Raw genomic sequence first — 121,896 nt, forward strand, 5'->3', positions numbered from 1 at the left:
TGTTCTCCGAATCTCAGTCCACATCATTACATGTAACCAAACAAAACCTGCATTAATATTGACTTTATTATATATTCTATAGCAATACTTTGACTTATTCCAAGGGATTGGAAATTATCTAGAGCTTTCTCAAAGACCTCTTAATGCGTAAATTTTAAAAATAAAAATAAAAAAGATGTTCCAAGTTAGCAGACATTTCAATGTGACACATCAGCTTTGGTGCTATACGCTAGTGGCTGAAACGTGCTCTTAAATACAGTAACTCAGCATGATGACTCAGTAAAACGGACAGCAGTTAGCCAATCCTGTTGCAGGACAAATGTCAACCAATCCTGTTACAGCCCCCCCCCCAATATCTCATAATAAGGAAGGAGATAACAAGATTAGTTGACATTGGTACTGCAAAAGGACTGGCAATCTGCTGTCATTATGTTAACCGCCCAGAGTCAAAAGTTTGGGCAGTATATAAATTTGATAAATAAATACATAAATTTTGCTGAGTCATGATGCTGAGTTGTTATATTTAAGAGCACATTTCAGCCACTAGTGTATAGCACCGAAGCTCAAATGTCACATCAAAATGTCTGCTAACTTTGAACATCTGGTTTTTTGTTTTTAAATTTATACATTAAAGAGAAAATGTGCATCTCATCTTCGTTTTAATTATCTAGAGCACTAACTGATTATGATTATCCTGAACACTAATTGTGGCTAAGTGCCTTATACTTCCGAAAAGGAAAGCAAAGGAAACTCCTGAGATAGAACAAGTGGATGTCTGATTTACTACTTTTGGGTGCTTATGAAAAAATTGCTTATTTAAAAAAGAGAGGCTCCTGACAAATTCCAGGAAATTTAGAATCTATTCTTGGAACTGTATGCATTGTGAAAGATAGTTTTGTTGAAATTAGTGCTCAGGGTGATTCTGTTATTAGAGTCTTTGCTTTGCTTTTGGTTCTTTTTGTTTGTGTTTTATTTTCTTTGTTTACCTAAAAGGGGGGAGGGTTTTGAGAAATGGGATGGGTTATTTATATATTACATTGTTGAAAGAGAGAAATACTGTACAATGCTGAAAGATGTAATTTTTAATCAGTTGTGTTTCTATATCTTAATTTTAAAATTGTCCATCCTGTCTGAAAAATTATTAATGAAAATATAATGTATACATTCACACTGGATGGATTCAGATAACATGGAACTGCTGGTTCCTGGTTCCAGTGTGGTATAGTGGTTAGAGTGCTGGACTTGGACCAGGGAGACCCGAGTTCAAATCCCCATTCAGCCATGACACTAGCTGGGTGACTCTGGGCCAGTCACTTCTCTCTCAGCCTAGCCTACTTCATAGGGTTGTTGTGAAAGATAAACTTAAGTATGTAGTACACCGCTCTGGGCTCCTTGGAGGAAGAGTGGGATATAAATGTAATTATAAAATAATAATAATAATAATAATAATATGCCCTACTTGTGGTTCTGAACCCAACATCTGTAACCAAGATTTGAAGCTGGTTATAAATGGGTTTGGAACTGCAAACAGGATGGAATATGCTAAACTGGTGGGTTCAGATGATACTCCCAGTGTTGGCATAGCCATTCCAGCACTGTAAGTCAAGCTCTTGCACATGCTCTGGGAACCAGCGGTTTGCCATTTTCCATATTGCCTGAACTTATCCATTGAAACAGCACTAGCTACTTTCCAATTGGCAATTAACAGATAAAGAGCTGAATCAGCAAAGATTTAACTCTAAAGAACTCCAAAGCTTATCTCTAAAGAACTTCTGGGGTGGGGGGAGAGACTTTCCTCACATTTTAAAAGATTGCTACATAGAAATAAATGAGATGCTGTTGGCCTTTCTTCTTCTTCTTCTGTGACAACTGCTGTGATGAATACATATTTTCCCCAAAGCAGGCCATCCATCACACCGTGCAGAAAAGACTTCCAAACCATTTAGGGATTTGTGGAACTAGCATTTTAAAAAAATAAAATAAAATAAAATGCTGAAACTTTAAATATACAGTTGGAGCTAAAAACTGAAATCCTGCCCACAATAATGCAGACATAAGGTACTTCTAAAATAATGAGATGTAGATGTACATGGTTATAGCCTGAAGTGTTGCTCAGTGGCCATAATTCTTAGGGGAAAGAAAACTCTCATGAACAATCCAACTGAAATGAACGGGATTCATTTTTCACATTTGCTTGTCTGTCTGTATACCTGCTGCTCCTCTTCCTCAGTTGCTTAACTGTTTGGGGCTGGAGATGTCAAGGGGAAGGGAAGGCAATTGGCTATATGAAAATCCTGAATATGCCCAGTCCCCCCAAGTACTGTGGTTCTGAAAAGCACATAAGGTTGCTTATGAAGGGGTTAGTGCCAGTGGGCCACCCCCTTCCTTCAAGGTCTCCCCCTAGGCATTTGAGGACTCCCCCCTCATTCTACTGAACTCCTCCTGCCAAACTGAATAACCCATATCTCCCCCCGCAAAGGTGTCCTTCCTCTCTCCATGAAAAAATTAAGTTGAGGAATTACTCATCAAACTTTCCTCTGTCTGCACCTCTGCTTCCTTCTATTCACATCCTTTTGCATGATTAGAAGCCTCAAGTCATTCACTCAGTCAAAAACTGTGTTCCACCCAGGTTTGGGAGCTGGGTATTCTCCCTATTTTCAGTTGTGTGGAAGCAAGGTTGGAGGTTAGAGGAAAACCTGGGTAGAAGTGATTGTGTCAAAAAGCTACTCAGGTTTTCCTCCTACCTTGCTTCCACACAATCACTTCTACCCAGGTTTTCTTCTTACTTTGATTCCACACAACCGAAAATTGAGAGCACACACAGTTCCCAAACCCAGGTAGAACATGGTTTTTGAATGTGTGAATGACAAATCAAATCAATCTTTATTATGGTCATACACCAGCATAAAGTATAAGGGGTAATTACATATTACATATTAAGATTAAAAGTAGATATTAAAAGCCTAGGGGTAAGTAACACCAAAGAAGCATATGATAAAAGACTATAAAAATCAGAAATAGAAGAAAATGTAAAATAAAACTATGGCTGTCTAAGGCAAAAGCAAGACCACAAACTAAATGACCCTTAATGTCCGAGATCTGAAGATTGCAGTTAACAGTAGTTAATAATGATTTTAAAAATGGGTGCAAGTATTTATAAAAGGTTTATAAAAAGCATCATTAAAAAAAACATAACGGCATACAAGCAAAAATGTATTAAAAAGTTATATGAAAAGCGTGGAGGAATAAAAAGACATAAAATCATTCAAGGGCAACTATAGGCATAGTAAGAGTTTTATCAATTTAAGGCAAGGTTGGGCAGCAGTGATATAGGAAGATGCTGAAAGGCATCATCTCATACTGCACGGGAGGAGGCAATGGTAAACCCCTCCTGTATTCTACCAAAAGACAAGCACAGGACTCTGTGGTCGCCGGGAGTCGACACTGACTTGGCAGCATACTTTACCTTTCAAAAGCCAAGAAGCTGTGGGACTGTAAAACTGGAGGAGTGCAGGGCTGCCATGAAGCACTCTGAGGCAGCAGGCAAAGGGTGTGCTGCAGTTAGTCCATAAAGTTGGGCTGGGCATGAGCAAGAGGTCATCATCCGCCGGATTTTAATTGCTGCAGCACAGAACCTGGCAACACCGTGGATGGTGGGGTTGTTATCAGAAAGCAGTAAAGAGGTGTAAAATTGGTCCGTATGATCGGGATACTTTCTTTATTTTATTGTTACTTGATTTGTTGTTAAATGTATATACCGCCTTTCATTAAAAACAATCCCAAGGTTATTACACTTATGTAATAACAGTAGAATGAAGGTGGAGCAAAAGTCCCTGTAATCCAAACATTGAAGGAGGACACGCCCTGTTGTTTCTACTTGCAAGGGCATTGAGGTTCCGAGAGTGGGGTTTTCCTATATCGTCCCTCAAGCACAACTCTTTACTCAGAACATGGAAGAACATGGCAACGTGCCAGCGTGAAGGCCCTCCTGTACTTTGGAACTTCCCGTTGTGTTAGGTATGCCACAGGTGAGGCAGAATACTTGAGTCCTTCACTGATTAGGAAGTTCGGGGCCCTGCCTATATCAGATTGTTGCTCTATGTCTGTAATGTGCTGTTTGATGAGAGCCTTGGCCAGATCGTTCTTAACTAGGAAGGGTGGGGATAGGCCCAGGGACAATATTTTAGTCATAACTGACTGTTTCCAGCTGGATTAGAAGTCATCGTTCAGGGTTAAGGGGGCAAGACCTAAGCGACAGAAAGATAGTCTAAGCCAGGGATTCTCAACGTTGGGTCCCCAGATGTAGTGGTGTGCATGTTAGAAGCCTCCGAACCGGTTCGGAACCTGGCCGGTCCGGCACTGGGGGGGGTCTAGCTTTAAGGGCGGGGGGTAGTACTTACCCTTCCCGCCGCTCTTCCCCCTCCACCGCTGCAGTTAAAGGTGTAGTTTTGGGGGCGGCAGCATTCCTCCCTGCCACCCCTGCCCCCATCGTTGCCTGGAAGTTCTGAAAAATACCAGCACACATGTGCCTGTCGCGGCGCGTGCGCCCATCACTGCCATGCACACAAATGCCGCACACGTCACACGCAGCATGTGACATGTGCGGCGCGCGCGCATGGCAGCGATGGGCGCGCGCGCCCCGGAACGGGCACATTTGTGCTGGCATTTTTCAGAACTTCCAGGCAATGACGGGGGCAGGGGCGGCAGGGAGGAATGCTGCCGCCCCCCAAACTACACCTTTAACTGCAGCGCCGGAGGGGGAAGAGCGGCAGGAGGGATAAGTACTACCCCCCGCCCTTAAAGCTAGACCCCCCCCCCAGTGCCGGACCGCGCCTACGTGGTTCCGTGCACATCACTACCCAGATGTTATTGGGCTTCAACTCCCATAATCCCCAATCAAAGGTCACTGGGGCTAGGGATTATGGGAGCTGAAGTCCAATAACATATGTGGACCCAACGTTGAGAATCCCTGGTCTGAGCCAATAGTTAAGTATGGTAATCCAGACCCTTGCCATGTGTGATTGACTTCTCTAGAAGAATCTGACAAGCGAGTACTGTGCATTCCATCCTGCTAATGCAGAAGTTGCTAGCAGCTCACTGTCTCATGTCTTCTCTCATCTGCTGGGGTCTTTGTTTCATTCTGTTGAGGGCTTGCTTGCTCTGAAAGAGTCTCAGTGAGGAGGAAATCCACCTAGGAAGTGTCCAGCCTTAGCAATCACATGTCAAGCGCAAGGGTGACACCCCAGGAGAGCAGGAAGCAGAAAAACAATAGGCTTGTTGTGGATGCTGCAAGACATGCTAAAAAGTAACAAATCAAAGTGAGCTGAGAGATTGTGGGAAATGCTGAGAGATGATGGGGTGGCCCAGGGCCTGAGGTGAGGTGCCAAATGCTGCCTGGCCCCCACAAGCTTGGTGGGGGCCAGCCCCCCTTTCAAAACTGATCCTTGCAAGCTTTGAAAGTGGTGTGGGAGTGGGGAGGTGGCCAGCAGCCTCCTCTTCTCTCCTCATGTTTCTTACAAGCTTTGCAAGGAATGTGGGAAGAGGTGCTCCTTGCAAAATTTGTAAGAGTCAGGTCATTCCTGAAGAGGTGCTGTGATGGCAGTGATGGAGGGCATCTCGCTGTCCTGTTGACATTCTGACAATCTGCTGCCTGAGGCCTCGCCCCATGAAAGGACTGCTCCAGCAGATGAGATCCATGCACCATTTCCATGCATACCTACCATGCCTTTGCCAGTTAGTAAGTACTGTCAGAATTCCTGTCATAAATTGCAGTGCTATGATGTGCGAAATCCATTCAAAGCACAGTAGGACTCTTCCCATAGAAATGGTGTTAGGATAAGCCATTATCCAAGGCAGGATGCTGCTGAGTACCAGTTGCAAGAGAGTAACAGCAGAAGAGAGGGCACGCCCTCAACTCCTGTCTGTGGCTTCCAGCGGCATCTGGTGGGCCACTGTGCGAAACAGGATGCTGGACTAGATGGTCCTTGGGCCTGATCCAGCAGGGCTGTTCTTATGTTTCTTATGATTGCTGCCAACATCAGTATAAAGGCCTCTGAATGATACAGACTACCAAAAGGTCAGTGGACATTTTGCCTGAGTAAAGAGCACGAGAGCAGGCATTCTTAACTCTGATTGATTTTATTCTGAGCAACCAACTGAGTGATTTATGTGTTGGCAATTACCAGGTTCTGTTAATACAGCAGAAGGATGTTAAATGAATAGGAGCAAAGAAAACTTTCATGATTCCTTGCTGGAAATGGAAAGTGCTGATTTCAAAGGGATGCGTGCTTGCTTTTATGCAGCTGATGGTGTAGTGGATTTTGCTTAGAAGAATCTTGGCCAGCCATTATCCAATTACAGTGATGGATCGCCCATTAAGGCAAGCCTTCTTTAGGGAATGGTGGGAGGGAGGAGCAATTGCTTACTCAAAAAGCAAATGGATTGAAAATTTAGATTCAAACACAAAAAAAGCCTAAAGCAACAGCAGGGTAACATGCGAATTATGTTGGGCAACAGCTATAACACATTGGGAAGAAAACAGATGGAGAAGAATGGTAATTAAGAACATTGTACACAACTGTCTGAACACAAAGGAAGCAAGATCATTACATGCAAGCAGTTCCCTTCAAGGGGAGGACTCATAGCTCAATTGTAGCTTCTCTCCTGGGACATATAACAGCTGCAAGGAGAGAGAAATCTGTATTGGGATCATCATATTTGGGTGTGTGGTTATGATCCTTATGCGCACATAGACCAAAGAAGAACTCACCACAATATAGTAACCTGAGTAGTGATGATTTAAAAGTATTCACGAGTCTTAAAAGGCTTCTAGGTAGTAGGAGTGTAAAACACCAGGTGTCTCTGAACACCAGAAAGCAAAGAATCAATATAAAGAAAGTATTTAATATATAGGATATTAAAACATTAATTAATAAATTCTATAAAAAGTAATGAATATCCATATCAAAAACATAGGTTCAGAAGAAAGACTGTTTGAGTGAACATTCAAAATAAACCTCACTACTAAAGTCTCCAAAGTGAGTACACGAAGAATTCTATGACTTTCAGTTCAGTCCTCCATAGGATGTCCTCCTAAGTTTCTGAATATCCAATATGGATGGGTGAAAAGTCCAATCAACTCTGAGTGATGTAAAAGTACAAATGTAAAATCCTGTGGGAAGTTGGAGTCAACTGTAGGCCACACAAGAGAAGTATCCTTCTGTGTACTATATAGCCATATGTGTTTTGGCCTCCACGGGGACTTCTTCAGTGGCCTATCTAACTTTTGATGTCTTACCCACCTGGCTGTTATCCACATGGCTCATGTTATCTATTCTCAGTGGAATAATACCACCTTGGAACAAAGAGGTTTGGATCCTTATGCATCATAGCTGCAAGCCAGATTTCGTCCCATTGTAGTAGGTATTTAAAGAAGACGCATGGAAGCCCTATTTAGACATTACGATGTATGTGTGTACAGACGGTGGATTTTTCTAATTGAAAATTTAGAAATGTCTATATATCAGCATGTATAAGCTAATGAAAACTGTATGCACACTCCTTGAAAAGCTGTCAGAGCTGTCTTATACTATTATAAGTCTGTCTAGGTCAGCAGAGGTCAGCATAGTCTGGCAGTAGCTCTCCAGGGGTTTCAGGTTGCGGGGTGGGGAGCGGTGGTGGTGGGGAGACTCCTACCTGGAGTTGCCAGGAATTGGACCAGAGACACTCTTCATTCAAGGCAGGTGCTCTGCCACTGACCTATGGCCCCTTCCCTAGCAACACTAAGCTCGTGACTCAGTTGATTCCACTGGGATCAATTAGCTAGAAGCTGGTCTTTGTTTGCAAAAGGCAGCTTCTGCTAGTGAAATGTTTTATTAAAGGTGCTGCTGAAATTCTCCTCAGAATTTATCCTCAGCTTTTGGAGTTCTGGAATACCAGGTCTTCATTCCCAGGCTTTTTAATTGCTTATTTCCAAATTGGTAACTCTCTTTATTTCCAAATGTTGTACAGAGCGCTGTGCACAAGTCAGTGGCTTCAGCTTGCTGGGTATCTCCTTCTCTACACATTAACAATGAATATGCGGACTGCAACGGTTCCATCCCACTTGCATTCTTTTTTAGCCTACTTTCCAGTAGGCTTATGAGATCACATGGCATGCTGTGTGTGTGTCCATGTGTGTGTTCGTCTGTATGTGTGTCCCCGCCATCAACTTCGCAATGCCTTGACCAATATGAACCAAATTGGGTACAGTTGTAGGGACACATAGGGACACTTCAACAGCACAGCTTGTGATGATGTCATCTACCCCAATCCAAGATGGCAGGTGTGTGAACATCTGAGGCACAAACGAGCTAATTGGTGAACTGTCTAAACAATTTAAACCAAATTAGGATCAGTTGCAGTGAGTGACACACAGGGACACCTCAGTGGCATAGTTTGTGATGATGTCATCCACACCAATTCAAGAAGGTGGACACAAACATTTGAGGTGCACATGCACTAACCTGTGGACAGTCTAACCAATTTGAACCAAATTTGCTATAGCTGAGCTATATAGACACATAGGGTTGTCCCAATGGTGTAGTTTGTGATTATGTCACCCACTCCAATCCATGATGGTGGATGTGTGAACTTTTAAGGCACAGGTTCACTAACTTGCGGACTGTCTAACCAATTTGAACCAAATTTGGTACAGTTGTAGTGACACACATGGACATGACAATGGTGTAGTTTGTAATGATGTCATCCACCCTGATCCAAAATGACAGATGCATGAACATTTGAGGTGCAACAGATCTAACTTGTGGACCTTGATTTGAACCAAATTTAGTCCAGTTGTAGAGAAAGTGAAAGTAAAGTGGGCTGATTACTAGAGCAACTTTTATCATTTTGAAATTCTCCATAACACTTTCCACTAGGCTTGGGCCTGAAACGTTTCAGAGGCCATTGTAGAGACCTCCGAAACATTTTGGCAGCTGAGGCTGTTTTGGCGTGTCGGGCGGTGGGGGGGGGTATTCCCTTAAAGGCAGCGGAGGGTGCACTCACCCCTCCTGCCACATCCCTCCCCCATTGGCACTCAATTGTTTTAAAGCCCCTTGGGGCGGCAGCGTTCCTCCCTGCTGCCCCGTTCCCTCATTGGCCGGAAGAGGCCAGAAGTACTGGGTGCGCATGCGCCGTGTCGCATGCATGCGCAGCAGATGGGCACGCACCTGCCCACGATGGGCACATGTGCGCCTGGTACTTCCAGCTGAGGGCAACGGGGCAGCAGGGAGGAATGCTGCCGTCCCGAGGGGCTTTAAAACAACAGAGCACTGGTGGGGGAAATGTGGCAGGAAGGGTGAGTGCATCCTCACCCGCCCTTAAGGGAATACCCCTGCCGCAGCCAAAAAGTGGTAGAGCCGTTTCGGGCCCAAGCCTACTTTGCACCCTTCTTTCTCTGTCAGGACCAGCCCAGGGGTTTTTGGACTCTGACACTGTCCCCACCAGTGTTCCCTCTAACAGGGATTCCCAGATATTATTTACTACAACTCCTAGCCTCCCCAGTTGCAACAGCCTTTGGCTGGGGATTATGGGAGTTGTAGTCAACAACATCTGGAAATCCTTATTAGAGAGAACACTGGTCCACACACCCCCAGGTGAGAAGTACAGACCCCTGGCTTTAACTTGAGCTGCACAGGTTGCTCAAGTAAAGCAAGGCAAGTAGGGCTCTGCCTGCTTGCTCTTTCTCCCCTACACCCCCTCACTCCCCCTCCAGGGAGGAGATCGAATGGGCACTCCCAGCCAGTCAGCCATGTCAGTGGTTGCTTGGAGAGGGAAAGGGAGGCATGTCTTGCCCTCAAGAATTGGTGCTCTAGGGAACCACCTAGGTCTGCCTGGTGGATGGGCTGACCCTATTTTCTGTTGCTGCTACCATTTTCTTAAAATTCCATTCTACTTAGTAGCAATGGTATTATGCATTGGGTGGGAGAGAGACACACCAGAGATCCAGGTCTGAACAGAAGTATCATTTGTGATTTCTGTAGGCTCAAATGAATATGTAACTATGTACAAGTTCATTTCCAGGACTCCAGATATTAATTAGGGATGTGCATGGAACTGGCTAGCCTGGTTCAGTTCAAGTCTGGACCGGACCCAAACCAGACTGGGCCAGTTTGGTCCGACACCCCCTTGAAGCTCCCCGGTCCAGTCTGGTGGGGTTCGTGGACTTTCCCCCCCCCTCAGAAATTTTTTTAAGGCACTTACCGCCTCTGGGGGAATTGTTGGAGGTGGCGGGGCAGTCCGCGGAGGTTCCCCCTCCCCCTCCAGCCTCAATGCAGCCCAAACCGGCCCATTCAGCCGGCTCTTTGGCCCATTTGGGCCTTCCCCCTCAGTGCAGAGGCCATTTTAGAGGCTGCCGCGCCTGCACAATTGTCCTCTGAGAGGCCTGGGTCATGCCTGTGGGTCATGTGAGGCTGTTCTCAAAAGCAGGCAAGCTCAGGCTTAAGCAGCCAAGCCCATGAGAGCCACTGGGAACCACGCAGATCCTAGCAGTGCTGTGGCACTAAACTGCCGGCAGCTTGGTAAAGGAGGAGTGCACTTGGGGCCGCGGCAGGAAGGTGAGCAGCAGCAACTGGCAATGCTGGCAGCCGTGCCAGCAAGGTAAGGAGCTTATTACCTCTCTCACCGCCTCCACCCGGCTGCTCCTTACATTTGAAAGAGCCCCCCACCCCTGTACTTGTAAAGGGGAATCCTCAAAGGATTCCCCTTTACAAGTATATTGGCCGCCTGACCTGTTCGGTCAAACAAACTGGAGCAGCTGGTTGGTTCGACCAAACCTGTTCAGATCAATGTGGTTTGGTTCAAATTTATTCAGATTCAATACCAAACCACATTTTTTGGTTCCGTGCACACCTCCAATGGAGGCCTAGAGCTCCCACCCGCCTAGGGAATCCCCTAGTCTCCCAGGTGCAATATTCTATGACAAACCCTAATGTTCTGAAGCTGGTTCGAGTGAGCTGTTGGATTTAACATCACTTCCTCCCACGCTGAGGCTTTGAGGGGAGAGGAGGGGGTAGGTGATATGATGGCTTTCCTTCCCCTTGGTGAATTTACACAAGGGCACCAGGTTCTTGGTGGGCGGGGGAGGAAGGTGATCCCTCCCCCCAAGTATTGTTGGTACTGTTGTGCAAGAAAATGAAAGGGTGCACCAAAACCAAACACACACACAAACTGTCTCACTTCACAAAGAAGCAGATGGGTCATTTCAATTACTCACAACAATAATAATAAAACACACCGATATACACACACTTCCAAAAGGTACAGAGGGAGAAATGCAGCTGCAACCCAATGCACTCTTACTTGGGAGGAAGTCCATTGAACTAAATCATTTACTTCTAAGTAAACCCTGTAAGCCTGCAAACTGTTCTCAAAACTAAAACAGCTACCATTTTATCACGCACATACAACATTTTAAACCTGAAACGTCAATGTAAGATCCAAATACAGGCTGTGGCTGTGTGAATGGCACCTTGCTATTCTTGACCTGTATGCAAGACGGTGTCAAAACCCAGATCTTATGAACCCACACCAAGCCTATACATAGCGAAGCACTTTTAAGTTCCCATCTGGAAAGCACTCAGGAGTCATCCCATGAAAATGATTGCCAGGAAATTTAGGACTGACAAAAGGAAGTACTTTTTCACTCAGCACATCCCATGGAATTCTCTGCCATGGGATGTGGTGATGGACACGAGCTTGGATGGCTTTAAAAAGGGGCCTAGACAAATTCATTGAGACAAGTCCATCAATGGCTGCTAATCTTGATGGCTATAGGCTACCTCCATGTTCAGAGGCAGCATGCCCCTGAACACCAGTTGCAGGGGGCATGCCTTCATCTCCTGCTTGTGAGCTTCCCAGAGGCCTCTGGTGGGCCACTGTGGGAAACAAGATGCTGGACTAGATAGGCCTTGGGCCTGATCCAGCAAGGCTCTTCTCCTGCTCTCAACTATTAACCCTTTGTATCTTTGACTCTTCACATGCCCAGTGATTAAACATCCCCCCCCCCCAAAAAAAAGCAGTGTTGACAAGATTGGATAATTGTATCAAGTTTTGTGGTGTTTTAGGGACACATAGGATTGCTGATATGTGCATCACTGAAACACTACATAAAAGGAACCTTGGTGTGCTTTTATTTGCTACATAAAAGCGCATACAGATCCACATCAAAACTACTTTTTTGTACAGTATTTTACCAATTTGAACTTATGCCTGAGTAATGAAGATGGGAGAAAAGATGCAAATGAAGTGAAAGGTCTGAAAGCAGTAGCAAAGTATACATATGCTACTTCTGGAATTAATGTTAGAAATTCTAGTTAAACTGGAGTTCAGGAGGTATGTGACTCAAGGCAGCGCAAATCTACTGAACAATAAAGGAACAGACCAAGGAATATATAAATATATATTAATCACTATATTTTATTAAGCAAAGGCTGAAGTTTTTATAAAATAGCATATACCATATTTTTATTCTTATTGCTTCTACATTGAAATAATATCCTTTCCCCATACAGAAACTTATCAGTGTGCTGTGATGGAAAGATACAGAAACTGATGAAAAAGGTTTTGCAAAAGCTTTGGGCAAGAAAAAGAAAATTGTATAGAATGATTCACAGCTTTCAAATGCTGCAGTATTCTGTTAAGGTTCTCATGCTGGGAAATAGATCTGTAATCTTGCAGCATATGACATGAGTCATATCCATAATATAAGAAAATAAAGCTCTGTTCCCATGAAACATTTGAATGGAGGCAAAGTGTAAGAGATTAATTAGCTTTGCAGATTAATTTTGCTACACTTTGAGCTCAATAACACAGAAATCTGAAGTGTTACACCACCATATGTAGCAATGCCATCTTTAATGTGTTGTGGTAGGGAATCTAGCTGTCCAGTACTTAACACTGATATTTATCTATTATTTACTCATTTTTGCATTGATATACCACCCTCCTGTCTTGGAATCCAGGGTGTACACAATCCAAAAGACATCCATTATCAAGTTAAAAATGCAAACTAAAAACAAGGAGCAGCATCCAATCGAAGTTCTGCTCTCTGTAGGACGACTATTATGATTATTTAAAATATTTACACCCCACATCTCTAGTACACTACTGCTCGGAGAGGCTCATAACAATAAAATAGATACAATGTAAAATAAAACTAATCAAATTAAGTAAACAAGTTAAAAGTCCAGGCTAAAACCACAATGAGAATTAAGTTTCAAATTAAAAATAATTTAAAAAGCTAAAAATTGTGAATGATAAAAACTAAGCGGAAGGCTTAATGGGGAGCAATAGAGCTTTTGCTGCCTCATGGTCAAAGCTAGCCTGAAGAATCCTCTCAGAGAAGGAAATCTTCAGATCCTTGAGAGACAGGATTGCAGGAAGCTTGAATCCTCTGCCATGGGTTTGGTGAGTTCAGGAGGGAAGCCAGGGCTTTGGCTTCAGGGAAAAGTTTAGCCAGGGAACTGTGTGTTAGGCAGCCTGTGAGATTATTTTGGATTTTGTGCATTGCAAGTCCTTACAACTAGTTTATTGTGTTTTTCTGTAATGTAACAAGCTAAGAGCAATGCTAGCCTGAGCCCTTTCTTTCTAACAAGGGGGCTTTTGTATTTTCTTGCATTTATGTTCTATTCAGCTGAGTAACCATGATCTTTAAAGTGTGCCACTCCAAACAAACCAGCCGGAGTGCTTTTTGGAAGTATTCTTGAAAGTACGGAGTGTCTCTGTTGCCTGTAACTGAAGCTGCTAGAGCCTCAGACTGGAGCAGTCTGTAGTCTTTTGAATAAAGTTTTCTCTTTTTATTCTTTGTCATTTCACCTGCCTCTGAGTGGATATTTAACTCAGGAAAAAGGGATGTTACTCTGGTGCAGACACACCTCAAGGTTAATTGTTCAGCAACCTACCAGGTTTGCTCTTCATGTGTAGAATGCATATGGAAGGTTTTTGTATTTTACCATTGGTAAATGAGAGGAGAGAGTTCCCTGGACATTCACCCAAATCCAGGGAAGAGTTAAACTCTGTAATTAGGGTGTGGTGGCAGCATATTTTCTACCAATTTAAGTTTGAAAGGAACGGCCTTTGTTGAGCAAACATGGAGGGAATGAATCAGCATTTTTCATTCCCCCATGTGGACTTGCTCTGAGACAAAGGCTGGGCGTAAATCCGCCATTCGCTAGTCTCTATTCACTACAGCCCCACTGAATTTACTCAGTGGGGGTTTACTACTAAGTGAGGATCAAAGTAGATATTACTTTAAGGATGTGATCAGGGCTAGTGTGCTTGTTGTTTATTTAGTATATAAAAGAGTGATTGGGTCCCCTGAGATCAAGATGGTGAGCAGGATTTAACCCTTTGCCAGCCACTGATGAATACCCTGGGGGGAAGTTCCCATGGGTCAATTGTAGCATTTCTGCTCCAGAGCAAATAGCATTAGGGATGTGCACTGAACCGGTTTGGAGGCCCTTTATGCTTAATGGGGATGCACAGCCCCATTTGGGAGCGAAATAATGCCCCCTGTGTCTAACATCAGATGCAGGGGGGTGTCTGGGGCTGCAAGGCATGGCAGCCCAGGTTCTTTGAACCCGCTCACCCAACGGTGGCTCCACCCCTGCATGAGGGAGAGCAGTCCAGATTGAGACTATTGCAGGGTCAAAGGACTGAAACCCTCCTCCCACACCATGGTCTGGATCCAGATCACCCCTATGCCCTGCAGCTCCTATTGAGTGTGGTGAGCCTAAACAAATCAGAGGCACACATGTTACTAATATAACACTGAATTCCCTCCTTGGGGAGATTTAATGTTCTTATGGCTTGTAAAAACTTGGTTATTCTGGCAAGCCTTTTCACATATCTTATGACTCTCTGGTGTGGTTTTACTCTGTCTCTGAGATCTTTTGCTCTTTGGTCTTATCACACTTTTAAAAACATCCTTTTGAACAAGAGTGCAAATTCTCCTCCTTCCCTGCCCTGCCCCACCCCCATCAGCCCAAGCACTGGTGAGTTGTCCCCTCATTTTACAGAACTCCCTCCCCGCCAAATCTAATAACCCATATCTCACCAAAAAGTGTCTTTGCTTTCCCCTTCCACAAATTTTATGTGAGGAGTTGGTCTTCAAGCTTTCCCTCAGTCTGCACCCTTTAAAAAATGTATTATTAATAATACATATTATTATTATTTTGTGAACACATTTTTATTGTTTTCAACGTTGCTGTAACCTGCCTTGAACCTGTAATGAGAATGGCGGGGTATAAAGGTTTAGTAAATAAACAAACAGTAGTCTGACCCTCAATAACCACCAGTACAACAGCTCTGTAGGATTTTAAAAAGGGGCACGGACCACGTGTACAATGTTACTACTTTTCCTACTCACGAATCAGCAAGAGCAATAGACTGCAGCCTGAAACTGTGCACATTTCCGGGGTAAACTGAGTCCCGCACAGCCGAATGGTTTACTCTCCAGTGAGTGTGCATCCGACCGCAGCCTTAAATCGGCAAGAGAGCTATAATGCAACTATATTAAAAATCGAGAAATGAAGGGTTTTTCTGAGCAAGATCATAAATTCAGAACAGGAACATGATTGACTGGAGGAAGACCTGGAGGAGGAGAGGAGGAGGACAGCTTCTTTTCCAAATCATAAAAACCAACTCAGCACAAACCTGATAAACAGCTTTGGGTTGCATTGTATTTATCAAAGTTCAATAACCATAGTGTCTTAGATGCTCGGGGTGGCGGGGGGGGGAGAAAGAAAGAAATCTAACTTGCTCTCGCAAACAGATTTCACTCCCCCTCCCGCCCCGCGCGCAATAGTGAGTGAGTGTGCGTGCGCGCGCCCCTTTTCATGGATTTACACACACACACCCCTTCAGCAAAGCATATGTAGAACTTCTTTCCGAGCATAACGTTACATCCTTCTTTCTCACATCAGGAGCCTCCAAGAACTACATTCCCCAGAAGACCAACTAGCGTCCCTCCCTCCCCTTTGCCTGAGAGACTACGTTACCCAGAAAGCCCAGCGAAGGAGAACGGAGAACTACGTTACCCGAAAGGCTTTGCGAGGACTAAACGCTGTCGTGGCGTTCGTGGGGTGATCTGTAGTCAGAGTTCGGAAAGGTCGCGCCCCCCCACTTTTCCCTGCCTCGTTTCCTTGCCGGGGTGGAGGGTCTGAAAGCCGACCCCAAGTATCGTCCTCGGGTGCTGGGAACAAGGCTTCACCTCACCCGCTGCGGCGGGGTGGGAGTTCACGGAGAGCAAGGATGAGGCGGGCCGGGCTAAGTAAGTGGGGTGAGCTGGGATGGGAGAAAGAGGGCCAGCAGGGGCAGCTTGGGATGGGGAGCCGGGTCTGGCCTAGCCTCCCTCCGGGGAAAAGGCCTGTCGTCAAGGCCGCAGTTGGTTGCTAGGGACTGGACCCCTGCCCCCTTTCCCCTCCCTGCCCATTTTATGCTCTCCCAAACCAAGTCACGGTGTATAAACAAAAACTGGCCGGGATGACTTAAGCCTCCTCCAGTCCAGATGTTTTCCTCCCAATGTAGGCACCTTGTTATCCAGTCAAGACAAAGGATTGGGAAGCAGAGAGGCCCGATTCGTCTCTCCCTCCTGTGGCTATTGAACTAAGACATCCCCCCCGCCCCAAATCTTGTGCATGTTTCACTGCGTTAGTGGGTTTGTTTGTTTTACTCCCATGTAAATGTGCTCAGAATTGCGGCATTCATTACAGAAGTATGGTGGTAATTGGCTCCACCAGTGGTCGCCACCGTCTGTCAAGAGAGTGACCATATGGTCGATCAGCTCTGCAGATCTTGGCAGTACCTGAGTTGTCCCATATCCTTGCTCAGGTGCCCGAAGTCTGATAAACTTTACTCGGAGAGTTTTATGATGCCACCTGTTCCTTAGGCTTCATGGTATGCTCACTGTTGGGCAGTTTCAGTAAATGGCTTGACTACCAAGCTAGAGGTTGCCAGTTCATATCCCCGCTGGTATGTTTCCCAGACTATGGGAAACACCTATATTGGGCAGCAGCGATATAGAAAGATGCTGAAAGGCATCATCTCATACTGCATGGGAGGAAGCAATGGTAAACCCCTCCTGTATTCTACCAAAGACAACCACGGGGTTCTGTGGACACCAGGATTCGACACCAACTCGATGACACACTTTACTACTGGAACACATCACTATGGTGGTAGAACTTGTTTTCTGTATTGAATGTGACTCGGTTCCACCAGAAGTGATAAGTATTTTGTGAAATGGGAGAAATTGCCCCTAGTAATTACCTGAATCCAAGACTAGGATTTTTGTAAGTTCTTTGGTGTTAGAAATCAGGGGTTCATCTCAGAGTCCCTTTCAAGTAAATATAGTATCATCTGGTTTTAACCTGGCTTTATAACCTGGTATTTTTTTTAAGGGGATTGTCTTAAATTCAGAGTTGGTTTCTCTTAAAGTAAATATGGTAAACAGAAGGATTGATCATCCTCTTTAAATAGTGCATCCTTCATATTCCATTTTTATTTAATGGAGTGCTGCAGATGTGTTTACTCTGGTTGCTTTCCTGAACTAAATTCTGTCAGGTGTTCCACTTCTGCTGCACAATGCACACACACACATTTTATTGGGCTTTTAACACTCCTGTTTTCCACCAGTTTGTCCCCAGTGTGTAGCTCATGCAGATAAAAGAGTTGTGCCTCTTCTGTTTCCTCTTGCAACAAGTAAGGGAATATGGAGGATGCTAGATGTGAACAGTGTTCTCGCCAACTAATTTTTTTGTTTGGTAGGATGTACAGAAGATTGATAGATAAACTTTATTGCAGTCTTTGACCAGTACAGGGGGAAAAAGAGGGGGGTGAAAGCACAGTATCATACACGTACAATATAACAGCACATCTTTACGAATATACAGTGGCATGATAAACTATTCCACTACAATGGTCATTAGTTGTTGTCATATATTCATTGCTATTAAACAAAATTTAGCCACGTTATGGGTAACGTGGGCTTAATGATCTGATAAAAGAAATTAAATGTATGCTTCATCTCCTCTGCCTGGTAGATCCTTAATCAAGGGTAAAAATGATTTGCGTGAATCCTTGTAAAAGTCACAATTTAATAAAGCATGACCCACATCCTCTATGGCCTGTGTACTACAGGGGCAGTAATGTTCAGAGTAGGGAGTCCCACCATATCTGCCATATTGCAGTGCTGAGGGCAACACATCAAAGTGGGCCAATGCAAATGCTCTGTGATATTTGGAAACTATTAAGGCCTGACAGTAATCAGCTGGCTTGGTGCTAAAGGCATGTCTCCATAATTTAAATCATTTTGGGGCCTTGCTTAACTCCTGTTGGATGTACAGAAGTAATTATTTGGTATTGTGGGACTATTTGTGCTGCCTTTGTCATACTGGTTCTCCAGGAATGCTTGTTGTTCTTGCTGAAACATGTTTCTTTCTTTCTGAAAAACAACTATTGGCAGGTGCAAACCTTTTGATCATGGGAGGCATGTGACGTAGTACTTCTAGTAACAACACAGTGTTAACATTAAAAATTGGGTGTGGTTCACCCTTAAAAGATATGGGAGATCGATGCAGAGGTGATGTAGCTTGCGCTGAAGTTACCACACATATAAAATTAATAACAACACATATAAAATTAATAACAATATTTGTATAATGCTTTTTGAGTGTTCCAAGTGCTTCACATTAGTTATCTTGTTCCTTACAACAACCATGAAAGGGAAGTGTTATCCTCGTTTTGCAGTTGAGGCTGAGAGGACATAGCTTGCCTATGGTTACCTAGTGAGCTCACTAGGAACATGGGAAGCAGCCTTATACTTAGTCAGACCCTTGGACCATCTAGCTCAGTATTGTCTACTCCAGGGGTCAGCAACCTTTTTGTAGTGGCATACCAACTCCTTGGGCCACAACCCCTCATGCCAATGCCATGGGTGGGATCAGTCTGCCTTCTGCGCGCTTCCTCCGCTTCTCCTGGCTGGCTTGCAACCAGTTCACTAGCTGGGAGGCTTGCTTTCTAGAGCAAGCCTGTCAGCTAGAGAACTGACCACAAGCCAGCTGGGAGAGGCTGAGGAAGCGTGTTGGAAGGAGGCATACTGGCTCCACCTCTGAGGTGGGTTGTTCTACCTCCTTCTGTGCACTTCCTCCTCAGCCTTGCTCTGCAGCAGCCAGTTGGCATGTGAGACAATTCCCCATGGGACTTCCAAGATTGGCATTCCAGGGCACTGTTCCCTCTAAGAGGTCTTCCCAGATGTTGTTGACTACAACTCCCAGAATCCCCAGCTGCAGTGGCTATTGTTTGGGGATTATGGGAGTTGCAGTAAACAACATCTGGGAATCCATGTTAGAGGAAACACTGTCTCCCACTAGTGTCCCCTCTAACAGAAAATCTCAGATGTTGTTGACTACAACTCCCAGCATCCTCCGCCAAAGCCCACTGCAGCTAGGGATTCTGGGAGCTGTAGTAAACAACATCTGGGAATTCCCTCTTACAGGGAACACTGTTTCCCACTGAGGTACAGCCCCATTCCCAAGCAGGGAAAGTTTTATTCTAGCTCAGTCTTGGCCACTATTCTACCCTAGGTCTGAAGATGCACCATACAAATTGCCACCTTTGCACAATGCAGGAGATCTGTAGTGATAAGTGTGTGTGGTATATGTGTATCACCAACAGCCCAGTCCTAATTTGGTTTATGCCTCATTGAGTTCAGTGGAGCTTCCTCCCAAGTAACTGTATATTGGTTTGCAGCCTTAAACTTCCATTACCTGACCAGTGAGTGGTCTCTAGGGATAAATATCCTTGATCGGCAATTCCTTTGCAGAGTTCTAATTATTGTGGTCAAAGCAGATGCGATCACTTAAGCAAGGCCTACTATTAATGGAAATATTATGTAGTGTGTAGAGAGCCAGCCTAATTTGGAGAGCAAATGAGTAGAAAGCTTAGTTATCCTGCTAGCTCTTTTTCCCTGTGGAATAATTAGGGTCTTGCATAGAGATGGTCATCTGCAGAGTAATTTGGATGGTGTTCTGTTGTGGCGCATTCTGTATAATAAGTTGGTTTTTCTTCTCTCTTACTCACTTTGCCTTCCTCTTACATAACACTTTTATTAGCCATAGCCCATGACAGAATCTTCCTCTTCACATTTCTCTGCCATACTTTGCTTTGCACTGCTTGCCAAAAATGCTTTTTCTTTACTGCAGGCCTCACTAAGTTAATCAGCTGTGTAGGACTCTGTACATTTTGGCTTAGCTGATCAGCCTGCCATTATTTGTAGTTGCCACATCCTCTCCTTTTCACTCCCAGTCTTGTAATGCAGGCGTTCCCTATTTTGGGTGCCCAGTTGTTGTTGGACTCTGGCCTTTGGTTATTGTGACTGCGAGTGATAGGAGTTCTAGTCTAGCAACATCTAGGGATTCAAGGTTGGGAACAGTGTTCCCTCTAACGGGGATTCCCTGATGTTGTTGACTACAACTCCCATAATCCTCAAGCAAAGGCTATTGCATCTGAGGATGCTGGGAGTTGTAGTCAACAACAACTGGGAATCCTTGTTAGAGGCAACACTGGTTGGGAACCCCTCGGTTGTGTGTGCAGAGCACTCTAGGGAAGGGACTAGGAAGAAGTTTTCTCTTGGCCCTTGTGTGGCATTCTTGTAGAAGATGCAAGCAGTGCCTCATGGCAGTAGCCTTCTGCAAAAGCCCAGCTGTAAGGGAGAGGCACCAGCCCCTCCTTTCATCATCTTTCCTGAGAGAAATAGTATTTCTTTTATCCATCCATGAGGCATGCCAGCAGTATCTTACTGCTGTTGCCTCTTACAGAAGCCCAGTGGGAAGGGGAGAGATCACGCAGTGAGGCGATTCTCACGATCGGCAAAAAGCGGGCTAAGGGAGCCTAGCCCACTTTTTGCTGATCATCTGCTGCTACGGGAGCCACATGCTACTGGCAGCAAACCTCCCAAAGTACCCCTCCCCTTAGCGAGGTTGACAGAGCAAGCGCTCTACTAACCTTGTCTTTTGGATCGTGTATTGTTGCGGTGTGGCTCTGCGCTGCAGCAACACACGAGGAGCCTCCTGGGCTCGGGGCTCTCTCCAGCATGCCCTGCACACTTGTGTGGGGCATCCTGGAACTTCTGGAGGCCACGCGGCCCCCAGTCCCCGCAGACCCCACCGGCTCCGTGACGGAGCCAGCAGTCGTCCCAGGGCTGCAATTGTGATCGTCTGCGGGGAGCGCGGGCTAAGCCTGCTCTCCCCACAAACCCTCTTAAGGCGGGTCTAACTGATCGTGAAACTCGCCTCCTCCACTCTCTGCAGAGAACTTGGCAAGAAGGGCATCTTTTCTCCTATCGTGTTGCTCTCCCTGCTTATGCATTTGTGGCTCACTGAGACCTGAGGGAACAGACCTGTGCTACTTGGGACTAACCTAATGCCACCTAATGGTGCAGCGGGGAAATGACTTGACTAGCAAGCCAGGGGTTGCCGTTTCGAATCCCCACTGGTATGTTTCCCAGACTATGGGAAACACCTATATCGGGCAGCAGCGATATAGGAAGATGCTGAAAGGCATCATCTCATACTGAGGAGGCAATGGTAAACCCCTCCTGTATTCTACCAAAGACAACCACGGGGCTCTGTGGTCACCAGGAGTTGACACCGACTCTACAGTACACTTTACCTTACTTTTAATTGGGGCTACTCATCACTGGCAAACAGGTAAATAGACTCATAGTCCCTGCAATAGTGAAATGATTAATCTTGCACATTATAGTAGAAACAACCCTGAGACTTTAACTATGACTCAGAGATGGCAGTTTTGTATCCGTGAAGCTGTCTGTAGTCCAAGGGTTGTCCTGCTTAGTTCACATTCACTATCATGAAAGTTGAGAAACTCTTTACAGCTGACAGCTGAGATTCTGGAAAGAATCTGGCTGTGGTTTGTTACGTAAATGATGAAACCGACAACATCTGGCAGTATGCTAGACATCTCTCGTCTGTGAGACAGCTACTTGAACTTTGACCATGTAAAATAATATGCTGCTTCCTATGAACATCAGTTACTTGAGGTACAAGTTGTATAATGAATATATTTGGCATTTATTTTATTTTAATCACTTGAATGTGAAATTTTCTACCTAAACATTGTGCCTCATCTTACATAAAAAATTGATTATTTACTGCTTCAGTCAGTTAGTAAGTAAGTAAGTATATTAATATGAGAGTACCCAGCATCCAGAAATTCATGCTTGGATCACCAGCCAGCCACTATTTGTGGTCACCACCAACCCCCTTTCCCACATCCTTTTCTGGCACACAGGCAGAGAAGGCTTAGGAGAGAAGTGGGTCTTCTGTCATTGGCACTAGGATATGGAGATGGTGAGAAACAGTGGGAGCTGCCAAAAATGGCAGTGGGAGTGAGACTTCTGGTGTGGAGATCTGTGTGGTGGTACTGGCTACCCTGCTCCTCAGGGGGCCTGGGGGCAAGTGCCACAGGTGAGCTGGCAAGTGGATTTGTAGATGTCTGGTGCACAGAAGATGGTTTGAGGACACAGGATGAAACACCTTGTTGAAGCTAAAGAGGTTCACATCTATTCTTTGTTTGGATGGGAGACAAATTGGAAACCCTATGAATGCTGCCTTGAATTCCGCCATGGGGCCTAAATGTAGATATCCATCCTATTTACCTATCTGGAAGGCAAAACCTGGATTCTCCCACTTCTGTTATCAAGAAAGTCAAAGTGTTTTCTGGGTTATTAGTTGTCAGTGAAATAACCTGCCTTTCCTTTACTCCCCTCCAGAGCCAGCCAAGTGTAAAGCAAATTAATTTGGCACTCGCACTTCATAATTTTATAGGTTTTGTAAACTTTAAATGTATAAACCTTTGAGCCTTATACTGCTGCTTCCTTTATATTGATTTATTGCTAGAGCAAAACTGTATTTGGGGGTGCTAACTGGCCATCAGGAATATTACCTTTGCAAAATGAGTATTGTTTGTTTTTTAATTGGAAAGGACAATATAGAGCATTGTGAGGAAACTTTGGAGACTGGTGTGTGCTTGGCATGCAACCGAAGCAGTGCAGTCTTCTGATAGTTCTGCTATGTTTGAACTCTTATAAGGTTACATTTCTGCACATTCCTTTAAAAAAAGAAGCCATTATCTTCATAGGACCTTAAAGATTACTAAACCTGGACCTTGCAAAGTGAACCCAACACACTTTCTACAGATAATAGATAACACTTCCTCACGTGTGACCCATGCCTAAGCAGCAATTTGCTCAGAAGTAAGCCATGCCACCCTTTCCAGATTTACTTAGGATTCCAGTGTCAGTGGAATGATGAGTTCCATTTTTTTAGCAAGTAATGTAGTGATAATAACGTTGACTTATCCCCTGAAAGCAAATCTGTCTCATTCCCTAAGAAATAAGCTGTTTGTGATGTTTTGTTGTCTGATCCAAGACTTGGAATACAGTCCACTGCAAGTTAGTCATTAGGAATTCCCATTGAAAGCCTGCCATTTTTTTGCAGCAGTTTCATGCTATTGCTTGCAATGGGACTCAGTTGTGACTAACATCTGCTAGGTTGTGCCTTCCATCTTTTCCCCATCCTCTTCTGTTTGTACTATAATGACTATCAGGTTTGCTTGCATTGCAGTGTCTGTGGAAAGGTGGGAGAATCTATGTTGTTATTCAGTATAGTTCTCCTGCGCTCTCCTTGTTAGTTTCCAACAATGTCCTTAGAATGGTGGATTAAAATTTAAGACTGGACTAAAACTGAAATTTAGAATCGAGGCAGTTAAGCTTGCCAGTAAGTCTTCCAAACTGCACACATTGTCCCTTTAAATTTTTGCTTATTCATTTGGCTTCATGGTGAGTCTCTTTTCGGATGAGCATATGCAACTTGTGTATTGGTAGTGTTGCCTTGTTACTGTGACTGTGTGGAGACCTGGTTATTCTGTGTGTACTTTTGGGACTTGCATGCACCCCCTAGAGCTTCTAAACTTTGTTTTTAGGCACGTAGTTCTGCCACACCATATCAGAACTACTTTGTAAAATGGAAAAGAAAATGGAAAACAGTAATACTTTAAATAAGGTTTAAAGGTAGGACACATGGAGTGTTCCCTCTATTTTTTTTCCATCTATGTGCAGAATGAGTTTTGTTCTGGGCGGCAGTATCAAGACAGTGTGTGCACGTCCACTCAGAGTGGGGCATTCCTGATTCAACCTCAGCGGGATCTAAAATTAACTGAGCGGACATCAAAAAACTTGTGAATGCAGGCACATGCACACTCCTTAGAGGGAACATTGGACACATGCCATTTGAAAAGGAGCTATACACAGCCTTGATTTTTGCTTGCGCTGATGGGTGTACAAAACTTCTTTGTGGTGGGGTTTTTTGTTCGTTTTTAAAGAAAAAGCATAGCTTTTTAAGAGCTATGCTGTGAGTATCTCTTGGTGGCGCAAAAACTATTGTAGAATTTTTGTTTTTCAAACCATATGGCAGTGTTTGAATATACATTGGAATACTTGCAATATTAATCTCTGCCAGTTGTAGTCCTACAGCCAGTGCAAGGATAAACAAGATGGCTCTCCAGTGTAATAGACGAGAATCTGCTGAACATGCAACACTGTTCAGAAGGTTAAGGAAGCACTGGCTTTGAAAACAGTGATTATGCCCCCCTACACACACACACACACACACACACACACACACACACACACACACACCAACCACCTTAAGTGGTGCAGCAGGGAAATGCTTGACTAACAAGCAGAGGGTTGCCAGTTCGAATTCCCACTGGTACTATATCAAGCAGCAGCGATATAGGAAGAGGCTGAAAGGCATCATCTCATACTGCACAGGAGGAGGCAATGGTAAACCCCTCCTGTATTCTACCAAAGAAAACCACAGGGCTCTGTGTCAATTTCTGCCAGGAATCGAAATCAACTTGACAGCACACTTTAAACCCCACCCCCCCCCACACACACAATTGTTAGTGCAGTGAAAGGGCGATTCCTTCATGCGCATACAGCAGTTCTTGTACTTTATTTGGGATTCTGGAGTAAAAAGTCTTGAGAGCAGGCATTTGGCAGATTCAGTATATTTAAGTGGCTTCCCTTCATCTTTCTTCATTTTCTTTGTATCTATATTAACTAAGATTGCTGGGGTTGAGGGGATGTTTGGTTCTTCATATTGTATGATATCATTACCTGCCCTAATCTCTTTAAGATGAGTGGTAGTATACTCAAAATAAAGAAAAGTAAATTCCCCTAGAATTCTTGTTTTCTGACTGTTTCTTTTGCCCACACTGATTGTCTTTTCAGGTGAAGGAGCTGCTGGCAGCAATTATGGCTATACCAATAGTGGGTATAGTGTATATGAGGAAGAAAATGAAAGGCTAACTGAAAGTTTACGTTCAAAAGTCACTGCCATAAAATCAGTAAGTATATTTATTATAGCAGCAGCATTTAAAATTGATTTGAGTGCATAATGCTTGCGCAATCAGTGCAACAGCAATATAGTAAAAATTGAGATGACTTAATTGAGTTCAGGCAAAATATTGCCCATCCGAAGGCAGAGTGCACTCATTTGTGGAACAAATTCCTCCTCTAATTGGATTTGTGCTCCAGCTGCCCTTTTTGGCTAATCAAGATATTAGTTACATGTTGGGACAGCAGAAGCTCTACATATTTGGCACACTGTGACTAAGAGTTGTGTCCCCAGGGAGTTACAAGTCAAGGTCAGTTTACAGACCTGCCAATGAAGCATGAGGCTAAACTCTTTCTCTGCCAATGAAATAATCATAGCTAAAGTTTAATCAAATTCTAAGGTGGGCTTTGTCAAAACCTTCTTTGCCATCTTTGCCATAACGAGCCCCTGGTGGCACAGTGGTAAAACTGCCGCCCTGTAACCAGAAGGTTACAAGTTCAATCCTGACCAGGGGCTCAAGGTTGACTCAGCCTTCCATCCTTCCGAGGTCGGTAAAATGAGTACCCAGAATGTTGGGGGGCAATATGCTAAATCATTGTAAACCGCTTAGAGAGCTTCCAGCTATAGAGCGGTATATAAATGTAAGTGCTATTGCTATTGCTATTGCTATTGCTATCTCATTCAGCCCTCAGCAGCAAAGCAGGACAATTCCTTTTTCCTCCTGCCTCCATCAGCCTATGTGATTTGAGGGCAGTTGTGCTGCAGAAAATACTTTGTAGAACCACACTTGAACAAGTGACTTGTCATATGATGTAGGGAAGGTAAATAAAGGCACCAGCTAGTTTGGCTTTCTGTTAAATGCTTTCAACAAGAATATGATTGCCCTCTTCAGACATTATACAAAAAGATGCTGTACATGAGTAAAAATGTCCCAAGGCACTTTAGAAGTCCTGCTCCAGAGGAGTGTTGCTCACCACCTTCTTCCCCGCAGCACTCACTGTTATGGCGGTGTTCATCTGAAGAGGCAAACGCCATAACTCTGATGGCAGGTGTTTTCACTCCAGGCTACCAATTGTGGAAGTGCCTGCCATCATGCTTACAGCGTTTGCCCCTTTAAATAAATGCTGCCATAACCATGAGCAGTTTTGGGTGGGTGGGGGGGGGAACTACGTGATGCTCTGGGGTGGGAGCTCCAGAGCACTTTAGGATGCTTGTACTCATCTTTTTGTCCAAAGAAGGTTCTTGAATCAGAAGAGAGACACAAGCTAGTTTGACCTTCTGTTCAATATCTTCAGTAGGAAGACCCTGAGTGAAAATAAAACCAACCTCCCAAATTATCTCCTGATATCTTTCACCAGACACAGTTCTATGGCAGCCTATAGCTCTAGTTATGGTAGGCACTGGTGCATCACAGGAGAGGGAATATTTCTTCTGAAGCAAGCAGATCAAGGGAAACATCAGGGGTAGGGGTGTGCACAAACCAATTCGATGGCGAACTGGTCCGCTGCAGACCGGGCCAGTTTGATCATGAACTGGTTTGAGCCAGTTCGGTGACCTGGCCCATCCAGCTGATGGTTCAACCCAACTGGTTCAGGGACCCATAGTTCAGTCCAAATTTGGACCGAACCGCACCACTCGGTCTGTGCACACTCCTAGTCAGGGGGATGTGGATGTAATACAGGGTCACAATAGGTCCTGTATAATAAAGCAATAGGTCCTGTATAATAAAGCTGTTTGATTGGATGACGGTACTGCTAGTCAGCAGCAATTGCAGTGTACACAATGCTGATTCAGAGTGACTGGAAGAGCACACTGCCTTTGGGCCTGTAGATGCACAAATGGAAGCATTTGAGAATGTGCTGGTGTCTTCTACAGCAAGACCCCTTCACATTTAGAGAACTAAGGCCACCTCTACCTTAGTAACTGACAGCTGCAACACTTCAGCCCTCCTGCAGATGTTGGACTATAACTCCCATCATCCCTGACTATTGACCACTGTGACTGGGGATGATGGGAATTGTGGTCCAAAACCAGCTGGAGGGCTGAATGGTGCAGCCCTGCTGTACACGTTTATGATGCTGCTGAATTCTTACAATGCTCTGAGGGTAACCCTTTAATTTTAATTTTTATAAGGAAGTATGGAGCATGCCACTTAAATTTTCGATAGATATGGGGTGCTGAAACTGGGAGATATTAAAGAGCAACAGTCAGGATGATGAACAGCAATTGCTGCTCTAACAAAAAGGGTACAGCTTTCTTTTGTGCATCTCCTTGAACAGTAGTCCTTGCCACATCTAATACAACTAGTCTAAGTTTTTGGTTTTTTAAAAATCTGACCACAGTAGATTGTGGTATTGGAGTTGTGATGGAAATCCATGACAAATGGGGATAATGAGTAGGGGAATGTGGCTTCTCATTCCTTGTCCATTAATCACAGAGCACTGTGTCACTAGGCTGCTTCTCAGTTGTGTAATTTTTCACCCAGTATGCACCCCACCATTTTTTTTGCAGATCTAGCCAAGCGGAATGCACTACTGCTTAGTCCTTAATAAATATATATGGCTAAGGCTTAAAATGTACAAGCAAAACATAAAGTTAAGAGGAAATATTTGAATTAGGGATGTGCATGAATTGTTTTGGGCAGCTGCAGTAAAGTTACTGCAAAGAGCAGTAACTTTAAGAATAAGGCATGCAGGTCCTTACCTGCTCCTCCACCGCCCTGCCACTGTTCCGGTCATAGAGCTGTCCTTCCCCAAAGGCCGCATGTGGCTGCATCGGGACCGGAACAGCAGTGGGGTGGCAAAGGAGCAGGTAAGGACCTGTGTGTTTCATTCGTAAAGCTACCACTCACACATCCTTAATTTGAATGAAGAGAGAATTGCAAAATGACATTACAACATTCCTATACTTGGCTCTACTTATATCTTTATTAATTTTGTTACATTTGTATACTGCCTAGTCAATCATCTCTATATAGCAATATCTCTCTCAATAGAATAGACTAGGTTTGACTGTCATCTTACAGAATACTTCCACTGATTTTTTTCTTTGACTTGGATCTTTAAGAAGGAAGATGCTTTTTGGAAGTTTATTAGCTGTGCTTGATACTTCCCAAACAAATGTCTCATTTGTGTGATGGAATCTCTTTAGTAGTATAGGTCATGATATACCAGTCTCCTGTTTTCTCTCTCTCGTAGCTTTCTATTGAAATTGGAACTGAAGTTAAGCAGCAAAATAAAATATTAGGTGAAATGGTATGTATGAGATTAAAAGTTTTAGTTGCTTTATATTAACTTGAAATTTGTTCAATTGATGGATTTTATTTTATTGAAATCTGTCATTACTTATGCAATGTTGAATTCTAATGGAGGATGCACAGTTGTTTCTATCAAATGTAGTACAGATAATTTACAAGTATTAGATTAATAAGGCATCTTCACCTTGCGTAACTTAAACTTGTTTTGGAATTTTCTATATAGAAGACGCCTCAGTTCCAAGATTTGCATATACATGATCTTTTATGCCATGCCCAGCAATGGGTTCTTTTTCTTTATTTTGGTTTTTTTTTTAAGCCAGTGACAAGTGCTCCTTGTGGGATGACAGTGCTATGTGTGCAGAAGTAGGCTACTGTGTTTGTGTCCTCAGTTGGCTGGGAAACCACGTGAGCAACCAGGTGCTCCATTCCTCCTCTCCAATCCAACAAATAGGACTGTGCGTGTAGACCTGTGGATCAGATGTTCCAGTAAACTTGTAGCAACCTGCCTCCCCCCAAGTGCTGCAGGGCAGCGAGTGCTTCCCTGTGCAGTACTTTCTGTTTCCAGTACTGAAGGGTGGGGCTTTCTCACTGGAATTGAAGCTGCCAAATGCTGGCCAGGATAGAATGCGGGAATGCCAGAAGGATGCACAAGAGCATCTGGGACGTCTTGTTACCCCATGAGGAAAACAGTGGGAGGGATGACAGGTCTCAGGTGCCCTTGCACATCCTTCTGACTTTCCCTTTGCTTTCTCCTAGCTAGCTTTTGGCATCTCTGGTTCTAGTGAAAAGCCCCACGCTGCCCCCAGTACCAGAAAGAGGACATTAAACACACAGCACTAGGGGGTTGCTACAAATTCATCAGATGCACAGGCCTATGTGCATGCATGTTACAAAGCAGGAATTGTACTCCTCAGGTGTCTGGGAGAGGCAACTTGGATTCAGTTGTCTCCCTCACCCACCACACACTTGCCCTTCACCCCCCAAACAGCTGATGGGAGGATTTTAACGTGTGTGTGTGTGTGAGAGAGACCTAGCTGCTGTTTGTGTTGAGAATCAAAAGATTTGGAAGCACAAATACAATTGCTGCTTGGAATAATTCAGTATGTGATTTGTTTTTTTACTACAGGATAATGATTTTGATTCAACGGGTGGATTTCTCGGCGCTACAATGGGCAGACTGAAAACCCTCTCCAGAGGCAGCCAAACAAAAATCTTATGCTACATGATGCTCTTTTCACTGTTTGTCTTCTTTGTAATTTACTGGATTATTAAACTGAGGTGATATAAATTCTCTATCATAAACTTTATAGTTAGTGCCACTTGAGACCTATGAAAAGATATCTGTGAAAATGGTAAAACTATTTTTTGTAAATTGCATCAGTGCATCTGGTTCTGTTTTGTGCATTGCTCAGTGTTTATTGGATCAGAAACACTTTCACTTAAACCCCCCCTTTTTGTAGGGTTCTTACACTGAAATCTGCTCAGGTCTGAGCACCTTACAGGAAAAGTGTTTGTTAACTTTAGGTGTGGTTACATTGATAACTGCAGAAAATGAAGCTTTTTTCATGTCCCAAAGCGGTATTTGTACTTTTTACCTAATAATGCTTTTCTATCAAAGTTGTAACTACAATAAAAAGCAATGTCATTTGATCATGTTATGTATATATTATACGGAGGTTTTTAAAAAATGATGCGATCCAACCAAAGTTAAGTACTAAGCTTGTGCTTTGCTTTCCCACTGAAATCCCTGAGGTTTAACAGTATTTAATTTTGGTTGGATTGTGCCTATAGAAGTCTGTTCATTCTTGCAGCAGGAATGTTGAGAGTGGTAGAATTGCCAACTTTCTGAATTCCTTAAGTTGTCTTGTGATCATTGGAGGGAGTGCGGGGGCAAGGTGGAATAGGCAGAATAGGCAGTCAGCCCAGTTTCACGAGGGTGGTTATGAAAGTTGGCTTCTGTCTGCAGATCCACTCCTGGATCAGCTTGTGCCTGAGTCCATGCCTTTGGTTCTGTTTGCTTGATGGAGATGGTTGCCTAGTGCCAATAGTTTTAACAGCACTATCTACTAGCCTGGTGATTCTGTGCATGTGAATTAGTGAAAACGTTGGTAGTCCAAAAATACTGCTGACGACTTATGTTTTTAGTTGGATCATTGTTTTGTTGGTCATTCGTATCCCTTGATGTCACACTAGATTGAAAATTATGGCATAAAGAGTGTGATTGTTTTGTTCTTGCAGTATAAAACCATCTTCTAGAGTACTGAGTTTTTATCAAAAGTCATTCGTAACCAAGCTGTTAGTATTGTAAAGAGCACATTCCAATCAAAGCAATAGTTACAAGCTTAAGATTATTTGAAGATTCTCAGATGGTTGTGTAGATCCTCCCGCCCCCACCCACCCCCCAAAAAACCCAGCTGTGGAGTGCCAACAATTCAGTAAGAAATATTTCATTCATGTAGATTTTCTGCTACATGAGCTGCCTGTAGACTTGTGTGCTGCAGCAACAAATAGCAAACATATGACCAGTGAGTGTGCTGTTTTATAAATACCAACATTTCTTCCCCTTTTGAACAGCTTTGATGCTCCCTTTGAAGCCTGCAACAGCCCCACATTATGTCTCTGTAACATTGTGCAATATGTCAGCCCATGTTTTCAACATGGCCCCTATGCGCCTTAGAGTTGGAGTGCAATTTGCTAAGGTGGAAAAACCTACCCTCTGCTTTGACAGGCTCCTCCAAAACTGGCTGACCTGGAGACCATCCACTGTCAAAATTTGTGCTCACATGTCCCACAACTAGCAGTTGTGAATACTGGTAACTAGAATTGTTTGGAAACTAAGTATGAATTTAGGATCTTGGCAGCACAAAGGATGACAACCAGGTTGCATTTTCCAAGTCTACATCAGAAGCACTGGGACTTGTGCTGAGGGGATCAACCAAATCACAGCCAATTTGATATGTACTGTATCTTGGATGTGATGACTCTCAGGATCCCATTCACAGATGTTGAGTAGAGATCAGGTTATCAAATCCAGCTATTCCTAGGGTTCTTATGTTACTAGTTTGCCAAATTTTGATGTAGTTGTAATAAACTCCCTCTATACATATGTGAAAGAATATGCTGAAACGTACTGGTGTGAGCAAGAATGTCTCCATGAGTTCATACATATTTACAGCAAAGCATTTTAGAACAACCTTCCATAGAGAAAACTTGATGTTAATTTTTTTTTAAGTTCAGTGGAACATTTCTTGATTTGTAGTTTTAATCTGTTATAAAACAAAAATAAAGCATGTTTGAAAGCTTTTAGCCATTTATTTGCTGAAAATGCACTTTCATTGACATGAATGTATTTAAAATGAATATATATGTTGTCCCTTAGCAAGTGTACTAGTCTGGTGGCCAATATTAATGGTCAGGCCTGGTGCAGACATAATGTAAACATTGCCCCACTAAAGATTCTGCAGTGATTGTGCAATGCAGAATTAGTTCTGTACCATAAGTGGTGGTGGTGGGAGGTTTCAGAAGACTTCTTCCAGTCATGATGTGAACCCTTCTAATTGTAAATCTTATTTGTGCTGCTGGTTGCAAAGTTCAAACAGTGGGAAAGGATGGGGGAAACTCTTTTAAAATGATTTTTACAGTTGGCATGTAATGTTTTGGCTTATGTGCATTCTTATAAAGCAAGTTAGGAACTGTGATGGGTAGGCAGCAACAGGTTGCCTAAGCTCTGGTTCATCAGGAGTCCTCTAACATCCTTAACCCAGATTGGCTGCGGGATCATGGAGTTGGCACCAGCAGTTCTAGTGACAAACTTGCCTCCCAGACAGAGATTGGTTATCTGTTCCAACATAATGCATCCTCGCGTTCTCATTTCCCATGGGGAAGTGGAGCTTAATACGTGTAAAAGACAGCATGGGTTCCTCTGAATAGTGAAACTGAGTGGAGAGAGGGAAGACTTGGATTGGGAAACTCCCCCCTCCTGTACAATGATGGGACAAAATGCAGCTAGCAGGAAAGAAGGAAAACTTCTCATGAAACCAAGTAAGGGATTAGAGTAATCAAATTCCAGTCATGTACCATGAGAGGCTATTACCCTTGCTGGTTTAGTCTAATGCAGAGCTTCCCAACGGGGTACTCGAAGCTCTCCTGATTTCCCATGTTACAGCTCTATTTGTTCTCCATCTGAGGATCCCTGGCTTAAAGCTGTCACATCCTCAGGAATGTGTCCACTGAAGAAGGGGAGGGAGGCTGAAGACCTCTAGTGCTGATTGGCTGACTACATGCTGATGCTCAGCAAAGCCCTCCACTGAGGCTTCAGAAAACTTGGGATGGAGCATGGAACTGGTTGGTTCAGTTCAAGACTGGACTCAAACCGACCGGGCCGGTTCGGTCGGGGGGAGAGGGTTTGCAGACCTTTTTTTAGTTAAATTGTTTTTTTAACCTTTACTCCCCTCTGGGGAGTTCCTGGAGGTGGTGGTGGGGGTCCGCGGAGGTTCCCCCTCCCCCTGCCGACTCCCTATATAGCCTCCTTTTTGGCCATCACCCGGCGGCCCGGACCATGCAGAGGCACAGTGCGCAGGTGTTCAGCCTCCAAAATGGCTGCTGGGAGGCCAAAAACCAGCCGAAGAACTTCCGAACAGGCAAAGAGCCGGCCCGAGGGGGCATATTGAAGGCTGGTGGGGGGAGGGGGAACCTCCACAGGACCCCCCCCCCCACGCCTCCAGCAACTCCCCAGAGGGGAATAAGGGTTAAAAAAACCAAAAACTAAAAAAGGTCTGCAAACCCAGTTTGACTTTGGCTGTTGAACCGAACCGGCTGGACATCGAACTGGTTTGCACACCCCTACAGAAAACTAGTACTGCAAACTGAAGCTAACAGGACAATTAAACTTGTCTCATTAATTTCAACAACACTACTTATGAGTAGCATATGAGTAACAATCTGTATGTAAGCCAGTGACTGGAGTAGCCTGTCTCATAACTGTGTACACACACACACACACACACACACGTGGGTACTCTCTCAGTCTGAGATATCTGAGCTGAAGGTTTGCAACACAAGGGATATACTTGTTTTAAAACATTGGGAACCCCTGGTCTGATGAATGGCAGTTATCTATTTGCAAAAGCTGGATGTCAAAATAAAGATGAATTGAGTGGGTATTTGAGGACAGAGGTGCTCTACTTGGAAGAAAAGTATTAAATAGGGTACATATGAACCTGTTTGGAAAGTGTTTTCTGTCTTCCACTAATCTATAATTCTACATCTTCCTGTTTTGTGTAGACAAGGGCTGTATTTTTGCTCTATATGGAATAAGGAGTACAAGTCAGTTCTGAAATTACAAATAGCTTTATTCAGCCTAGTACAAAGCTAATATTTATGACTTACTGCAAGTAAATTCCTACATCTTGATTGTCAGGTATGGTGGCTTAATTTAGCAAACCATCTGTAAAAGGAAATTTTTAGGGGAATTCGTTTTGCAATGTATATTTTGTGAATTATCCATCTTAATTACTTTCATGCTGAAAACTCTTGCCCCAATAATAAACCTAAGCAATTATTCCATCAGTCTAGATATGTGCTGTGCACACCACACCAAGGTGCACACCACACCAATCAATACTTTGCTATTCCAAATTAGGAGTCTGAAGCCTCACTGGAGTAGAGTGTGATAAGATTCCTGCAGGCATTTTAAAAGACAAGACTGATGCTTCAAGTTCTCCTTGGCTAAGGAGAACATGCTTTCAATTTGGTAACATGCGTAATTTGAAAACTAAGCAAATCACTTTATTTCACATTTAAAAGCCAAGAAAAATCATGTTTGAAATCTACCCATCAGTGGTTTATATAAGTACTCTTCCATTCAAACTTATGTACTGTTGCTCAAATTCTAGTTTTCTTGTTAGGGTTTCTTAGCTTTCTAAGAATTCACTAGTCACTCGGAGAAGGTGGTTCTGGCTCAGCAGTAGAGCACCTGCTTTGCAAGGAGAACTGGCACCTTCAGGGAAGACTCCTGCTTAAAATCTTGGAGACCCCTGTCAGTTAGTGTAGACAATAATGAGCTCGATGGGCCAATGGTCTGACTCAAAATAAGGGAGGTTTGTGCATTCAAGCAGGCCATATGCTTGCTAGTGAGAGGGTTGTTCACAGAACCTTTAGCAAAATAAGGCAACATTTCCGCCCCTAGCAGTGGTTGTATGGTATAGCCTATTGTCTACACAAGACAAAGTCCTAGCAACATGAATTTTATTATTATTATTTTACATTTTATATCCTCTTCCTCCAAGGAGCCCAGAGCGGTGCACTACATACTTAAGTCTCTCCTCACAACAACCCTGTGAAGTAGGTTCGGCTGAGAGAGAAGTGACTGGCCCAGAGTCACCCAGCAAGTATGAACTAAGTAGTTGGCTTAGTTCATTAGTTGATTTTGAATAGCTTTCTTCCATAATCTTTTCCCAAGCAGAAGATCTCCCTGATGCAAATCATCAAGATATAAACAAATATAAGATTTATGGATGCTACTTCTTCGGTAAGGTGCCCATGTACTTGCAGATAATGGAAAGCATGACTTCATCAGCACCACCTCCAATGGACAGCAATCTTGAGTCTCTGCCAAGACAAGAGGATAGGGCAAAAACAATATAAGCAAAGTGAAATGGTTGTGTGTCCTATCACTGTCTGCTCCCTCTGCCACCTACTAAACCAAAACACAATTATAATGGAACGTCTTGCTTTTCTAATGCTGTACATTGGAACATTTGTTGTCATTAGCTGACATCCAGACTAACAAAGCACTGGTGCTACAGGAGAAACACTGGTGTAGCACTAGTGTTTTTGAAGAGTTCCAGACTAATGCTGCACCTGTCTTTGTGCCAGGGAGAGAATTTGGATGACCTCCCCTTCTCCTGGAAGCACTCTGTGCTACCTGAAAGTGTTGCTGAGGGCTGCACAACCCCCGGGGACATATTTTGAGTGGCACAAGTTGCTGCCAGGGGAAGGGGAGGTTGTAAAAGATTCCTTCTCTTCCTCCACTGCACAAGTGGTGGAGCTGTGTTAGCTTTAACTCTTCAGAATCACCAGTGCTGCATTTGTCTGGATGGCAGCCATTGTCCACAACCATTTTAGACCAAGCTCTATTAGTTTAGAATCTATACTGCAAGTAAAGATAAGCTAAGTAAGGTCTGGCTAACACAACTGCCTTATTACCAGCAGTTATATACCCAGAATAATAACCCAATGAGGCTAATAATAAAAATCACAATTAAAAACTAGAACAGATTAAGAGTTTAACACAACAACATTGAAACCAAGTTCATCCATCTGCTTAAAACAACACTTTAAAAAAATCATGTGGAATAAAAATGTCTCCAATGCCCTCTGTGTGCATCAACTGTTGCAGCAGTGCCTCTTTGCTGGGTGCATTGCCATAGGCTGGAATCAATGAGCTTCTATATATGCAGTGGGTTACATACATAAGATGAGAACCATCTTGAGTATTCCTGGTGCTGTTAATCATGGATGAAATTCCCACTTGCAATGTGCAACTCTTGCACTACTAGGAGAATTTTCTGTGACAGTTCCCCAATAAATCCGTCATTCAGACACAGCCTTGCTGTTGCATCCTTTTCTACCGAGTGACTGAAGTCTCAATAACAGAATGACAATGTGTGTTACGTAGTTTTGCTGTGACTGAAATAGCAACTGGGGGCTTGAAAGTTATTTTCTGGCTAGTCTTGCCTTCCACTTGGAAGACTGAGTTCTCGGAAAGCTGGCTACAAAACATAGCACGGAACACTGTTACCAGCTATGCTTATTCTGCCTGGCTCCCAGGAGCCTCCCTGTTTGCAGTTGCATCTCCAGGCTTGGAGACTGCACTTTGGATATGCTCAGGAGCTTCACAGCTCTCAGTTTATAGTAGACATGGGAAACAGGTCACTTAGTTGGCAATGGGCTAGTCGCCCCTATATTTGGTGGCAAACAAAGCAAATTGGAATGGGGATCCAGATACATGCCCCCCCTCCCTATACAGGAGCCCCAGCTAAGCAGACTCCAGAAGTTAACTTTAGAGAGTTAGCAGGCATCCAAGGCCACTCTAAACTCAGCGTGAACTGCCTTAACTCCCCTCATCCTCTTGCAAGAGATACAATAACTCGTTAATGAGCTGATTATGCCAAGCAGGAAGAAAAGTAGATAAGGTAGTGGAGTAATGGTCTCCCCATCACAAAGAGATGAGTCAGTGACATAGATTAAGAAGTGTATCTTTTGAAATTATTATTATTATTATTATTATTATTATTATTATTATTATTATTATTATTATTTTATTATATTTCTATACCGCCCTTCCAAAAATGGCTCAGGGCGGTTTACACAGAGTAATAACAAACAAATAAGATGGATCCCTGTCCCCAAAGGGCTCACAATCTAAAAAGAAACGTAAGATAGACACCAGCAACAGTCACTGGAAGTACTGTGCTGGGGGTGCTGGGGGTGGATAGGGCCAGTTACTCTCCCCCTGCTAAATAAAGATAATCACCACGGTAAAAGGTGCCTCTTTGCCCAGTTAGCAGGGGTGATTATTGATAGTATTACTATTGATAGTAATTCACTATTGATAGTAATTACTATCACTATTGATAGTAATTACTATTGATAGTAATTGATAGAAATTATTGATAGTATTACTGGAGAGCCCGACTTAGCACAGATACTCTTTCACACATCTACATACTCTGATTTTCATCACAAACAGCCTTACTTGCAAAAGGCAAGTGCCCCCTCCCCCATTTTGTTACACCAGGAAAGAACGATCAGACACAATGCATTCCATGCAGTTCCAGCCTGGCACTTCTAATCAGAGAGAAGGGGCAAGAGGCATTTGTCCCAAGGCATGTTTTGGGATATAAGTATCCCCACTTCCATGACCCAGTGTGCTCCCTTGTGCTTTACACTTGGGACTCCATCATGTGCTCCTCTGGTCTTGCCACCTGGGACTCCAACCAGCGATCTTCGTGTCCCCTCATATCCTATACTTGGGACTCCATTGAGCACTCCTTTTGCTCTCTTGCATCCTGAAAAGAGCTTGAAATCACTACCAGCCTGGGTGATCTGCTATCCACCCGCCATTGCTACTGGGGGTGCTCAGTTTTTCATGCCATCAACCAAATTGGTCCTATCAATCCCTCCAGCTTGCCTCGCATCCATAGGAAGCTGGACCCACAGAGAAACCCTTCTCATGGGCACCTCTCCCTCTACTAATCTCAGCAACTCTCCTGTTTCCCCACCATGCTGAGGAGCGAGATTCTGCAGCCCAGAAGTCCCATCGTTCAGATCAGGTGAATGCTTTTCCCGCTCATGCCCCTCCATCTATCTCTTCCTTAAATCTAAGCTGCCCCCATCTCTCTCTCTCAAGCCTCCTTCTCTAGCCTGCCTGGGATATCACAAAATTAGACTTTAAGTTAAAATGCCTCATTGCAATTGATTCTTTTAGAAACATATTGTTATTTGCTTTAATCACACAATTCTCTTTTCTGTATCCGCCCCCCCCCCACCATCTGCTTTTTATTTTGAAACTATAACCTTGTCTCAATCCAGTCATTTCTTGAGTCCAAACGTTTGCACAAATTAAAACTGGTGGAACCGACCCCCTTAAGAGCTAATTCCCGCACAAAGCCTGAATATTGGGGTGCTGACCAAACACCCCAGCGCAGTTCCATTAACAACACTTTAGGGAGGCCATTGTATATTGGGCTTTTGTTTAAAAAGAGCTGGTTTCCATCAACATGGAAATTAACTTAGGTCAAATTAATGCTTTTGAGATAGGCAGGCAAGCTGAGCTAGAACCCAGAATAAAAATATAGTCTTGCAGCCAGAAACCGTTGGAAAGCTATATTTTGGATCTGATGTAGGGCCCTGCCTACATCAGAAGCACTAATCTGAGCTAGCCTAATTACAAGGGGATACTTATGCTGCCTCATTCAATCCTGTGTTAATTTTTAAGGCTAAATAGGGGTGGGTTTAAAAAACAACAACTACACACTACCCTGTTTTCCCGAAAGTAAGACCTCGCAGTAATTTCTGATGTACCGCTAATTGCCCTAGTGCATTTTGGGGGCTAAAATTAATATAAGACACTGTCTTATTTTCGGGGAAACACGGTACTAGTTTCCAAATTAAGTTGCTTACACCCAAGGCATGTAAAAGACAGAGGGTTGAATCCAAAGAACTATAAGTGGAATCTGTAAATGCTTGTGTAAGATCTTGCATAAGGGTTCATGCAGCATTCTAATAGGTTCTAGAGGCATTTTGACTATTCTGCTTATGCAAAGGGCTGCATAACTTCATGTGTAAGCAGAAGTTTGTTTGTGAGACAGTGTTGTGGTAAGAAATGGACAGTGGCAGCTCAGAGGGGTGTCTGTGAGAGAGATTTTCTTGGTGGTTGCTGTGAGATGAGCTCCATGTTTGGCCTTGAGATTAACTTGTGCTTTACCCACTGCTCTGCAGTCTGCATTACAAGGTGTACTCAGTCAAAATGTGGCTGAAGATGTTGCTCTAGTTGAGCTTATGGCCATGCATGCTGCTAAGGGTGCTGCTGTGGCAGCTGTTGCAATGCTAGGAACATAAGGGGTCATAATTGTGTGGGAGAGAGCAACTTGTGCCAGTGATGTTAGTATATGGCAGCTTCCTATGTTCCTATGTTACTGCAGTGCAGGCACTGTGGCTGGCAGTGGATTCTGAGTCAGTGATTCTTTTTTTGGCCATTTTTGGTCTGTGTTTGAAAAAAATGTGTGTTCTGTGTTGGGAAGGACAGATTCCCTTTACTGTGTGCTTCTAATCTGCAGTGTTTTTCAAGGCAGGATCACAAAATGCATTGGAAATTGCAATGCAAAACGTGTCATGTGCGTGCTGTAAGGGAAGCTTGTTTCGGCCATAGAGAACAATGGGGAATTCGAAACACCCCATTGTTAGCTCCTAGGGACACCAGTGGGTTGTGTGGGAGGGCACAATGGGTGCTACCTACCAACCAACCCACAAAAGAAATGGGCAAGCGGGCAATTTTTAACCAATTTTTTGCCTCCCCCCTCCCCCGAAAGGATCCTACCTGTACATTAAAGGATAAATTTGTTAAAAATTGCTTGTTTGCCAATTTCTTTAATGGTTTGGGTGGTAGGTAGCACCCATCATGCCCTACTACACAACTTACTGTTGTCTTCCTAACAGTTACCTATGGGGAACAATAGAGTAATTTGAGTTCCCCATTGTTCCTTATGGCTGAAACACTTGACACATTGAGTTTGTGTTGTCGAAACAGCTAGCCTGGCTGCTGTTTCGATTAAACACATTTTGTTTCAAGCTAGAAACAAAATTCAAAATCCATTTCATGCACAGCCCTATTTCAGTAAGTGGAAGGGACACTTTAGCATTCAACTTGGAGTTCACACATCTTAAAAAACATCTTAAAATGCACCTTTTAAAGGAGACTTTTTAATGCTCCATTATTATTTTTTTGTTATTTCTGACAGGTTCTTTAGCTTCTTATAATTTTTAGTCTTAATTTGAACCTAATTGTGGTTTTTAATCTGACAACTTTTTTCTTCTTTTTTCTTTCCTTGTTTAGTTTAGTTAATTTTATTACTTTTATTGTATCTTGTGTCTATCTTGTTGTGAGCCGCCCTGAGCAGTAGTGCATTGGAGAGGTGGGGTATAAATATTTCAAATAATAATAAAAAAATAATTAACACCCGCTATTGCAACTTGTCTGCTCTTGGGAATTCCAGAGGTAATGTAATGTTTTGTTTTCCAGGAACCAGAGACTACAACTCCCAGCATCCCCAACTGCAATGGCCTTTGGCTGGGTATTCTGGGAGTTGTAGCCAACCACGTCTGGGAATCCCTGTTACAGGGAACACTGCAATTAGGAGTGGGTGATTTTTATTTCCAGTTGTAGCTCCTTCTGAATCTTCAGGTGCGATTTCAGGGGGCTTCCTAACCTTCTAGAGGGACTTTCGAGAGGTTAGCTCCAGAAGGAGAAAATTGCAAGGAACCCGCGGCTGCATGAACACTGTGTGCAGGTTTTGGAACCTGGCCAGTATATTAAACTGTTTTCCTGTGACTCATGCAAAGGGGAAATTCTGTTTAAAGGAAACCAAAGGCACAAGTAGCAAGTATTCATTAATTAAATGAGTTCCTGTTTTTGATATGATTGCTAAAAGATTCCATCCACCTAATACTGTGAACCAGAATATAAAGGCCATGATTGCTCCATGAAGAACACAGACAAGGATTTCTTGAGATCTGAATAAAGCGAAGTTTATTCAAAGATCTCGTTAGGTGGTGACCAGTTTGTTGCACCCCAAGTTTTGGCATTTGAAAGAGGAACCAAAAAGGATGAAGTAGCTGATGCTGTTTTTCAAAGCATTTTCAATATTTGGAAAGAAGCCAGGGGGGAAATTAAGAAAATGGAAACAAGGCATATCTATTGAAAATTCACTTTTGTTCAGGAGGCAGAAGTTGTTTTTGGAAATGGGGAAACCCTGATGTGTGTCCAAATTTGCAAAGAATTACTAGATTGAAGTAGGAATTGCTGAATTTATAACTACCTCATATGAATATAGGAAGCTGCCATATACAGTCAGACCATAGGTCCATCTAGCTCAGTATTGTTTACACAAACTGGCAACAGCTTCTCCAAAGTTGCAGGCAGGAATCTCTCTCAGCCCTCCCTATCTTGGAGATGCCAGGGAGGGAACTTGGAACCTTCTGCTCTTCCCAGAGCAGCTCCATCCCCTAAGGGGAATTTCTTACAGTCTCACACATAATGTCTCCCATTCATATGCAACCAGGGCGGACCCTGCTTAGCTAAGGGGACAAGTCATGTTTGCTACCACAAGACCAGCAATCCTCTTATGCATACGATCAACTCAATTGAGACATCCAATCAACTCAATTTGTCATAGCAAGATATATTTCTGAATAACTGTGTGGAAGTATGTAAAGTTTTCTAAGATATGATGTGAAATTGTGCATGGAAAACATAATCTGTCTCCACCAAAAGTGACTATTTTTAAAATCAAATATCTGAGTAGAACTATTCTTTCACGTATAAAAATCTTATTCTATTTAGCTTGTTAAAAAACGCTACAGTGCAAAAAGCAACACAATGAAGAAAGCTGTAATAATATAAAGCCCAGAAGCATGTCTGAGTCTAGAGGGAAAGGCTTTCTGAAAACTTTTCCACTTAAACATTTTTTATAGCAAAAGTAATTTTCTGAGTTTTGATCCAAGATTAAAACGGCAGAGGGATTTGTTCAGTGTAAGACTAAAATTCTCCTACTATGAAGCAACTTGCAGAGTAAATGTTTTAACCAGACACTACAGTGCGTGATCTTTGTTATAGTAACAGCAAAATGACCTGTGTGTCATCGGACGCTAGCACTTCCTCAGCAGCTTCGTCAAGATTTACGCAGCAAAGTTATCTTCATGGTGTGACGGAAAGCACATACCGTGTGGGTATGATAATTGAAGCTTGCTACCATGCAGACATCCCTGCTATGTCAACATATTACAGTGAAGTCTGAGCAAAAGTAACAGCAGTTGGCGAGAAGCCTTTCCTGTCACCAGAAAAGTGAAAGGAAGGAGTTTGCATGTGCCATCCTGACTTTCATAGCTCCCCTTGTTCCTTGATAAATGAGATGCTAGTTCAGAAGTAAAGAAACTCATAGTTTCATTGGCAGAAAGCAAAAAATGGATTCTCAAACATGGGATAGCAGAACGAATTTGCCAGCTGTATATGATCAAGTATATATCTGCTTCTATTCCTTTCAAGTAGGGTGGTCCCTTGATGAAATGGGTTTTAAAATTGATTACCCAAAATGAATTTAGTTGACTGAATTTGCATATGGATAAAACCAATCATTCGGAAATGAAAAAATGAAGCTTTTAGATATGCATGCATCACAGCAGGCATTAATAGCTAGGTACATCTTTAAAAGAGGCATTCTCCCTTTCTTTTCTGTGGAGTGCCTCTTCACAAAGACAAAAAAGGAGCTCTCTGGTAGTTCTTGCAAATTCTCTCAGTGACAGTAGAAGCCCATACTAACAAGATGAAGGGAATGGAAAATGAGGTCCAACTGTTTGAGTACCAGCAGCCACTTTCTCGCTCCCTTCTGGCCTTACCTCGGCTGTAATTGGGCCGTGCCCACCAATCATGTGTGCAGGAGGAGATTTCCCTGCCCTACTGGACAAATGACCAGTCCGCATGGCTCAATTACAGTCAGGGTGGGGCCAGAAGGAAGTGAGAGAGCAGCTGCCGATACCCAAAGCAGCTGGGGCTCATTTTCCACCCTTCCAGCTTGTTACTATGAGCTGCTGCTTCTCAGGGATAACTGCGGCCATGAAGATTCTGGCCAGGGTTCAAAGATAAAATATGCACCTGTAGAGGAGAAAAGGCAGCTGAAGGTTTGTATATTGTTTTTTTGCAATTTAAAAGTCAGACTGTGATGTAGGTTGGGGTGGGTGTCAGAGTAGCTCTGGTATGTGTGTGGCTAATAATAAGTTGGACTGTGGGGAAAGCCTGTTTTAAAAATACCTATAACAGTGATCTTCACTAGTTTTCAAGTGGAGGCCATTTTGGCAAAAAATCTTCAATGTGAGAGTGATTTCCCACTGTACTGACCTCTGCACAATACTGCACTTTTCTCAGTGCAGGAAAGGCCCTTTAACAGAGCCCCTCTTAAGGGTTCTAGAAGGAAAGCACTGGGAAGGGCTACAGTTCCCAGAACTCTGTGCACACTTCCCAAGATGGTGCAGGGGTTCAAGAGGTCTCTGTTTCCCTTAAGGGAGCCCCCCAATGTTAGGCAAAGCACAGCACAGCACTGCACAGACGGAACAGGCACCTCTGTAAGGTGCCACGGGAACAGTGCAGAGCAGGGTTTCTTAACCTTGCGCTTCCAGATGTTGATGGACTACAACTCTCATCATCCCCAGCCATGTCAATTGTGGCTTCAGAATCGCAGCACAATCCCTTTAAAACCAAGGGCTTCCACAGCCTCTCCAACACAGAGGAGAGCAGGTCCATACCTGCTCCTCCACTCGCCATCACTTCTATTATCACGGCGCTCCCCGCAGCTGGTGGGGTGTCTCCCAACTACCCCAGCATGGAAGCCATGTACGTGCCAGCGTCATACAGGTGCAGCTGGGAGATGATCCACCAGTGCAGAATCATAGCTCAGGGGAACGCTGCAATGACACAAGTGGTGGTGAGTGGAGGAGGAGCAGGTATGGACCTGTTCTCCTCCATGTTAAAGGGGCTGTGGAAACCCTCGGTTTTAAAGGGATTGTGCTGCAATTTGGATGTCGAATTGCGTTTCAGCACATCCCTATCACACAGGCCCAATAAACAATTCATTAGGGAGTAACACTTGGGGTTGATGGGGCCACCATTGGCTAGTGAAGAACACTACCCTATACTGAACAATGAATGAAAACTCCCTTTAGTAATTTGTAGATGTGCAATGGCTTCATAAAAATAAATTAATTAAATAAAAGTAGAGGTGATGTTCATATTTCATTACAAGGAACTCACTCACCTGTAAATTCTGTTCACTAGGACCTCGTTAGTGAATCCCATTCCTCCCCAGTACTGAAGACAGCTATCTGTTAGCTCCCGAGCTAGACGCCCAGCCTTCAGTTTAGCCATGGATGCAAATTTGGTCACATCATTCCTACGTATGTAGAGAGCTGAAACAAAAGCACAAGCTCAACATTAAGCTGCCTATCAGGAAGGCTCTAAAACAATATATATGTTCTTACTGAACAAAACTTTACTCCACTTACCAACAGCCCGATAGAGCAAGGAACGAAGGAGCTCTACCTCAGTTTCTAATTCAGCCAGACGAAAGTGCACTACTTGGTTATGAAGTATTGGCTGGTTGAATGCCTTACGTTGGAGAGTATAATCAATAGTTTCTTTTATCGCATTGTCAAATTGTATCAAAACTATAGGAATTGGAGAACAAGATAGGAAAGTGAGTCTACTTAAGGTCTTTTTCAAAAAATTAATACTATTTCTACCTTTTGTATAAGTGACATAAAAAGGTTACATTTATGCAGCCCTGAAAACAGGCTGAAATGTGGGTTGGGCATATGCAGGTTGTGTTTGGATGTGTCTGAAATGGTCATATGACAGCTTCAGCGTATACCAAAATCTCAATTTTTTAATGCAGGCAGACTATTTTACCAAACTGCTACAAATATTTTAAGAACCGACCTATATTGCAATGAGGGAGATGAGTGACGAGCTCGAGCAAGACTTCCAACCCACTTAATGCTAAGCATGTTTAGTGGCATTATTTGGAATGCCTGAATAGGGTTATTGCGTCTAGGAAATGAGAGGCAAAAATGGATGTCCTGTTTGTGATGGTGTTATCTGAAGTGGTCAGATAACCAATGGATAACCAATGAAGTGTCATCAGCCAATGGACATGCATGTGTGAACCTGCATTAGCTATGTCTGTGCAACCTACTTTCAAAGCCATATCAACTGATATGCATTTTTCTTTTTTCATGCTTAGGCTGGCATTATAATCTCTCTCCAAATATGCTTTACTAACACATACTGAGAAAAGAGTTTTTAAAAATAGATTTCATTAGGCATCTAACATACCAGTGAAAGTGTTCAGTGAAAACCTTTTTGGAATGACACATTCAACATATTTTCTGGTCATCCCTCTTTTCTGTTCTACTAAAAATATACCACTTGGAATGCATTAATCTTTTTGTTTCTTGTTTACATCAGGAGCTAATGTAAGACTTCTATATGTTAGTATTTCTTCATATTTATATAATGTTTGTAGATCAAGAGACCTTTCTAAGTAAGAAGTTGATCTTTTCCTTTACTGTTTTTAAAATAATAATCTTGTATAAACAGTCTAAGGCCCTAATCCAGAAATCATTCACATTCAGTCCCAATGGATTTCAAGAGCCCTGAAATCCAGTCATGGTTACTTTGTCCCCAAACTTCAGTAGGACTTCACTTAGGCATAACTAATTGTATGCTAGCCTGTGTATCTAAAATGATCTGCATCCCTATCCAGTGATAACGTACTGCCTCCAATTCTGACATAATGTCATTGCATTGCAGTTAGTATGTGTCATCATTAGCATGACTGATACAGTAAGATTCAAGGATGATCAGAACTCACTCTTGCTTTTATAATTCCCATAGGAGGCCTCCAAAGTCTAAATCAACTGAGAAAGCAATCTCTCTATGCAATCAGCTAAAGCATGCAAACACTTATGCTTGTCCTCATTTAAAACAAACTGTGTTTCAACAGGAAGTTCTTCTAAAGTAGTAATCAAAGTAACAAGTTAGTGCTTGGAAAACTGCCCCCCAAATAAAATGTTCACATCTCTTACAACTAAGCTATATGAGTGGTGTTTACTAAAATATTGCATATACACACCCCATGTTCCCCTATCTAGCAGCTATAATGGCCCTGCAAGGATTCAATCAACAGTTATGGCTCTTCTACTTTTAAATTCTGGGGGGAAATCTCAGCCTGGTAGGAGTCCCAGACTTTTGCCCACCTGTTTGACTGATTCAGACATTATCAAAAATGGCTACATGGCTAAAGCAAGGCGAAGAGGGAGGAAGTTCCGCCCCTGCCACATCAATCAGCCACATGCCTCACTGCTCATGGTTTTGATGGGATTTCTCTGAAGAGGAAAGCATCCTCCCAATCACGGATGTGCCCACCACCACGGGGAGGGCTCTTCCCTATTCAGACAAACCCCATGGTAACTATGAGCAGCAGGGCATTCAGGTGATTGACATGGCAGGGGCACAACTTCATCCCTCTTCACCCCACTGTACACAGTTACAGTGGGACTTTTTAATAATGTCTGAATCAGGCTTTTCCTTCAATTCTGGGAGAAAGGGATGAGTGAACTAGGGTATAGCACAGGGATTCGAAGATGGTATCTCCTTGACACCCACCCCACAACTGTTCCCAGTTTGCTATCATGGCATTTATACACATACCCAGGCTTGAGATGTTCCCCTGGAAATTAGTGAGGGGATAGGCCTGTGGCTTCATGGGAACACCAACTGCTCTTTTCTCTTCAGCTGTATGGATATATGTAGCATGAAGCCATGTATGGTGTTTTTCTTGGCAGTGGAGAGACTAGGGAAACTCCTACTGGCTGAGAAGCTGCATGTGTGCATGCAGAGAAAACTCTCTGGGCTTCTAGATCAGGGATTCTCAACGTTGGGTCCTCAGATGTTATTGGACTTCAACTCCCATAATCCCCAGCCCCAGTGGCCTTTGGTTGGGGATTATGGAAGTTGAAGTCCAATAACATCTGGAGACCCAACACTGAGAATCCTTGTTCTGGATCATGGCCAAGTATTATTTATGGTATTCTGTTAGGCAAGGGTTCCCCATGGGCCTTAGTTAAATAATGATGAGTAGGATTTAGCTGAGACTCATGGGAAACTGTTGGTTAATAAAACAACATATACTTTACCGTGATCCAGAGACAAACAGAGGTTTCTATGCACTCAGAGATTTTCTCACCAGTGGGAGTTTCCCTATCTCCTCCTCTGCTAGAAAACATACCATACATGCCTTGCTGCTGCACATATGGCAGAGCTTCAGTTCTGCTCATCACACTGCAAACACCACCTTACATATTTTTAAATATATATTAAAGATGAAAACTTTCAAAACCTGAAGAAGCCTGGAGAACTTTCACCATGAATAGGAATCCATTAGTCCCAAAGCAGCTTGAAAAGGGCCTTCGTTGACATAATTTTAGTATCACAAATGACTTCTCAGCACAAATAATATTTAAGACAAATGACTTGCTCTTCCTGTACCTCCTGGGAGGATTTTGTGAACGTTTGACATTTCTGTCATTTTCAATTCCCTGCTGCTTCAACACATCAAATCTTTTGCTAAAAATATGTCTTCTCAGTTTTCATCTGGCAATGTCCTCAGTCTTTTATAAATTCACTTCTTCCTTGTGATTTTATATCTCACTATATAATTTAGATTTTATGTTCCGAGGGAGCCCTCTACTAGATTTCTACAGGGCAGGCTACTACTCAGGTAAATGGCGGGGGGGGGATCAATTCCTGCCCCTTCACCTTTTAGTCAACAGAAAACTAGCTGAGATTTGAGCTTCATTTCCAACAGAGCACTTATGAGACTGCAGAGACAGAACCCAAGTACTGATGTATTGTGCTAATTATAAGAACACATCCTAAGTGATCTCTAAAATCAAACTGTGAAACGATTTAAAAAATCCAATGGATTTTTTTAAAAAATTCAAAACACCTCACATAAAGACTGTGAAACAGATGGTAACATTGGATATGTCATCGCTACAATGAAATAATAATTTAAAAAACCCTAATAATGGAGGTGCTTAATTTCTTTGGTACTGAAAGTAGCAGAGTACGATGTGTTTTTAGAAAAGAAAAAATCCAACATTACCCTTTTGATCCCCAGATGTTTCTGTAACATCCATATAAAATGTACAACGTTTAAAAAATGTTTTAAATTACAAGTAAATTCAGAAAGTGCCCTGGAAATTTTGTGTCTGCTATGTTCAGCCTGTACTGTGATTATCTTTTTGTTTCATGTACAATGGCCATTTTCTGTTCTTGTATTTATGTATTTTTTGCAAACATTACATCAGGGACGCACCCATAGGAAGCTAGTAACGGGGAAAGCCTAAAAACAGTGCCAGACAGACATGAAAGACTGCCCTGACAGTTGGAAATCTTATTCAGTTGCTTCTTCTGGCCCCTGAACAAGCAGGCATTTCTCTTTAGCTATAATGTCAACACATTAGAATAATTTTAAATTTAACACAATGCTAAGCTATTAAAAACTATAGTTGTAGTCCAACGTCTGGGAACCTAACACTGGGAACCTTTGCTCCTAAACATCACAGCTAGGGGTGTTCACAAAACCGGTTGGCCCAGTTCAAGTCCAAACCAGACTTGAACCTGACCAGTTTGGTTTTGCACCCCCTCAAACCCCGCCCCCGTTAACCGGGGTTCAAAGTAATTTTTTTAAAAAAAAATCATTTTACCCCGGGGGGGGGGCATTCCCTAAGAACCTTCTCCCTTTCCCACTGACCTCCATTATTGCCAGAAATCACCTGGTTCAGGTGGTCTTCAACCCATTCTGTGCCTGCCCACTGTCATGGCAGCCATTTTTAAACTTCAAACCACCTAAACAGGCCAGGGGGTTCGGCTTGATGCTGAACCGAACCGGGGAAAGGAACTGGTTTGCACATCCCTAATCACAGCTGAAAGCCAATTGTTTTGGGTTCTGGTTTATCTGCTGACTGGTAAACGGGTTTTTAAAATTACTGTGACGTGTTTTTTTTAACTCTACTGATAGCTCTCTTGTGTGCATTATAAAAGCAGAAAAACAGAACTTACCGTATATTTTCTTATGAATAAACAAAGAAACCAGACTTTACCGAGGCATATAGAGTGGCTTGCTCTCAGCTAGTGTAACCCTGAGTATTCAGCCCTCAATTAGATGGGGAGTGCATTGAATTATTTTTGGCCCTAGTGGATAAGGTAGTGCCTGTGTGAGAGAGAGAATACTGAGGAAGAGACTTTGTGAGGAGAAAGAAGGACATCTTGAGAAGGAGTGAGATTAAGAAGAGGAAGGGCATGGGCTGAACCGCTGAAAAGGAGAAGAGAACAGCAACTTTCTCTCCATCATCATCATCATCATCATCATTTATTACATTAATATCCCATTCTTCCGCCAAGGAGCCCAGAGCGGTGTACCACATACTTAAGTTTCTTTTTCACAACAGCCCTGTGAAGTAGGCTAGGCTGAGAGAGAAGTGACTGGCCCAGAGTCACCCAGCAAGTCTCATGGCTGAATGGGGATTTGAACTCAGGTCTCCCCAGTCCTAGTCCAGCACTCTAACCACTACACCACGCTGGCTCTCTCTCACGCATTCACTCAGCCCCAGAGTCAGCATCAGGAGCCAGGGAGGAGACTGGGCCTAAGAACTGCAGAGAAGCTTGATGAGTGGCTGCTTCACTGACCCTGCATAGATTACAAAAAACTGTAAAATCTGTGGTCTGTTTTGTTTTACTGGCTTCTGCTCTTCTGAACTGGGGATTGGGGCTTTTGCTTTAAATATGTGTATTATGTGTGTAAAATGTATATTTAAGTTAATTACTTTAAATCATTTTAATTATTAAATTTGCCTCTAAATTCTTTTCAGTATTGGTCTCTGGAGTGTGGACTCTGGGAGACATAGGAGAGGGTTACACGAGAACCTGCCTTTTCTGACACCAAAATAAACTTTGCGAGTTATAAGAGACAGGCTTGTATCACTGCCAAAGGTGGAGCTAAGGACTTACTGTTGGCTACTCCCCACAGACGCTCCTCTTGGAATTGCAACATCTGGTACGTAAAACCCATTCCCTCCTCCCCAATAATGTATTTGCTGGGAACTCTGACATCTTCAAAAAAGATCTGTGCTGTGTCGGATGACCTCATGCCCATTTTGTCGATCTTCTTGGCAATCTGAACACCTAAAAATAAAATGTTCATGAAACAAATTACAGGAAATGATTAGCCCCAAATTGCAAGCATGGTATTTTCTTTAGCTGAGACATTTAGAAGGAATAAGGGTCTGTCATCAACATTTATAACTGAGGCATAATGAAAATTTAAATTTATGAAGACATGCAAATGCTTTAAAACCTTTGAGATAAGGTTAATGCTTCAATTTCCACCTAACCTGTAAAAAATGGCAGTCACTGTTAATTAGCAAATTAGAATTCTCAAAACTTTAAAGCTTTTGCTTTTCCTAATCCAGAAAAGTTAATGATTTCTTGACTAGTATAAGTTGATTTTTTTTGCAAATGTCAGAACTTGATATTTGCTTATTACTACAGAATTTAAAAAACCATTTAGCAAAATGCAATAAAGGCAACACAGGAGTATTTAACAATATAGTACAAGCAATTAATGTGAAATTCTTCCAATCTTTCAGATTTTCATTCTGATATCTGAACATCCAAGTCCAAATGTATCTACCCTTTATTCACACCAGGAATATGATCCTCATAATTAACTCACAATTAACCCAATGGATGTACTGTATACTTACATGAGACTGCTTACATGATCAACTATCATTTGAACTCACTTCCACTTTGAAATCAGGAATAGAGCATTTCTTGAAAGGATCAGGGTCTGTCAACTAATTCTTCTGCATTCTAGGATGATTTTTAAAAAATTGAGAAAAACACACAATAGGGCAGGGAAGCATTTTCATAATTGACTTGGAGGAGGGAGTAAAGCAGTAGATGCTTATCAAATCTGCAGATGACATGAAGCTGGGAGGGATAACTAGCACTATAAGATGACAATCAAGATTCAAACTGATCTAGACAGGCTCAAACATTGAGTGAAAACCAACAAGATGAAGTTCAACAGAGACAAATATAAAATCCTGCATTTAGGTAAGAAAAATCAAATGCACACATTTATGATGACAGGGGCCAGCCTTGGCAGCAGTACATGTGAAAAGAACCTGTCTGTTTAAGAGGACCAAAAGCTGTCAGAGGACCCTCCAGCTGTTTTTGGCCAACTCTCATCATCCCTGGCTACTGGCCACTGGCCACTGTGACTGGGATGACAGAAGTTGTAGGCCAAAAACAGCTGGAGGACCACAGTTGGACACCCCTACTTTACTAGTTTCCCGCACTGAGTTGGTTGGATTAGAAGGCCTCCCAAGGTAGGGATGTGCACAAATGGATTTGTGCACTCCCTGGAGACTGTGTGTGTGTGTGTGTGTGTGTGTGTGTGTGTGTGTGTGTGTGTGTACTTTAAAGGGCAGGGAGAGTGCTCTTACCTGCCCCACCACTTTCCCCCTGCCAGTGCTGTGCCCAAAACTATTGCCGTGGGGCTGAAGCGTACCTCCCTGCAGCCCCAGTGTGCATCTTACCAGAAGTGGTCGATGCACATACATACTGTGCGCATGCTTGCTGGTCACTTCCGGTAGGATGCACACAAGGGCTGCAGGAAGCTACGCTGCAGCCCCGTGGCACCTGTTTTTGGAACAGCACTGGTGGGGGGAAATCAGTGGAGCAGGTAAGAGCACCCTCCCTGCCCCTTAAACCCCCCCCCCCCCCACAACTGGCTTGAACGCCAGACTTCCAAACCGATTCGGCACTCCACAAAAGGAGAGCCGAACCGATTTGTGCACATCCCTACTCCAAGATCCCTTCCAATTCTGGGGGGGGGGGGACACACACACACACACACATTTTCTCTGCTCGGGGGAGACAGCAAAACAGTGTGGCTAAATCAGCCTAAAATTCCTTCTCTTTATGTTGTCTAATGTAGACAAGGGTTAGGAACATAGGAAGCTGCCACACACTGAGTCAGACCACTGGTCCATCTAGCTCAGTATTGTCTACACAGACTGGCAACGGTTTCTCCAAGGTTGCAAGCGGGACTCTCTCTCAGCCCTATCTTGGAGATACCAGGGAGGGAACATGGAACCTAGATGCTCTTCCCAGAGCAGCTCCATCCCCTAAGGGGAATATCTTATAGTGCTCACATATAGTCTCCCATTCATATGCAACCAGGGTGGACCCTGCTTAGTTAAGGGGACAAGTCATGCTTGCTACCACAAGACCAGCTCTCCTCATTGCTGTCTCATATATAAACCACCTCAGAATCTTGAGTGTGCAATTGAATCCAACAGTAGAATTGTTACTCTGGTGAGTGGAGAAAGAGCATGGCTGAAAAGAAGATCCTCCAAATGCTCATACGTATAAATAATGTAGAGAACATTTCTTCATTTTGTAGAGCCTACTCCAACTTGTTTCTCTGTTAGACAGCAATGATTAGAAGTCCTCCTGGATGAATTCAGCTCTTGGATTAGCAAAATTAGGCACAAGACTTCAAAGGATCATAGGGTCAGAAAAGTAAGATTTTTCCTAGAGGAATAATGCAAGGAAAATATAATTCAAGATTACTGGCAATTTTTGAAGAAGTTGGTAAAATCCTATGTCCTGCTTATACATAACTTAAGTCCTGATGAACTCAATAGGTTTTGTGCAAATAATTGCTAACAGAGTGACGTAGCCAGGGTATGCTATTCCAATGCAAAAGAGAGGAAGAATAAAAAAAGAGTGATGATGCACAAGATGTTTGTTGGCTTCTTTCCCAAGGTTAAAAAAAAACCTGATGAATGCGACAATTGCCTATAATAAATCTATTAAAATTAAAAGTATATATTTCAGAAATGGCAGGCGGTGTAGCATTTGAGTACGGATGGGGAGACACTCCAATCAAGGAATTGCAAGGAATGCACTATCTGAGAAAGAGTCGCATCTTATCAGGGACAAAATATAGGCTTGGTTCATATGCAACACTACATCACGATTAAACACTACTCATGTGCATTTAGAAATTAGATGCTTCCATTCATGGTTTGAAACAAATCACGGATGCCCATCTTAACAGAATATGGGAAACTGTGGTTTGTACAACTATTCTCACAAGCAATGGAAACCGGACTAGGAAGCCCAGTCTGGTTTTCGCTGTACATGAGAACTGCTGGGAGCCATGTGGCTCCCGGCAGTGGCCCCTTTTAAGAAGCCCGCCATTTAACCCAGGTTTTGGGCACAAGCACGCCCAAAGATCGGGCTAAGTGATTGTGTGTCTGTCATGGCTGCTTGTAGCCACAGTGGACACAGTCGGGGGGGGGGGGCTCCTAGTAATGCACCGCGCTGCTGCTCATCTTGGTGGGTGATCCACCCACCCAGGGAAGGGTAAGAGATTGTCTGTCGGGAAGGGTTGGAGAAACCCACAATCCCTGCAGACCTCCTTTTGGTGTGAAGCGCCTCACTTCACAAATCAGAATATCAAACCAGGATTTGAATATCAGAATATCAAAACCAGAATATCAAACCAGGATTTGACCTGGACAAATTGGAAAACTGCAGTTTGTAACAAATAATGAATAGAAGCATAGGAAGATGGGGGAATCCTGAAGCCCAGAACATGCCATAGCACCTTCTTGCAATGCTAAACTATGCTTTAATGTTACATCTGACCCAGGTCACTGTGTATCCAGTCCTGGAAAGCATATCTGTGCACATTAAATGGGCAACCCTGTTCATTTATTCCATTAAAAACTCTCTGTGTAGGAAAACTTTAAGAGAGTATGGAATCCCTTTCAATGAGATTCTTTAAATGGATGTCTGTCAGGAGTATCTGTGGACATGTGTGATGATTAGGCATTTAAAGGGAGGATGCTCTGCACTTCTCTGCAGGTGTGCTCAGAACTTTGATGAGCAGCTGTCAGTCTTTTTAAAAAACAAAACATTGAGGCAGTTGGAGGAAGCAGTTGGAGCTATGGTCTAGTGAGGGTTGGTCCCAGAAGGGAAGGCTCAGATACTCTACTACTACTACTAAATACATACATACATACTGCCAGATGTGGGAGGGCTGGCTATATATAAAAGGTGCCTGCCGTGGACCTTAAAAGGTAAAGTTGTGATGTGAAGTATGTTGAAGGAAAAAAATAAGTAAGCCTTTCAGAAAGATTTTGTTAAGGAAAAGAACTGGTTAAATGGTTGTCAAAATACCTGAGAGGTGTGTAGAGTTTAGTTAACCTAGTAACTGATGCAAGTTAAGAACCCTAGTGACAGTAGTGACAATCAAACCTTTTATAATCTAACACAAAGGGGGAAAAATAAAGTTCCTTCTTATTTTATTTGTGAAAATCTGGTTTGAGTGATTCTGTTCTCCTCCCGTTTTGTGAAGCCACACTGACCAGCATAAAAAGACAAACGGAAAATGGAGGCTTGAAATGATTTTATGGTGGCAGCGGTTACAACATTTTCAAAGAAAAAATTATAGTGACATTAAGGGGGTGGGAATAAAATAACAAATAAACCTATCATTCCCAGTCCCCTCTTAGGACAATGTGTGGCAAACATGTTCTAGGAACCACTAGGATTGGTCTAAGCAAAGCTGTCAAGGCAGCAGAAGATTCACAGGCTGTATTTGGTTTACCCAGATTCTCCCCTAGACCAAACAACTTCAGAAAATAACATAAGAACAGCCTTTCTGGATCAGGTCAAAGGTCTATCTAGTCCAGCATCCTGTTTTACTCACTGATTTATACGCTTGCTAAGTGATGACCATCTTGCAAGCCCATTTTTCCAAGAAAAAAAGGAGAACATGTTTTTCCTGGAGAAAAACCCTTGTAGGCCAGGTACAGCCTTCAGACCATATGCTTCCTACCATGGCCTAGGTGATTTCCATAATCTCTTCCAATTCCATGAATATGTTGGGACTTTATGTTCTTTTATCTGACCCTGAGTTTAACTGTATTTTGGAAAGACAAACTCTTGTCACAGTTGTTTTTCACTATATTTCCAGGTCTCCTGTGAAGATAAAACCATCATTTCATGCATTTTGCAAGATCTAGTAGTATATTTTTTGAAAGAAAAAAAGAAAAAGAAGCCCAGTCACAGCTTTGGTGGATATCTTCCAAGTCTGACAACATTGATAGCACTATTGTTTAGTTTTGTTTGGATGTTTCAAAATGATGTTGTTCCGAGTATTAATATTTATCTTTGGCAGTTCCTTAACTTATCAGTGGACTGCAAACACAAAGAGAGAGAGATTTCTGATACTTAATATATTCACAGTGCCTGACATCCAGTCAATGCTGCAATGGTGCAAAGATGTTGCACTAGCTAGTTTAACATCATTTAATTTATACATAAAAGATCTAGAAGCAGGAGTAAGCAGCGAGGTGGCCAGATTTGCAGATGATACCAAACTCTTTCAGGTAGTGAAATCCAAAACAGATTGTGAGGAGCTCTAAAAGGATCTCTCCAAAATGGGTGAGTGGATGTCAAAATGGCAAATGTGCTTCAATGTTGGCAAGTGTAAAGTGACGCACATTGGGGTGAAAAACCCCAACTTCAAGTATACGCTGATGGGATCTGAGCTGTCGGTGACTGACCAGGAGAGGGATCTTGTGGTGGACAGCTCGTTGAAAGTGTCGACTCAATGCACGGCAGTGATGAAAAAGGCCAATTTCATACTAGGGATCATTAGGAAGGAGATTGAAAATGAAATGGCTAATATTATAATGCCCTTATACAAAACTATGGTGCGGCCACACCTGGAGTACTGCGTACAATTCTGGTCACATCTAAAAAAGGACATAGTAGAACTGGAAAAGGTACAGAAGAGGACAACCAAGATGATCAGGGGCCTAGAGCACCTTCCTTATGAGGCAAGGCTACAACACCTGGGGCTATTTAGTTTAGAAAAAAGACGACTGCAGGGAGACATGATAAACGTCTATAAAATCATGCACAGTGTGGAGAAAGTGGATAGAGATAAATTCTTCTCCTTCTCACATAACACTAGAACCAGGAAAAATTGATTGCCAGGAAATTTATGACCAGCAATGGAGGTACTTTTTCACACAACGCATAAATCAACTTGTGGAATTCTCCACCACAAGATGTGGTGACAGCCAACAACCTGGATGGCTTTAAGAGGGGTTTGGACAACTTCATGAAGGAGAGGTCTATCAATGGCTACCACTCTGAGGGCTATAGGCCACCTCAAGCCTCAAAGGCAGGAAGCCTCTGAATACCAGTTGCAGGGGAGTAACATCAGGAGAGAGGGCATGCCCTCAACTCCTGCCTGTAGGTTTCCAGTGGCATCTGGTGGGCCACTGTGTGAAACAGGATGCTGGACTAGATGGGCCTTGGGCCTGATCCAGCAGGGCTGTTCTTATGTAACTAAGTCAGGACCAGGTTCCAGACTAGCATTGCACCCATGCAACAGAGTGCTCTTGGACAATCTGTGGTGTGCCCCCTGCCAAGAAAGCTCTTTGTCAGTCCACATGCATTTCAGGGAATGATGCAAAGTTATCTGCTATCCTTGCTTCACAAACGGACTGAGACTGCAAGAGACTGTGCAGCTTTGAACATCCGCTCAGCTACTCAACCTTCTTGCATATGTGCATCTTTATTCATTGTACTAGTTATGTGCTAGACTGGATGTCAGTCATGGTGAAGAGAAACTAGAAGCTGTCCATAAAATATTTAGTTTCCTTTTGTCCCTGTGTTTCATTCTGCACAGTCCCAAACCCTTTTCTATTCTGCACAGGTTTCTATTCTAACCTTTCTCAGATGTAAGGGCATATTTGCTTGGTCATTTTAACAGAGAATGCCATTTTAAGGAATTTTTTTTTACTCTGAAGATACAGGACATTCCTGCCATGGGTTAGATCAGATGTTTTTCCCAGCCCTTTGATCTTAGGTACTACTGTGGTTTTTCAAAAAGGAATTATCCTTCTATAGAGCACTCATAAAGAACTAGCTTTATTACCAGGTAACTTCATGGGCAGACATATAAGAGATTTGTTTCTGTGAGGTGGCCCGTCACTCGTGTTTGCTAGCAGACACATCCAATCAGCCTGACACCCAGAAGTAATCCACATTTTGCCACCATTTATGACATAGTCGCCCCCTTTCCTTATGGCCTTTGTCTTGATACCTATTCAGAAACAAAAAGGTGGAGCAAGAAATCTGAAAATTCTGGTGACACTGAAAAATCAATCATTTAATATTGTAACACAGAGACAGAGGCTACAATCTGGTGGCTTTGGTCCATGGACAGAGCTCTGTTCACACTGTGGCTTCTCTGTTCTCTTCTATGAGCAGCATAGTGCGCCCATTGGAAATTCTCATTTCCGTTCATACAAGAAAAGAAGGGAAAGCCCCTAAGCACGTGAGGCTTTGGCTCACATGTTCAAAATTTTGTGAACACACAAACCTCAGAAGGTGCCTTATACCGAGTCAGACCGTTGGACTTTCTAGCTCACTATTGCTGACTCTGATTTGTAGTGACTCTCTATGGCTGAGGCTGAGGTTTTTCCTAACACCTTCTACCTGGTCCTTTCACTGGAGATGCAGATTGAACTTGCGATGGCATGCCCAAAACAGGAGCTCCACCCTTATCATCTCCGCCCAGCTCTTTCTTCCTGGCCAAACATATATTTGAAGCTTTCAACTACGACTCCATTAAAACACAGGGATATTGCAAACACAAGGCTGTATCTTTTTCTCTTGTTAGCTTTGCCATAGGACACAGAAGGCCAAGCTCACTGCTTTGCCACCGACTCCTAAACAGTGCAGAGAGAAGAGCCTCAGATACTTCACTAGTGCACAAATAATAAAAGTATCTGCATAAAAAACAGGACACAGTTTCATAAGCATGCTCCATTACCAGAAGGATTCAAAGCCATACGTGGATAGAGTGGGGGGGAAGTCTAAAATTTTTTTTTTTTAAGACTTCTGAACAATACTCATTGATACTTGTGAATTCAAAGGGAAATGAATCATGATGTTTTTCATTGCAGAGGTATTCACATTTGTCTTGTCGCTGGCAATGTAGTGCACTGCTACTCTTTGGTGTGAGTTGCCTTCCAGAAGCAAGCAAAACATTTGGCCCTTCTTTCTTAAGAGTACCTTAGAAAAAGGCTTTTTAATGACAGCTTACAGTGTCATTATTTGTTCCAGATTCTGCCCATTGAAGACACAGTTCACAGCTTTGCTGCACTGTGCCTAGGCAGCCTCTTCCACTGCCAGTACAAACAGTTAAGCCTTGGCAAACTCCAGGTATACCTGAGAGCTGAGGATACTATAGGGCCCAGTGACAGCTGCTGAAACTGATGCACTTGATCAGGACAGTCTTGAGAGCTTTCAGCCAAGAGCTACAAGCAGTGTTCCCTGTAACAGGGATGTTGTTGACCATAATTCACATAATCAACGGCTGCAGTGACCTTTGGCTGCAGATTATGGGAGTTGTAATCAACAACATCTGGGAATCTTTGTTATAGGGAACAGTCTCTACAAGCCTACCTATATGTTACCCACAGCTGTGTGTGGGTCTGGCTAGGATCCACTGCAATTGTTCTTTACTATCTAGGGTTGTTGTTGGGTTGCTAGGCCATTCAGTATCTCTGCTCCTAGGTGTGTCTGGAGTTTGCCTTCCTATGCCGGGTGGGGGTGAGAAGTGTTGCAGATGGGTTAGGGATCATGCTATTAATCCACCTAAAAACAAATAATATCATAATGATGGTGCTACTATGTGCTGCAAGTCCTTATTTCAAACCTTAAGTGTCTGCAGATTTATGTAGATTACTGAGCTGTGACCAAAATACACTCTAAACACGCTTACTTGTTTATTATTTCACGTATTTGTGGGCTGAACAAAAGGGTAATAGTGGGAGGGGAAATCACATATACTACTTTGAGCTCCTTGGACAAAGGGCTGAGCAAACATAATAAAGCAAGCAACAGATTATGGGTCGTATCCTAAAGTTTCCTCGGTCCACAGGAGGGAAAGCTTAGGATGCAACGCTCTGTGTGTAAATAATTATGCTTAGGATTACTTACTCGCAACATCTGAGCCTGCCCCAGGCTCGCTGACTCCTAAGCAGGCCACTACATCCCCAGCTATAGTCGGGGCAAGGAACTGTTGTTTCAGCTCATCAGACCCAAATCTGCAAAGTAAAAATTAGCAATACTACGGATGATTTTTGAAGATTCCTTCCTGTTTGGGGGTGGGGGAGAGGGGGGAGGCTTATGGCTTGTATTTGCATTTTGAAAAGATATATGCAACAAGTACATGTCATATAATCTACCTCTCTACTACTTCAAATGAGAGAAAAGCAATAGAAACAACAGAAAAACAACACTGGCAATTGGATTATGAAGAGAGTAAGACAAGTGGCAACCATTTCTAAGGCAGGAGACTCACCATCGACAAACCTACCAGATACTTGATGATGGACCTCCCCCGCCCCACTGCTTTTGCAGTCCCAGGCAGACAAAAAAAAAAGCAAACTAACAAAAAAAAATGGCCTTGATCCCTAGTGGTTGAGCCTTTATGGCTGCTGGGCTGCACTCCCATGAGTCACAAGCTGAGCAGGCCTCTTCTAAGGCGGTTTTATATTTGGCAGTTTGTTTTAGGCATAAGGGTCCCACTCCAGCCAAGAATTAGTAAGTGTCTGGGGTTTTATAGAGCCGTGAGAGGAAGCTTATATTGTTCTCAGATGGTTTCCAGAGAACAGTTCTGGGAAACCATACTGCTTATTAAGCAAATATGTTTCCTGCAGATCACACAGCATGCAAACATTTCTAGCCATACAACCTATATCATCCCATCCAGCAACAATTCAGTAGCAGTGTCAAAGTTATGCCGTTCAGAAGTATTAGAAAAGGCTGCAGCCTACAAACCACCGACTCTTCTATCTGTTTTGAGGACTGTAGCTGAAAGGCATCATCTCAAAGAAGGAAAGACAGCTGGTCTTGTGGTAGTAAACATGTCTTGTCCCATTTGCTAAGCAGGATCCTCCCTGGTTTGCATTTGAATGGGAGACTACATGTGTGAGCACTGTAAGATATTCCCCCTTAGGGGATGGGACTGCTCTGGGAAGAGCACCTGCATGCTTGTATGCAGGAGGTTTCAAGTTCTCTCCCTGGCATCTCCAAGGTGGGGCTGAGAGAGACTCCTGCCTGAAACCTTGGAGAAGCCGTTGCCAGTCTGCGTAGACAATACTGAGTTAGGTAGGCCAATGGTCTGACTTGGTAGAAGGCTGCTTCCTATGTCCCTGTGTCCTTCCAGGAGGCATGGTGAAGCAGGTGCTTCAGATGTGGGTGCCAGGGCAATTGCCAGCCCACCACCACCATCACAAGTATGGCCCTCCCTGTTGTTTGCTGCCACCACCCTTCCATGGCAGCATGCTGTTCATTTCCCCCTGCTTGTCCCACAAGGCCACGCCTCTCCTTTCCCCTCTTTCCCCCCACCAAAGTGAGCCAAGAACACCCACCACTACCAGGCTTAGTGGAATGGTCTAGGAGTGCTCGTAGGATGCTGCCTCAATAACCAGACTGAGAATGCCAAGTACCTGCCTGCAGATGGAGGTCAAAGGCATCATATTGTCCTTCACCTCCAGCAGCAAAATGTCTCAGACTGCCCCAGAAAGGAGGCTACATTAAGTTAGGATGGGTTTACACGGGTAAAAGAAGACAGTGCTGCCATTGGCCTCCTAACTTGGCAAAGAGGCACCTTTTAACATGCTGATTCTCTTTATTTAGCAGGGAGAGAGTAACTGGCCCTATCTACCCCCAGCACAGTACCTCCAGTGACTGTTGCTGGTGTCTATCTTATGTTTCTTTTTAGATTGTGAGCCCTTTGGGGACAGGGATCCATCTTATTTGTTTGTTATTTCTCTGTGTAAACCGCTCTGAGCCATTTTTGGAAGGGCGGTATAGAAATAAAATAAGATGAGATGAGATGAGAGGAGAGGAGAGGAGAGGAGATAAAATAAAGGGATGGTTGGTGAGGCAGACACTGGAGACCTGCTGTTGCTCATTTGATCAATTGTCTTGCAATTCTGTTTGATAATATCTTATGAATACAGCATAAGAACATAGGAAGCTAGCTCAGTATTGTCTACATAGCCTAGCAGTGGCTTCTCCAAGGTTGCAGGCAGGAATCTCTCTCAGCCCTATCTTGGAGATGCCAGGGAGGGAACCTGGAACCTCCTGCATGCCAGCATGTGGGTACTCTTCCCAAGGCTAAGAGGAATACAGGTGAAACTCGAAAAATTAGAATATCGTGCAAAAGGTCATTAATTTCAGTAATGCAAATTAAAAGGTGAAACTGATATATGAGATAGACACATTACATGCAAAGCGAGATAAGTCAAGCCTTAATTTGTTATAATTGTGATGATCATGGCATACAGCTCATGAGAACCCCAAATCCACAATCCAAGAAAATTAGAATACTGTGAAAAGGTTCAACAGTCTAGGCTCCAGGGGTCCCACTCCAATCAGCTAATCAATCCATAACACCTGCAAAGGGTTCCTGAGCCTTTAAATGGTCTCTCAGTCTGGTTCATTAGGAATCACAATCATGGGAAAGACTGCTGACTTGACAGTTGTGCAGAAAACCATCATTGACACCCTCCATAAGGAGGGAAAGCCTCAAAAGGTAATTGCAAAAGAAGTTGGATGTTCCCAAAGTGCTGTATCAAAGCACATTAATAGAAAGTTATGTGGAAGGGGAAAGTGTGGAAGAAAAAGGTGCACAAGCAGCAGGGATGACCGCAGCCTGGAGAGGATTGTCAGGAAAAGGCCATTCAAAAGTGTTGGGGACTTTCACAAGGAGTGGACTGAGGCTGGAGTTAGTGCATCAAGAGCCACCACACACAGACGGATCCTGGACATGGGCTTCAAATGTCGTATTCCTCTTGTCAAGCCGCTCCTGAACAACAAACAACATCAGAAGCATCTTACCTGGGCTCAAGAAAAAAAGAACTGGTCTGTTGCTCAGTGGTCCAAAGTCCTCTTTTCTGATGAGAGCAACTTTTGCATCTCATTTGGAAACCAAGGACCCAGAGTCTGGAGGAAGAATGGAGAGGCACACAATGCAAGATGCTTGAAGTCCAGTGTGAAGTTTCCACAGTCTGTGTTGATTTGGGGAGCCATGTCATCTGCTGGTGTTGGTCCGCTGTGCTTCATTAAGTCCAGGGTCAACGCAGCCGTCTATCAGGAGATTTTGGAGCACTTCATGCTTCCTTCCGCAGACGAGCTGTATGGGGATGCTGACTTCATTTTCCAGCAGGACTTGGCACCTGCCCACACTGCCAAAAGTACCAAAACCTGGTTCAATGACCATGGGATTACTGTGCTTGATTGGCCAGCAAACTCGCCTGACCTGAACCCCATAGAGAATCTATGGGGCATTGCCAAGAGAAGGATGAGAGACATGAGACCAAACAATGCAGAAGAGCTGAAGGCCGCTATTGAAGCATCCTGGTCTTCCATAACACCTCATCAGTGCCACAGGCTGATAGCATCCATGCCACGCCGCATTGAGGCAGTAATTGCTGCAAAAGGGGCCCAAACCAAGTACTGAATACATATGCATGCTTATACTTTTCAGAGGTCCGATATTGTTCTATTTACAGGCCTTGTTTTATTGGTTTCATGTAATATTCTAATTTTCTGAGATTGTGGATTTGGGGTTCTCATGAGCTGTACGCCATGATCATCACAATTATAACAAATTAAGGCTTGACTTATCTCACTTTGCATGTAATGCGTCTATCTCATATATCAGTTTCACCTTTTAATTTGCATTACTGAAATTAATGAACTTTTGCATGATATTCTAATTTTTCGAGTTTCACCTGTATCTTACAGTGCTCACATAAAGTCTCCCATTCAAATGCAAATGCAGAATGTAGAAGGAGAATGCTGAGAATGGATATTTTGGACTACAAGAGAAGGAGACCACGTTTGAATGTTCCTCCATGTAAAAAACAAAGCAAAATCGTCCACAAATAGAAATCAGCACATCAGAGAAAGAAATTCAGCCCAGCTTTTGCCTGCTGACTGTGAAAGCTTTAGGTGCAACCTTATGACATTTGAGTGCATTTTATACCAAATTTGGTGTTCACAAGTACAACAAATGTATATGAAGCAGCTCTTGGAAATGTACAGAAGTTCGAGCATGTTAAAATTTCAGATGAAAGCTGACTGAAGGCGGTCAAGAAGGATATGCATTTCCCATGACAACCAATCATGAAGCCAGTCTCATATTTATGAAATGCTTGGCTCTAGTCCAACATGTCTGCAGTCCAAACCTCTGATTTTAAAAATGCCCACTGACATCTCACCAATCCTAAGGGTGAGACAGTGCTAAGATTTATAAAGGTGGTGAAGGCCAGGAAGCACTCTCACCACATTTCATTCACAACATTCCACATACACAAACGTTAACGCTAAATCTAACATGTCATACAATCCTGTTGATTGCCTTAAACGGAGTTAAAGACTGGAGGGGACAGTCACTAAAGGAACCAAACATGATTATATTTAGTAGACTCAATCTTTTATTCCTACATATAAATGCCCAAGGAAAATGCTTTCTTAATACCTCTAAAAGAGCAATCAATTTGCTTTCCTGACAGATGGGATCCTTGCCGCATGGAATAAAAACATGCCTAATGCATGCACTTCATGCTGATTTAATGGGGCTGACGCGCCATTCCCTTAATATGGAGGGGGTGGAAAAAAAAGTTGATAGCACTCATTCTTCTTTTCACACCTCACAGGGGGGAAAGAAGCTGTGTGGAAACGTCATGCAACTGAATTAATTAAATTATAAAGGGAGGAAAATTTCTAATTAGGAGTGACACTTTATGACATATCGTTACCGAAAAAGGATTACTTCAAGTATGAACAGCTGCAGGTAGGTTCTTTATACTCTGCATTTCATTAAATCACATGAAGCTCATCACTTTTCAAGACCAGATTCTAACTGTCTGATCATATGGCCCACTTCAAAGTAGATGGCAGGTCTTCCGAGATAAGCACTCACTTGGCACACGAGTGGTGTGGCAATTTTTCCCAAAGGATATATAGCAACTGATAACTAGGACTGAAGAGGAGGAGCATCAAAAAGATTCAGCCCTGATACTTGATTAGAATTGGTAAAAGACAGGACAAAATAGTTAGCTTTGGAATTCCCCTTAAATCTAAAGAAATGCAAGGCACAAGAGCAAACACAAATGAAAGTTAGGTGCCTTAGCATTTTCCTTATACATGAGACACATATTTGTTAATTTGGGCTTCTCTCTGGACAATTATTTTCTGCCTAGATTTGCCAAAATGCTCACTCATTACAGCCATCAACTGTGTTCTTTATGGGCCGCAGTGCCATAGCTTCCAGCTACGGCACTGACTGCATTTCTCCAGAACACTAGTCTCATCTCAGTGGTCCAGGGGAGCCATAAATCAAAACCAAGCCATTCAGGGAGGATTTGCTGGAGTGCAACAATGGAGAAGGAAGCTTAACATATGAGTTAGAGGGGTTGCCAAACTCCTGGACTCTCCTTGGTAGCAACGCTCTCAAAAAGTGGTCATAGTTTTGAGCCTAGAAAGGTTTCTGGTTCAGGTCTTTAATGTATTCATTTGCATGCAAAATATGTGCAAGGCGGAAAGCTATTATTGATTATGATTATGAATATTTATATACTGCTTTTCCACACAAAAATTCTAAAAGTGGTTTACATAGAAAAAGATGGTTCCCTGTCCCAAAAGAGCTCACAATAAAAAAAGAAATACAAAGTAGATACCAGCAACAGCCACTGGAGGGATGCTATGCTGGAACTGGGTAGGGACAGTTGATCTGTTAAATATAGGAGACCCATCACTCTAAAAAGTGCCTCTTTGCCCAATTAGCAGAGAGGTATACCCAGTTTACATCACTTTCTATGAGCTTTAACTCCTTCCCTGTTGTAGCATATGGCATTCTAATATAAAACAAGCTCATTAAAGCTTCTGCCACTCTTTGGAGCAGAAGTCACAGGTTAAATGTGTTAGGATTAGCTTGTTATGCCTGGGTCCAGGGCCCGGTCTGAGGGCACATGACACAGTGGACTAAGCAGGTGTATGAAGGTCAGTGACTGGATAGGTGACTGCTTGAGAATCTTATGTATACTGGCTTGAGTTCCAGAATGGAAGAAAGGTTGTATGCAAATAATAGTACTAATAAAAAATAATAATCTCAAGACAGCATCTCAGTGTACCTTTAGCATTTCCCAGCACCGTCTGCCATTTTGTTGCCCAATCCCCAGACTCCCACTGAATCCTGGTGGAAATCCAGATTCAATCAGTTGGGGCAAAGAAGTGGGTCACAGGTCTTTTCCCATGAGGTCTCAAGTTCTTTTTCTGCCTCAACTAGTGTGAAAGCAGGATTCTATGTAGATGTTTGTGTGGCCTGTAAATTGATGTGATTAATATCCCCTGAGGCTGTCATTGCCACACTTTTGAAAAACATTGCAAATAAGAGCCAACACACTGTGAGGGAAAAGAAATCATGCTTCAGCTATTCATTGATTTGTTTTAAACCACAGGGAAGAATTAAAAATAATAATAAAAAGGAACCTGTTTTGGGGGCATTCTTTCCCGTAGTCCACTGCATAAAGCTGCCATTGTATCCCCCACAGGACAATAAATCGGCTAGACTCCTGGAGGAAGTGATTAAATGTGGAAGTATGGCACCTGTATGCTATTAATGCATGTAAGGCAAAGGAAAAATGCTGTTTGGAAAAGTTTCTTAGGTGGAAAGCCATCAGATATATGACCATTTGAATGAAGGATTGATATGCAATAAATCAAGAAAAAATCAACATTTCCACCTTGTCTAAATACACTAAAGTGAAGTATTATTAATTGAGAAGGAACAGAAGTGGCAAGAGAGGCAAAATGCCTTCATATTCATGGTTCTCAATCTCTTGCATTACAGACAACTATTTGTTTTCTTGGCAACACTGGATTTTACACATGTGAGGGCATTCACATATAAAATATATTCAAGGGGGAAAGTCAATATTTAAAGCTTTCCAAATTCATGTAACTTCCTATAAGACATAACCCTTTACTTCCTGTGAACGGCAACTCCTCCCCAATCCAACGCACACCATTCTAACGTTTGTTGCTATTCACATGTGTGGCAACAGGGTGGCAATGAAGACTGGATTGCTATCGGGACATGCCCAAATAAAGCATGACCTACCTGCTTCTTTTCTCAAGAAACAGGCATACTGGCTGACATTCTGCACTGTGGAGCACCTGCTTTATTTTCATTTTTCCATTTCTATACCACTTTTCATTAAACTAATCATAAAGCCATTTACAATATAGTTAAAACAATGAACAATTAAAATACAAATATTGAATATAAAAATAATATATCCCTCTTTAAAAACTTTTGACACTCACCAGCACTGCTGCACAATGTGAAAGGTGATGTTGCAGAGGTGGAAGTTGCACAATGATCTAACACAGCACGCAGGCACTTGCATCTTGTTTCCAATGGAAGCAGTGCTGTGAAAATGCCCACACATTGTTCTAGGTTACTGAGCAACTTCCCACCTCTACAATACCGCAGGGGCTGCCTTTTCACATTGGGTACCAGCAAGTTCCATTCACCTATATTCTCTAAAAACAGAACATAAGATCTTTGCAAGGACAACATAAGCATATTTTTCAGGTGGGGTGCTACACCCCTAGTAGTATTACTACAGTCATGTCAACACTCTTTCAGATGCTGTACTGAACACAGAAGTATTATATACATCTTGAGGGTTTGCAATCTAAAAGGCATGCCTATATGCAGTTTTTGTTGCACTTTAAAAAACCAGCGAGGCTGAAACCAGATGGCCCTTCAGAAAATAGGCTCAGAATTATTCTCCATACAGAGAAATAACTCTTGCTTGTCTAAAGTCATCAGTGACTGAGCTGAACTGAAGCAAATGATTTGCTTCCCTATATCTCTGTCAACCAAAACATATGTAATGTTTAAATGAGTTTGCAGGTTCATATCTCAAACTTCTTGTTCCTGTAATTCTACACGGAGCTAGATTTAAAGCTGTTGCTATCTTCCTGTTCCAAGGATTTTGACATTTTATTCTTCCCTGAAGATCTACACATTAAAATGGTTGTAAACCAAGAGCGTTGGGGCTTTTCTTTGTGTGTGTGTGGCGGGGGAGGGGAATTACCTTGCAAGGGCAGGAGTAGCCATGTCAGCTTGCACTCCAATCGCCATGGGAACGCCTCCACAGCGAATATTCCCCAGTTCTTCTGCCACTGCAATGCTGTAGGAAAAGTCCAAGCCCAAGCCGCCATATTCTGGACATGAGAAAATTAGTATCTTTAGAATTCTAGAATTGCGACCTGCTATTCTGAACTGCAGATTCTACACATCAGAGTTATGTGCTGGAGGAAGAATTGTGACTTTACAATCTGCCTGCATCACCATCCTATAATAATTGAAGCATGTAAAGCTCTAAGAGCAAAGGCGGCGAATATCTTCACAACTGTGTGGTTCCAAAGATAAATGTTTGGCACAATCCATCCCTTGGTCCCTTCAAGGAGGCCTTCATATGTGCAAAGAGACTCTTCTAGTATTCATATCCAGTCTGCAGAGCAGCATGTTCATGGAACTTTCCTCATATTGCACCACAGACATGTTAAGTGTATACCTGCACAAATGGCCATGATGCAGTAATGGTTGTCCCAATCCAAGGAGAACCTCTAAGGCAGGGCTGCACAACTTCAGCCCTCCAGCTGTTGTTGGCCTACAACCAGATGCACTCTTACCCATGGACTTCGGGGCCGAAGACCAGGGCCTCCACAGCCCCTGGGGTCCCCCAAATCCTCTTTAGTCTGTCCTGGGTGGGGTGGGTGCCCAGCCAAGCATGGTGATGCTTAATTTGCGGTGGGTGGGGGCTCCAAAGGTCTTTAGGTCCAGGATCCAAATTTCCCTAGGTGCACCTCTGAATACAACTGCCATCATCCACAGCCACAGTGGGGGATGATGATGGGATCTGTAGTCCAAAAACATCTGGAGGGCTGAAGTTGTGCAGCCCTGCTCTAAGGAGGTGACTCATTGCCTGTCTGTTCCACCACAGGCTGCAAAGAGAATGAAACTGGGGAAACTGTGAACATATACTTCCCAAATTGTGTGTGGGAAAGATGGAACATGTCTGTCTACGTTAAATATACTGTATACATGTCTTTCTATTTAACCATCTTATTTTAAAACCACCAGCTTCATTTTATCTCCTTCTATCCCCCCTTTATGCTAGAATGTTTGTATTGCTCTCTCTAGACAATTCACATTGAACAGAAAGCACTGGATGAGGAAAATGTATAATGCTCCACTTTAAAACAGAATAATGAAAATGCATTCATATAATCAGGAGCAATTGTAGAGATGTAACATTAGTGGTATTAATTGCTTGAACTTTCTTGGGATATTTAATGTGACCAAGCGATTTAAGAAGTTGACAACAGTGATCAAATGATCAAGCAGAGAAAAGTGTACACACACATTTAGATAATGCCTTCTAAATGCTCTTTATAAAGATTATTCCTCACATCTCTATCAGGAATTAACAACCACCTAACTTACTTACTTGATTAAAGCGATACACGTAAAGTTAAAAGAGATACATATCCAGCCACAAGCAGGGGCATTGACTGAATTATGGAACGGAGCCACAAAATTACGCTTACTAACATACTGCACAAGGAGACATGGTTTGCTTGAGCACTGTCCGTACCCCTGCATGTGTGTAAATAATTGATGGGGCTGCGCCACAGAGCAGAGAAGCGCTCAGTGGTAAGGGCTCTGTGCATGGAGCTGTGTGGCGTGACCCCCAGTAGAAAGAATGGGTGGCATAACATGCAACTCTTTATTTAGCAGGGGGAGAGTAATTGGCCCTATCCACCCCCAGCACAGTACCTCCAGTGATTGTTGCTGGTGTCTATCTTATGTTTCTTTTTAGATTGTGAGCCCTTTGGGGACAAGGATCCATCTTATTTATTTATTTTTTCTCTATGTAAACTGCCCTGAGCCATTTTTTTGGAAGGGCGGTATAGAAATCAAATGAATGAATGAATGAACTCAGTGCATACAGCCCTTTCTGTGGAGTCGCACAGCCCCACAGCAGCTGCTTATGTACGTGCATGGACACGGGCAGTGCCTAAGCCACCTGCATCCCTTCATGTAGTATGAAAGCCAGTATGTTCATGGCCACAAACCAATTGTGATGGCTTGCCAGCACAGATTTAAATACATCCCCGATCGTTCCCAGTTGAGGATTATGAAATAAGCACATGCTCAGAGAATTCAGAGAAGGCAGCAATTGATCATGGTACAAGGCAGAATTCACTGAATATTAATTCTCAGGAAAGAGGTTGGAAGAGAGCATTGTCTCTGACAGAAGAACTTGTATTTCCTATCCACCCACAATTCCCACTCACTGTGCAGGTGCTATTTTAAGGCCAAGCTCTGCCACCCTTAAATACACAAGAACCAGCATTTGGAGAAGTGGGAAAAACCCACCAATCTAATAAATTTTCTTCAGTTCAAAATTGTTGAAGCTCCACAGAAGTTAGAATCCTTTGCATATAACTATCAGAGGGACTGATGTGGGAAGGATTAATTTTATTTCTGGAGGGAGCTGCATATGAGCTGAATTCTATTCTGCCCCCATTCTTAACTTTAAGTCCCACTATAAAAACTTTGTTCTTATTTCTTCATCACAAAAACAATAGTATTTTAAACTTGAGTGCCAATTTTCTGTTCATCATATTCCTGGAAAACCAGACACAGTTTTGAAAGATCAAATTTAACAAAGAGTTCCAGTTCAACATTCTCTCGTGCCTTGTCCAAATTAATCAAAATTACTGGCAGCAGAGAGACACTAGGTCTTCCGGAGATGGAACAAATTGTCAAAGTTAGCTTAGTTTTGGTTAGATCCATGTATACTGTCAAGCAAATTCTTCTGAAACTGGACTCAAAAATGTTAAAAAGAGACAGATGTAAATTTGGAGAAAGAGACAAAAATTTGGAGAAAGAGAAAAAAAAATTTGGAGAAAGAGACAAAAACTGGATATTTATTTTATTTTTTGAAAATGAACCTGCTTTTCAGGCTTAAATTAAAATGTCCCAAAATGGGACTATGACTAAATGTAAAGAAGACTAAACTGATGACAACGGGTGCAACAACCAGCCTCAGAATTAATAATGATTCTACATTTTCAATGAAGACATTGAAGGTGAATATCTTCTGCCTTTTAGGATCCACCATCAACAGTAAAGGATCCAGCAGTCAAGAAATACACTGCAGACTAGCACTTGGTCGGGTTGCAATGAAGGCATTGGAAAGGCTATTTAGATGTCGTGATGTATCTACACCTACAAAGATTAGAACCGTTCAGACAATGGTTTTTCCTGTGACACTCTATGGATGCAAAAGGAGTCAGACTAAAAAGGAGTCAGACCTGTGACACTCTATGGATGCAAAAGGAGTCAGACTAAACCAGACAGCCAGGAAAACGATATTATCTGCATGGATAATATGGAGGCCATTCTAGTGTCCTCCATGCCTGTACAGGAGGCCCGAACTGGCCCAGCAACTCTAAGGTACCTTTTTACTCCCCTCCCAGCTACTCTACTTTTACGAAGTTCCCCCTGCCGCTCCCCCCCCTTTTAATGGCAAAGGGGAATCCGAGCTGGCTTAGTTCGAACCGAACCAGGCTTGACCCAAGCCCTTCAAGCCGAGCTGGCTCGACCCAAGCCAGCTCTTACACACCCCTATCCCAGACACGTATGCCAGCAAGCTCTGCACTGATGTGCTCTTAAACTACACACGTCCCACTCTCTACAGATAGAGCATTTGTCTACATTTACAACTGCTATACTCAAATAGGACAGAGATCCCCAAGCCCAATGGTTATCTTTGCAGACTGTCTCTTCCACTATGTTAATAACAAGTGAACAGGGCTCAGAAGAGGTAAATACACACCCTTTAGGGTTATTGGAATGCAAGACATCTTCTACCTAGGGCTGCTTTATGAGGCTAGATTAGGATGTAAAATTCTGTAAGGAGCAGAGCCGTCAGATGGGGTTTTTTTTGGTGAATATCCCCAGACAAGCAACTCCCCCATCTCAAAAGTAGCAGATGGGAACCATTTCTCAGAGCTCTTGAACAGCAGAACACAGTTGATTGCTACGATTCCCACCAGCAAAATAAAGGCTGGAAATATTGATTTTCTGTCATTTACCTTGAACAATTCTGAGGTGAAAGGCTATCCTAGCAGGGGCATATAGAATGCTCTGCACAGTGCAGTATGTGCCTGAACTCATACCTGAGCTCATTTCCACAGGAACCTCCACAGTCCCTGTCATGAAATGGTCGGGGCTGTTTGTGCCTTTAGCTATGTCTCCATTTGGGTCACCAAGAAGGGGTTCATCACCACTCACTGGCTCAGAATTTTGTCCTCAGAGTTAATATTTGCCGGAGCTTCTCCTTTTGGAAATTACAATTTCAAAAAACAAACAAACTGAAACATACAACCACTCTGCCAATTTAAGATTGCTGCCACCCTAATACTATTTTAAAAAACCAAGGTTTGAGTGCATTTCAACAGGTGCAACTTAAACTAGGATTTGACCCATAGTTCCCAGCAAACAAATAGTAATAAGAAATAACTCTGCATAACCGTAACATATTTTTACAAGTAATGAGGCAGAATTTAGGAAACAATTATTTAGGACAACTACAATGGGGAAACCCCCCCACAAATAAACATGTTCCTTTTACAGCACAACTTGCAGAAGAATAGAAACAGCAGTGATTACTCACAGAAGCAAGGAAAGGCTTATTCAGGAAATGCATGTTTTTTATAATATCTATGAAACAAGTTTGGCAAGTGGAAAAAACAGGAACTGTTCTTTGGAATTTGACTACATTTTTAATTGGAATTCATCTAATATAGTATCTGCCAATCATGAAACACATTGTGAACAATGTGGAGATTGCCAAACAATCCAACACACTGTAATAATTCCTATAAAAATGGAGGAGCTCCCCCCCCACCCCCAGGACTCATGACCATGAGTTCTTTACAGGTAGATCTGTCCCCATATCAAATCTATCTGTGATTATTAAATATAGAAATATATTCAGAAGAGAACACAATTCAAAAGCCAAAAATGAGGTTCTCCAGCTATCCTCATGAAAATAATGGAACCAACTTGAGTTCATGGGTCCACTACTTATGACAGCACTTAAGCCTCATTCTAGATGTGGATGCAGTTTAAGGCTGCCCATCCCAGGGATTATTAGAGTTGCCTTTAATAAAAACTCTTTCTACTACAATACAATCCTATTCACAAGTAAGACCAGGTGGATGGGGATACGATTGCTACCAGATCCCTTATGCTGGTACCACTTCATATTGTGCATGCACACTGAAGTTAAGAGGGCGGAGTGCCACCACTATGCATCATAACTTTAAGTCAAACTTTAATGTTTGATCAAATGGGAGGGCTCTTTATATGGAATTACACTGACATAATTATCTATGAAGAGGAACAAGTGAGTTTACTTCAAAAGGGACTGCTTCTTTTGTTGCAAATAGAAGCAGAGAAGCAGCAGGATGGAAAGGATCAAGCAATAATGTGAACATATGAACCTGCTTTATACCAAGTCAGACCATTGGTCCATCTAGCTCAATACTGTCTATTCTAACTGGAAGCAACTCTCCAGGATTTCAGACAGTGGTCTTTCCTGGCTCTACTTGAAGATGCCAGAGATTGAACCTTAGACCTTCTGCGTGTAAAATATAGGCTTTACAACAGAGCTACAGCCCTTGCTCTAATCCCACCTGGATATTTCAAAGCCTCTACCCAGTACTGTACAATGAACCCTTTAAAATTTGCACACACATTGCATAAGCAAATGTTATTTTTAGCCTACTTTCTGAAGAGAACACAGCTTATGAGATCAACACTCCTGTGTGTCTGTCCATCCATGTGTCCCCCTGTAATAACTTTTCTGTTTATAGTCCAATACAAAACAAATTTACAGCACATGAGAGGGGCCCTACGGGACCCTCGATGGGAGTATTTCTGTGCTTCAAAGAATATTTGTGGTTTCAAGGTGGCAGCTACTCAAAATAGAAGCTAAAGGTCCCCAACTGTCATGGCGCAGACTTCTGATTCAGGTATTTGCCTGCTAGTGAGGGCTCAGAGGCACAGCAACAGGATTTGGCAGGGAGACCAGTCTCTGGAGCTGAGGAATCGGAACAGCTGCCAGTCATGAATCCTGATCAGGAGGAGCCTGATCAGGAGGAGCCTGGGATTTCACCTGTTTTGAGAAGACGTCTCAAAAGGAGAGCTCAGTGGGAGACATGCAGGCACAGGAGATCACAAGAGAGGAAGCAGAAGTGCTGACTCAGGGAAGCCTGATTGGCTGCTGGTTCTCTTGAGCCATATATCAAGCAGTCTGTGTTTTCCACCGATGCTGTTAGCAACTTTCGCTGACTGCAGACTGTGTTCTATTGTTGCATTCTCAACTTTTCCAAGTTCCAGTTTGCCCCTTGTTCTGTTCCTTCCTGCTCTGTGTTCTTGTTCCGTTAATTCCTAGCTCTGGTGTCCTTGTTCTTTCCCATTCCTTGCTCTGTTGTTTTCTCTCAGTTATTACTCAGTTATTGTTAGAGGGGGGTACCTAGCTCAGTTCAGGGGATTTGATTCATTTACTGTTTTCTTTGTGAGCTTTTTGTTTTCCTTCATGCAGCTCCGCTGCTACTTTATGTTAACTCACGGGGTGGGGGGGTGCTGAAGGAGGTTGTAAATCCTGTTGGGTGAGCCGAGCTGACAGATTTACGACACCAACCTGTGGTCCTCCAGATGTTGCTGTTGCTGAACCCGATCATTCCCCGCTACAGTTGATTGAGTTGTAGTTTATCAAAAGGGGCATAACTCTTACACCACGTGAAATGAAAAGAGGGAAAGAATCCAAGCTGTTGCAGGAAGGTTGGCTCCGGGCATGGCCAACTCCAAAATCATAAATCCAAATATTTGAACTTTACTTGAAATACTGCTAAAACCAGAAGTATAATTTAAAGCACATGTTGTGTTCACATTTTCAATATTTTGACTAGACCTCTGAGGGACAGAGGCTGGCTTTCCTCATGAAACCTACAGCACACAGTCTTTCAAGTGCTCTGATCTCCAGCTTGTGAACACCTATCCTAAGGGCTTCAACGATGAATCTTTGTTTCTGGAAGCCTCATGAGGTTTCTGCCAATTCTTGCTTTTGAACATTTGGGTTGACAGTGTGGGCAGTTACCCGGTGGGAAATCTTTTTCTGTATTATACTGAACTGCATCTCTACCCAAACTGGAGTGCTGGTTACATCAGTCCCCTAATTAGAAGCTTGTGTTGCTTCACTTCATGTTGGCATTAAGAGATTTTAATGAGAACAGCCTTTTCAAGTTTATTGTGTACTCTGGAGATTGCATGGACACTTGATTTAATTTGTTTGAAATATATTATGCATTCCCTCTTAAAGAATTTGCATCATTCATTTAAAATATTCAGGAGACAAACAATAATAAACTAAGGCCCAGATATTAGAAGTCTGCAGGAAGGCAATATCTATATATTTATTTCTCCTAAGTGTACCCGTTGCTAATCCCGTGCGTGGCAGCTCTTGAGAGAGTTCGCAAGCAGAAGCACCTGATTGGGCAGTGGGGGTTCCATATGTAGATAAGGAGGAGGAGCCTGTGATGGTTAAGGTCAGTTGGAATGCAACTGTTACTGGTTGGAAGATGTTCTTGATTGCAGAGGAGAGGAATCTCTATATATAAAAGGATAGCAGGCAGGGGTCTGCGAAGAGAAGGGTCGTGAGGGAGGAAAGAGCCCCTTCAGGAGAAGGAGGCTGCCACTGTGTGAAACAAGATGAACAAGATCTGTTAACTCAGGGAGGGAGGAAAGGAGGGAGAGAGATAAAAAAGCATGAAGGGAGGGGGGAGTGGAGAAGAGTGAGTGGAGGAGAGAGAAAGAGAGAAAAAGAAGGGAGGGGAAGAGAGACAGAAGGAAGGTTGAGGGATGTGCCCAAGCCTGTTAGCGGCCTGAGGTTAATGAGCGGCCATGGAAGCACTGGCAGCAAGGAAGGGCCCAGTCAACCACTGCTGCTGCTCCTGTGGGGAGGAACAGGAGCAGGGTTCAAGTGAGTGTGGGGGGAGTCTCTGGGGATAGGGTGCTGCAGCTTGGCCAATAGGCACCAGCAACACTGCAGCTGCGACCAAGAGGGGTGAGGGGGATGGAAGCAACAGGATGGAGGAGGAGGAGCAGGAGTGTGGCTCAGGTAAGATGGAGTGTAGCAGAAAGGGAGAAGATGATAACATTTTGAGAAACTGCATTCATAAAAACTAGCTGGGCTGGGCACAGAGCATCTTCGCCTCTAGTTTGTCAAAGCTGTTTTCTCTCTTCACCCGCCTGCCGCCAGCACTTATTTCCTGGCCGGCCAGCCACCCACCCTCTCTCCGGTGTCCTCCTTCTGGCGTCTGGCTGGCCTGCCACCTCCTCTTCCCACCGCTTGCTCTCCGTGGCTGGCTGGCCAGCGTGCCTCCTCTTCCTGGCGGCTGGTCCACTGCTTCCTCCTGCCAGCTACCATGCTTGCTCCCTGATGCCACCTCCTCTGGCCTGCCGCCGGCCACCATCGCTGTTTTCTTCCCTGTGGCTTCCCTGTGGCTATCCGGGCAGCTGCTCACAAACTCTCACGAGAGCTGCCACACATGGGATTAGCCACAGGTATGACTTTGAGAAATAAATATATAGATAATGAACAGCACAGAGCTCAGGACAGAGCCCTGTGGCACTCTACTCCATACTTCCTTCCACTTTGATGTGGAGCCATTAATGACCCCCCACTGGGTACAGTTCTGTAGCCAGCTGTAAATCCGCCTGAGATTGTATCATCTAGCCCACATTTTAACATTTTGTCAACAGGTTTATTATGGGGAACTTTGCCAGTTGCTTTGCTGAAATCAAAATAGACTATGTCCACTGCATTCCCATGATCTACTAAACTAGTAACTCTATCCAAAACGGAGATAAGATTAGTCTGGTATGACTTGTTCTTGACAAACCCATACTGGTTCCTATTAATCAGCACATTATTTTCTAAGTTTTTATTTATTTTCTAAGCCCTATCCACCTTATTTATTTTCTAAGCCCTATCTTATGTTTCTTTTTAGATTGTGAGCCCTTTGGGGACAAGGATCCATCTTATTTATTTATTATTTCTCTATGTAAACTGCCCTGAGCCATTTTTTTGGAAGGGCGGTATAGAAATCGAATAAATAATAAATAATACTAAGTTGTGATGGGACGTATATAGCAGCTAGTGAATGAGTGCGTGAGCGTGTGGGGGTTACCTTAGTAACCAGGCATGGAAGGTTCAGAGGGGCTGAATGGGGACTTGAACCCGGGTCTCCCCGGTCCTAGTCCTGCACTCTAACCACTACACCATGCTGGCTCTCTGTCTGAAGTTTGCAGACTTTACAGTTCGTAAAGCCTGCAAACCATGATTTGTGCAAACCAAGATCAAACTGTGGTTTGAAACCCTGGTTCATAGTCAAACCAGAGTTTGTTTGACAAGGAGGAAGCAGTTTCTCAAAACAATGGCTTGGCATTTCATCTGAAAAGGGTTACAGAGGGATGTAGTTTTGTCATGCAAAGCAAGCAGTATTTCTGCTAAACAATACTAGTGATATACCTGTCAAGGCAACCTGTACCCTCCTCCTGCCCAGTGTTTTAGCAAGCAGCCCAGAATGTGTAGCAAACTCAAGTGTGTCACAGCAACAGGGAAAGGTTCACAGACATAGTTTTGGGTTTATGTTTTTGTTCTACCCCCAGTAACCATACATGGCCCAACACCAGTTGGTGCGAACCACCACCAAACCCACCACAAGGCAGTTCACACAATCAAAACCTGTGTTGGATAAGTGTCCTACCCAGGTTTCAGAGCTGTTCATGCTCCCAATTTTTGCCTGTGCACAAGCAAACAACTACGTAGCAGGGGGAGGGGGTGATCGTGTGTGACGTAGGGTAGCATTGTCCTACCCAGTTTTCATACTCAGCATTTTACCAAGGAAGAAAAGCAGTCACGAGAAAACAGACAGCCTCACACACAGTCACTCCTCCCTCCTCCTACCTAGTTGTTTGCTCCTACACAAGTGAAAATTAAGAGCGTGCATGGCTCTTTTTGATTATGTGAACGGCCTTAATATGTAACTTAAGAAGAAGAGCAAATAGCTAGTGAAGTCTACTAGTGAAGTCGTAATGGATAAATGGAGTCTTTTATCCTCCATTATTACTTTTAAACATATTTATACACCACTTTTCAATAACATTTCTCAAAGCTGTTTATGTAGCGAAATGAATGAGAAGATCATCCCCTTCCCAAAAGGGCTCATAATCTAAACACACACACAGCCATCAGAGAGATGCTATACTGGGCCGAACAGGGATAGTTGCTCACCTCCTGCTAAACACAAGACTGCTGCCACTTTAAAAGGCACCTCTCTACCCAGTTAGCAGGGGTAATTAGATGCAACTCTGTATACTTACAGAGCATTTTTGTAGGAATTGTTAACATTGTATATCAGTGTTTACCTAGACGCCAACAAGGTGCAAACACATATAGCATCAAAACAGAATGCTAAAATTTTAGTTATTGTTATTATTATTTGTTTAAGTGCCTAAAAACAAGGTGCTATAAAATATAAAACATAACAAGGGACTTGTCCCACAGGTTTACAATGTGATTAAGCATACACATAGAGGAGTGCAGAAGTAATTGAAGACAGGCCAGATCAGGATACCTCACTTGACAATGGACAAGGTTGCAAAACAAGTTGTCATATATGAGAATTAATGACATTATTTGTGAATACAGCATTTCACAAATGCTGGAGTGAGTATCAGAATTGTTGCAACAAAAAATTAAGCCTAAATACCCTCAGACAAGCAATGTTGGATATGAAAAGCAAGAAATTGATTTGCCACTGAACTGGGGAATACAACAACACTTCTCAAGTTTGCCAAACCTAGAGCTTTGCTTTGATCCAGTTTTTGGTCTCTCTCTCTCTCTCTCTCTCTCCTTATCTGGTAATCCCACTAGTTCTTCAAAGTTAATCTTAAATGTCCTCCTTGCACTGTCAGCATTTTCATAAAGAAGTGGTAGCTCAAAGCTATTGTAATTGGATCTGTCAACCCATCAAAGTGAAACAGTTTTCTGAAACAGAGCAACTGTTAAATGATTCGAAAACTCCCGCCTAAGACAACCCCTAAAAAAATGGTGACGTTGCTTCCAGATGGGACTTTCTTATTTAATTCCATGGCATGGAAATTCGATCAAGATTGCACTAATTTTGGCTCACCACCAACCCTGCCCTGAATGCCTTCAAGCTCCAGTGCAATTGCCAGGACCAGCACCCTGCCCCCCCCCCCCGCCACTCCCCTTCCCTGGTTTAATCACACCTCAGAGCGGTATCAGGGAAAGACCCTTTCCTTTTCCTGTTAGCAGAGAGCCTGCCTCCCCTGCTTTTGCTCTATTACTCCACTTGTTCATGACGTCCAGCTCCTGGCATGGGAGTGTGATTAGCAGTGGAAAATGGCATTTTTGGTGCCATAGGCCAATCTCACACAGAGCTAAAAATGGCGATGACAATAACCAGGAAAATGGTTACTCCCTGAGAAGTAAAGCAAGGTTTTACTTGCTATTTATTCTCTAATACCAAGCTGAAGACCAGGTTATATATTCTGAACAATGAAAAATAAAATGAATGTGAGTTGCTCTTAAGTGAAGCTTTTACCATGCCAACTGCCAAAGAAAGAGAAGGCAGAATTTGGTGTGGGTATCTTGGGGCAACTTTCTATCTTCCTAAATATAGATGGGAGCACTTCTGTGCAAACCAGAATGCCATTAATCTGGCATTCCAACATGTGGAGAGCAAAACAGGCTCCACAGGGGTAAAATGGCTTGCAGGACTCTGATGTGGCAATAGCACATGAGAGCATTTTGCAATCACCTTCCAGAAATGCTCTCTGTTGTGAGCTAAAAAAAATACCTGAACGTATGCTTATTTACCCTTTTCCTGATCTGATGCTGTAATTCAATTTATCTTATCCTCAACAATAAATCATCTGTTCCTCAATCAATCAAAGCTATGAGCTTGCTGTTCTTATAGGCATTTGTCTCGTATCACTGTCTGTCTTATCATTTGTCTTGTTTTGCAGTTATAACTTTCAGAAAAGTGCACAAACAACCAGACTCAAGAAAAGCAACAGATTATGTGTCTATGTATGCATTTGCTTACACACGCAGGACTAGAGTATGGTGTTATCAGCACTTTTGCAACGTCTCGTGATAATCAGCAAACCTCACAGCATCCATGGGAATCAAAATACAGTAGATATGTATCAGTCCCATGTGTTGGGATAAGTACACTTTCAAAAGGAACAGAGAAGCCATAACCAACAATGGACCCAGAATATGAATTTCCTAGTTTTAATAAACTAGTATACCATTTTCCATATCTCTGTCCAACAGGTAATATCTTAAAACCCAGGAGGAATACATACCTCCCTTGCTTTCTAATGGAGATTGACACTGCCCACATATCTCCATTACAATATGTTGCTCAGCCCCTATAAAGTAGTTTATGAGCTGGTCTGTGACCATAATAATAAACTATCTCTCTATCTAAGTAGCCTGAGGCTGGAAGCAGACTTGCAATTTGCCACTCAGCTGCTTGCCTTGGGTGAGTAGGAACAGTCTTCAGGTGGATATCCAAGTGGCAAACTCTACAGTGCTACGTGATGTCAAGTGGGATGTGCTCTTTCTGTTCTGCTTTACATAACATGCCAAAAGTGGAACTGCCAGTTCCCAGCTAGTGAGCATTCCCAGCGTGAGCCACTAATTCCGGTCCCAGTGAGTTGTTCAAACCAGTCACTGTTGGGTGGCCAGTGTCGGGTAACGGAGAGAACCTGACAATGGCAACCCAAAATAGCAGATTGGAACAACATGCTGGGATACATGTGCCCTCTAACAGGGATTCCCAGATGTTGTTGACTATAACTCCCATTATCTGCAGCTGCAATGGCTTTTGCTTGGGGATTATGGGAGTTGTAGTTAACAACATCTGGGAATCCCTGTTAGAGGGAACACTGATTGGAACCTGCAGCTTTGCTAGGAACAGGCAGATCTTTTTTTGTCATGTTGAGTGAAGCTGCCCTTAGAAGAGGAAAAGCAGGCCACACACATAGCCTAATCTGTATTGCCCTGCACTTAACAGGGTGGAGGTGGCTGCATGCACAGCTTGAAAGGGAGACTGAGCTATGGCTCCATCCCCTAAGGGGAATATCTTACGATGCTCACATGTAGTCACCCATCCAAATGCAAACCAAGGCAGACTCTGCTTAGCAAGGGGACAATTCATGTTCGGTTCCACAAGACTAGTTCTCCACCTCCTTTCCCCGGTTCCCCCTAAGCCAAAAGAAACAGCAATGGTGAGTTGAAAGGGAGGAGTCATGGGACAGAGGCAGGGCCAATCAAAAGACCCAATGAGGGCAATCACTATTCTCAGTAATCAGTTGTGAGTCTGTCTAGTTGGTTTTTCCACTTATTCTTCAGTGCTCGTTTTGTGCTCTTCTGGGCCTAGCATGCACCATGGAGCTCCAATTGCATAATGCATGTAGGAGGCAGGGGCCAAGGCAATATATCTAGAGTGGTAGCTCTAAAAACCAGGGCTAACAAGAAATAACGTAAGGTCTCCAAACACACATCCCTCCTACATCTATTAGAATATCCTATGCCAGGAACATTAAACCCCATTATCAAACATCTTCCCTCATGTATCTTTCACCTCACACAACCCTGTTTTGAGAATTTCAGCCCTGTGTTAGAGTAAATTCATTAGGTATTTATTTATAGCCTTAGCTGGGTACCGAGGCACTTAGAGCTTTAGCGAAGAGGGAGATTTAAAACAAATGCAAATAGGGTGAGCATATGGCATAACACATACCTAAGCTTTCCTATACACAATGGAAATAAATGCGAATGTTAATCTGTTCCTTCTAGAATCAAGAATGTGTATGTACAAAACTGGCCCAATTATCCTGCAGGCTGTAAAAATGTACTGACTTTAATATTTCTGAGAAGAAATACTTTCATAGCAAAGTATTCACCTTGGGAAGAGCTTGTACAAATATTCACAGGAGTGTAAAGCAGTAAAGAATGAGAAAAAGCAGCAAGAATTGCTTCTAAATATGAAATAGTCCAACACTTTGCATTCTTACAGAGAAACAGGAGAGGAGAGACCCACAGAAGCTTGATTCTGGAGCATAGAAGAAAGAATACAAGGACTCACTGCCTGCATGTAGGACTGAAACACAAACATCACCAAGCTTTATTTAAAGAGAGAGATACATCAAAAATATCTGCAAAGCGTTTGTCTTGTACATTTTGCTAGAGTTGTGGCAGCAACATGCCATCTCTCATGCAGCTAGAATGTGACCCGTGGTGCAGGAAAATGAGTGAGTCCCAGTTTTGTGCAATTTAAATATGCAGTGCATCGTGAAGCTAACATTTAAATTATGCTAAAAGCCAAGCCAGCAAAAAGAAAAGTGGCAGGGGAAAGAGAGATAAGCATTATATTACTGCTAAGTGTTTACTCGCATTTTACTCTGTAATTTGGTAAAGAAAAGTGCATTTTTTAAATATAAATACGCAAATGCTCACATCTGACTACAGTACTCAAAACTAAATCTGAACTATGCAATTAAACCCTGTGTGTGTTCCAGGGTTGCGGCATCTGCACAACTCTAGCTGGAATCCAAAGTATGTTTACCAGGGAGCAAGTCCCAATTAATTCAGTAGAACTTACTTCTAGGTAAGCAGGCTTAGTATTGGGCTGACTAATGGTCTCAATCAGGAGCCATGAGTGCCCCAAACTCTTCTACATTGTGCATGTAAGGCCTTTTCCTAACCACATTTTCATGTTGTAACCAAGACTGTGGTTTAAAACAGCTATGATCCATATTAGCATATAATGGAACAAGCAAATAATCGTTATTCTTATTGAGAATATTTATACATTTGTACCATTTTTCAACATAATTTTCAAAGTGGTTTCATAATAAAAGAAATTACAATATAGAGTTTCTGTCCCAAAGAGACTCACAATCAGACAGACAGACACTGGAAATGATGCTGCGCTGGGATGAAACAGAAACATCTGCTATCCCTTAGCTAAATACAAGAGAACTGTCCCTTAAAAGGTGCTTCTTTGCCCAGTTAGCAGGGTTCAGGTCATAGTGTAGTCTGTTTTAGTTCCTATTATCACAGTGACACACTTTAAACAGGAGTTGGTACATCACAAATTTAAAAGCCTGTTTAAAAAAAAATTGAAGGCAGTACAAACCAGTGGTCCATGTTGGACAATGCAACCATTGGTTCCACCCACTGGCTACATTTACTGATTTTGGTAAATCTCTGAACCAAATCTTTAAAAGTTAGACTATTTCCTTTAATCAAATGCAAAGATTAATTTCCCCCCCCTTCTCTTACCAGTTGGTTTGTTCACTCCAAGAAATCCAGCCTTCCCCAGTAATTTAAAAACTTGGTGTGCTGGAAATTGTCCCTCTTCTTCCCATTTATCCACAAATGGGTTAATTTCTTTGACAATAATCTGTGTACAGAAAATGAAAACAATGTTTTGAATATTAAGAAGGTTGTATAGTGAAATGATAGCTATTCAGGCAAATCTGGAAGAGGTGCTGGATCATTAATGTAAACCAACATAGGACTGAAGTTGGTTAAGACTGATTAGCTTCAGTAGACTTAAATCGGCTTAAAACCAAGCGCCTCAGAGTTTAAAGGGAGTGTGGATTTGGCTTCTCATCATAAACTGAGAGAGAAAATGTTGCATTACTCAAGAACGTTGGATTTTTATATCTCAGGATACTTTCCCTGTAGCATAAATATCAATGGCTTATACTTTAAGTCAAATTAACATCATCTCCTACAGGGCTTGGCAAACAGCAGTTTCGCTCTTTCCAAATCAGGCTCCCTTGAGAAGCCAAGTAGCCTCCTTCAACACATGCCAATTCATTTCCCTCCTCAGGCTTCTTGGAGTTGCTTGAGACAATTGGTAGAGAAGGAATTAATGAAGAAAAGAACTTTGTCACATTCATCTCATGTGACAAAGTTCTTTTCCTCATTAATTCCTCCCCATCACATCCGCCATTTTTTCTGATATGAGGAATGCAGCCCAAAAACTAAGAAAGAGGGAGAAAGACATGTTCTCTGAAGGACATTAGCCCTATTCAGACATTGTATTATGCATACAGGTGTCTATGATTGACGGTACATACCGGTACATTCATTTTAAAAGTGGTGAACCTGGATACAGGTCACCTGAAACACAGGATATAGATAGGGAACATACTACTGTATGCATGTTTAACATAATGGCCGACATCCAGACTAGGTTACTCAATAGTACTACTTAGGAGTGCCTCTAAGGACTACCTATTTCAACAGGACAACTCAGGAATAATTTAATATGGACGTCAGCCCTTGTGTGAATAACTATATGCATACAGACAGACAGACAGACAGACAGACAGACACACACACTGTACACAGAAGCCTCAGACATTATTTAAGGGAGCCTATCCTCACATACAGCCATCACAAATGTGCTGGAAGCCCCGCCTGGTACATCAATGACTGATTTCTTTCTGATCACGGAAGTGCCCACCATCATGCATAAAGGCGTTTGTCACAGGGGAACTCAGTTTTTTTTTTTGCACCAAGCGGGACTTACGGCACAGTGACGGAGGCTGTACTTATTTTGATTTATTTTTACATTTATATCCCACTCTTTCTCCAAGGAACCCAGAGTGGTGTACAACTGAAAGGGGCTAGATTGTATGGACATAGAACATAACACGTGAACATGTACAATCTAGCTCTATGGGGGGAACTGCTGGGAAAGACTACATTTCACAGTGTTCCTCACACACCATTCTGTGCAGTTTCTATGATGTCACCTGAGCTTCTTGCAGCTCTGCAGCCATTTAACATCCTACTAGTGCTGCACTCTGGACCATTCTGCACAGAGGTAAGCACTGCAGGTGGCCACTGGCCTGTGGGGGCCAGAGTGAGGTGCAAATGATTAGGCTTTGACACTTGGAACTCAAATCTTGCACATTCTGGTCCAAGTTACTATGCTACAGCATTTCTCAACTTCTAAGACGCTGGCAGTGTGTCCATTTAGGATAGATCAGGAGTTCCCAACTTGTGGTCTTCCCGCTGCTGCTGAACTACAACACCCATCATAATTTATTGTGGCTGGGGATTATGGGAGTTGTAGTTCAACAACATCTGGAGGACCACAGGTTGGGCACCCTTGCGGTAGACTGTATAGTCTTTAGAAAGCAATACTGAATACATGACAACAAAATGTTAAAGGGGGGTGAGTGGGTCCTTTTTGTAATCAGCTTAATAAGGCTAACAACGACAGAAGGCATTATTTTGATCAAAAACTTACTGCTCCTCAGAAGCTTGTGCTGTTTGGTCTTGAAAACATTTGCTGCTAGTATTGATTGGCTTTCTTTGTTATGTATCAACTAAATACTAAGACATGAAAGAGAGACACATATAGAATGGAACCACGGCAACAGCATAACAATGTGCTGTTTTAATCTTTCCCTTTTACAAGGAAAAACAAACAAATCCCAGAGTGTTAAACCCTGTGGCGATAACTATAAAGAAGTCAACACATCTATTTTCCAAATTGCTTGGTGATGAAGAAGCTGTGTGGAACATTACTGGAGAAACTCAGTTATTGTACATTCTTGAGAAAAGTTCTGTTCCCAAATATTTACTTCCCAGCTGGACAACAACAGCTCACATCCAGCAAAATCTATCAATACCCCCTAGGCTGCTCCTTTAATGTTAATTTCTGCAAAATGATTAAATTGGATTCTTAATGAATGTGCTAACTGTTTACCTTGTAATCAGTACACAAAAAGCTCTTTTTCAAAGGCAGCACCATCACCTTGTGGCCTCCCACTATAAATATATACACATCCCAGACAGTTATATTTTTAGTTGTTTCGTGCAGCAGACTGCATGTTCACAGTAGCTGGGGGTTGACTGAGCCTCATCTATTAGCACTTGAGCTCTTGGCTCCACTGGAAGATGTAGAACTTAGGGAAACACCTTCAGAACACAGCAAGCTGCCTTATACCGAGTCAGACCATTGGTCCATCTAGCTCAGTATTGTCTAAACAGACTGGCAGTTGCTTCTCCAAGGTTACAGAAAGGTGTCTCTCTCTCTCAGCCCTACCTGGAGCTTAGAGATCTGCACAAAGCTCAGTTTGAGCACAGTCTGGAAGTGTGGACTGGGAGCTTTTTAAAAAGAGGAGAGCAGGTCCTTACCGTCTCTCCAGGGCCCATGTCAGGGATCCCCTGATGGGCCCCAGGACGCAGCAAGAGATCAGGCCAGCACTCGGGAACCTATCCTCCCAGTGTGGCCAGTGTTGGTCCCTCCTGGAGTTGGTCCCATGCAGCCCTGCAGGCGGCTGCTTGCCCCGGCCAAGGAGTGTCTGCCTGGCCCCCACAGGATAGCAGTGCGCTGTCACTTGAAGACATAGAGTCATCGCAGGATTGGGGGCAACTCACGTGAGATTTCAGCCTGAGTTCTCACTAGCCCCACCTGCCAAGGGTTATAGAAACCAGAGATGGCCAGTGATGAGGGGCCAATCCAGGAGGAGAGCTGTCAGGAGAAGGAGCTCTGTGACTCCCTTGGAGAGCTGGAGGCAGCAGTTCCCTGGGGAAGTCTGTGAAAGGAACATTTTGCTGGGCAGTGGAATGGCGCTCCCCCAGTGGCCATAATTCTGAGGCTGTCTGGAACCCTCTACACAGGAGGAGGTGGAACTCAATGCAGCTTCCTGCTGGAGCGGCGCATGTCCCAAAAATCCCTGAGCGGTGGCAGCACTCACATGGTGTCCACACATGCGTGGGGACCACTTGCATGGTCAGCACGGTGTGGTCAGCATGTGCAGATGCCATGTGCATGCTGGCACCGCATGGGGATTTTTAGAACGTGCACCGCCCCAGCAGGAAGCTGTATGGGGTGGTGGAGAGCAAGTATGGGCCTGCTCTCCTCTTTCTTATAGCTCTCGGTCTCCGCTTCCAAGCTGTAGTCAAACTGTGGTTCAAACCGTGCTTTGTGCACATCCCTAGTGGAGATGCCAGGGAGTGAATCTGGGACCTTCTGTTCCACTGAGCTATGGCCCCATCCCCTAAGGGGAACATCTTACAATATTCACAAGTAGTCTCCCAGCCAAATGTAAGCTGAGACAGACCCTGCTTAGCAAAGGAGGGTGACCACAAGGCCAGCTCTCCTCCCTCCAACAGCCTGTTTAGATGTGCATACTAATTCTTTTGCTGCATAGTCAGTTCCAAGAAACAACCAGTTGACATTCTGAAAGGATGGGGAGGGGCGACATCCCCTGAGCCAAACTGCTATACATCAAATATTTCATACTTGTGCTTAACTTATTCAAAATATCTCAGAAACCTTTGTTTCCGTTTGTTGGCTCCTAAGAACTAAACCTGAGTCTTCCACCGTTCTTGTAAGCTATCAATAGATTGTTCCTTAAGGCCAAAACACATGTTACATTAAATGTGTAGCTTTCTCTTGTGTTTTCTCTTTAAATAGCAGCCATGTTGGGGGCGGGGATAGGAGTGATAAGGACCTCAACACTGGGAGAGCTCCATTATTCCCTTAGCACCACAGTTCTAATGAAAATCATTAGAGCTAAGGACCTACATCCAGACTAAGAGTTGCATGTGGGTGGGAACACTTTTGTATGCACATGGTGGAGAGGAGCGACTTTCAGTGATCCTCTCTTCAGACATCTGTGCCCCCTGAAAATACTCTTCAAGGATTGCAAGTCAGAGACACATTTTCAAGAGGCAAAGGGAAAGAGGGGTGCCAAGAACTGCACGCACACTGAGTACATGCACAGAATTGTTCCCCATGCACAATTCTTAGTTTGGATCAGGGCTGCACAACTTCACACACCCCGCTATTGTTAGACTACAACTCCATCATCCTCAGCTACAATGGCCAGTCATGAGGGACGATGATGGCAGTTGGAGGTCAACACCTGTAGGAGGGGATTAATGTAGGCCACTGTTCTCCGGTGGAGGGGGAGAGCTGCCATGGACACCTACAGCAGCTTTCTTCCTGGGGCAAACAGCAGCACGTGGGGGCAGTTTTAGATTGGAACAAAGCACAAAAGAAATGGGTTAAAATCCCAAGCCATAGCCCCAACTGGGCCTCCCCTGTGGCTGCTGTTTAAAATGGAAACAAGGAAAACACTATATGCCTAATGTTAACATGCTTTAGCTTTCAGACCTGAATGTTCATGAAAGGATTTGACTGGGGATGCAAATCCAAACAGGCTGATGCACAGACTGCAGGAGGTCTCTGAGTTTGTCTTCCAGAGCAACCACAAGAGTAAGGCCTCCCTGACTGTTTAACAGGTAGGTATTCTCACAACAGTATAATAAAATGCACCACTGACCGACATGAAAAAAACACACTCAAAATAGTCCCATTGAAATTAAAAGGACATGATAGCTACTTGTCCTTTTAATTTCAATGGGACTACTTTGAGTAATTTTACTCCCCATGTTAGCCAATGTATTTTATATTATTTTTGTAAGTTGCCTTGAGATGTTATTTAGCTAAAAAGTAACTAAATCAAACAAACATTACAAGAAACTCAAGACATTCTCCAAACATAGCAAGTCAAGCTCTCCTCATTGCCCTGTAAGGTCTAGAACAGGGGTAGGTAACCTTGGCTCCCCAGATGTTGTTGAAATACAATCCCCAACCTAAACTGTGGCTGGGGATTATGGAAATTGTAGTTCAACAACTAACTTGGAGAGTCAACAACAAAGTTAGAGAGTCAAGGTTGCTTACCCTTGTTCTAGTATGATTGACCTTGTATCCTAAAGTCATTATGATGTACATTTTGCCATCACTTGGCAGCCAATGATGTGCGAAATACACATAATGACACGTGTAAGTTGTACTAGATGTTACAGGTTAGGTGCTTGACACAGGGCTGCCATTTTCAGCAGCAGCCTCATGTTTATAGGAACATTTAATTCCACCCAGAATGAAGACCACAGAAGAACCATTGAATGTCCTGTATTCTACCCTATCAAGAAGTTGGTTCTCAACATTCTGCACCAATTATGATCTCCAAATGGCCATAAAGGGCAACCAAACACAGAACACTAGTGATGGAATCTGGACAAATATACTGCAGACTTGATAACTATAATCCTACCATACATTACTGTACAATTCTAATATTGCGGAGCGACTGCTTGAAATGGAGGTGGCTGGCCTCAATCAACTTGCCTCCCTCCCTCATGGGCCGGCCCATCACATGGAGAGGGACGCAAGATGGTGTCCGTGCCTGCCTCATGTGACAAGGGCACAACCCTGCCCCCTGCCTTATCACACTGGTGCGGTGGTGTGGACCGACATTTCAGTCTACATCCAAAGGTTGTAGGTCTATGCACATACAGAGCACCATGTGATCAGGAGTTACTCTATGTCTTTCAGGCTCAAGGAATGTGTCACACAGACTCAGATTACTAACCAACATGGAAGGCAATCTGCAGTCCCAACTGGCACAAAGGCCTACACTCATTCCCATTCACACAGCAGTGGCTGTTGTAGAATCATTTGCCACAAGGATAAGCAAGTGTGGACTGAATAGCAAGTGTGGTCTTATCTGGAAAGCACCACACTTACTCTACTGGATCTGCTCCCAGGACAAACATATGTAACAGAAGAAGGAAACTATATATTTTTTAAATATTTGATTTCTGACCAATAATTCAAATAGCACTTGAGATAAAATTCTAAAATGGACAGACACCAATTGCCCTATATTTCTATTAAAGTTATTTAATGGACCTTAATGACATATTCCCTACATTATGAAACAAGCATGCAGTAATCATCTAGAAGATTCCAAAGGGCATATTCTGAGGAATCTGAAGGGACTTGATGAGAAGTCAGGTTTTAGGCTGCAATGAAATTAAAATTCTAACAACAATTACACTTCTTTTACTAAAAGCACAGCCGCTTAACCATAATTAGATACCCTGTACAGTTAAGCGGTATTTATGTCTGTGGCAATCTTAAATGTATTTCAAGCAACAACCTGACATATAAATATATGCATATAAATAAAAATACTGATTGCAGGAATACTCCTGTGCATTTTGGGAAACCTAACTAAACAATCCCTGAAGTGCTATTCATGGATCAGAAATCCACTTAGGTACTTGTATGATAAAGGAAATGGGGCTGGGAAGATAAGATACTTTGTTCTAGTAAGGTGCTTAATTGCATTTTAAGATCAAATAAATGCAGCACATTTGTTACGATTATTAACAGTGTCCTGCTATGCCAATGACTTCAGCAAGGAAAAAAATAGGCAAGATCATTTCAGATCTCATGACAAAATAATTTAGTCTGCACTTTAATTAATAAGGAGAAAGATAATAAGAAGAGCAAAGAATGCCAACAGAACCAGTTATCGTTCTTTGACAATACCAAAAAGATTTTTAAAGGCTAATATTAAGATAAATTACTGCCACAGACAATAGATTAAAGAATCCGCATATCCTGCCAAGCTTTTGCCATTTATTTCATTCAACAGCATAATCAGTTTAAAAGGATCTTTTAAAAGTAATTTCTTAAATTAACTCCACAGTATAGTATTCTGATTATTATGAAGTCTGGGAATGATTATAATAGCAGATATCGGTGGCCCTCATTATTTGTGGGGGTTCCATTCTTGCCTATAGGTGTGAAGACAGAAACCATAAACAACAAAACCTTGAGTCAATGGGAACTAGGAATTAGGTTCCTAACCCCCCCTCCCACAAAGGCCAAAAAGTAAGGGGGGGCAGAAATAAGAGGAGAAAAGGACAGTACCTTATTCCCCAGGTCTCCAGCAATGCCATCCCACACCCCAAAAATTCACCCCACTCAAAAATAAAAATAAAATAAAAAATTAAGAGCCACAAAATGGCTCTGTGCTGGAAAATTGCAGCCAGAAATAACACCAGAAATCATTTCTGGTCATTTCCAGCCACTCAAAACTACGAATAGGCAAATTTCACATACTTTTCCACCCGCGGATAATGAAAGAGTCTGCAGATAATGAGGGCCACCTGTATTATAAATTGCTCCATGTATCATTACCACTCACATTCAGAATACTCATTCTGACCATTTATTTATTTACCAAAGCTTTTTAACTAAAATTGTGGTTTTAAACTGTTTTAATGTTCTAATTTCTGTTTCAGTTTGTTTTATGTTTGCTGTAAACTATCCAGAGATGTGAGTTTGGGTTGGTACACAAATATACCAAATAAATAAACCATGAATGAAACCCTGTGGGAGAGAGAAGAATTGAATTCCTATTACTTTCCTATTTTAATAGGCTACAGGTAACTTCATTTTACAGGATGGAAGCTGTCGAAGTCCTGACTGCATAGTTTACATGAAGTTGCCTTATACAGACCACTGCGCAATCTAACTCAATATTGTCTACACTGACAGCAGTGTTCCAGGGTTTGTGACAGATATTTCCCAGACTTATTTGGGGATGTCAGGGCTTGAACATGGGACCTTCTGCACGCAAAGCAGATTATCTTACACTGAGCTGTGGTCCCTCATAGAGACAGCCTCCACCATCCCTGGCAGTTGGCTATTAAGTGGCACTCCACTCATAATAACCAGAAAAGGATTATTCTCCCCAATAAACTGGCCTGACAGCCAGAAACTGTGGGTGGGTGGGTGGTTTGGGGGGGGAGAAGTGAGCTGCTCCTGCTAGCAGCGGCTGGCCAGAGGGAGCAGCAGGTGGCGGGCCGGCCCGGACACCAGGAATTGACAGGTGGGAGGAGGTGGCGGCCCACCAGCCAGAACCCATGAGTGGGGAGGGGGGGAGAAGTGGGCCAGTGGAGGAGCAGATATTCTGTGCCCGGCCCAGCTAGTTACTGTGAAACCTTGTATTTTGTCTCAAAACCTGATCCTTCCTGATAACCTCCTTGCGCATTTCTGCTTAGGAGAAAGGTTTGCAGAGTATGCACCCCTATCATTGCTATCAGCTTATCTAAATACTTGATAACAATTTCAACTATTTCAACAAGCTCTCCTTTGAACCCTCTCCACAAATCGTAATTAGTCTAGGTGAAGACCAAACTGACATGTCCTCCTTTTGCTCTACTGGCTGATGGGGGGCAGCAATTGAACAATATCCCTTCTCCCCACACAAGCATTTTACTCAGTACTTCCCATGTGAATCTTCTCACACATCTTTGACATATGACAGGGCTTGACAAATCCCAGGTGTTAGTAAGCCATGGCTCTTAGAAATTTCACCATGGCACCTAGACTAGTCCTTTACCATGGCACCTAGAGGTAGTCCTGTTTCTGTTCTAAGTATGTTACTTGCAAAGAAATAAAAAGAAGTCCACAATGGGAGGACAGCTGATCTATGGGAGGAGAGCTGTTCTTGTGGTAATAAGCATGAATTGTCCCCTTTGCTAAGCAGGGTCTGCTGTGGTGTGCATTTGAATGGGAGGCTACATGTGAGCACTGTAAGATATTCCCCTTAGGGGATGGGACCACTCTGGGAAGAGCATCTGCATACAGAAGGTTCCAAGTTCCTTTCCTGGCATCTCCAAGATAGGGCTGAGAGAGACTCCTGCCTGCAATCTTGGAGAAGCTGCTGCCAGTCTGTATGGACAGGACTAAGCTAGATGCACCAATGGTCTGATTTGGTATATGGCAGCTTCCTATGTTCCTAATGTCCATCACTAAGTCTGGTAATTTTGCCAAGTGTCCACTAGCCACAAAATATTTGGGCTGGCTCCTACATCCAAAGGAAATTTGTCAAGACCTGCCACATGGATCTTCTCTTTGCCCATATCTCACAGCTGAGGGAACTAAAGCAACAATAACCACCATGCTTTGTCAGTTCCTGGGAAGGCTCAAAATTATATTCCTTTAATTAAGGAGGTTCATTAAGATACAGGTTCTAGTGCACAGATCATGAAGCTGCGGCAGCCAAACTATCCTGTCCTGCCATGGTTTGCACTATGTTTGTGTTTATAATACCTGCATTTCAGTTCTGAAATTTCTATTCCGCATTTCTGTTTTGACCACTTGCCCCCACACGCCTTTTGAACGTGCTTAAGGAAAAATACCAACATTTGGACCCAAGGATTTGTTTGCAGACTTCTGTTTCTATTTTCATGGGGAAAGTTTAGAATATGATCCATTCTTTGGAATCAGGGAACTTCAACCCTATTACAATATGTTTCGGAACTTATCACCATCTAAGAAGCATCCTGAATTAAAGCATCTTGTTTGTTCCCCAAACACAAAAATCGTGTTATGTGTGTGCTTCCTTCTGCAAGTGTTGACATTTAACCTACTCTGGGAAGAGCATCTGCATACAGAAGGTTCCAAGTTCCTTTCCTGGCATCTCCAAGATAGGGCTGAGAGAGACTCCTGCCTGCAATCTTGGAGAAGCTGCTGCCAGTCTGTGTGGACAGGACTAAGCTAGATGCACCAATGGTCTGATTTGGTATATGGCAGCTTCCTATGTTCCTAATGTCCATCACTAAGTCTGGTAATTTTGCCAAGTGTCCACTAGCCACAAAATATTTGGGCTGGCTCTTACATCCAAAGGAAATTTGTCAAGACCTGCCACATGGATCTTCTCTTTGCCCATATCTCACAGCTGAGGGAACTAAAGCAACAATAACCACCATGCTTTGTCAGTTCCTGGGAAGGCTCAAAATTATATTCCTTTAATTAAGGAGGTTCATTAAGATACAGGTTCTAGTGCACAGATCATGAAGCTGTGGCAGCCAAACTATCCTGTCCTGCCATGGTTTGCACTATGTTTGTGTTTATAATACCTGCATTTCAGTTCTGAAATTTCTGTTCCGCATTTCTGTTTTGACCACTTGCCCCCACACGCCTTTTGAACGTGCTTAAGGAAAAATACCAACATTTGGACCCAAGGATTTGTTTGCAGACTTCTGTTTCTATTTTCATGGGGAAAGTTTAGAATATGATCCATTCTTTGGAATCAGGGAACTTCAACCCTATTACAATATGTTTCGGAACTTATCACCATCTAAGAAGCATCCTGAATTAAAGCATCTTGTTTGTTCCCCAAACACAAAAATCGTGTTATGTGTGTGCTTCCTTCTGCAAGTGTTGACATTTAACCTACTCTGGGAAGAGCATCTGCATACAGAAGGTTCCAAGTTCCTTTCCTGGCATCTCCAAGATAGGGCTGAGAGAGACTCCTGCCTGCAATCTTGGAGAAGCTGCTGCCAGTCTGTGTGGACAGGACTAAGCTAGATGTACCAATGGTCTGATTTGGTATATGGCAGCTTCCTATGTTCCTAATGTCCATCACTAAGTCTGGTAATTTTGCCAAGTGTCCACTAGCCACAAAATATTTGGGCTGGCTCCTACACCCAAAGGAAATTTGTCAAGACCTGCCACATGGATCTTCTCTTTGCCCATATCTCACAGCTGAGGGAACTAAAGCAACAATAACCACCATGCTTTGTCAGTTCCTGGGAAGGCTCAAAATTATATTCCTTTAATTAAGGAGGTTCATTAAGATACAGGTTCTAGTGCACAGATCATGAAGCTGCGGCAGCCAAACTATCCTGTCCTGCCATGGTTTACACTATGTTTGTGTTTATAATACCTGCATTTCAGTTCTGAAATTTCTGTTCCGCATTTCTGTTTTGACCACTTGCCCCCACACGCCTTTTGAACGTGCTTAAGGAAAAATACCAACATTTGGACCCAAGGATTTGTTTGCAGACTTCTGTTTCTATTTTCATGGGGAAAGTTTAGAATATGATCCATTCTTTGGAATCAGGGAACTTCAACCCTATTACAATATGTTTCGGAACTTATCACCATCTAAGAAGCATCCTGAATTAAAGCATCTTGTTTGTTCCCCAAACACAAAAATCATGTTATGTGTGTGCTTCCTTCTGCAAGTGTTGACATTTAACCTACTCTGGGAAGAGCATCTGCATACAGAAGGTTCCAAGTTCCTTTCCTGGCATCTCCAAGATAGGGCTGAGAGAGACTCCTGCCTGCAATCTTGGAGAAGCTGCTGCCAGTCTGTGTGGACAGGACTAAGCTAGATGCACCAATGGTCTGATTTGGTATATGGCAGCTTCCTATGTTCCTAATGTCCATCACTAAGTCTGGTAATTTTGCCAAGTGTCCACTAGCCACAAAATATTTGGGCTGGCTCCTACACCCAAAGGAAATTTGTCAAGACCTGCCACATGGATCTTCTCTTTGCCCATATCTCACAGCTGAGGGAACTAAAGCAACAATAACCACCATGCTTTGTCAGTTCCTGGGAAGGCTCAAAATTATATTCCTTTAATTAAGGAGGTTCATTAAGATACAGGTTCTAGTGCACAGATCATGAAGCTGCGGCAGCCAAACTATCCTGTCCTGCCATGGTTTGCACTATGTTTGTGTTTATAATACCTGCATTTCAGTTCTGAAATTTCTGTTCCGCATTTCTGTTTTGACCACTTGCCCCCACACGCCTTTTGAACGTGCTTAAGGAAAAATACCAACATTTGGACCCAAGGATTTGTTTGCAGACTTCTGTTTCTATTTTCATGGGGAAAGTTTAGAATATGATCCATTCTTTGGAATCAGGGAACTTCAACCCTATTACAATATGTTTCGGAACTTATCACCATCTAAGAAGCATCCTGAATTAAAGCATCTTGTTTGTTCCCCAAACACAAAAATCGTGTTATGTGTGTGCTTCCTTCTGCAAGTTTTGACATTTAACCTACTACCTCTGCCAAGGCACACATAAATTTAATGTTTAAGCTTTGCACTTTGCATAGCATAATCTGGCAGCAGCAAGCATAGAAGCAACGACTCCACTGCATTGTTCTTAAACTGAAAGAGGAGTTTTTCTCTCCAACTCCTGTGGGTGGGAGAGGAGGAAGCGTGCAAACGTGCAGCGCTCCCAGGTTCATTCACACAGAACCAAACCACAATTTAGCCTTGCATCTGAACTGGGCCTGTGACTCTGAAATACAATAATGCTCCCGTCAACTAGCTCATCCCCGTTTTCATATTTTGAAATCTTGAGTATTTGCTGATAATTCCATTTTAACAGGAGTATCACATGAACCTGCAAACAAACAGGGACCAATCAAGATAGTATCACAATGTACTCTGATTCTCATTTTGTGAAACCTAGGACAACACACACAAGAGGACAATGGTTTTTCCCAACAGATGTAATGAACTTTCCCTGCCCTTTATGCTGTCCAAAGGAAGGTTTTAAGAAACAAGCCAAAAACATCATTTTTCACAGCAAAACAGAGTTTAAACCAAAGGGTTATTTCAAGTTCAGACCAATGTACTGGGGCCTACAGCTGGCACATTTTTTTAAACAGACTAGACTATAACCTCCCTGAGCCTTTTGGAAGGGCGGTATAAAAGTTTTAATAATAAAATAAACAAATAAATAATATATATCTAGTAGCCAGCTCTAGCCTTTCTAGCTGTGCTCATATTGCAGGAAAACCTGCAGAAGATCACAAACAAAATAATCAAGGGATTGGAGCACTTTCCCTCTAAGGGAAAGCTAAAGTTTGGGGGTTTGTTGGGGTGGGCGGGGGAGAGGGATGTGCTCCGAGCACTTTGGCACCTCTGTTACCAGGTGCCAATATGCTTCGAGCTGCCCCAGCCGAATCGTTCTGGCTGGGGGCAAGTGGGAGATAGTGGGCACTTTAAAAGGAAGAAGGCAGACCTTCCACTGTAGCTCCGCAGTTCCCTGCCGCCCCAGAGTGGCGCTGTTTGTATGAGCACTTTAGCACTCAAGGTGGGGTCTGCACATGCTCAGATGCCATTTCCTGCTGGGAACAGAGAGCTTCCTGTCCCCAAGCAAACGCAGCTGGCAAACAGAACCCACCGCTATAGGGTGGTGGGGCTGTAGAGCTGCAACAGAGGGTCAGGTAAGACCTGCCTTCCTCTTTTTTAAGTGCCCACTCTCCACTGCCCCAGATGTGCACAAAATGCTTCATGCACATCCCTAAAAAACAACAACATCGAGGGGGATTTGCTTGAGATATATAAAATTATGCTTAGTATAGAGGGAGAGAGAGAGAAAGAGAGAAGTTTTTCTTTCATAATAATAAAACTTGACAGAAGCTTCAGTAAAGGCAAGAGACAGTACTTGTCAATACCCACGCAGACTCAGACCCACAAGAGACCCTCTTGGAAGAGGAGAACATCCTGAGATTCCTAGCCCCAAAGCAAGCCCCCTTGATCCATGAGACTCTTGGCAACCAGAGATTGTTACCTCTGCTTCAGTCGGCTCCTCAGAGGATTCCTGGGGATGCAGTGGCCCTCAGTGGGGCTCCTGTCCTATACCTAGAATCTCATCCATCACCTCCAGAAGCAGAAACTCTTCCAGGGACCAAACTCTGGCTCCAGAGGCAGAACACTCACTTAGCTGCTCAGAGCTCTACTTGGGAGGAGGGGGAGGGCAGCTCAGGCATCCGCTTTGAATGGGGGCCAGCCTGAGATGCAGGAAGGGGTAGGACTCCTGACAACTCTATAAGCTCTCCATTTGGAGCTAGTTTTTGCTGGATCAACAGCTCCTTGACTGAGCTGATATGTTATGGGACCTAGCATGGACAGTCCTCCTTCACAAAATACATAATTAAGGCCACTGTGGCTGGGAATGATGGAAATGGTAGTCCAACAACATCTTGGGACCCAAGTTTGAGAAACTCTGATGTATGGAATTTACTGACACTAGATGTGGCTATGGCTATCTACAAGCCTTTAAAGGCAAATTAGACTAATTCATGGAGGCTAGGTCTGTAGCAACATGAATCTGGATTTATATGCCAAATATGCATATTCTACTTGAGATAAAGAGGTGTGAGAGCTCTAGACCTGGCTATCCCAAGTCTCTTTTTCTTGAAAGGCTTAAAAGATGCTGAATTTGAAGTTTCTGTCAAACACAGCAGATGCATTCTGTTATAATCAAAGCTTACTTTAGGAGAGGATACTGTTTGCTAAAGAGAGATTATTCTAGCTTTTCTTGCTAAAGCCATTGTTGTGAAGAAACCAAGAAGTTTTCTCGAGGTCAAAGGTTGCTTGCACTTTAGAACTGGTCGAAACAACACTTGGGAAAGACAACATTCAACAGGGCTATTAAAACTAGCATTTCAACAAGTTAAATGGATGAGATCTTCCAGAATCCAGAGGGAGTGCCACGTTAGTCTGTTGCAGCAAAAAACAACAAAGAGGGAGGTTTCACACTTCACAGTGAACCACCAGTCTGACCGAGTCACAAGTTCCCAGAGAGTGGGCATAGCCTGACTTCTGGTGGCAGGAAGGCAGTGCACATTGGGCATGACATGCGAACCCACCAATGTCAGCATATTCTACCCTACTTGCAGTTTAACCTAGATTTGAAGCGCAAGACAGGTGTTGGGTTCAGAAACACAAGGAGGATAGAATATACCAACAAAGGTGGGTTTACACGTCACACCCAATGTTGGCATACCACGCGTGCACTCCAGGAACTAGCGGCTTGGCCAAACAGATGGCTCACCATGACATGTGAAGCACACCCTTAGTCTCATGTCACCTTAAAAACTACCTGAAAGAAATGAGGAGTCTTTCATTGCTTTTGCAAGTTAAGTAGTAAAGATGCTGGTCAGCAATAAGCACTTTTCAGCTGTCTTGCTCAAGAAAAATCAAACCACACAAAAGTATTTGCTAATTATTATTTTGCAAGTCGACTGCTATTGCTTGCAAGCTTAGGTATGAAAATGTAATATGTAACCCGAAAGCTCACTTATGTGGTTTTGTAATAGAGGGATAGATACCTATAAGGAGTGGCTGGTCTTTCCTACATTTTCCTGTTCTTCAGATAAAGTCCCCTGAGTAAAGCTGACCCAGCTTTAGTTATTGAAATCTGAAGGTTGTCTATGTCTGCCTACCTTTTCCATAAGGAGTTAATCTGATGCCAAGTTGGCAACTCCATGCCCTGTAAATGAACCCTTCTTATCTGACAAGGTCCATCAACAGCTGTTAGCCATGACAGCTAAATGAAGCCTCCATGTTCATAGGCAGTACACCACCGAAAAAACTAGTTGCTGGGACAACTGCAGGGGAGTACCTTCATGACCTGTTTGTGGACTTTCTAGAAGCATCTGTCTGGGTACTGAAAGACACATACTGGGCTGATTCAGAAAAGCTGTTCTTATGTTCACTAGACCTAGTTTAAAACAACAGATTGCCCAGTGGAACCCAATACAAATGAGGCTGCCAGTTTCATGGTCAACTCAGTAGCCATTTAAAAATAAAGTCAACATGTGGGGGGAAGTTGATATGGAATCCTTTGGCATCAAGAAAATCTTAGTTTTTTTTCAAGTGCAATAGAGCAATTTTCTGGCAAAAATAAGTCTGCAGACTAAAAGTCTATGTGCTCTCTCCAGCAGCAAATATACTAAAATTGGATTGGATTGGATTAAAAGTCTGCAGAATAGCTCATTTTCATAACACGACTTTCCAAATCCGGTCACAATAACTGGTGGAGCTGCGACAAGACACTGTTCCAGTCACTGAACACAACTGCACCTTGTGCTAAATCCAGACTTGGGGTGAATCTGCATAGACTCTTCCCATTCACCCGCTTTGGCATTTAGCAATATACAGTACTGTGGGGTGGTGCTTTCCATTCAGGGGAAATGAGTTGAGGTATATGGATCAAGGTGTTAAACCAAGCAGCTGAAGCGTAGCAAGCAGGAGACACTGATCTGTTGGACAGAACAAAAACAGAAAATACCGGGCTTGGCCAGGCAAGAAAGTTAATAGTTCTTCTAGTCAATCACAGGGCCAATGTTGCATACACACCCCAGCCCTTTTTCTTCTGTGCCTGAAGAGGGTTCCAAGACCTGAACACATACAATCCACAGTAGCTCACTTAGCAAGGTCTCGTCCTCGAGACTCCTGGCCTGTTACCCTGCTTGTGGTTTGCCAGCACACCCCAAATATAGAAATATGGCTTTTCTCAGGCTGTGAGAAGGGAAGCCATAGCCTAACTGCATCCCTAAGATTCCAGACCAGACACAGAAACAGGTTGTTCTATTTCCTCAGTTACACTCACCTGAGGTCGGTGTTCCTCATCATCCGAATGTGGGGAAATCCCGCAACCGCGGTTCTGTTGCCACCTTCAAACTAAGGACTGTACCCTCAGTTTGAAGTTGGATAGCTTGCTAGAACTAAAGGTCCTGGCAATTGTGTCATTCATTGTGTTTTGATTTGATGACCCATGGATTTGAAGGCCCATTGTGTCACTCAAATGCAGCAACTTGGGGTTTGCACTCAAGCTCCTCCCGCAAGCATGTCCCCTCTCATATCGGGGCCAATGGTTGCCAGACAAGTGATGAGCTCAGCGGAAGAGGGGGGGACACTGCAGGTGGAAGCAATGGAACTGCAGCTGCCGGATCATCTGATGTATGATTCCTGGCTTCCAAGTGTAACCTCAGGTAAGCCTACTCCCCCTCCATTTCACTTGCCATTCAAATGGGCCATAGGTGTTCTTTAGTGCCCCCAGATCATGAGTGCAACTGCAAGGGACTAGGAGAACCACTCTGGCTGCCTCAGAGATCCATACAGAGAGCCAAAGCAGACAAGCCTTAAGTTTCACAAAAGAGACAATTGGCAATGGAATGCAACTCCCTTCTTTTAATGCGCTGGTCTGTAGATAAGTTAAGCACCAAGGACGTTTCCTCCCTTTTGCAGTAAAATCTGGTGAGTCATGCTGGAGAAGAGTGAGCCCCCTCCCATCTTTCTTTTCAGTCTACCTCTTTAGTAGAAACACTCTTTTTTCTTCTTGTTTATGGAGAACAACGTAGTGATCAGTCCACAGAATTTATGCAATGCTGACTTAGAATCACACCCTATATGGAAGTATTATTATTATTTGAATAGCAGTAGGGTTTTTTCTTTCTTTTTTGCTCTGTATTCTAAGATATTGCCCCCTTTTTGTTGGTACTGTGTTGTGTGTTGGCTCAATACATGCTTGCTCCCCTTGCTTTCATGCACACCCACCAAGAGACACCCAAATGGATAGAAGATCTCCACCTAGACAGCAGGTAGCTATGGGTGTGTCTTTGCTCTATACCAGTCTCTAAACCTTCAACCCAAACCTCTATCCCTCTTCCTTAGCACTAAAACATGATAAACATATATTGGGCAACCCAAGCCATTTCCAGCAAGTCTGCAACAACCTTTTTTTCAGCATCCCGCTGAAGCACTAACTTCTGTTTTCACTATAATCTTTATCCTTCAGTAAAACCCCTTTTGCTTCAAGACACATGTCTGCATTCCTTCACCTGTAAGCTATCCTATGTTTCAGTGTACCCTGCCACGATCAACCTTCCTGGTACTTTAAATTTATGAACATAGCTGTATGCAGAGTTGCATGCAGCAATTGGGCTAATTCCCCCACTTTAGGCAAAATACAGACACACAGCGTGGTTACTACCACACTTCAGAGCAAACCTGGCAACAGGATTAAGTCATGGAATCCCTAACATGGCAAATCACTTGTATGGTTCAGAGAAAAAAGTCACATGACCTGCTGGGTGCCCACAAAGCCCTGGGCACATCTAATGAGCTCTTTGGAATGTGACCAAACTAGACCAGAAGCTCATAAGAGCATAAGGGTAGCCCTGCTGATCGGGCCCAAGGCCTATCTAGCTCAGCATCCTGTTTCACACAGTGACCCACAAGACTCCTCTGGGAAGCCTACAGGCAAGAGGTGAAGGCACTCCGCTCTCAATTTTGCTCCCTGTGACTTAGTATTTAGAAGCATTCTGCCTCTAAGCCTGAAGGCAGCCTATAGCCCTCAAACTAGTAGCCATTGATAGACTGTCCTCCATGGATTTATCTAAGCCCCTTTTAAAACCATCCAAGTGAGTGAACATCACCATATCCTGTCGCAGAGAATTCCAAAGATTAAGGAGATGCTTATACAAAAATCAACTCTACTTTTATTTATTTATTATTAAAACTTTTATACCGCCCTTCCAAAAGGCTCAGGGCGGTTTACATTAAAACACCATTAAAATCAATTAATCATTAAAACAAAAATTATAAAACATAAAACAATAATTAACAATTAAAAACATCATAAAACAACAATTAAATATTCAGAACTATTTAAAAACAAGTTTTTAAAAGCTGAAAAAGCCTGGTTGAAGAGGTGTGTTTTCAGGTGTTTTCTGAAAATTGCGAGAGATGGGGAGGATCGTATCTCAGCAGGGAGCGCATTCCACAATCTCGGGGCAGCAGCCGAGAAGGCCCATCTCTGTGTAGCCACCAAACGAGTTGGTGGCAACTGGAGACGGGCCTCCTCAAGTGACCTCAACGGCCGGTGGGGCTCATAGCGAAGAAGACGCTCTCTTAAATACCCAGGGCCTAAGCTGTTTAGGGCTTTATAAGTTATAACTAGCACTTTGTATTTTGCCCGGAAACCTATTGGCAGCCAGTGTTACTCCATCAACAAAGGAGTAATGTGGTCTCTCCGAGATGACCCAGAGACCAACCTGGCTGCCGCATTCTGAACCAACTGAAGTTTCCGGACTACGTACAAAGGCAGCCCCACGTAGAGCACATTACAGAAGTCCAGTCTGGAGGTTACCAACAAATGTACCACTGTTTTGAGGTCATTGATCTCAAGAAACGGGCACAGCTGGCGTATCAGCAGGAGCTGATAGAAAGCACCCCTGGCCACCGCCTCAACCTGAGAAACCAAGGAGAGACGTTGATCCAGAAGTACTCCCAGACTGCGAACCTGTTCCTTTTGGGGAAGTGTGACCCTGTCTAGAACAGGCAGATCAACATCATCTCTAGAGTTCCGACCCCGCACAATAAGTACCTCCATCTTATCTGGATTCAGCTTCAGTTTATTCTCCCTCATCCAGCCCATTACTGCTTCCAGGCAGGCATTTAGGGAGGATATGCCAGCTCCCGAAGGAGTTGACATGGAGAAGTAGATCTGGGTGTCATCAGCATACTGGTAACACCCAGCTCCAAATCCCCTGATGATCTCTCCCAGCGGTTTCATGTAGATGTTAAAAAGCATTGGAGAGAGTATGTAGCCTTGAGGGACACCATACTTAAGCTTAGATTTTGAAGAGCAACAATCTCCAATCGACACCATCTGGAATCTGTCCGAGTGGTAGGAGCGGAACCACTGTAAAACAGTGCTTCCCACCCCCAACCTCCTCAGACGTTCCAGAAGGATACTATGGTCGATAGTATCGAAAGCCGCCGAGAGATCCAAGAGGACCAACAGAGTCACACTTCCTCTGTCCATTGCCAATTGGAGATCATCCATCAGGCCGACCAAGGCAGTCTCCACCCCATAGCCCGGCCAAAAACCAGTTTGAAATGGGTCTAGATAATCAGTTTCTTCCAAGACCGCCTGGCCTCCACCCTCTCAATTACCTTGCCCAGCCATGGGAGGTTGGAAACTGGCCTATAATTGCTCAACTCTGAGGGATCTAATGCAGGCTTCTTTAGAAGAGGTCTAATAATTGCCTCCTTAAGACAAGGAGGCATCCTGCCCTCCCTCAGAGAAGCATTTATGATTTCTACCAGGCCGCTTACAACAGCCTCCCTGCTAGATAGAACAAGCCATGTTGGACAAGGATCAAGAGGACAAGTGGTAGGCCTCACTGCTCCAAGCAGCTTGTCCACATCATCAGGAGTCACAAACTGAAATTGATCCAGTCGAATTGTATAAGAGGAGTTGTCGGACACCTCCAGTTCAGACATCAAATTAATTGTCGAGTCTCCATCTAGGTCAGCCCGAATCCGAGAGATTTTTTCTGCGAAAAATTCATTAAACACACCACAGCGGGTAACTGATGCCTCCAAATTCTGGTTCAAGGGAGAGGGAGCAGATACTAGTCCCCTCACAACCCTGAACAACTCCGTCAGACGTGAACTTGCAGAGGCAATACGGGCAGAAAAGAACCGCTTCTTTGCTGCACGTATCGCCTGAGCATAGATCTTTAAATGTGCTCCATGTCGTAATCTGTCGGACTCAAGTCAAGTTTTTCTCCATTTGCGCTCCAGTCGCCTACCTTGCCGCTTCAGCCCCCGTAGATCTTCCATATACCAAGGGGCCAATTTTGAAGCAGGTCGGAGGGGACGCTTAGGAGCAATCGTGTCTACTGCCCTGGTGAGCAAGTTGTTCCAGTCCTCAACCAGAGCATCAACAGGATCACCAGCAGAGCCAACATTAAATCCCTCCAAGGCGTCTTGGAATCCTACCGGATCCAGTAACCTCTTCGGGCGGACCATTCTAATAGGCCCCTGTGTGTAACTATGAACTGGTATTCAAAAGCAGGATCCCTGCACTAGATCAGCAGAATGTCCACCATATGTCTATCACTCCGGACACCCCCAATTTTTCTATACACTAAAGAATGCTAATGCTTAAGTGAAAAGGAAGATTCATGGTTCTCCCCTTACAATGCTAGAAATACAGCAGGGTGGAAAAATCAAGTAATACAGGAACACTTAACAGAGTAAAATACAATTTCCTAATCTTTTGAAAGTATTACATGCACAAAATTAGTAACTGGGGAAAGGAATGCTTAATATATTAGCCAATACTGAGAGATTAAACAATGCACTGTAATGTTCTTGTACTTTTAAAGGAATTCAACACTGAGCGCAAGAAAAACACATACCGGGTTCAGTAACTGGGAGAGTGTGTTTTCTCCTTTGAGTGATAATGGGAATGGGTTTTATTTGGGAGGTTTTTAGCCCAGTCTACAACTTCTGCCAACAATGGAGCAACTACTCACAATGCTGGCACGCAAGACTCATCTCCCAAAAAAGCAAGGCACAGAGAAGGGGGCCGAGCGAGCAGAAAGCACTTTGCCAAGGACCACTTCAAACCTTGGGCCAGTCCTAAGTAACATCCATCCATCCATCCATATATTTCTCTTAGGCGTACATGTCGCTAATCCCATGTGTGGCAGCTCTCGTGAGAGTTCATGAGCAGCTGCCCAAATAGCGACAGGCACAGGCGGGAGGAAATAAAATGGCGGCCGCAGCCAGGCCCAAGGGGTGTGGAGGCCCTGACCTTCAGCCCAGAGGTCCAGGGGTAAGGGTGTCTTTGATGGGGGCATCCCCATGGGTAAGTGCATGTGAGAGGCCTAGTACCCACAACTATTGGCAAATACACCCACATCACAACTTGTGCGGTCTAATCCAATGCATACAAACTCAGAAACAAATTTCACTGAATGCATTTATGCTTATTCCCAAGTCAGTATGCATAGGTTTGCAGACTTAAATTCTCCATACCCATAGTGTTGTGCAAGTCATTACAATGAGCTCAGAATAATATTTTAATTATTCCAAGAACTTATCTTTAGGTCTGAGTTTGTGTTGTGCTCTTTTTGTCTAGACTAATGATATCCATTCTGACCAGTATTGTAATCTGTATATTGTCAATGCTGTAAGACCTCAATTCTATGAAACAGTCACATTTTTCTCCATCTCCTAGAACAGCAGCCCTTGCAATGAAATTGAATGGCAGTCAGTTGAAGACAGGCAAAAAAAAAAAAAAGCAATTCTTCACACAATGCATAGTTAATTCATAGAGCTCAGAGGTGTGCTGATGGCCACATGCAGCTTTAAAAAGGGGCTAAGACACATTTATAGAGGATCTTTCTATTACTGGCTATCAGTCATGAAGATTACACAAAGGTACAGAGGTAGTATGCCTCTAAATACGATGGAGGGTGCAATGATGTTTTAAGTTCTGAAAGTTTTATTTATGGTAATGTTAATGTGTTTTTACATGATTTTTAGGTTTTTGTTGTTTGTTTAAATTGTAAACTGCCCTGAGATTTTATTTAGGGCAGTATAAAAATACAATAAAATAAAGAAACAACTGGGCAGAGTTCTTACACCTGTGTCCTGCTTCTGAGATTCCCAGTAGTATTTGGAGGATGGCTACTGCTAAAGGTTGCCAGTTCTCTTGGATTCATCTGGAGTCTCCAGAGATCAATCTCCAGTCCAGGAGACTGTTGAAAGTAATCCTGGAGATTTTAATTGTTTGATATAGTAAAAAATATTAGAAAAAAATATGAGGCAGGGAATCTCCAAGAATAGCTTCAGATCAAAGTTGGCAACCCTCCCACCTTCCAGCTCACAGGAGGTAGACAAGAGCAGTGTTCCCTGTAAGAGGGATTTCCAGATGTTGTTGACTACAACTCCCATCATCCCAGAAAAGACTATTGCAGATGGGGTGATGGGAGTTGTAGTCATCAACATCGGAGGAAACACTGGACAAGAAGGATTTCTTTGGTCTCACTCAGAAAAGCTCTTCTTGTGCCCTTAGCTGAGACACAGCTGGTTTTTTAAAGAGGGCGCTGCCACTGAACAGGGCAGCGGCCCCAACTGTCGCGAGGGTAATAAGCCAGCTGGACTGGAGCTGCCTGGGTCATAGTCTCCTACCCGAGGCAGCTACAGAAAAAGTGTGGTGGACTTGCCCGCAGGCTGCTGAGAGCAAGGAAGCGCCTTTGGTTTCCCTCCCAGCAATTCCAAAGTCGAGTCAGCAACAAGCGTCCTCGATCTTCAGCCGCCGCCGCCTCCCTCCGACGCGCAATTCACTGGGAGGAAGGACGAGCCAAGGCTGGAGAACTGGAAAGCCAGAAGTGTAAAAAAGGCTGGGGTACCTTTCTCAGAGACGCTCGCAGGGCGAAATGCTCTGGCGTGTATATCAGGTGGTCTCCAGAAGGGGAGACTTCAGCAGCGTCAGTGCTTTGGCTACAAGAAAAACCTCGCCGAGCGCCAAGAAGGGGCAGCCGGGAAGTCCCGCCACCGAAGCTACTCCGGAGCAACTCCGCTCGCCTTTTGCGCACTAGGAGAAAAGGCCAGCGTAACGCCATGTCTGGGACGGCGGACTTGTGACGCATGCACAGCCTATGGACTTCTGTCTTGTTGCCTGCTTTTGAATCCCTCCCTCTTAGGTTCACTTTCATTTACTGAGTCCGTGGGCGGACGTCTCTTCCTACCCAGGAACCCTTCACCTTTAGGGAGTGTGCGTGTGATATAATTTATGGACGGTCCCTGGAAATGTTGGACCAAATCAGACAATTATGCAACGTTAGTTGTAAGAACTTCCTAAAGAATATGTGCAAAATAAGAGACATTATGCAAGTCTGTTTAATTTGCATGATTTAAGCTGCAGAATCAATTTTCTCTGATGCAGACTTTTTTTTTTGTAGCTCATTCAGAGTACATGCTTAACATTCCCCCCCCCTTTTCTTTTTATGCTTGCTTTTCCTCCTTAAGCCTACATTCCAGTGCACACTGACAGGGAAGTAAAGGGAACAATTTTTAATGTATAGTTCCTGTTATCAGTTTATGTATTGCATTTTTCACAGTCAATATGGCAATAAAATTAAACTTGAGAATAAAGTATCATTAAACTTATCGGCTGATAGGATGAGGAACATTTTCTCGAAGTAGTCCCATTGAAATTAAAAGATTGATAGCATTGATTGATAGAATCCATCACAGATGGTTAGAAATTACAAAAATATTTGCATTTCCTAACTTGTCATTTTAATTTCAATGGCACTACTATGAGTAATTTTCCTCATGTCAGCCATATTTTTGGAATAAATATGCATAGGATAGGGCTGCATGTTGTTTTGTAATTTCTATCAATCTGTAACTGTAACTTTATACTTTTATGGAGGCACTAGTGTTTTTTAGCCCGTTACAATAACGGGCACTAGCGTTCCCCCCCCCCTTACCTCCCGTTCCCTCCGTCTCTGGTCAGCGCCAGAGTTCTGCCTGGGAGTTCCCGCAGCCGCCGGCCGCCCGCCCACCCTCCCAGCTGCCCGAGTCCTCCTCAATCCCGGCCCGCGTCAGTCGGGCGATCAAAGACCATATTCTGAGAAGGAGAGAGGAGCTTGCAAACAGAGCTCCTCTCTCTGCAAAGCCTCTGCCCGAACTGGCACTTTGGGCGCAAAGTACGCCTGTTGCGTCCTTTGCGTCCATAGCGGCAGTTCGGGCAGAGGCTTTGCACAGAGAGGAGCTCTGTTTGCAAGCTCCTCTCTCCTTCTCAGAATATGGTCTTTGATCGCCCGACTGACGCGGGCCTAACGGGGTGAGGAGGACTCGGGCAGCTGGGAGGGCGGGCGGGCGGCGGCAATTGTTTGGGCCGATTTGGCCCTTAATCATGTGTGTGGGGGGTGAGGAGGACTCGGGCAGCTGGGAGGGTGGGCGGGTGGGCGGGCGGTCAGCGGCGGCGGCCGCGGTGGCAATTGTTTGGGCCGATTTGGCCAACATGGCCGCCCGTGTCTGGGCGGCTGTATCTTTCTCGGCGGTTCTGGGCATGCGCTCCGCACATGCCCAGAACTGCCGAGAAAGACACGGGCGGCACGGGATCACACTTAAGGGTTTTATTATAGAGGATAGTGCTTATAATTTTTATTGCATAAATGAAGGTCTCCCACCTTCAAAAGACCCTGCCAGGAAATGCCTCCCACAACACTGCATGATGCACTTCTAGAAACTCAATTTTCCTATGATGTTTTTGGCACAATTCCTTAGTCCACATACCCCACTGTAACTAAGTCCATAGGTTTTGCTGTCAAGTCAGCGTCAACTCCTGGCGGCCACAGTGCCATGTGGTTTTCTTGATAGAATACAGGAGGCAGGGGCGGAGCCACCATTTGGCAAACGAGTTCAAAGAACCCAGGCCACTGCCTTGTGATACCCCCCCCCCAGTCTGACATCAGATGTGGGGGCGTGATTTCTCATGGCCCCATTTAGGAGATGGATTGGCCTGTGCTGCATTGGCAGCGTGGCCGGAGAGGCTCTTGGGGAGAGTCACTCTGGCCCATGCTGCCAATGCAGCATGGGCTGATCTTACTCCCAAATGTGGCTGTGTGGCCCCTGTTGGGGGGCTCAACCACGGCCTTGCAACTGACATCAGATGCAGGGGGCAGGGCTAAATGCTCCCTGTGTCTGACATCAGATGCAGGGGGTGGGGCTAGGGGGGCCCATAGATGCAGGGGGTGGGGCTAGAGTGGCTGTGATGGCAGCAGAACACAAGCTGCCACTGGCCTCCCTCCACCCCTGGCCCACTACCCCCCAATTCCCTATTCTGTGTGCAGCCCTTGTTTCTCAACAAAGTTCAGATACTTAGAAGTGGCTTCAGTCTGATTTAACAGGTTCTGGAGGGTTACTTGCAAAACTCTTCCCCGTGTGCCTCATAAAGTCATTTCCTACTGTTGAGTTGTTTTCAAAATAAAATATTGTTTTCTAGAACTGGGTTGTGTGGACTCTGGCTGTACAGTGCCTGTAAGTCCCAAGCCAGACAGTTCTAGGTTGTTGAAGCCGTGTCTAAGGCTGGTCAGTGGCTTTAGATCCGTCTTCAACTGGTGGCAGCCTACCTTGAAGGAGCAGCATGCTCCGAGATTTGGGATCAGAGCAATTCCTCTCCTGAGGGTACATCCCAGGAAAGCATAGAGTCACCCCCATTTCATCACAGAGCCATTTTTTGTTTGTTTATATCTATATAAACCGCTTTGGGAACTTTTGTTGAAAAGCAGTATATAAATATCTGTTGTAGCAGGGTAACTCTCCTCCCTTGTGTACAGTTGCAATCTGCACGGTGGCCTGATCTGGCTGCTGTTTACTGAATAAAAAGCACACGGCCCTCAATTACATGCTTAACAGCGAGTTTGACCACACGTGTGCATGGGATTACACTCTTAAAGCACATCATGGTAGAATGTTCCTTCTGGGACAAATAGCAGCCCATGAGAGAGAGAGAGACTACTGCAGGGTCAAAGGACTGAAACCCTCCTCCCACACCATGGTCTGGATCCAGATCACCCTTACGCCCTGCAGCTGCTATTGAGTGTGGTGAGCCTAAACAGATCAGAGGCACACATAACACTGAATTCCCTCCTTGGGGAGATTTAATGTTCTTATGGCTTGTAAAAACTTGGTTATTCTGGCAAGCCTTTTCACATATCTTATGACTCGCTGGTGTGGTTTTACTCTGTCTCTGAGATCTTTTGCTCTTTGGTCTTATCACACTTTTAAAAACATCCTTTTGAACAAGAGTGCAGATTCCCCTCACCGACCCCATCAGTCCAAGCACTGGTGAGTTGTCCTCTCATTTTACAGAAACCCCTCCCCACCAAATCTAATGACCCATATCTCCCATAAAAGTGTCTTTGCTTTCCCCTTCCACAAATTTTATGTGAGGAGTTGGTCTTCAAGCATTCCCTCAGTCTGCACCCTTTTAAAAATGTATTATTAATTATTAATAGTATATTATTATTATTTTGTGAACACATTTTTATTGTTTTCAACATTGCTGTAACCCACCTTGAATCTATAAAGAGAATGGCATGGTATAAAGGCTTAGTAAATAAACGAGCCCATAGTCTAACCCTCAATAACCACCTGTACAATAGCAATAGCACTTACATTTATATACCACTTTATAGCCAGAGCTCTCTAAGCGGTTTACAATGATTTAGCATATTGCCCCCAACATTCTGAGTACTCATTTTACCGACCTCGGAAGGATGGAAGGCTGAGTCAACCTTGAGCCCCTGGTCAGGATCAAACTTGTAACCTTCTGGTTACAGGGCGGCAGTTTTACCACTGCACCACCAGGGGCTCTGTAGGATTAAAGCCCTGTAGGATTAAAAAAGGGGGCAAAGAGCATGTGTACACTGTTACTACTCTTCCTTCTCATCAATCAGCAAGAGCAATAGACCTGTAGCCCCAAACTGTGCACATTTCCTGGGTAAACTCAACTGAGTCCTGCAAAGCTGAATGGAATTTACTCCAGTGAGTGTGCATCAGACCGCAGCCTTAAAACCGCAAGACAGCCATAATGCAAATATATTTAAAATGAGAAATGAAGAAGGAGTTTTCTGAGCAAGACATTAAATTCAGAACAGGAACACAATTTACTGGATGAAGACCTGGAGGAGGAGGAGGCTGGACTATGAATCACTTCATGCTTCTTTTTCAAATCATAAATACCGTATTTTACGGACTATAAGGCGCTACGGACTATAAGACGCACCTTAATTTTAATCCAGTTTTTCAGAGTTTTAACATATTAAACTGTTAAAACATATAAGACGCTCCTGAATTTTGGCGGATATTTTTCGAGGAAAAAAGTGAGTCTTATAGTCCATAAAATACGGTACTAACTCAACCAGGGGTGCAGCTATAATTGAGCAATAGGGTTCAAAGAACATGCCCCCCAGCTCCTGAGGGCTCCTCAGCTCTACCCCTCCTTATTTTCTTCATGATTCCCCTCACTCTGAGGGACTGCCAGAAAGAGGGGTGAACGCAGGCCCCCTTTCCCCCTGCTATGCCCCTGACAGCAGGGGTTTACCATTGCCATCTCCCAAGCAGTATGTGATGATGCCTTTCAGCACCTTCCTGTATTGCTGCTGCTGTATTGCTGCTGCTATGGGAAACTGCCTATTGATGTAGGAGTTTCCCATATTCTGGGAAACACACCAGCGGGGATTTGAACCAACAGCCTCCTGCTCTTTAGGCAGGTTGCTTCCCCGCTAAGTACAGGTAACTAAAAGACATATTCTTCCTTTGTTTACACCTGCTTCTGTCTCCCACACTGTCCTTTATTGTTTCCTTTGTATCAGATTTCAGACTGCAGATTAGCACATGACATGTTCTTTGTAAACTGCATGCACAGTGTTGGTGCTAACATATTCTAATCTGCCATTCTGCCCCCTCCCCTTTTGCTCATGGTGGGTTCACACGATGTGCAACCCAAGGTGTGTGTGAGCTCCTTCAGTCCGGCGAGTGTGCCCCCTCCATTCCCACCCGAGGGTCTACTGTTGGATATGCCAAGATTGGTGGGTTCAGACATCGTGACCAATCTTGGCATATCCTAACCGATTTGTGTCAGGGAACCTGAAATCCGAATCTCGGTGACGTTAGTTTCAGATCTCAGATTCCCTGAAGCAAATAGGTTAGGATATGCCAAGGCTGGTGGGTTTGGATGTCATGACCCATCTTGGCACATCTTAACCTACAAAGAAAGTATCCATGTGGGGATGGGAGCAGGGGTGTATCTAGGGTAGGGCAGTCAGGGCATGTGCCCCGGGCACCACTTGAAGTTGGGCACCATTTTTTAAAATAATTTTTTTAAATGGCTGCCAAAAACAAAATGGCCACCATGCATGCTCAAATGGCCTCTGTGAGGCCCTAGGCCATGCCAGGCCTCGCAGAGTCCATTTGAGCATGCACAGTGGCCATTTTGTTTTCAGCGGCCTTTCCCCCCAAAAGAATTTATTTTTTAAAATGGCCACCTGCACATGCTCAAATGGTCCCTGTGAGTCCCTAGAGGCCAGTGGGTGGAGGGGGAACCTTTGCAGCCCCCCCACTTCCTTTAGGAAGCCCCCCGAAGGGGTTACAGGTAAAAAAAATTTTTAAAAATTAATATAATATAAGTCACTGTACACTTATTCAGATATGTGACTTGTATGTGACCTTCAGACTTGTATTTTTCAGCTGATATTATGGTAAAGTTATCTGAAAGATGGGTGTCAGATGTTTGGACAGGGGGCGCAATTTCAGTGCTTGCCCTAGGCGCTATTTTCCCTAGATACGCCTCTGGATGGGAGCAGGGAGCACACACTCCTGGTGCCGAGGGAGGTCATGAGAACCTTGGGCTCCACATTAAGTTTGAACCCACTCCTTGCAAGCCTTGAGACAAGGGCTTTTTGTTGTTTTAATTTGCTGTATGTGGAGATAACAATGAATAAAATGCTTAATAAATGATAAGTATATTGGTATTTTTCACCCATAATAATAACGAGGATGATGAATATGTGGTTTTAACAGCATGTTTATTAATTTTCAGTGCAATTCGATTAATAATTGGCACTTGGAACCTAAATGTATTTACCTATGTATTGTGCCTGTAAGTCAGTTTCACTGATTTCATTACTTCTAATTATTTGTGCTTGGGATCACAGCCCTAGTCTACACTCCTCCATTAATTATTCCATTGGTGCCAACCAGGATTAACTTGAAGTAAGTGGCTTGAAGAGCCACCTAATGGCACAGCAGGGAAATGACTTGACTAGCAAGCCAGAGGTTGCCAGTTCAGATCCCCACTGGTTTGTTTCCCAGACTATGGGAAACACCTATATTGGGCAGCAGAGATATAGGAAGATGCTGAAAGGCATCATCTCATACTGTGTGGGAGGAGGCAATGGTAAACCCCTCCTGCATTCTACCAAAGACAACCACAGGGGTCTGTGGTCACCAGGAGTCGACACTGACTCGATGGCACACTTGACCTTTAAGTGGCTTGAAAGCAAACAAAATGATGAAATTGTCCATGCTTTACCATTTTGGAACGAAAACCTATTTTAATATGACGCATAATGACAAAGTGTTGTTGAGGTTCCATATTCTGCAAAAGAGGAAAGCATTTACCATGCAGCTTGAATTTTCTTAACCAAAATGACACTGTAGTTGGTTATACAAATATATTAATTCAAACTATCATGTACAGAAAATGAAAGTGGTCAGAAACAACTTCTAGAAATATATTCAGTGATAAATTAAGCAAGAATCTGCCTCAGGGAATGAAATTATAAACAGACATTTCACTTTTGTAAAAAAAATAAAATCAATGTATATGGATTTGTTCAATAAGGACTCTTGGAACTGAAGACAGACTAGTAATTCAGATACTCTTTATTCCAGTATTGCCTAATCATGTTCTTTTAAGCAATAACACACCCTCCTTTGTCTTTAAAAGGATTCCTGTCTTCGGGGATGCCTTTCACCAGAGGGTCTTCTCCAGATCTTTCTTCAATGTAATTTTTAATTTCTTCAGAACATTTAGAGACCTAAGGGGTGGGGGGGAAACACAGTCATCTGATTTATATATAGGGATAGCATTCACCACTGCCAAGAGAAGGCAAAATCACAATGTCGGATCATATAAATTAGCTGTACAAATATTGTTTTTACTTCCCCGGCTCATGAACACACCAGAAACAAAACACACACATATTCCTGTGTATCAATACATGCTTTGATGGTTATCAAACACTGTGCTTAAATTCCTATTGCTATTAAATTGCTATTCTCACTGTGTGAGAATAGCAGAACCATTTTAATAATAGAAGCTTTCTACATTAGCATTTTGTTTCCTATTTGTTGTGCTAAATCCACACACTTTTCTCAAGTAATGTTTTTATTGCAGGAATTCTTATTATTATCTTACAAAGAATGCTCCTTGTTTCTTTAGGAAAAATCCAAGATGACTAAAAACTAGTAATTAAAAGAAGCATAGAAATTTTTACAAATAAAGCAAATTCTAGAAATAATAATACAGCAATCAGTAAACCACAAGGCTATAGCAGAGGCAAAGGTAATCATGCACCATTAAAAGCCTGATGGGTGGTGTTCTTATCCATGCAATGAAAAGCAAGCAGTGTTGGGGACAGGTGGGTATTCAGTGACTGTGACTCCATGACCAAAAAGGCTCTATCTCCCCTATCCACCTCTACAGGGGGTATAATGAAAATACTAATGAATATGCTATGTGGTATACGATTGTTCAGATGACACAGCTTTGGATTAGATATTCTATCAGTTTTGCCTGATACGCCAACTATAAACGACCTCAGAACAGTAGTACACATGCTGGTAAGTGTAGTGAAGTGTATAAAGAGAACTGTGGGAAATTAAAAGGTAAATAGTTGTAGGAGGGGCTTCTACCACCAGTGGGGCTTCTACCACTGTAGGAAGAAAAAACTCCTGGTAGCATAGTCTGTGAGAAACTTCAAGATGGCTGTTGGGTTCCTGAAGCTCTTGATGTCTTAAGTATGTATGTATGTCTTTAGTTGTTACTTTAACTTTAATAACATTACATTATGTTACTTTAACATAACATAAGTATGTATGTCTTTAGTTGTTACTTTCATTGTCTCCTACATCTAAGTAGTAGTAGTAGTAGTAGGTCATTTGTGAAGAGTAGAAGAATTAATGAGCTGTTTACAAATGGTGACAAAGTCTAATAGAACCTTGCGTGTGTTTTGCATGTGACTGTTACAACTGGACTGAAAAATGGATGGATCCCCTATTTGGAGGCCCAGACCTGACTTTTGTAGAAGACTCTGAGACATTTTCCTGTTACGTTCAGCATTTTAAGCAGTTATTTCCTGCAAAGGGTATACAGGCAGAAGCCAGATAAATAGGCAGGTCTCACTATCGGTGAGACCCGCCTTCAGAGCGTTTGCAGGGAGAGCGGGCTTAGCCCGCAATCCCTCAGTTGATCCCCAGACAGCCCAGTGCGGCCGGATCAGCCACCCACATGACTGCCGGCTCCATCATGGAGCTGGTGGGGGGGCTGCGGAGATCGGGGGCCGCGTGGCCCCCAGAAATTCCAGGATGCCCTGTGTGAGTGCGCGGGGCATCCTGGAGAGACCCCCAGGGCCTGGAGGCTTGTTTCATCCTCCCACCAGGGGTTTCCTCGTGTGTTTCCACAGCCAGAGCCATGCCACGGCAATAAACGATCAAAAAGATGGGGTTAGCGGAACGCTCGCTCCGTTAACCTCGGCTAAGGGGAGGGGGAATTAGGAAAGTTTGCTGCCAGGAGCTGCGCGGCTCCCATGGCAGTAGACAATCAGCAATAGGCTCCCTGAGCCCACATTTTGCTGATCGTGAGAATCTCCTCAAGGTCTTCTTCACAATAAGCCCCATCACCTATTGAGATCATCCAGAGAAGTCCGTCTGCAGTTGCCACCAGCTCATATGGGGATGGGCCTTTCTGTTGGCGCCCCAAGACCCTGGAATGCGCTTCCTACTGAAATAAGAGCCTTCCCATCTCTGACCGTTTTCAAAAAGTCTTTAAATACTCCTTTCTTCTTCAAAGCTTTTTAACTAGAATTGTGGTTTGAAATGATTTTAATGTTTTAATTTTTGTTTTATGTTGTAAACTGCCAGAGGTTTAAGTTTGGGTTGGTGTACAAATAAAATAAATAAACAGTGTTTGAGATTATTGACAAGTAACAATACATTCCTGCTAGCCACAGTGCTATTGCATGGTTATTTGAATTTTATTTGTTATATTTATTGGTCATTTTTAAACAAATGAAATTGTAATGTGGTGGGGTTTTTTTTAATTCTCTGGAGGGTGTACACTTATCTGCAGTACAAGGACTGTCAGGAAACAGGAAACACACATCTGTCCAGCTTTCTGAAAACAATCCAGAAATCTAGAGAGTGCAGCATATTGTTTACCCATACGGGAACATTTTAATCACACCCATCAAAATTCTGAATAGTGTTTAATTTGCATTTTTCCTTCTTAATTTTATTTATTTATTTCATTTATTCCTTGCAAGCTGTACCATACCTCGGCTCCTTGTGGTCTTGTCCTACAGCAATAAAATGTCCCAAATTTAGCCTGCTGTTCTGATACCCCATAATTAGCCCTTTCACGCTTCTCCCTTTTCCTTGTAATTACTGTTTTCATTTTTCTTTAGGCTGTGTCATCAACTCTGCAGCTTTCCTTTACTCAGTGGTTCCCAAATTGTGGTTTGTGGGGGGTGGGGTGAGGCAAAAAGACAACCAAAGACATTTTGTGCCTGAGGCAGAAAATCCAAATAGTCCAGATTGCTCTCCTGCTCATAAACATATAACACTAAACCAGGGCTGCCCAGTTTCAGCCCTCCTGTAGATTTTGGCTTACAATTCCCATAATCCCTGGCTATTGGCCACTGTGGATGGGGATTATGGGAGTTGTAGTCCAAAATCACCTGGGGGAGGGCCTAAATTGAGCAGGCCTGCACTAAACTAAGGCTTTAATCCAGGCATCCCCAAACTGCGGCCCTCCAGATGTTGCTGAATGACAACTCCCAGCATCCTTAGACACAATTTTTTGTGGCTGGGTATGCTGGAAGTTGTAGTTCACTAACATCTGGAGGGCCGCAGTTTGGAGATGCCTGCTTTAATCCAAAACAGTAGGTCCCATTGAACGCTGTGGGACTTACTTCTGAGTTTGGATCATACCCTAAATCAGAGGTCGGCAAATTTGAATGTCCAACTGTTGCTGAACTACAACAGTTCCCAACATCCCCAGCCACAATTATTGTGGAGTTGTAGTTCAACAACAGCTGGAGGGTCAAGTTTGCCCACTCCTGCTCTAAATCAATGGTGGACCAGATGTGAGCCAACTGAGGATAGACAGGAGTACCCAGCAGATACAGGTTTAGGTGGAAAGCCCATTTTGAATGGTTGTACTCTCCCTGAAGAATCAGGCTAAAAGCATGGGGAGCAGTGTTCCCTCTAGGCATGCGCATGTGCATGCACACACAAGGTTTTTTTTAAACCTCTGCTCAGTTAATATTAGATCCTGCTCAGGTTGACTCAGGAAGGCCCCTCTCTCAATGCACAGGCACACATGCTATTGATACTGCTGCCCAGAACAAAACTCATTCTGCACCCAGGTGAAAAAAATTAGAGAGAACACTGAGGGGGAAGTGTTTAACCCTAGATCAATGGGCTTTGTCATGCTTGCTGGGAATGATGAGAGCTGTAACCCAACACGGCTGGGAACCCCTGCCTTAGATCAAGGGTCGCTCCTGAATGTCCAGGTGGGCATGAGTACTGTTTTCCAGTTTAGGCTGATTCAATAACTATGAACATAAGAACAGCCCTGCTGGATCAGGTCCAAGGCCCATCTAGTCCAGCATCCTGTTTCACACAGTGGCCCACCAGATGCCGCTGGAAGCCACAGGCAGGAGTTGAGGGCATGCCCTCTCTCCTGCTGTTCCTCCCCCCCCGCAACTTCGCCCTTTCCTGGAAAAAGCAGACCTAGCTACAGTTATCCATGCTTTAGTAACATCCAGACTGGACTACTGTAATGCACTTTGCAACATGGAAATGCTTTCGAAGAAATTTCACCTGCAGCAGCCATAGATTAGAGCATGTGTTGGGGTGTGTGTGTGTTGTGTGTTTTTTTAAAAATGCTGCACTCAATGTATTAAGTAGAATTTGCTAAACTACAGTCTTGTTCCATGATCTGCCTCACCCTGCCTGGGGTGGCAAATGTTTGGCTCCATGCACACCAAGATGCAGATATTGGGTAGAAATGGGAAGAGGACTCTGGGAAGAGGGTGAGTGAGGTGGTAATAAGAGGGGAGCACTTCTAGGCTAGGCGAGATATTGGAGTTGAGATAAGACCTTACATTATTCCCAAAGCAAAAAAGACTGTGTGTGGGGGGGGGGGACTCCTTTCTCCTATACTGCTTCATTTGAAATGAAATCATTTATCAGAAAAAGGTGTCCTATGCAACCATCAGAAAGTCAACAAAAGGAAGGAAAATAACTCAGTTCCCGAAAATACAGTAAGTTAGTTTACTTCTGTTTCCCCCCCACCAAGCTGGGCAAGTAAAGCTTATCTTCCCTTCTCCGATTCCTGCCTTCTGTACATTTCCCACTAGCTTTTGCGGGTGATCCTGCATTGTGGATCCCTTTTCCACAATGGAATACAATTCCAGATTTTACCCCTCTGTGCTTCATTTATCCAAAGAGATAAAAGTTTTCTCTGAAGTTCACGTTTTCCCTGCAGCTCTCCCAGAAGGAGTGCTTGGCTCATAACACGGTTTTACTTTTAACTGAGCCTCCTCTCTCCCGTCCTGGAACCAGGCAACTTGCCTGACAGCTTTGTTGACCCTGACCCCAGCTCACATGCTGCAAACATGCGCCTGCCTCATCCAGAAAACACGACAGGGCTTTGCTCTGAGATGGGAGTTGTTAACTTTCAAAAGTTCTTTCTGGGGAGAAAGCACAAAGCACTCACTCACCGGTTGCCTTTCCAACTTCACTTCTTTCCGGAGCTGTTCCACTTCCATTTTCAGTTTATCCTTTTCACTCAGATCTTCTATGTTGATGGCTGGCATGGCTGGTTTACAGCCGAGACACAGAGACAGAGAGAGATTAAAACAGGTTGGAGGATGCAGCTGAATACAAGAACCCCAGCTTCTTTTTCTGCCAAGAAAATCCTTACTTGTTTCTGTTTGAATGTGTCCGGTCTCTCTGTAGTGGCAGCTTCCTCTCCTGCCAACTCTCTTGCCAGGCTCTCTCAGCTCCTAGTAACTACTTAGAAGATTTTAATTCATCAGCACAATCCGTCCTAATCTGATTAAACCGCACAGTTTGACCTCTCTCCCTTTTCACTGCTTCAAAGGAGAACTAGGCATTCATTACACATGCACTCCTCTGTCTCTACACCCATTCCAAAGCTTCTGAAACCTCCCTAAGACACCAGCTCTTACTACAGACAATCTTGGATGCTCAGAGAGGAGGGATTGGGGAGTATCACGGATAAATCCACTGAAATCCCAGAGTATTTAATCTGAGATTAACACACCTGTAGGCAAAGGCTCTAGAGATAGCCTCCAACGTGCATGACCAGAGTGTGTGGAGTGGCATAGCGGGATGCAGGGGCGCCGGGGTGGGGGGGAGGAAAGCCATGAGAGACAGGATGTGTGCTTCGACTTTCTCTACAATGGAAAAGGCAGCCATCCTGAGAGTTCCAGAGGAAACAGGCTTGCAAAGGAAATGCCTGGCCTTTCTGACTGCCAGGTTGGAGCAGCCAAAACAATGGGGGGAGGGCTTGGGGAAAGGGAGGGGAAATGGAAAAGCCAAGCATATAAGAAAACTATTGCATTGCCCTTCTTTCCCAGAGGTTTAGAAACACCCTATCATCATCATCATCATCATCATCATCATCATCATCATCATCATCATCTATACATTGTTATACACACTCTGCTTTCCTGAGCAGAGGTTTGTACTAAGGAGTGCAGAGCGACTCGGATTCTGGCTCCCTTTGTAGAAAAGATCACTGGAGGGCTATGGTAAAGCAAAGCAAAGCAAAGCAAAGTAAAGTAAAGTGTGCTGTCAAGTCAGTGTCAACTCCTGGCGACCAAAGAGCCCTGTGGTTGTCTTTGGTAGAATACCAGAGGGGTTTACCATTCCCTCCTCCCGTGCAGTGAGCTGATGTCTTTCAGCATCTTCCTATATCACTCCTGCCCGATACAGGTGTTTCCCCTCGTCTGGGAAACATACCAGCGGGGATTTGAACCAGCAACCTCTGGCTTGCTAATTAAGTCATTTCCCCAGTTATGGTATCTTTGCAATGTCGGTGCATTTACAAATGTGCAAGCTAAGCATCAGATGGAATTGAATGCCCTACAACTTAAAGTGCTTCAGGCCAGCTCCTCCATTCCAGCCTTCCCAAACTTTGTGTTTCTCTTTATCAGACATCCCAACCCCTATTCAGACATCGAGGCTATTCACACAAGTGTGCAAAACCGGGCTAAGGGAGCCCAGCCTGGTTTTGCACACTCGTGTGAACCACCAGGATTGGGATCGATCCTGGTGGCCACACGGCAGCAAACCCGCCAAAGTAGCTTCCATGTTAAATGAGGTTAAGGGAGCGAATGCTCTCTTAGCCTCATTTCCTTGATCGTGTGTCTGCTGTAGCTGCTTGCAGCCGCGGTGGCAACTCAGGGGGATCCCAGTAATGTACCACACACTCACAAGGTGTGTTATCGGGGACTCTGGGGGCGGAGCAAAGTGCAGCAGGGCATTCCGGCACCCCAACCTTGGGAGCGGCAGCGGGAGTGGCAAGAGAGCTGCCATTCGTCTGGGTGGGTGATCCACCCGCCCACAGACTGACAGATGATCCTCTGCAGAGAAGGTAAGTAAGACCCTCCTTCCCCGCAGATAGCCCACCAGCTCTTCTCACCGATCGTGTATATCTGTTGTACAGTACCGGGAGTCATAGGAACATAGGAACATAGCTGCCTTATACCGAGTCAGACCATTGGTCCATCTAGCTCAGTATTGTCTACACTGACTGGCAGCGGCTTCTCCAAGGTTTCAGGCAGGAATCTCTCTCAGCCCTATCTTGGAGATGCCAGGGAAGGAACTTGGAACTTCAGATGCTCTTCCCAGAGCAGCTCCATCCCCTCAGGGGAATATCTTACAGTGCTCACAGATGTTGTCTCTCATTCAAATGTAAACCAGGACAGACCCTGCTTAGCAAAGGAGACAATTTATGCACATTGAACATAATGTGTGAATAGTAACAAGCTCATACTGAAGCTACTTATTTGAAATGGCAGATTCTTTTCACTAATCACAAACATATACCTCGGCTGTGCTGGAGGGAAGAATGAGTCACTTTACATTCTCACATGAGCATATTCTCATTCGGTGGAGAATACATGCCATCTTTCAAGACTCTGGTGGTTTTCCCTTTCAGGGTGATCTTTCAACCATTAGGTCACCTCAGGAAAAACAAACTGGCCTCCTGAACTATTAGCCTGGATCCGCTTAACAAGAGAGTAGGCCCGTTAGCATTCATGACTGCAAATTCCTTACAATATGATACCTATTTAAATGGCCTCATAATAAACTAGACTTTTGCCTAATATAACAAAAAGGATGCACTAGCCTGCTTACTCTATGCTGCGGAAGGTGAAGCAGCTTCAGCAGGGCTCCTTCTGCCTCTTACTCCTTCATTATTTATTATTATTTTTACATACTTAGGTTTCTCCTCACAACAACCCTGTGAAGTAGGTCAGGCTGAGAGAAAAGTGACTGGCCCAGAGTCACCCAGCTAGTATTATGGCTGAATGGGGATTTGAACTCAGGTCTCCCTGGTCCAGCACTCTAACCACTACACCACACTGGCTCTCATGCCCAACAGGAGTGTCTTGAAGGACCTTCCATGGAGTAGGGGTGTGCAGAACTTGTTTGAATCGAACTGGGTCCAGTTTGAACCAACTCAATCCAACCGGTTCAAATTCGGACTGGACTGGCCTCAAAAAAGGTGGCCAGTCCGAGTTCAAACTGAGCTGGGCCCGGTCCACTATGGACCAGTTCAACATTTCAAGGACCTATGCTTGTAAATGGGAATCTGGTAAGGATTTCCCTTTACAAGCAAAGGCGAATCCTGCCTTTAAAAGGCTTCTAAGGCACCTGGGGTAGCGGTGGCGACGAGAGGGCACCTTACTGGTGGCACTGGTGGCAGCTCCTCTGAACTCTAGCACTCCCCACCCCAGCAATGTGGGCTGTGGGCCACAGGCTGTGCTCCTGGGCATGCATGGAGGCCAGTACTATGCCGCTGCTGTGTGGCCATGAGAAGTCTGAGACCGTAGAATGCCAGTGGACTAAATATGAGATGACTAGGACTTAAGTCGGAGTCTTAGCAACAGTAATGGACAGTACCAGCTCTCAAGAATCATCATGTAAAAGGTATTTTATGAAGATTATGACTTCTCTTGCTCAGATGAGTGCATCCTCCTCTTTCCCAA

General features: G+C 43.5%; 3 protein-coding genes and 1 long non-coding RNA gene across 5 annotated transcripts; 2 read left to right on the forward strand and 2 right to left on the reverse strand.

Moving 5' to 3' along the window:
- The first annotated feature begins 15,960 nt into the window (after positions 1 to 15,960).
- BET1 (Bet1 golgi vesicular membrane trafficking protein) lies at positions 15,961 to 32,025 on the forward strand. Its single transcript, XM_053265611.1, has 4 exons — positions 15,961 to 16,309; positions 25,352 to 25,467; positions 28,655 to 28,711; positions 29,840 to 32,025. The coding sequence occupies exons 1-4, from the start codon at positions 16,291 to 16,293 to the stop codon at positions 29,993 to 29,995; spliced, it is 348 nt and encodes a 115-aa protein (XP_053121586.1). The 5' UTR covers positions 15,961 to 16,290; the 3' UTR covers positions 29,996 to 32,025.
- Positions 32,026 to 34,043: 2,018 nt separating this feature from the next.
- On the reverse strand, positions 34,044 to 106,475 carry LOC128331959 (probable acyl-CoA dehydrogenase 6). Its single transcript, XM_053266074.1, has 9 exons — positions 106,201 to 106,475; positions 82,834 to 82,954; positions 67,399 to 67,528; positions 59,216 to 59,322; positions 57,144 to 57,311; positions 50,117 to 50,290; positions 44,548 to 44,709; positions 44,301 to 44,451; positions 34,044 to 35,322 (listed from the first exon to the last, which is right to left on the reverse strand). The coding sequence occupies exons 1-9, from the start codon at positions 106,438 to 106,440 to the stop codon at positions 35,232 to 35,234; spliced, it is 1,344 nt and encodes a 447-aa protein (XP_053122049.1). The 5' UTR covers positions 106,441 to 106,475; the 3' UTR covers positions 34,044 to 35,231.
- On the forward strand, positions 54,115 to 66,173 carry LOC128331960 (uncharacterized). Its single transcript, XR_008310490.1, has 3 exons — positions 54,115 to 54,267; positions 63,949 to 64,085; positions 65,845 to 66,173. It is a non-coding gene; the product is annotated as an uncharacterized LOC128331960 (long non-coding RNA).
- A 6,418-nt stretch (positions 106,476 to 112,893) lies between the features above and the next one.
- Positions 112,894 to 119,073, reverse strand: LOC128328978 (guanine nucleotide-binding protein G(I)/G(S)/G(O) subunit gamma-11). Of its 2 annotated transcripts, XM_053259297.1 has the most exons (4): positions 118,941 to 119,073; positions 118,578 to 118,666; positions 118,375 to 118,472; positions 112,894 to 113,406 (listed from the first exon to the last, which is right to left on the reverse strand). In XM_053259297.1, the coding sequence occupies exons 3-4, from the start codon at positions 118,468 to 118,470 to the stop codon at positions 113,281 to 113,283; spliced, it is 222 nt and encodes a 73-aa protein (XP_053115272.1). In that variant the 5' UTR covers positions 118,471 to 118,472; positions 118,578 to 118,666; positions 118,941 to 119,073; the 3' UTR covers positions 112,894 to 113,280. The 2 variants fall into 2 exon arrangements, with proteins under 2 accessions (XP_053115272.1, XP_053115271.1); XM_053259296.1 differs by having other exon boundaries at positions 118,578 to 119,013.
- Positions 119,074 to 121,896: the final 2,823 nt, after the last annotated feature.

This window comes from Hemicordylus capensis, chromosome 6 (assembly GCF_027244095.1).
Source record: "Hemicordylus capensis ecotype Gifberg chromosome 6, rHemCap1.1.pri, whole genome shotgun sequence".
Lineage (NCBI taxonomy): Eukaryota > Metazoa > Chordata > Lepidosauria > Squamata > Cordylidae > Hemicordylus > Hemicordylus capensis.

Excerpts from the sequence above, each read along its gene's own strand:
- LOC128328978 (XM_053259297.1), bottom strand. The coding sequence starts at position 118,470 with ATGCCAGCCATCAACATAGAAGATCTGAGTGAAAAGGATAAACTGAAA. Across the intron at positions 113,407-118,374 it reads TGAAGTTGGAAAGGCAACCG|GTCTCTAAATGTTCTGAAGA; the intron begins GTGAGTGAGTGC and ends CCCACCCCTTAG.
- BET1 (XM_053265611.1), top strand. Across the intron at positions 25,468-28,654 it reads AAGTCACTGCCATAAAATCA|CTTTCTATTGAAATTGGAAC; the intron begins GTAAGTATATTT and ends TCTCTCTCGTAG. Across the intron at positions 28,712-29,839 it reads ATAAAATATTAGGTGAAATG|GATAATGATTTTGATTCAAC; the intron begins GTATGTATGAGA and ends TTTTTACTACAG.
- LOC128331959 (XM_053266074.1), bottom strand. The coding sequence starts at position 106,440 with ATGCGTCACAAGTCCGCCGTCCCAGACATGGCGTTACGCTGGCCTTTT. Across the intron at positions 57,312-59,215 it reads GGCAGGCTCAGATGTTGCGA|GTATCAAGACAAAGGCCATA; the intron begins GTAAGTAATCCT and ends GTTTCTGAATAG. Across the intron at positions 44,710-50,116 it reads TCTGTGGGGAGTAGCCAACA|TTTTGATACAATTTGACAAT; the intron begins GTAAGTCCTTAG and ends CAATTCCTATAG.